A 144,179-nucleotide genomic window follows, 5' to 3' on the forward strand; every position below is an offset into this window, starting at 1 on the left:
TAGTGTCTATTAACTGAATGCACCTTTGCCTCCTGCTATGAGATCTTGAGCCTAAGTTCTGTATGATATAATTGTAATAGTCTAAGTAAATGTAAAGATGAAAGCAGCCAACACTCAACAGAGGCCACTCTTGCTTTAAAGGACAGGAACGAGGAAAAAAAAGATCCACTTACCTTGGGCTTCCTCCAGCCCCTGGCAGCCGATATGTCCTTCCTGTGTCCTGGGGTCCCCTCTGTTGCAGATGCTGACCTCGACAGGTCGGCATCTTCTGCGCCTACGCAAGCGCGTGGCTGCACCACTTGCAATCATGCTCACATGGCCTGGAGCGTTCTGCACAGGCGCAGAACTACTTGCATTAAATAACAATACCCCAGTAATTAACCCCTTACCTCACCTCCCATAGTTACCAAAATAAAATATTTGTAAAAAAGGTGACATTTAAAAACAAATACATAAATGGTTTCCTTAGGGACGCAACATTTTTTAATAAGTATGTCATGAGGGTATATTACTGTTATTTTTGCAAATAGGTTCTTGTAACTAGTGACAGAAAAAAAAATCAGAAAAATATATACCTTTATTCCCAAATAAAATATTGTCACCATACATTGTACTAGAGACATATTGTAATAACCATGACAAATGGGCAAATAAAATGTGGGGGTATTATCCACAGTAGCACATTGTAATGAGGCAGCAGCAGGCTGAACGCGGACGTTTGTTCGCGTCCGCATCAGCAGCGCAACCGCCCGCATGGTCGCATGCGGAACGCGGAGAAACGTCCACGTCCGCAGCGGTAGCACGATCCACCGTTCAGTCGCAGACCTCTCGGCGTACTCCACGTCGAGGCTGCACTCCTGGAACACCTTCACAGGCCTCATGGCATGCTGCTCGCCGAGACACCTCTCATGACAGTCTGGACCCCGTAGGGGCCGCGCGCGTGTGCAGTAGAGCCTTTTATACTCTTAGAAAGAGAGTCAGCTGACCAGCTGGTCAGCTGACCTCAGCAAGGTCCTTGAGCTGTGCTGCAAGGTCCTTGAGCCACGTTGTGATTGGTTGAATGGCTGGGCGGGCTGTTTGAGTCCAGCACAGTATAAAAGCAGGCATTCTGTCAGTTGCAAGTTGTCTGCAGTCAGCGAATACTTGTGTGTTAACACTCAGACCCTAGTCAGATCCCAAAGTGTGCTAGAACCAGCTGGAGCTGGGGATCCACACTTAGCCAGATTCTGTTGATAGCCTAAAGTACTAATTGCATTGTATATTGTGTATGACCTTTTGCCTGTTACCTCATTATTCTCTTGTCTCCTGATTTTGTACCTCGCCAGCCCGTACCGTTACCGACTATTGGCTTGGCTTCTGACTTCCCTTGTGTTTCTCGATTCTGTACCTCTGCTCATCTGATTTCCCGTTGCTGACCTTGGCTTGACCTCTGATCTTGATTTCTGTCTGACGATTCGGTACTTCTCTGCCAGTTCTGATACCGAACCGTTTTCCGTTTGACTTCGCCCCCTTTAGTGGGTTTCCACTAAAGGGTTTACTTTGCTGAGTTCTTCTTGCGGGGAACTCAGTAACTCCTCAGCATATCATTACTGTTGAGGAACGCAATTCTGCGTTCTTATCCTAGTCGCAGAATCGCACACACTGCCCTTCCTTCCAGAGGTCACCTTCCCTCTGAGTTAACGTCAGTGTGGTGGGTTTTCCACAAGTTATCTGTTCCTTGTGTTTTCCAGAGTACGCATAAATATTTGTATTATTGGTGATGCCGCAGATCACCATATAATCAAATATATCTGTATTACTGGTGATACTGCGGATCACTAATAATCAGAAAACTCTGAAGTGTATGCACCAATCACCACATTACAGTACTGCAGACCAGTAAAAGTAACATGGAGGGAGTTGCCGAGCAGTTGCAGACTTTAACTGCAGCAGTCGATGAGCTTAGAAACACCGTTGCTGCTCAGCAGGTCCAGATCAACCAGCTGACTGAGGCCTTTCAGAAACTACCGGCACCACTTAATATTCTACCCTCCCCAGCCAGTAGCGAGCCTAAGATGGCTCTTCCTGAAAGATTTTCTGGTTCTCGGTCCGACTTCAGTAATTTCAAAAATCGTTGTTTAGCCTATTTTCAGATGAGGCCCATGTCATCTGGTTCTGAGGTACAGAGAGTAACATTAATTAAAACTTTGTTACAAGGGGATTCTCAGACATGGGCTTTCAGCTTACCTGAGGGTCACACTGCCTTATCTTCTGTGTCCGAGTTTTTCAAGAACATGGCCATCATATATGAGGATCCTGATTTAGCCGGCACTGCCGAGCGTAAACTCCGAAGCCTAAAGCAAGGCAATCGTATGGTTGAGGAGTACGCTGCCGAGTTTAGAAGGTGGGCGGTCTCAGCGAGGTGGGATCAGTTCACTCTTCTAGACACATACATGACCGGTCTCTCTGAGTCTATTATTGATGTCATGATAAGCCACCCTGAGCCCAAAGATGTAGATGCAGCTATTGCCTTATCGGTTAAAATCGATAGACGCATTCGTTATCATAAAAAGGGCAGGTCATCTGTGCTAGTTAGAGCGCCCTCTACTGTTGGTTCCCCTGAGGTTCCAGAGGAGGAGCCAATGCAGTTGGGGCACGGACGACTCTCAGTCGCTGAGAAAGCTAGGAGAAGGAAGGAGGGTCTGTGTCTATATTGTGGGGAAAGGGGTCATCGAGTGCAGAACTGCAGTAAGAAGGCGGAAAACTTGTCCGCTTAGGGATGGTTGGAGGTACCACCCTAAGCGAGCCAGTTCTACCTCCATGTCAGAATAAAATCTTGCTGCCCTGTTCTCTTCATTGGGAGAACAGTGACTTCCTTACCTCTGCATTTGTTGACTCTGGGTCAGCTGCCAACTTCATTGACAGAGACCTTGCTTTAAACTTTAACATTCCCATTCTTCCCATACAAAGACACATCTATGTTACAGCAATCGATGACTCTCCTTTACAGAACAAGACACCTCTTTGTCAAACTCCGCCGCTCACACTTCAGGTTGGAGTATTGCACACTGAGGTCATCCAGTTCTATGTTCTAAAGATGGCCACCTCATCCGTCATACTGGGGCTACCATGGTTGAAGAAGCATTCCCCTCAAATAGACTGGAAAGAGGGTCAATTATCTGCCTGGTCCCCCTATTGTCAGGAGAATTGTCTGAAATCTATTTCTGTGTGTGCTTCAGAGGTCCAGGTCCAGGGGGTCCCATCTCAGTACACTGATTTTTCCGATGTATTTTGTCCTCGATCTGCTGACAGGTTGCCTCCACATAGACCCTATGACTGCCCCATTGAATTGAGACCGGGTACACTGCCTCCTAGGGGTCGTTTGTACAACCTCTCCAGCCCTGAAAAGGTTGCAATGAAAGATTACATCAAGGAGAACTTGGAGAAGGGATTTATCCGCGCCTCCAAGTCTCCTGCGGGTGCAGGTTTCTTTTTTGTTAAAAAAAAGGATGGTGGTCTTCGCCCCTGCATAGACTACAGGCAGCTAAACAAAATCACCATAAAAAATCGATACCCTCTTCCACTCATTGATGACCTGTTTACTCAGATTACTGAGGCCTGTGTTTTTTCAAAATTAGACTTGAGGGGGGCATACAATCTTATTCGGATTAGAGAGGGCGACGAGTGGAAGACCGCATTTAACACTCCTGACGGTCACTATGAGTATTTAGTTATGCCCTTTGGATTGTGCAATGCCCCAGCTGTCTTTCAGGAGTTTGTAAATGATATTTTCAGAGATGTGTCTGGCAGGTTCACAGTGGTCTATCTGGATGATATTCTAATTTTTTCAAAAAATTTACAGGAACACAGGCAGCATGTAAAATTTGTGTTACAGAAGCTCAGGGAGAACCAGTTATATGCTAAACTGGAGAAATGCCTCTTCGAGGTGAAAGAGGTGGCATTTTTAGGGTATATCATTTCCACCTCTGGACTGGCAATGGATCCAAGCAAAGTCTCAGCAGTTTTGGATTGGCCGCAACCTTCAGGCCTCAAAGCCCTGCAGAGATTTTTAGGCTTTGCTAACTATTATAGGCGGTTTATTAAGGGGTACTCTTCAGTTGTCGCCCCCATGACCCAGTTGACCAAGAAAGGCGCTGATGCGACTAACTGGTCACCAGAAGCCATTGAGGCCTTTCAATCATTAAAAAGATCTTTTTGTTCCGCCCCCATATTGCGTCATGTTGACGTCACCCGCCCCTTCATAGTAGAGGTAGATGCATCGGAGGTTGGGGTTGGGGCAGTCCTCTCGCAAGCTTTTGGACCCGATAATAAGGTTCATCCTTGTGCATTTTTTTCAAGAAAGTTTGCACCGGCAGAGAGGAATTATGATGTGGGGAACCGGGAATTGTTGGCTGTTAAGTTAGCTCTAGAGGAGTGGCGTCATTGGTTGGAGGGGGCAGAATTTCCCTTTACTGTTTATACTGACCATAAGAACCTTGAATACATTGAGAAGGCCAAAAGATTAACACCCAGGCAGGCGAGATGGGCACTTTTTTTTTCCCGGTTTGATTTTATCATAACCTATAAGCCTGGGGATAAGAATGTTAAGGCTGACGCCTTATCCAGGTGTTTTGAATCTGAATCTGCCCTACCAGCCACCCCTGTCAATATTCTACCTGAAAGGTATTTTCTGGCAGCCACGGAGATCTCCGAAGACTTGTCAAAATCGCTTATTGCATGCCAGTCCAATGTTCCCAATGGAAAACCTGAGGGACTTCTGTACGTCCCTATTCGTTTTCGGGAACGGGTGCTCCAGATGTTTCATGAACATAAGAATGTGGGACATCCAGGTATTGCCAGAACCCAGGAACTCTTGAATAGGGCAGTCTGGTGGCCTTCTTACATGTCTGATTGTGAGGAATTTGTTAAGTCCTGCTCTGTCTGTGCCAGGAGTAAGTCCTCCAGGAAAGCTCCAGCAGGCTCTCTTCAGCCCCTGCCTTCTCCACAGGTTCCATGGTCTCACATTTCCATGGATTTTGTGGGTGAGCTGCCTGAATCTGAAGGTAACACTGTCATCTGGGTTGTTACGGACAGATTTAGTAAAATGGCACATTTCGTTGCTCTGTCTGGGTTTCCATCTGCCCAAAAATTGGCAGATTTGTTTATTAATAACATCTTTAAGTTACATGGAATTCCGGTGGATATTGTATCTGATAGGGGGGTACAATTTGTGTCAAAATTCTGGAGGGCCTTTTGTAAGGATCTGGGGATTTCTTTATCATTTTCTTCAGGTTACCATCCCCAGACTAATGGGCAGACGGAGAGGATCAATCAGTCCATGGAGCAATTTCTTAGATGTTACATAGCAGATGCACAACATCTCTGGACAAGATTCCTTCCATTTGCCGAATTTGCCCACAATAACCTGAAAAACGCATCCTCTGGTTATTCTCCCTTTCAGATTGTCAATGGGAAGTGTCCCAAGTTTACGTCACTTCCAGTCAAGGAGTCACCTCTTCCAGCTCTCCAGGAATGGCAGGGGACTTTCAGAGAGATCTGGGGGAAGGTCAGAGATAATTTGGACAAAGCTTTTTCTGTTCAAAAGAAATTTGCTGATAGAAAACGTTCCACTGAGTGGAACTTTATTCCAGGAGATTATGTTTGGGTCTCTACTAGACACATTCCTCTCAGGCAACCATCAGCAAAATTAGGTCCTCGCTTTATCGGGCCTTTTCCTATAGAGAGTAGGATCAATGAGGTCACCTACAGGGTAAAATTACCAACTAATATGAGATGTGGCAGGACTTATCATGTTTCTTTATTGAAGCCTGCGGTAAGGGTAGATTCTACTCCCCCTGCTCCTGTGGTAGTGGATGGGGAATTGGAATATGAAGTCCAGGACATTTTAGATTCCCGTTTTTCACGCAACAAGCTCCAGTATCTGGTGCACTGGAAGGGGTACGGGCCAGAGGAGAGGTCATGGGTTCCCCTTTGAGATCTTCATGCTGAGGAGAAAAGGAGGAGATTTCATGAGTTGTATCCTGGGAAACCGGGTGAGGCACGCCCGGAGGTCATGCCTGAAAGGGGGGGGTACTGTAATGAGGCAGCAGCAGGCTGAACGCGGACGTTTGTTCGCGTCCGCATCAGCAGCGCAACCGCCCGCATGGTCGCATGCGGAACGCGGAGAAACGTCCACGTCCGCAGCGGTAGCACGATCCACCGTTCAGTCGCAGACCTCTCGGCGTACTCCACGTCGAGGCTGCACTCCTGGAACACCTTCACAGGCCTCATGGCATGCTGCTCGCCGAGACACCTCTCATGACAGTCTGGACCCCGTAGGGGCCGCGCGCGTGTGCAGTAGAGCCTTTTATACTCTTAGAAAGAGAGTCAGCTGACCAGCTGGTCAGCTGACCTCAGCAAGGTCCTTGAGCTGTGCTGCAAGGTCCTTGAGCCACGTTGTGATTGGTTGAATGGCTGGGCGGGCTGTTTGAGTCCAGCACAGTATAAAAGCAGGCATTCTGTCAGTTGCAAGTTGTCTGCAGTCAGCGAATACTTGTGTGTTAGCACTCAGACCCTAGTCAGATCCCAAAGTGTGCTAGAACCAGCTGGAGCTGGGGATCCACACTTAGCCAGATTCTGTTGATAGCCTAAAGTACTAATTGCATTGTATATTGTGTATGACCTTTTGCCTGTTACCTCATTATTCTCTTGTCTCCTGATTTTGTACCTCGCCAGCCCGTACCGTTACCGACTATTGGCTTGGCTTCTGACTTCCCTTGTGTTTCTCGATTCTGTACCTCTGCTCATCTGATTTCCCGTTGCTGACCTTGGCTTGACCTCTGATCTTGATTTCTGTCTGACGATTCGGTACTTCTCTGCCAGTTCTGATACCGAACCGTTTTCCGTTTGACTTCGCCCCCTTTAGTGGGTTTCCACTAAAGGGTTTACTTTGCTGAGTTCTTCTTGCGGGGAACTCAGTAACTCCTCAGCATATCATTACTGTTGAGGAACGCAATTCTGCGTTCTTATCCTAGTCGCAGAATCGCACACACTGCCCTTCCTTCCAGAGGTCACCTTCCCTCTGAGTTAACGTCAGTGTGGTGGGTTTTCCACAAGTTATCTGTTCCTTGTGTTTTCCAGAGTACGCATAAATATTTGTATTATTGGTGATGCCGCAGATCACCATATAATCAAATATATCTGTATTACTGGTGATACTGCGGATCACTAATAATCAGAAAACTCTGAAGTGTATGCACCAATCACCACATTACACACATTTTGGTTTAAAACTATAATGGACGAAAACGGAGAAATAATGATATTTTTTTTTTCAATTTTTTTCTTGTTATTCCGGTTAAAATGCATTTAGAAATGTTAAAATGCATTTAGAATAAAATAATTTGTAGAAAAATGTGCCACCCAAATAAAACCTAATTGGTGGTGATAAAAACAAGATAGAGATCATTTTGTTGTGATAAGTAGTGAAAGTTATTGGCGAATGAAAGGCAGGAGTACTGAAATTTGAAAATGTCTCTGGTCCATAAGGGGAATAAGGGGAAAAAAACTATTAGAAGTGAATTGGGGCTCTGAAGCTTAGCACTGAGGAGGTTCAAAAGACCCTGCTGGTTTGTAATCTGCCTCCTTTGAAAAGGCTGCTCACCCTTCTAGATTAGACCACTGTCCAAATGGCAAACAGCAGCAGATTATAATAAATTGTACAAAACAAAGGTATCTGAATGAGAAAAAATGAGTGTGAAGACTTTTCAAATATTCTCCTACTTTAGATTGATTCCCTAAATCCGTTATGAGCACAGTTAAGTTTTAAAATGATTGATCATTAGTCGTTCAGATAACACAGGATTTACTGGCAAATCAGATATCTTGACAATTTAATTGAAGGTATTCTTCTTTCCATGATGATAACAGATATTAAAGTAGAAATGGCGCCACTTAAAGCATACTTATCTTCATCCACAATATGAAATGAAACAAAGCAAAGCCAGTGGAACCTCTCTTTGTTGTGCAATTGCAATTTACTTTTCTGAAGAGAATGATAAGATAACGAGTGTCTAGGCAACATAATACCTAACAACAAATCATGTGTTTACGAAAAGCAGATATATAGCTTCGATAGTATCATTTTGAGCAATTATGTAAATCTTGGCCCATGACAGATCCCTTGTCAGCATGTGATACTTTACATGTATACTATTTATTCCAAACATTTGTTGATTGCGATTGCATATCACATCAGTAATTGTAATTGGTAACACTGTCAGCAATGTCATACTGAGTTCCTGACAAACTGTGATTGGGTTCATTGATTGCTTATATACATCCAGGGTTGAAAACTTCATTGTAATCTTTGTCAGAGAGACAAATGGCAGCTTTTCAACCGGGGAGAGATGTACAAAGTGGGAGAAGGGGCTGTAATTCAATCAGTGAATGATATAATCTACTAAATCCTACAATGCTGCGCTCACGCCAGATAAGTAAATGTATTATACTCAGCTGCCATATAAGCAATAGCAATTTGTAGGACCTTATCCCAGTACCAAAGCTGCTTTAGTCTTAAAGCAATGTTTAACATTTTGTAATAATCAACATCTTCCTCAGTAGACAGCTATGTAAGCCTAAGCTCCCTCTAGTTTAAAATGGTTTATACTGTGCTGTCCTTAGAAATCTGCATTCACCCACTTGAATGCAGCGCCACTTAAACTCTATGTCTGACAGACCTAGTCTGGTCAAATGCTGTGCTTTGACAGGTTGGGTCAAACTCTGCAGTGACAGGTCGGTGGCATCTACAACCAAACACAAACAATGTAGAGTGAACAAAAGGAAAAACAGAGCTCTGTGATATGTATGGATCTTGGATATGTCCAGAAATTAAGAAGTCTTTGTGGGACCGTTTTTCCTTTTGCCCATTGCATAGGTTTTGCTGACCTGGTCATGCACTGTCCAAGGATTGATTGGGAAGAAGCTGTATTCCTTCCTTTACGTAAATAATTCTGGATTGGATGCGTGTATCCCCACTCAGTGGCACAGAATATTTTTTATTCCACCATTTTTCCATTCTGCATTGAGGTGTACTATTATTTTTATCTCTGTGAGTTCAATCAGCCAAATAAACGTTCCCAGGCATCATTGCTAACTTACAGAATGCCACATCAACTCCTAATTTTGCCACCCTGCTCCCTATATAGGACTGAAAGGCTGGTTAATCTATTAACAAAAGGAGAGCCTTGGGTAGAGAACTATAGGCCCATTTGCAACTCACTTTTTCTCCTGAGTTTTCTCTTAGGTGATATTTTCACACCTTATCATAAAATCCCTCAAACCACCAGCAATAAAATTATATATATATATATACCGTATATTCCGGCGTATAAGACGACTGGGCGTATAAGACGACCCCCAACTTTTCCAGTTAAAATATAGAGTTTGGGATATACTCGCCGTATAAGACTACCCCTCTTCCAACGCACACCAAATTAAAATAAAAATATCATGTACTGGTGCTGTGTATAAACAGATACCGGTGCTGTACCGTATGTGTTACCCAGTATATAGTCCATTGACTTGTTGCATTGGTCAACTCTCCTTAAGTAGACTGGTCAGCTCTCCTTGTCTACCTGTTTATCAGAACGGTATGAAAGAATAGATTGCGCTCCCTCAGCAGGGAGATCTGAGAGGCGGTAACAGGATAGGGCGTATCACCCGGCATCAATGACACCCGGCGTATAAGACGACCCCCAACTTTTCAGAATATTTTCAAGGGTTAAAAAGTAGTCTTATACGCAGGAATATACAGTATATATATATATATATATATATATATATATATATATATATATATATATATATATATATATATCTTTGATATTATTATTATTATTTATTTATTGAATTTATAAAGCGCCAACAGCGCTGAACATTAATTTAGGTTACAGACAATATTTAGGGGTGACATACAGCAATATGACAATACAGGAATACAAGAAAACCAGATCACACAGCACAGTAATGAGTAGAAGGTAATGCTTAGTCAGTCTTTGGAGGGGAGCATGGAGATTAGGCAAGTTAGATTCACTCAGATGCATAGCATGGGTGCACAGTAATGGAGGTGCAAGATCAGGTAGGACACAAAAGGAGGAGGACCCTGCCCAAAGGCTTACAAGCTAGAGGGAGAGGTAAGGACACGAATGGTAGGGGACCAGAGTTCAGCTGTAGGTTTAGAGCACTTGTGAGGGGTAGTAGGCCAGAGTGAAAAGGTGAGTTTTGAGGGCTTTCTTGAAGATGTTGAAGGAGGGGGCTGCCTTAATGGGTGGAGGTAGGGAGTTCCAAAGTGTTGGAGCAGCTCTTGAGAAGTCCTTGAGGCGTGCATGGGACTGGGTGATAATACTTTTTCACCAACTTTTGTACTTTTTCACAACCTCGAAATCGAGTCCCCGAATGTGTCGCTTGCCAAGGAGCTTACAATCTAATCCCTTCCATCATGTCACTAACTGTCCTCAGAGGATCTCATAATGTAATTCCTGCCATCACTTCACTAACTGTCCTCAGAGGTGCCTACAATCTAATCCCTGACATTTGGGGGGTGGGCGTTTAGGATGCGGTCGGTCTGGGGACAGCTGTTGATAGTGAGCCTTGGGTGGTAAAAAGTACAAAATCCAGCCCTGGCCCTGAGTGATTACACTCCTAAGTTTTATCCTGGGAGATTATTGAATAAGGATAATAAGAGTTATCTCCTAGGAGATCATTTTCATCTTTTAAAGGAGTACTGTAGGGGGAAAAAGAGTTGAACTTACCTGGGGCTTCTAATGGTCCCCCACAGATGTCCTGTGCCCGCGCAGCCACTCACTGATGTTCTAGTTCCCTGCATCCGGATCACTTCCGGAATTTGTGACTTTAAATTCGGAAAACCACTGCGCCTGTGCTCCACCTGCGCAGTACGCTACCAGTGATGTGAGCAGGAGCAAGGACGCGGCCACGCAGGTTCAGTGGTTTTCCGACTTTAAAGTCGCAAATTTGTACACAAATTATTATTATTATTATTTATTTATAAAGCGCCAACATATTCCGTGGCGCTGTACAATGTAAGAAAACAAACAAGGGATGCATAATGATACAGACAATGATATACATGAAATATAAACACTGATACAAGATACAGCACTGCTGATTACAACTTGATTTAACATGATGACTAAAATGTATAAATTTCTAACAGTGTGCAAGCAATTGAATTAATAACATTCCATGACACAAAAGGGTGAGAGCCCTGCCCTTGCGAGCTTACAATCTAAAGGAATGGGGTGGAAACAAGAGGTGGGGGAAGTATACAGTATATGTACAGGCAGTGCGTAATTAGTTTATTTAGTGGGTGCATGGCCTAAGCTAGAGAATATGCTTGTCGGAAAAGGTGGGTTTTGAGGGAACGTTTAAAGATTTCGAAGGTGGGAGAGTGGCGGATGTGTTGTGGAAGGGCATTCCAGAGGAGGGGTGAGGCACGTGAGAAGTCTTGTACACGTGAATGTGAGGAGGTAATTGTAGAAGAGGATAGAAGAAGCTCGTGTGCAGATCTGAGATTGCGGTTGGGTTGGTATCTGGAGACTAGTGAGGACATGTACAGTAGAGAGAGATTGTGGAGAGCTTTGTAGGTTATAGTTAAGAGTTTGAACTGAATCCTCTCATTAATTGGTAGCCAGTGAAGAGCTTGACAGAGAGGGTCAGCAGAGGAAGAGCGAGAGGAGAGATGAATGAGTTGAGCAGCAGAGTTCAGTACAGAATTGAGCGGTGTTAGTCGGTTAGTTGGAAGTCCACCAAGCAATATATTGCAATAGTCCAATCGAGATATAATAAGAGCATGTACTAACATTTTGGTTGTGTCATGGGAGAGAAAAGGTCGGATACGTGCTATGTTTTTCAGTTGGAAATGGCAGGAGCTGGTTAGGGAGTTAATGTGAGGAGTAAATGAGAGAGAAGAATCAAATATTACCCCCAAGCACCGTGCTTTGGGAACTGATGTTATAGACGTGTTGTTAACATTTATTGTAATATCAAATATTGAGTACTCCCAATAAATATATGCTTCAAGGGGTACTTGAGATGATACTATCCACAATGGGGAGTGCTCAACAAACATCATCTTTCTTAATGGGGTACATGCCTTAAAAATGTTGATAAACACTGAGCTAGAGTACTGTTAACTGATTCCATAAAACATCTAAAGGAAAATAGATTATTTTCAACTAGACTTTTTGTGCTTTTGGAACCCTACCCATTCAGAATGCCATAATTTAACGCCCATGGTCAAACACAGTATTTTCTTAAAGAGCTTTTTAAACCTGTGCCTGAACTGGGGCCTTATGTAGTTAAAAGATCAATACATTAAAAAAAACCTTAAGAATATATGTATAAAGCATACAGTAATCTCACAGTGTTGTAGGTAGTACAAGATGTAAATCAGATACTTGAGACTCGAATTATAAAGACTGTAACAATCTCGGGAAAATAACTTACAATGCAAGAGGTTGGAAGCATCAGATAAAATCTAGCCCCGTACACACTGATATATTGCTTGACCTATAATCAGACGCAAAACTCCAGATTTACAGGAGTGAAGTCTTCTAGATCAGTAAAATCACCATTCCAAATATATATATATATTGACAACGCATGACTTGATTCATATAACAATGGTGATGGTGTACAAGTCACTCTATGAGGTCAGTTTTCTTTTATGCTGCACAAAGCTTGATAACACTTGAACACTCCTTTGTACCAGTAACGTACAAAAAGCCTTATGTGTATGACTGTAAGCAATCATCACCTATTATATGCCAGAACTTTGTTTAAATTCACCCCCTTGCTGTGTACTGAGGTCTACTGAGGTCTACTGTATGAGTTCACTCAAATAACTACTGTCACCTTGTGGGCAGGGTTATCTGCATAGAACTCAGCCAGTGGCTTAACTACAATTCCTGGGACCCCACAGCAAAACATTGATGGTGCCCCCCAAATGTAGACACCCCTTCCCTTGCCTCCACCTGGTGCCCTTCATGGCCTTGGTGCCCATCTCATAAGGGTCATAACATATATGGCCATCATGATCTTCACACCCATAACAAGTGTAATCACAAAAACACATGATCTGACTTACTGTATAGTCCCGCATATCAGATAAAGGGAAGGTTAGTAGCTGGGCCCCCCTAAGATTTCGGGTGCTGCTCCCCTCGAGTTACGCCCCTGAACTCAGCCATGTCTGTTGGTATAACAGACTCCTATTGTCCGTAGCAAGGAGCAAGTTTCAGAAGGGGTGGTGTACAGGATGTACCTAAACGCCTTGTGGTGCCAGCTGTTTGAGGAAATGATAAGCTTTCTTTTCCTTGTTTTGGTTCCTCTAGTACAAGTTAACTTCAGTCAAGTACTTTTTCTTAACCACCACTATGTAAATTTGTGGCTAAAATTACACCTCTGGCAGGGCCGGCTTTGTACTCTATACCGCCCAAGGCCACTGTCAGCAGCTGCCCCCCTTCAGCATAGGTAGCCTGATGACCTTTTCCCCTCCCTCCAGTATAGGTAGCCCATTGACCCTTCCCTCTAGTATATGCAGCCATATGACCCTCCCCCACCTCCATTATAGGTAGCCAGACAACTCTCAGCCCTTCAGTTTAGATAGCCCCTTCCCTTTAGTATTAGAAGCCAGATGACACCCCCCCCCCCCCACACACACACACACACACACAAACACACACTTCCATAAAGATAGTCTGATGAGTGACCCTCCTCCCTCCGGTATAGGTAGCCAGGTGACCCTTTCCCTGCCCCCAGTGTAGAATACTGTCCACCTGCCCCTGACCCCTAGGCCATGGCCTATGTGGCCTTGGCTTAAATCCGGCCCTGACCTCTAGGTTGCAGTGCTAATGATTGTCTTAAGCATTTTCAGCAGCTGAATGTTTTAAAACAACAATTTCCCAATTAAATGTATTTTTTGTCCTTTCAGAAATGCAGCAATTATTTTAGCCTCCTTGGCCCTACATTTGTATTTGGCAGAACCCCATGTGATCTCTGCCTCCATCATTCCACTTGTCTTCGTTTTGAGGTCTTTTGAAGTCCTGTTCTTGATTCCTGACTTGCGGTTATTTCATAGATGCTTAATGGTTATTGTGATGATGCAAAAAAAAAAATCATTTTAAAGGCACTGAAAACACACCCAATATGTCAAAGGTACCTATAAAAGCACATGTGTTAATGATCCAGAAAGCACGATCAGATACTTTACTGTGAAATATTCATTTGTTTTTGATTACACAAGGAAAAAAAGTGATCAAAACAACATTTAACAACTAACTTTCCCTGAAAATATAACTAGATCACTTTGTCATAACTGGCATAAGCCAAAGGGGACGTCAACAATTGTGTGTAAATAGCATCTGTTTTGCTGCATATAAAAGTCAAGCAAAAGTCAAACCTCTGCATTTTTGTGGAAAAAAAAATAAACGCCATTGTTATATAAACATAAGTTGATGCTTGCTGTTTTTAGATATTATAGTCTGTATTTTATATAACTGAGCTGTGTGCAGAATTGCATGAAAGTCTCTGAGTTTTATACATTTTCCTGGGAAAGATAAACTAAGCACACACTGCAGATGGAAGCCAGATATGGGAAGCACGGTTTAACTGCAGTGCTGACCAACTTGAATGCTGGGGTGTAGCTTCAAATTATAGGGCTCTTTCAAATTCTGCAGCACTTAACCATTTTTTTACTGCCATCTTGTGGCCACTGATAAGTATGCAGAAGCTGTATGGCAGAAGCATACTTACAGAAATACGGATCACCGATGCGCGCGCGTCAGTTTGGTATGCGTACGTTCATGGGTGTATGCGTATTTACGTATACGTGGTATGGCGGCACAGGAAACAGGAAGTGATTCTTTCACCTGTATAAAAAACTGGAAACGGGACGTCGCGACTGCCACACACGCCTCTGAAGATGCTAAACCTAGCGAATTGGTTGTTAGGCAGGCGGTAGACACCACTATGCCCCACAACCTGACTCAATCTCCAAATGGGTATGTGCACCTTTTATGAGAACTGTTTATGGCAAGTTTTTGTAATATCATGAGCCGAGCACAATAAAGCTCTTTTTATGGAAAGTGGAAGCAGTGCCAGACTTCATCTTCTACCTATGAAATTATGGGGCTCTCCCAGCAAAATATTTATATTCATAGGTCAACCCAACATTTGGCCTCTGGGAGAGTAGGGCAGTATGTGCTAAGGCAGGTAGCTGTAACAACACCTGCTACTCTGTGCTACTCTGCATGACCCTTATTGGAGGGTAAGGGAACATGAATCAGCTCAGCTGACACCTCTGGACACTCCTGTTCCCCATCACAATACACACTCACATGGCTGTTCAAACAGCGCACCACCCTCTCGTCACTGTGGAGGGGGGGGGCGGTGCTCCAGCATGTGTTTCTGTCTCCTCTACGGCAGATGGAACTACAAGTTAATTGTCGGTAGGGGAAAGGAGGAATAATCCTCTTTCACCTGCCTGTCCCTCTATGCTGTACAGGATTTCAGGTTTACAGAGAGGAGGAGGAGTAAGGGGAGAATTATTTATTTTAATCATGAAAAAAAAATGATGGAAAAAAGAAACGGGAGAAGGGGGGGATGAGCGGGGCGGAGGTAACGTGCTGACGCATTGAGAGGTGCACTCTGACATGCCCCCTCACCAGGAAGCTGGAGACGAAGTGTCAGGAACCGGCCCGCGGCACGCCTGCGTATACTGTTCCCGACTGCGGGTTTGACCAGATCAAGCGGGGAACAGCCTTATTCAAGCTACAAACAAGGCTGTGACCCCTCAGAACACTTCTCACTGCCACCACTAGCGGTTTGCTAGACACGTCCACTCTGCTGTCAAGTGCTCAGCGCAATCCGCGTTTTCGTATTCAGGTCAGCTTTGCGCTTTAGGCCGAATACGGGAACGCCACGCACCCACACACACACACAGTTGCTATCTTACACTGTAGTGAAGCAAAACCACTAACAGTCGTTCCGAACTATACTGTTAGCCACTCTGCTGTTGAGCTACTCGCACTGGCGTCTTCGTACGTTCGGTCAGCTGCGCGCTTTAGGCCAACGTATGACAAACGCCCCACACACAATGCAATTACAATCTTATACGGTAGTGTCGCTCAATCATACAATCAGGCATGAACTTAGTTACACTTCAATCTCTTCTAGGCTATGAGTGTCAGTTTAGTACAGCAGAAGTCAAGCTTATTAAATAACGATTTAATATTCCAGGAAAACGTGGAACAATGCAGAACATAATATATACAAAAGATTACAAAAAACAAAATAAAAAGTTACAAAATTAAGAGTTTACAAAGATACACACAAGGCTATTTGCTTACCCAACATACACAGGAATCAAAATAGAAGAACCTTGGACTTGGGTTTTGTGGATGGACACAGTTCTGGTTGGACCAGGTGCCCACTTAGCGTGGACCGGGAGTCCGGCTTCAGCTACCGCCAGGAGTAGACTGATTTTAGGTATCTGCCCCCTGCCTTTTATGCTGAAATATTGGCCCTGAGGCTGCAAGCCCATTTGGACAGGGGAACTAGTTTAATTAAATCTCAGACATAATTCAATTTCCAGAGATCTAACTTCCATGTAAAAGTGCATTTTCGCACACACCCGACAAAAGACTTCCTTAACATCCAATTTCCCCAGGTAAAAGTCTATACATCAAAAGATTGTGAAGTGAGGTTTTTCAACATTGCATCCGGCTGTCCTATGTAAAGTACCGAGTTTCCTGATAGCCTATGAAGTTGGCAGATTCAATTAGTCCAATTTTCTTTTGGGACAATTGGGTGTCTACATGTCAAAGAGTTCCAAAGCTATGCAGACAACCCAATTAGCAGTGACCCACTCTCAGAGGAACTGCATACAGACTCAAAAGCACTTCCTATTGTCCTACAGTAAACACAGCTTTCCCAAAAGCCAGAATTGCTTGTAACAGGCATACAGAATTTACATGTACATACAGGCTCCCATTAACCGTTTCCTGGAGCTAGGTGACACCTTCAAGAGCCAGATTAGCTTTTAGCAGACTTAGTAGACAGAAAAATGAAAGAAATATGTTCCTGTATTCCTAACATCATCAGCACCCCAATATATCAACACACGAACCACTGCATGTGATGCGGCGGCCGTTCTTTTTGAATTAAGAGCCGGAAGGCAGGAAGGCTTGTTGTGAGCCGGATCATAGAGAGGAGCTGTCGGTCTGAAGACGAGAGGAGGGAGAGCGGGTGCTGTGCGGTGGCTGGAGCAGGAGATCTGGTGTGACTGGCCAGAGAATCTGTGGGTGCCTGTGGAGAGGTTATCAACCACCAGCTCAGTGGGGACTGGTGCAATTGGCCAGAAGCTGGACCTGGAAATAAGGGAAAGAGTGGTGGCAGTTCTCAAATGGCGGACATTCGTGGCTTTATGGAGGTGAAGAATAAAGAGTCTGCCAGAGATGGAGAGGAAATGGAAGAGACATCTACTGGGACCCCTGATGTTGCTGGTATTCCAGAGAACGAATGTGTATCGATTAAAGGCCCTGCAAGAAAAAGGAAAACTCTAGCTGGAGCTGAGTTGGAGGAAGAGGAGGAGGAGGAATGGCAGGATTGGGTGAGATCTTTGCCAACTTTGTCTGATATTGAGGGCTTGATTGAGCGTTTGGAAAAGTCGTTCCATAAGGAAATGATGTAAATTAAAAATGAAGTTATAAGTATAGGTCAGAGAGTGGGGGCAGATAGAGGATAAGGTGGAGAAGGTGGAGCAGACTGTATCCGATTCGTCGTCTAAAGCTAATTTTAATAATAAGAAATTTGATGAACTGGTATCCCAATTAGACGATTATGAAAATCGAAATTGCAGGCAAAATATTAGAATAAAAGGGTTCTCTGAAAGCGTTACTGCAGGGGACTTAAAGGGGACTGTTCTAAAGATCTTTAACACTCTTTTGAAAAATGACAGGCCAATTGAGATTGAAAGAGCGCATCGATCTCTGGGTCCTAAGAAAACTTAACATAGCCAAGGGATGTGATATGTAGGCTCTTGCGCTTTTCTGATAGGGAAAAGATTATGTTTAAAGCCAGAGAAGTTGGTTCAATTAATCTGGATGAAAGTGTAATTGATTTGTATCAGGATCTTTCATGGAGAACTTTGTCGATTAGAAGGACAGTGAAACCTTTATTGGAAGAATTAAAGAAAGCAGGAGGCAAATACAAGTGGGGGTTCCCGTTTAGTTTGAGTGCAGATTTGAACGGGAAGTCTGCAACTTTGAGGTCAAAAGATGATCTAAAAAAGTTTTGCGAGACTTTAAAGATTCCTTTGGTGGATTTTGAAGATTGGAGATGTTCTAATAATTATTTCTCACAACAGGATAAGTGGCAGAAGAAAAAATAATGCTTTCCTTATTCTGCAGTAATATGAGTATGTTAATTAGATGAAGATGGAACTGGTGAGGGGGAGGTGATGGGAAGGTGGCTACTGAGTCCTCTCGGATCTCTTTTGGGAAGTGTCTCTATGGGTTGGGGGACTGGGAGAATGGAATTCTCTGGAGGGGGGTATCCTGAGGGGATAATTGTTTGTTTGTTTTTTCAGTTTATTTTTTATATTTTGTTTAGTTTTTTTATTATTTTGTTATGTTTTTTCTCCTTCTGATGTCCTTAAGGCAGATAGTGGAGGGTGGGGTAAATGTCTGAAGAAGGTGATAGTTTAAGAATTCTTTCCTGTAATGTTAAAGGATTGGGGTCTCCTGTTAAGCGAGGTAAATTGTGGATGGAGCTGCACAGAATTAAGCCTCAGATTCTTTTTCTGCAGGAGACACATTTTTAGGGGAGATAAGATGCCCAGTATGCCCTTGTCTATGTTCGACAAATTTTTTTTTTCTATTTCTCCAATTAAAAAAGCAAAGGGGGTTGCGATTGCGGTAGGGAAGAGTTGCCCTTTTGTTTTTCTGGATAAGAAATTTGACGAGTTGGGTAGATATACTTTTTAAAAGGTGATCTAATGGGGCAAATTTATACATTTGTGAATATCTATGCACCTAATAGAGCTCAGGCTACCTTTTTTAGATCAGTTTTGGAACAATTGGGGAGTTTTAGGGAAGGGTGTTTGGTTTTTGGTGGGGATTGCAATTGGGTCTCTGATCCTAAGATGGATGTGTCATCGGGTACTTTCAGCAGTAGCTAAAAAATCAATATAAAGGTCCTTAGAAAGTTTGCATGTAATAGATGTGTGGAGAGTACTTTTCCCTTCTGTGAAGGATTATTCTTCTTTCTCGGGGGTTCATAAGGTTTATACTAGGACAGACATATTATTTTTGGACCAATATTTTTTGGATAGAGTCAAAGGGGCCCATATAGGGAATATTACCATTTCGGACCATGCTCCAGTGTGGTTTGAATTGGATTTAATGATGTGAAATAGAAGTAATTGGCACTGGAGACTCAATTGCAATCTTCTAGATGATGTAGAAATTAGAGATAAGGTTGAAAAAACATTAGTTGAATATTTTGATATAAATAATGTTGTCAGGCTTGCCAGGTACTAGCTATAGGTCAGATCATATGCCCATATGACTGGCATCTAATCCAGCCCTAACACCTGCACAAAGCTCCTTCCTAACTACAAACTAAACCTCTGCAGGTAGATGTCACATATAACCTGGCCAGATAGCAAAACACAAAGGCAGCAATGGATGCAATACAGTTTACTTGAAATATTCACCTGAGACCTATAGAGCTGAGGTAATCAAGGTGCAGAATGTCAATACAGATGCGTAGTCAGACAGGCCGAGATCAGGGCAGGCAGCAAACAGTCGCAATGGTAATCCAGGCAATTGGTCGGTGCAGGCAGCAGACAAGGGAAATCCAATAAACAAGCAGAGGTCAAAATCCAGATAATCCAATAACAAGGACAGGTAAACAGAGTAGCCAGCAACCAGCAAACAAGAGCTAGAAGCTATCACGAGCAATGACAGAAAGCACTCAGCAGGTTTAAATACCACATACAACCAATCAGTGGCCGGCCACATGCACACAACAGCCATTCACACGCAGGCATCAAGCAGCTGACAGCAAGATCAGCTGACACAGATGACCACAACAGGTAAGCTGACCCACCCAGTGCCAGTACTGACCAGCAAAACTTCCTGACAGTATCAGCCATAGCACAGTGGTCAAGCGCACCACCTCCGATGTGGGAGACCAGGCAGGGTCAGCGCCTCCTGATGCCTCATTATTCGACGCATGAGAAGCCGCCAGGGGACAGTGAACGAAGAAAGAGGACGGGCCGCGCAGCTTCCAGGAAGCACGCTGGGACCTTCTTAAGTGGAACAGGTGAGATGTCCCCCATCTGCCTTCCGCTGCGCCTACTCTGCTTATAGAATGGGGGCAAAGGTGGCTGTCCCGACTTAAGGACGGGTTCAGGTTAAGAATGAACCGACAGTCCCTATCTCGTTCGTTAACCGAGGACTACCTGTACTAATAGTGACATTCCAATTTGCAGCAATTTACCCAGTGGTAAGTGACACTTTGAGGAAAGGAAATGCCAAGAAAACACAGGTCTGAAAGTCCTGGTTACAACAATTAACAAGGAAAGGGGCAGGGAGGAAATATTGGGCTGCATAAAAGGGAGGGAATAATTGCAGCACTTGGGGCCTCGAGGAGGTATTGGCTGCATTTAAGGGACAGGAGGGGTTAATGGCTGCAATTCTGTATTCAGTGCAGTCATTAACCCCTCCTGAGCCCCAAGTGCAGCCATTAACTTTGCTGGGTAGACTTATACTTGAGTCAATAAATAATTCCAGCTTAAGAAGGTTGAATATTGGAGTCAACTTATACATGAGGTGGACTTGTATTCGAGTATATATGGTATGCAAACACATATTTTAGATCTCACTGTAAGAGCATCTAGCAGCACATTAAGCTTTTTATTATTATCTTCTCACACATGTATGCAGCAACCTTTCTGTAATACAAACATCTGCATTCTGACCTCAACACTGACAATTTGTAAGTGTTAAATGTTTGGAAAATAGACTTACTAGTACAGTATGAATAAATACAGCAATCCAGGACACACTTACTCTGAACTTGCTGACAGTGAATTTTACTAAGAATGTTAGAGCCAAGAACAATTCAGAAACAGAAACAAAAATGACTGGATTTAAAATTGTATCAGGAAGAACATGCATACATAACAATCTGGATCACTGATGAGCGACCAGCCTGCAAAATACATCCAAGGGAGCCAAAGGCCATGGGGTGGGGTCAAGTCATATTGGTGCCATGCAGTAAGTATTGGTTGACCACAATTGTTATTGGTCTGGAGAGTCATAGTGGACAAATTATTATGTGTGTGTGTGTGGGGGGGGGGACACAAAATTGTTATATGATTCCTGGCTGTGTGGGTCACCATGAAGGAAGGCTTGCAAAAAATAGGTGGAGGGGGGTTCAGTGTTTTGTTTGGGGGAACAATGATTTGTAGTCCTTGATCACATGCGATGTGATCAATTTTAATAAAATGCAGCAGATGTGCATGCATTGGGAAAATGCATGCGTGCATTATCACATCAAAAATGCATACAAAACATGCTATGCGTTATGAAAACCTGCATGGTTGCAGCCTTAAGCTTGCCATACACCATTTGATGTTTTAGGAAAAATGTTTGGACTGAATCTGCTTGTGTAACATGGTGAAACTACATACATGAGCAGTCATCAGATATTTATGGATTGCAAAGAGTTAGGAAGATAAGCTGATAGGAAAGCATTGGGACATTGCTAGGGTGACCAGACGTCCTCTTTTCCCCAGACAGGTCCTCTTTTTACGACCTGTCCGGGGCGTCCGGCCGTTTTTTTTAAATGTCCGGGTAGCGGCTGAGCCAGTCTGGAGTCCTCCTCTCTCTGTCCCTCTCCTCTTCCATCCAATCATCTACAGCCTTTTTGGAGTGGCATCTCTCTCCAACAAATGAGGAGAGAGACAGCCGAGACAGCCCCGCCCCCAGAACGCACATCATCCGAGGCAGTGAGGGAGAAGTCTGAGAAGCGGCTATGCAGGGATCTAATGCTGAGCCTGAACACCATGTGGTGAGAGACTCCAGGGGCTGCTGGACACTGTCGCTGGGTCATCCTGTGTTCTCCCCCAGCCTTTCTCTGTCCAGCATGTCACACAGCACTGCAGCAGCCAGCTGAGCCAGGTAACGTGTGTGGCTCAGCCTTACTCCGTCACTCAGAACAGCCGCTGCTCTCTGAAGTTATAGAATGTGAGTGATAAAGTGCTGGAATGGTCAGGGTCAGTCAGGGATGGAATGTATGCTGCGGCCATTTACTTTATTCTCCTTGTCTCCACCCAGCAGCCTGGTAACCTAATCCATTAGTTTAGCGGCCAGAAGTAAACACTAGCTGCCAGTCCAGGACTGATCGAGGCTAAAGGTAGAAATAGAGCAGGAGTCACACAGTGTACTTTTTTCACAGGGAGGGGGGAGCAGGCAAGCAGTGCACACAATGCTGCTTCTGTACCGGCTGTATTATTTGCTCAAGCAGGTAGTGACAGGTTGGCACTGCAGTATACTCACGAGCGTGGTGAGCTGTGCAGTGTGCACTAATGGCGTATCATAGATTCCTGCTTTTCAGCTTCACTAGCGTGCTCAAGTAAGCAGCAGAATGCATAAAGTAGATAGAAGACACGGTAGAAGCGCAGCAGTGCGCAAAACAGCTGCCAGGCACCTGTAGCCAGTACCCACCCACCATCACTTTGCCTCCTCTCATGACTGGTATGTGCAAAACCATTTTGTGATTGTTGCAAGACTGCACTTGTGCATTTTATACTTTTGTACTCATTGCATTTGTTTGGAAATGTGCTGCCAATCTCAGCATTTGTGGGGAAATCTTCTGCGAATCTGATTGCATTTTGTGGTCAGCCGGCCCTCCACCATGTGGTCTGGAAAAAAAAAACGGCCCTCCATGCCCGCGAAGTTGGACAGCACACTGCTAAGGTCTTGTATATTTGGCCCCACCCATAACCACACCCACATGCTGTTGTGGTCGTCCTCTTTTTTGGAAATCAAAATATGGTCACCCTAGACATTACCAATTCACTCACCAGGAATAATGCACGTTTTACATTGCTAATGCTCTCATTATGGTAAAACAGGTTGTGTGTTATTTCACATACAAATGAATCTTTTTTATTTATTTATTTATTGAATTTATAAAGCGCCACCATATTACGCAGCGCTGGACAATAATTTAGGTTACAGACAATATTTAGGGGTGACATACAGCAATATGACCATACAGGAATACAAGAAAAACCAGATCACACAGCACAGTATGAGTACACGGTAATGCTTAGTCAGTCACTGGATGGAGCATGGAGATTAGGCAAGTTAGGTTCACTCAGATGCATAGCATGGGTTCACAGTAATGGAGGTGCAAGATCAGGTAGGACACAAAAGGAGGAGGACCCTGCCCAGAGGCTTACAATCTAGAGGATATTTTTTAATATCTTATAATAAACAAACTGTTCTGCAAAAATGATAGTCTTTACCCCATTAGCAACTTCATTAGAGTTATCTCGTTTGAGATAAGTGCACTGCTTTTGGCAGGACTCCTGCTGTAATTATCTTGGAATGCTTTGATCTCTGCCTGCTAACAAAAAATAAAGAAACTGAAAACAGAAGTCATCTGCTAGTCTCACACTGCCCCTAGTGACCAGTGGCCATAAAAACACATTACAGCAGTACTAATTAGTAGCAGGGAAATGTAACAAATGTGCTAAAATAAATTGGTCTGGACCACTTGCAAGTCTCTAAATGCATTGTCTGCTGATTCGCTGAAGGGCTAAATGTTTATTTAAAGGGGGGGTGTAAGATGGGGTGGCAAATTAAGTAACTAAAATACAATTTGTATTCATTGTTCTACAGTTCACAAATGTGTGGTTTATCGCTTTAGCTCTTAAAGAAGAACTTTACTAAATGTCATTTAACCTCTTGAGGACCACAGGCTTACACCCCCCAGTGACCAGGCCATTTTTTTACAATTTAGGCCACTGCAGCTTTGAAGCCTTGCTGCAAGGCCGTACAACTCAGTACACAAGTGTCCCCCCCTCTTTTCTGCCCACCAACAGAACTTTTTGTTGGTGGGCTGTAATGGCTCCCAGGATGTTTGTTTATTTATTTTTTTAATATTTATTTGTTTTATTTTCAAATAAATTTTGACATTTTTTTCTTCTTTTTATTACCCTCCCCCCGCCAGCCAATCACAGCGATCGGCTGTCATAGGCATTAGCTTATGACAGCCAATCGCTCTTGTGCCTCCAGAGGGGACAGCAATGTCACACAGCTGTCCCCAGTACACGCTGCCTTAGATCGCAGCACTGTACATTGTAAATAGGCGGCGGTTTCACTGTCTAACAGTCTCCTAGTGGCGATCACTCCGTCATTCAAGCTGAGATGTACGGGCATCAGCGTGCGCGATCTCCTGCACAACCCCACCCCAGGGGCGTTAGGCTGTCCTGGGGCTGCCGCTGCGTTCACTAATTAAATTTAATGAATAAAATTGCTAATTGTTTACAAGTATACATTTTTTTTTGTCAGGGTTTTTGGCATGGTAAAATCTTTCCTCTCCTTATTTACATTCTCAAACATTGTTAAATTTGTCACAGGTGGTGACATCTTAATTGCTGGCAAGGTGCATCACTACAAATGTTTGTTTTTTGAGTGTTTCAAAGTGAGCAGAAACAACACTTGGTCTCCAAAAATGCTCTTGGGCAGAAGGCTGTGTGACATTAAAAAACCTGCTTAATTCAATCCTCCCCCCCCCCCGTTGGCAACGGCGACGTGGCATACACTAATACAGGGGAGGGGACCTTCAGGCTTTAGAGACATGCGCACATGCGCAATGTATGCCACTCTAAAGCCTAAATAGGTGCCCCCAGCAATGCCTGCGCAAACGGGACTCTGAAGGACCCCTCCACAGGCTTCCTGTGTGGAAAGCGGTGACATCACCTGTCAATATGACATGCGCTCCCGCTATGTCTGCGAGCGGCTACTGTATGTCAGCGCTCGTGTGGAGCTGCCAATGGAGGCAGGGATGAGAGCGGTATGCCTATTTCCCAACTGCAGCTTGTACACCCCTACACTGTATTAGTGTATGCCACGTTGCCGTCGCCAACGGGGGTTGGGTTTGAATTAATAAAGTAAGTGGGTTTTTTCATACTGCACAAAAAAAAATGCTGGTAAACACTACTCACATAAAACCAGCACTAAAGGTATCCATTTGTAAAAAAAACACATATGTGACACTGGTCCTTTAAGTCAATAAAAAGGCAGTTTTAGTTTCCTGGGGTTTCTACTGGCCCCCTGCAGTCACCCTGCGTCCGTGCCAGTACTCATTTTCACTTTCGGCAACTGAGCCTGTGGCCCTGGCTGTGAGCGTCCTCATTTGCTCTCCTATTGCTGTGAGCATCCTGCGCAGACACATTAGAGACTCTAGTACATGGCCTGCGCAGGGCGGTCATGGCGACGGGAGCACGAACGTGGACACACACGCCCAGGGCCACGCAGCTGCAGTAGCCAACGACAAGCTCTGTCGCCGAAAGCGAAATTGAGCTGCAGCGACGGACCGGAGGATTCTTGAGTACCGGCGTGGGCACAGGGTGACTGCAGGGAGCCAGTAGAAGCCCCAGGTAAGTAAAGCTGCCTTTCTTTATTGACTTAAGGTTTCCTTTAAAGAGTAACTGTCAGGCTGCAGAAGCTAATTTAAACCTCTATTCTCCTGTGTTAAACAGTTTAGAAGGAAGCCAAAAAGGCATTAGTGAAGATAAAAATCTCTCTTACCTTTGATGTGTGCTTATCAGCAAAGCTGTTAGACCCAAGCAGGACGCAAGCCGCATACTATACTGCAAAGCATTCTGGGGCCCTCCCCTCGGCTGCTAATGAGACGTTACAGCAGCTTGTAATCAGTCCAGCGCGTAGCACTGATAAATCTCCGGGCAGAGTACACTGCAGGAGTCAGCTATTGTTCCTAGCCACATGGCTAATTAATATTCACTGCACACTGTGTTATTCAGTACGAGCTTTTCTGTGATCAGGAAGCAGGCAGGACATGACGACACAATTGGCTTCATAGAAGACAGAAAAACATGGAACCTGCCATGAGCTGTCAGGAGCATCAATCTCTGCATATACTATATAAAAATTCTGTGAAGTACAAACGTGGACAGTGAAATGCATATGTAATGTAAGTACAGCCAATCTTTAGCTACTGATATATGTGTTTATTTTCTCTCAGACCTTATACCTAACAGCTCCTCTTTAAGAAGCATTTTAATAGTGTACCTGCCTCCCTCCACTTCCTGGTGTCTTGGACCACCTTTAAAGGACAACTGAAGTGAGAGGAATATGGAGGCTGCCATATTTATTTCCTGTTCAAAATACCAGTTTCCTGCCTGCCATTCTGCTGATCTTTCTTGCATCAGCAGTGTCTAAATCACATGCTTTCATTCTTCAGTCAGAGCACCTGCATGCATGCTCAGTGTCTGTGGCCAGTAGTCTTAGAGGCAGAGGATCAGCAGGACAGCCAGGCAACTTACATTGTTTAACTAGTTAACCACTAAGGGTTTTTCCCCTTAAAGACTAGAGCAATGTTCACATTTCAGCACAACGAAATGATCTACTGTTTATCTTGGTGGATTTTTGCCACCAATTAGGCTGTCTGTGGGTGGTACATTTAGCTAAGAATTATTTTATTCTAAATGCATTTTAATGGGATTAATAAGAAAAATAATGAAAAAATAATTATTTCTCAGTTTTTAGCCATTATAGTTTTAAAACAAAACATTCTACTTTGGATAAAACCGACGCATTTTATTTGCCCATTTGTCACAGTTATTACAATGTTTAAAATAATTCCCAAATACAATTTATGGCGACAATATTTAATTTGGAAATAAAGGTGTATTTTTCCCCTTTGCATTCATCACTTACTACAAGCCATATAGGCAAAAACAACAGTAATCAGGGCTGGGCCGAGGCAGAGGCAAGAGAGGCTCCAGCCACAAGACGCAGTGTAGGAGGGGGTGCACAACTCATATCCCTATTGTGTTTGAAGCAGACAGAAATAAGAAAAAGAGATACAGGGGATACAGTGGGATGCGAAAGTTTGGGCAACGTTGTTTATCGTCATGATTTTCATTCAGATTCAAAATCTCGGATAAAAAGAAGCGACAAATGGTGAGAACAGTCAGAGTCAACCAACAGACCAGCACCAAAGACTTACAACATCATCTTGCTGCAGATGGAGTCACTGTGCATCGTTCAACTGTTCGGCGCACATTACACAAGGAGATGCTGTATGTAGAGGAAGCCTTTTCTCTGCCCACAGCACAAACAGAGCTGCTTGAGGTATGCTAAAGCGACAAGCCAGCTTAATTTTGGAATAAGGTGCTGTGGACTGATGAGTTATTTGGGCATAACATGGAGGAAAAAGAACACAGCATTTCAAGAAAAACACCTGCTACCTACAGTAAAATATGGTGTTGGTTCCATCATGCTGTGGGGCTGTGTGACCAGTGCAGGGACTGGGAATCTTGTCAAAGTTGAGGGACGTATGGATTCCACTTAGTATCAGCAGATTCTGGAGACCAATGTCCAGGAATCAGTGACAAAGCTGAAGCTGCGCCGAGGCTGGATCTTTCAACAAGACAACGACCCTAAACACTGCTCAAAATCCACTAAGGCATTCATGCAGAGGAACAAGTACAACATACTGGAATGGCCATCTCAGTCCCCAGACATGAATATAATCTGTATAAAATCTGTGGTGTGAGTTAAAGACAGCTGTCCATACTCGGAAACCATACACCCTGAATGAACTAGAGATATTTTGTAAAGAGGAATGGTCCAAAATACCATCAACCAGAATCCAGACTCTCATTGGAACCTACCTAAAGCATATAGAGGCTGAAATTTTTGCAAAAGGAGGATCTACTACTACTGTGGTACCCAAATTTATGCACCTGTCTAATTTTGTTTAAACAATTATTGCCCACTTTCTGAAAATCCAATAAACTACATTTCAATTCTCAAATATCACTGTGTGTGTCTCCTATATGATATATTTAACTGACATTTTGTATTGTAACAGCCAACGATTTATACAGGAAAATCATGACGATTAACAACGTTGCCCAAACTTTCGCATCCCACTGTACATAGCAGTAATTGCAAGCCAGAAAACTAGAGATTAAGGTGTTGGGGGCCATGGGGTGCCTCCTAGTCTAATAGCAATCAGTGTGTGATGGCTGGGGTGGGAGGGATGGAGGGGCGCACTTTGGTCTCTCAGCCTTGGGTGATGGTGGACCTTGTGCCGGCTCTGACAGTAATATACCCTTTTGACTTACACATTAAAAAAAAGTTCAGTCCCCGTGGTAACTATTTATGTATTTTTTTTAAATGTCATTTTTTGTTAATATATGCAAATGTTTTATTTTGGTAATTAGGGGAGAGTGTGGGAGGTAAGGGGTTAATTTTAATGTGAAAAGTATGTATTAGTTTTTAATGTAAAATTTACTTTTTGGCCACTAGATGTCTGCCCCTGTGTTTATTTCTCTCTAGACTGAATAATACACAGAGGAAGTAATGTGCGTACTGTATGTGTTACTTTGGTTTTTACAATGACCACAGGCAACTCAATTATGCTGCCGATCATTGACATGGGCACTTAGGAACTACGCTCCTATTCACCGATCTCCCTACTAACAGACAGTGATGCAGCGGCAAGTGGGGAGTGGACACAGCGGCAGACGAATATCTACGTCACTGGGACTACCGATGAAGTCCTGAAGGGCATAGATATACTGCACGCTGTGCAGCAACTAGTTAAAATTATATAAATATGTCATCATCCATATTCCTATCACTTCAGGCGTCCTTTAATTCCTCAGAGGACAGATATACTTGAAGGTGGTGTCATTTGTAGTCGGAGTACCCAATTATTGATGCAGCTCAAGAAGTTGAACTTTTTGGTTATTTATTTATTAAAGTATAAACTGTCTGTCTTGGAATAGCAAAAAAAAAAATTCTTTCTTCCAGTAAATTAGAAAACGGTGTGTATAGCATGTTTTTAATTCCCATTGTCTATGGACATTTTTGTTTGTGTACGCAAAGATATTTATGGCCATTGCTGGTATTAAACCGGTCAAGTTCAGTTGCAAATTTCTCTCCACCAAATTGTGTACCTTTCCATCTAAAACTGACTTCAAATTAAACAGCACATTTATGGAACAGACACCCACAATGCACTTCTGGCAAGGACATTCTGTTCAAGGAAACATGGTTTCAAATTGTTTATTAAGTATAGACTGTTTTACATAGAAATGTTTTTTTCTCCCCCTCTGCATGTAAAAATAGAACAATACAACAGAATGATAGACTTGGACTTAGTCCAATCTTTTCCAGTTTTGGCAATGTGTGTATTGCATATTATATAGATAGCTGAGTTTCACAATTACAACTAATTCCAGGTGCTTTGTAAAGCCATGACTCAGGAGACGATCTTCCCTTGATATGAGTGATTATGACTGCATGTCTATGGACAAGCTGTATCTTTGTCATACACTAGCTAGATATGGGCAGATTTTCCCAGGCCCAAAAGATGCATTTAGTATAAAGGGGATATCTGCTCTAAAAACAATTGAAGTATGAAAATGAAAATTATATTCACTAGGTTGTTTTGTTTTTATTATTCTTTTTTATTAATCTTTTAGGGTCCTTTAATAGTGGTATGCTGTGGTAGTGGTGTGATTAGGAGCATTCGCACTTTAGCCGAAAAGTCTCACCGTGAGATAAAGCCATGGTGCGACTGGAGAAAAAATTACTTTTGTGAGTCAGAAATCATTTATAGCAGTTTTAATCATTATGTTGCAGTCAGTATTCAGTAATCCTCTTTAAAGAAACACTATAGCAAAACTGTCCACATTCTGTTATCCCTATAGCTATTCATGCAGCATTAACCAGTTCAGCCTTCAGTCGTTTTCACTTTATGCATCCGAGCAATGTTCACCTCCCATTCATTAGCCTATAACTTTATCACTACTTATCACAATGAACTGATCTATGTCTTGTTTTTTCCGCCACCAATTAGGGCTTCTTTGGGTGGTACATTTTGCTAAGAGCCACTTTACTGTAAATGCATTTTAACAGGCAGAATTAAAAAAAACGGAAAAAAATCATTATTTCTCAGTTTTCAGCCATTATAGTTTTAAAATAATACATGCCTACATAATTAAAACTCATGTATTGTATTTGCCCATCTGTCCCGGTTATTACACCATTTAAATTATGTCCCTATCACAATGTATGGCGACAATATTTTATTTGGTAATAAAGGTGCATTTTTTCCGTTTTGCATCCATCACTATTTACAAGTTTAAAATTTAAAAAAAAATAGAACTATTTCATCTTTACATTGAAATTTAAAAAGTTTAGACCCTTAGGTAAATATTTACATGTTTTTTTTTATTATTGTAATGTTTTTTTTTTCTATTGAACATTTTATTTGGGTATTTTTGGGAGGGTGGGATGTAAATAGTATTTGTTTGGGGTAAATATATGTGCATTTTTATTTTTTTTTTACATTTAGTTGTAGTTTTACTTTTTGGCCACAAGATGGCAGCCATGAGTTTGTTTACATGACGTCACTCTAAGCGTAACATACGCTTAGAGGGACACAAGAAGCCAGAAAAAGCGAAGCTTCCGAGAGAAGCTGTCGCTTTTTCTGCGGGGGAGAGGAATCAGTGATCGGGCATCATAGCCCGATTCACTGATTGCCTGGCTAACGAACCATGCGCTATCTTCCTGGACTGCCAGCCATGCTACGCTGTTTCACCCTGAACCACGGTTTCTATAGCATCGTTTTGTCTACTATGTGCAATAAAGATTTTCTATATTGGTAAGCTCTGAGCTCCCTTACAGTCTTATTTTCAGTTAAAACAACAAGCTATTTACTCTTTCTTTGCTATCTCTAGGAAAATATATGTTTTCAAAAGGGAGAGGGTGACCATTGCCAAAACTTTTCGTCTTCTTTTTTTCATTTTTTTTTTTTTTTTTTTTAGCCAAGGATGTATATATTGTAAGTATGACTACTGTATATAACATTGACTGACTGACTAACAACTACAGTGGCTTGCAAAAGTATTCGGCCCCGTTGAAGTTTTCCACATTTTGTCACATTACTGCCACAAACATGAAGCAATTTTATTGGAATTCCACATGAAAGACCAACACAAAGTGGTGTACACGTGAGAAGTGGAACGAAAATCATACATGATTCCAAACATTTTTTACAAATAAATAACTGCAAAGTGGTGTGTGCATAATTATTCGGCCCCCTTTGATCTGAGTGCAGTCAGTTGCCTATAGACATTGCCTGATGAGTGCTAATGACTAAATAGAGTGCACCTGTGTGTAATCTAATGTCAGTACAAATACAGCTGCTCTGTGAGGGCCTCAGAGGTTGTCTAAGAGAATATTGGGAGCAACAACACCATGAAGTCCAAAGAACACACCAGACAGCTCAGGGATAAAGTTATTGAGAAATTTAAAGCAGGCTTAGGCTACAAAAAGATTTCCAAAGCCTTGAACATCCCACGGAGCACTGTTCAAGCGATCATTCAGAAATGAAAGGAGTATAATGGCACAACTGTAAACCTACCGAGACAAGGCCATCCACCTAAACTCACAGGCCGAACAAGGAGAGCGCTGATCAGAAATGCAGTCAAGAGGCCCATGGTGACTCTGGACAAGCTGCAGAGATCTACAGCTCAGGGGGGAGACTCTGTCCATAGGACAACTATTAGTCATGCACTGCACAAAGTTAGCCTTTATGGAAGAGTGGAAAGAAGAAAGCCATTGTTAACAGAAAAGCATAAGACGTCCCGTTTGCAGTTTGCCACAAGCCATGTGGGGGACAAAGCAAACATGTGGAAGAAGGTGTTCTGGTCAGATGAGACCAAAATGGAACTTTTTGGCCAAAATGCAAAACGCTATGTGTGGCGGAAAACTAACACTGCACATCACTCTGAAAACACCATCCTCACTGTCAAATATGGTGGTGACAGCATCATGCTCGTGGGGTGCATCTCTTCAGCAGGGACAGGGAAGCTGGTCAGAGTTAATGGAAAGATGGATGGAGCCAAATACAGGACAATCTTGGAAGAAAACCTCTTGGAGTCTGCAAGAGACTTGAGACTGGGGCGGAGGTTCACCTTCCAGCAGGACAATGACCCTAAACATAAAGCCAGGGCAACAATGGAATGGTTTAAAACAAAACATGTCCATGTGCTAGAATGGCCCAGTCAAAGTCCAGATCTAAATCCAATCGAGAATCTGTGGCAAGATCTGAAAACTGCTGTTCACAAACGCTGTCCATCTAATCTGACTGAGCTGGAGCTGTTTTGCAAAGAAGAATGGGCAAGGATTTCAGTCTCTGGATGTGCAAAGCTGGTAGAGACATACCCTAAAAGACTGGCAGCTGTAATTGCAGCAAAAGGTGGTTCTACAAAGTATTGACTCAGGGGGCCGAATAATTACGCACACCCCACTTTGCACTTATTGATTTGTAAAAAATGTTTGGTATCATGTATGATTTTCGTTCCACTTCTCACGTGTACACCACTTTGTATTGGTCTGTCACGTGGAATTCCAATAAAATTGATTCATGTTTGTGGCAGCAATGTGACAAAATGTGGAAAACTTCAAGGGGGCCGAATACTTTTGCAAGCCACTGTATAATAGAAAAGCCCCCCAAAAATATTTCTTTAAAAGTAATCCTAAAGAGAACCTGAACTGAAAATTAAAAGTCAAAATAATAATTAACACGTCATACTTACTGTATCTCCCGTGTAGTCTGCTTATCAATCTCTTTTCTCCTCTCCTGCGTCCCATTTGTTCACTGTGATCAATAAAATTCTCTGTCCTCCATTTTGAAAATAGCAATTACCCCATAACAGCTTCCTGGTCAGCACATTGTTAAACTGTAATATCGCCCACTTGAGACATAAGAAAACATGGACATTACCTTGCACATTTCGTTGTAACTGACAGCAGCTGATATATAACTGACAGCAACTGGTATATTTCAGTTCTGACAAAATCTTGTCAGAACTGTAAGGGATTACTGTAAGAAGAAAATGATGAGCAGCTGAGAGGAACTGACTGCGAGGTAAGTGTGTAATATTTATTTGCAGCTACGTCATGTGTTTATTTTAACCACTTGCCGACCGCCTTAAGCCGATGGGCGTCGGCAAGGGCTAGGCCCAAACGACCGCAATACGCCCGTAGGCGGTGGCGGCGGCGGGCGTGGTTATGCGGTGGTTGAGTCATTCGTGACGCGATCAGCCGCCGTGACAGGCTCCGCCCCCCTCACGCTGTAACCCGCCGGCCGTTCGGAAGCGCCGACGGGTTACTAGCACCCGGATCGCCGCTGAGAATAGGTATAATAGGCCTTGTAATGTCTACAAAGCCTATTATACAGGCTGCCTCCTGCCCTGGTGGTCCCAGTGTCCGAGGGACCACCAGGGCAGGCTGCAGCCACCCTATGTCGCACCCAAGCACACTGATCCCCCCCCCCCCGCCCCCTGATCGCCCACAGCACCCCTCAGACCCCCCCTGCCCACCCCCCAGACCACTGTTTACACTCAATCACCCCCCTAATCACCCATCAATCACTCCCTGTCACTATCTGTCAACACTATTTTTTCTTAATCCTAAACTTCCCCCTGCTCCCTCCTGATCACCCCCCACCCCTCAGATTCTCCCCAGACCCCCCCCAAGACCCCCCCCCCCCCCCCGTGTACTGTATGCCTCTATCCCCCCTGTAATAACCCACTGATCACCTGTCAATCACCTGTCAATCACCCATCAATCACCCCCTGTCACTGTCACCCATCAATCAGCCCCTAACTATCCCCTTGCGGGCAATCTGATCACCCACCCACACCAATAGATCGCCCGCAGATCCGACATCAGATCACCTCCCAAGTGTTTACATCTGTTCTCTCCTCTAAACACCCACTAATTACCCATCAATCACCCATCAATCACCCCCTATCACCACCTGTCACTGTTACCCATCAGATCGGGACCCTAATATGCCCCTTGCGGGCACCCAATCACCCGCCCACACGCTCAGATTGCCCTCAAACCCCCCCTTATCAATTCGCCAGTGCATTATTTGCATCTGTTCTTCCCTGTAATAACCCACTGATCACCTGTCAATCGCCTGTCAATCACCTATCAATCACCCATCAATCACCCCCTGTCACTGCCACCCATCAATCACCCCCTGTCACTGCCACCCATCAATCAGCCCCTAACCTGCCCCTTGCGGGCAATCTGATCACCCACCCACACCTATAGATCACCCGCAGATCCGACATCAGATCACCTCCTAAGTGCAGTGTTTACATCTGTTGTCTCCTCTAAACACCCACTAATTACCCATCAATCACCCATCAATCACCCCCTATAACCACCTGTCACTGTTACCCATCAGATTAGACCCTAATCTGCCCCTTGCGGGCACCCAATCACCCGCCCACAGGCTCAGATTGCCCTCAGACCCCCCTTATCAATTCGCCAGTGCATTATTTACATCTGTTCTTCCCTGTAATAACCCACTGATCACCTGTCAATTACATATCAATCCCCCATCAATCACCCCCTGTCACTGCCACCCATCAATCACCCCCTGTCACTGCCACCCATCAATCAGCCCCTAACCTGCCCCTTGCAGGCAATCTGATCACCCACCCACACCAATAGATCGCCCGCAGATCCAACATCAGATCACCTCCCAAGTGCAGTGTTTACATCTGTTCTCTCCTCTAAACACCCACTTATTACCCATCAATCACCCCCTATCACCACCTGTCACTGTTACCCATCAGATTAGACCCTAATCTGCCCCTTGCAGGCACCCAATGACCCACCCACATGCTCAGATTGCCCTCAGACCCCCCCTTATCAATTCGCCAGTGTATTATTTACATCTGTTCTTCCCTGTAATAACCCACTGATCACCTGTCAATCACCTGTCAATCACCTATCAATCACCCATCAATCACCCCCTGTCACTGCCACCCATCAATCACCCCCTGTCACTACCACCCATCAATCAGCCCCTAACCTGCCCCTTGCGGGCAATCTAATCAACCACCCACACCATCAGATTGCCCCAGACCTACCCTCAGATCACCTCCAAAGTGCATTGTTTACATCTGTTCTGCCATCTAATCACCCACTGATCACCCATCAATCACCCATAAATCAGCCCCTGTCACTGATACCCATCAGATTAGACCCCTATCTGCCCCTAGGGCACCCAATCACCCGCCCACACCCTCAGAACGCCCTCAGACCCCAGCCCTGATCACCTCGCCAGTGCATTGCTTGCATCTATTTCTCCCCTCTAATCACACCTTGAGACACCCATCAATCACCACCTGTCACCACCTGTCACCCCCTAGCACACCTACCCATCAGATCAGGCCCTAATTTGCCCCGTGTGGGCTCCTGATCACTCGGCCAAACCGTCAGATCCCCCTCAGACCCCCTTCCGATCACCTCTCCAGTGCATTGATTGCATCTATTTTCCCCTCTAACCACCCCCTGAGACACCCATCAATCACCTCCTGTCACCCCCCTAGCACTCCTATCCATCAGATCAGGCCCAATACAACCTGTCATCTAAGAGGCCATCCTGCTTATGACCGGTTCCACAAACTTTGCCCCCTCATAGACCACCTGTCATCAAAATTTGCAGATGCTTATACCCCTGAACAGTCATTTTGAGAAATTTGATTTCCAGACTACTCACAGTTTTGGGCCCGTAAAATGCCAGGGCAGTATAGGAACCCCACAAGTGACCCCATTTTAGAAAAAAGACACCCCAAGGTATTCTGTTAGGTGTATGACGAGTTCATAGAAGATTTTATTTTTTGTCAAAAGTTAGCGGAAATTGATTTTTATTATTTTTTTCACAAAGTGTCATTTTCCACTAACTTGTGACAAAAAATAAAATCTTCTATGAACTCATAAGGAGTAGTCTAGAAAACAAAAGCCTCAAAATGACCTGTGAATAGGACGTTGGGCCCCTTAGCGCACCTAGGCTGCAAAAAAGTGTCACACATGTGGTATCGCCGTACTCAGAAGAAGTAGTATAATGTGTTTTGGGGTGTATTTTTATACATACCCATGCTGGGTGGGAGAAATCTCTCTGTAAATGGACAATTGTGTGTAAAAAAATCAAAAAATTGTCATTTACAGAGATATTTCTCCCACCCAGCATCTGTATGTGTAAAAATACACCACAAAATACATTATACTACTTCTCCTGAGTACGGCGGTACCACATGTGTGGCACTTTTTTGCACCCTAAGTGCGCTAAGGGGCCCAAAGTCCAATGAGTACCTTTAGGATTTCACAGGTCATTTTGCGACATTTGGTTTCAAGACTACTCCTCACGGTTTAGGGCCCCTAAAATGCCAGGGCAGTATAGGAACCCCACAAATTACCCCATTTTAGAAAGAAGACACCCAAAGGTATTCCGTTGGGAGTACGGTGAGTTCATAGAAGATTTTTTTTTTTTTTGTCACAAGTTAGCGGAAAATGACACTTTGTGAAAAAAAAACAATTAAAATCAATTTCCGCTAACTTGTGACAAAAAAAAAATCTTCTATGAACTCACCATACTACTAACGGAATACCTTGGGGTGTCTTCTTTCTAAAATGGGGTCATTTGCGGGGTTCCTATACTGTTTTAAAAATCACTCATGCGCCTATATATACCATCACATATACAGTTTTATTCAATTCATAAATTCAAATTCATATATATTACATTAATATGCAAGCAAACACTAGCCAACTTTCTCAGTCCCACCTCCCTATGGTAAACAGTCTGGCACACGCCACAACATATACCTATAGATTGATTCGCTGAGTAAACTTCGTTTTCTAGCATAAAATTGCACCAATCCCTATAGCACCTTTCCAATGTTAAAAAGTGTTTTTGCACCTTAAAAATGGCAATAATAGCCTTTCTTGTTCAAAAATCAATAAAATAAAAACAAAAATAACGTCCTGTGAGCTCACAAAGGTATAATTCATAAATCCAACAGGAAAAAGTTCATGTTAAATAGCTTGGATCTCGTCTTGCAAAGCTTTAGGCATACAATTTCATATACATCCACCAGGAGTAAAGTGGCTAATTCCGCATTCCTTGGTATGCAAATTAGATCTTGCAGGATTTTGTATAAGCAGATTGCATTTGCACAGACCTCTAGAAACAAATAGCGTCCTGCAGAACTTTACAAAAGCAGAACTTTTCAAAAACAGATAATGTCCTGGCTAATTCCGCATTCCTTGGTATGCAAATTAGATCTTGCAGGATTTTATATAGGCAGATTGCATTTGCACAGACCTCTAGAAACAAATAGCGTCCTGCAGAACTTTACAAAAGCAGAACTTTTCAAAACTTTTCAAAAACAGATAACGTCCTGCAGACTTTTCAAACTTCCATTTCTTTGCATAACATTCAAGCAAAATAGCGTGCTGCGGGTCCAAAGGACAGTTCAAATAACTCACGCAGCTTAAGGGGTAGATAACTGATTCCTTTATGCTTACGGTTCCGCTATGTCTTCTGGCAGCATGAGCCCCGGCCGGTGGCTCCCGTGTTAAGGCATTGGGTTGTCGGAGTGGTGACGTCACCTCTACAGTTCCAGATTGAATCTGAGGAACGATTTTTCAGCAAAGTGCTTAACATCCGCGGCAGACGTCAGGTTAACACGGGAGCCACCGGCCGGGGCTCATGCTGCCAGAAGACATAGCGGAACCGTAAGCATAAAGGAATCAGTTATCTACCCCTTAAGCTGCGTGAGTTATTTGAACTGTCCTTTGGACCCGCAGCACGCTATTTTGCTTGAATGTTATGCAAAGAAATGGAAGTTTGAAAAGTCTGCAGGACGTTATCTGTTTTTGAAAAGTTTTGAAAAGTTCTGCTTTTGTAAAGTTCTGCAGGACGCTATTTGTTTCTAGAGGTCTGTGCAAATGCAATCTGCCTATATAAATCCTGCAAGATCTAATTTGCATACCAAGGAATGCGGAATTAGCCAGGACATTATCTGTTTTTGAAAAGTTCTGCTTTTGTAAAGTTCTGCAGGACGCTATTTGTTTCTAGAGGTCTGTGCAAATGCAATCTGCTTATACAAAATCCTGCAAGATCTAATTTGCATACCAAGGAATGCGGAATTAGCCACTTTACTCCTGGTGGATGTATATGAAATTGTATGCCTAAAGCTTTGCAAGACGAGATCCAAGCTATTTAACATGAACTTTTTCCTGTTGGATTTATGAATTATACCTTTGTGAGCTCACAGGACGTTATTTTTATTTTTATTTTATTGATTTTTGAACAAGAAAGGCTATTATTGCCATTTTTAAGGTGCAAAAACACTTTTTAACATTGGAAAGGTGCTATAGGGATTGGTGCAATTTTATGCTAGAAAACGAAGTTTACTCAGCGAATCAATCTATAGGTATATGTTGTGGCGTGTGCCAGACTGTTTACCACAGGGAGGTGGGACTGAGAAAGTTGGCTAGTGTTTGCTTGCATATTAATGTAATATATATGAATTTGAATTTATGAATTGAATAAAACTGTATATGTGATGGTATATATAGGCGCATGAGTGATTTTTAAAACTTTATGAATGCTTGAATGGTGGGGGTGTGAGTAACCCCATTTATCACTGACTGCAGCCAATTGAATTCATTTTATATTGAGTGGGCGCAAATCTACCTGTTTACATTTTTTGGGTTCCTATACTGCCCTGGCATTTCAGGGGCCCTAAACCGTGAGGAGTAGTCTTGAAACCAAATGTCGCAAAATGACCTGTGAAATCCTAAAGGTGCTCATTGGACTTTGGGCCCCTTAGCGCAGTTAGGGTGCAAAAAAGTGCCACACATGTGACATGTAGCAGAATAACTTTCGCGCTCAAATGTATAGGAAATTTTACTTTATTTGAAAAATGTCAGCACAGAAAGTTAAAAAAGTCAATTTTTGGACAAAATTCATGTCTTTGTTGATGAATATAATAAAAAGTAAAACTCGCAGCAGCAATCAAATAGCACCAAAAGAAAGCTGTATTAGTGACAAGAAAAGGAGGTAAAATTCATTTAGGTGGTAGGTTGTATGACCGAGCAATAAACCGTGAAAGCAGCAGTGGTCTGAATGGAGAAAAAGGCTCTGGTCCTTAAAGCGGAATATAACCCTGCATTTCAACTTTGCTCTAAAATATTATTTACAGCATATTATATGCAAAAAGCATTTTTTTTTTACTAGACCAGCATTGGAAGGGTTAAACACAGACGTTTCAAGTTCCGTGGAGAGATATGCAGAAGTTCAGATTGTTACATTCTATGTATCTATTGATAAACAGTTACACACTCTTTGGCAGTCCTCCAAGCTCCTTCTCAGTCAGAGAGATGAGTCATTCAACACTTAGATACATTTCTGTAAACAAAATGTATCTCTTTTCAGCTTCGGATGCGTCTGCAGAAATCTAAAGGAACTTTAAAGCCCTGTGTAACCCTTCCAATGCTGGTCTAGTAAAAAAAAAATGCTGGTTGCATATAATATACTGTAAATAATGTTTTAGAGCAAAGTTGAAATGCAGGGTTATATTCCGCTTTAAGGGGCGAAAAGACTGTGGTCCTCAAGTGGTTAAATAATTTTACTCAGTTCAGGTTCCCTTTAAGGATTTTCAATTCATATCCATGAAAATGGCATGCAGCTTACTATTTTGCTGCACCAAATAATTTAACTGGCCACTCAATTTTTTATCAAAGGTATTGATATTATTAATTATACACTATTTTTATTATCATCATCATCATTATTATTATTATTTTATTATATTTTATGTTTACAATGTCATGGTGAAAACAAATGATATGTAGATTTCCATAGGCAATGGTGATAATAAATGTATTCTCTGGCATGTAATATTTACACATTTCTGATAGTGAAGTGTAGTATAGATGAGCAGAAAGATCCCATCTCTCTCTCGCTCCAGCAGTGCATTGAACAGTCCATGGAATCCTGAATTCATAAAACAAGCAAATTAAATGTGGCTCCAGTGGTTTTGGAGTTGGACCAACAAGTTATCTTTATTAATGCATATGGGGAAAAGTCTCATTTTATTACATTATTTTGCTAATGATAAAGGCGGTAATGGAATTTCGGCGAAGAACTTGAAAGATTTTTTCATTTACTGGAGCTGACTTAATCTTACTTTGTTTGGTGCTGGGTTATGACTTGGCAGTGTCCGAGGTCTGACTGACTTCTGTCTTAAAAGCAGTCAGCGGAGCTGTTTCTTTGTACATACCTTTCAGCTTGACATATATTTGGCTCAAAAGACACTTTTGACACGTAAATCCCACATGTCAAATTTGACTGTAAAACAAGTATCCAAGTGTCAGCACATAGCCCAATAGTCTGGGGACCAGAGAACAGAATAAAAGAACACCTTTTGGAGACTTTCATCTGCTATTAGCCATCTGCAAATAATTTACATATGTTTCCTATGAACAAAGACGCATCCAATAGATGCAGACCTGCGTTAATTTAAATAAACATTGCTTGCCAAACTGATGAACACAGTGATACCAAATAGCAGGATATAGAATAACACAGTAAGCCCCTTTACGTCCTGGCTAATAATAGCATTTGAATAATTTGAGCTTGTTATAATTTCAGGGAATTGCTTCTATCCAGAAGTCAGAACATATTATATTGTATTTTATTATTCATTTAAGTTACAATTGTCTTTTGTTATTTATGCTCTGTAGTCATTCCCATCATCTGTAATCTGTCTATATTTTATAATCTCACATGAATAAAACCAAATGATAGGATGTTCCATAAAAGGCTCCCTAAACATACAGAAATAACTAGGGATGCTCAATCGGATTCTGCAGAATTGAAGTTTCCACATTTCAATCAGAAATCCATATTTCCAGGTGGAAATCAGTAATCGGAAAACGGAACTCGGAAATTGGATTTCGGCGGAAATACGGTATTACTGCAACTCAGGGATTTCAGACCAATAACAGAACTTGTAAGCACGTATTTTGTAGTATATACAGGCGCTGATCCAATCTTTATCTCATGTGTATGTTCCACCAGCTGCTCAGGATCAACCACATCCACAATCGGTTCCAAGAAAAATTGCATACAAATCCACAGTGCTTGGTACTCAGATCGGCATCTGCAGTAACCCCACAGTGCTCAAAATCATGTTTCCATAGTGACCATCACCAGAAATAAATCGAGAAAGGTCATTTCTCCATCCAAGAAACATATAAACATTTATTAGAAGCTGAATCTACATCACATATACAATGACTTACTTCCAGGGTCCTTTTGACAGGGACCCTTAGTAGTTAAAAGCATATAGTGTAACCTAGTACACATTTAAAATCCAAAAACGATCTCATATAAGTTGCCCAGTCTCCAGTTCCTACCGGTTTCGGCCTTGCGCCGTCATCAGGGAACACAGGGAACTTGTAAGCATTGGACCAATCAATGCAGAAACTACTCGGAAGTATTTGGTCAATCAGAGAATGCAAAAAATGACCAAAAAAGGTACTACTCAGAACTAACTCAGAAATTGGATCTTGGAAGAAATACTGCATTACCACAACTTGGTAATTTTAGACCAATCTCAGAACTCAAGAGCATTTGACTAATCAGAGAACGCAGAGTCAACTTGGAAGTATTTGGCCAGTCAGCAAATGCAAAAAATAACTAAAAATAATGGCTACTCTGAAATCAGAATTTGGAAATCAATTGAAAATCTATGGAATCGGTAAATGGCAAGAAACTGATTTTCCACGGAATGGGAAATCAGTATTTCCGACCTTTCCTAGAAATAACATAACTGATGTCATGAAGGGTCTCCGGGGCTGGAAGTCTTTGGAGAATGGTATTGATTCTACATACCTGGCAAGAATTTATTACAACATTCCTGGTAAGTTTGTTATGTTTTTGCAACAGTGGCCTGGTTTATCTGATTCCTGGACAATATTAAGGGTTGCTTTTAGGGATGATCTGGCAAATTTTGATTCACAGCGAATTGGCCTATTTTCATTTACTGAACTTTTTGGGAAAAATGAAGTTTTTGCGTTAAAATTTGCCTATACCCATTTCTGCTCATTCATCAGCAGATTGTGGTGCAAAATTGCATGGATATTGCCAACTTTAGAGGTTAATAGCAAAGCCCCCATACATGCCAGAATCACCAAACTTTCTAGGTATCTTAAGGAGAACAACCCCCTACTCGTGACCCCTACAAACACCGCACTACTCCACATTAACCCCCACTCAGATATTTGCTGCCCTTTCTGTTGATATATATATATGTACATTTTCGCTACCAATGTGGGTAGATACATTATCTATCACGTATGGGGGCTTTGCTATTAACTGCTAAAGTCAGCACCATTGATGCCATTGTAATTCGCAAAGCTGTTTGAAAAAAATTTGCAAACAATCTAAAGTTTCAGAAGCTGAAGTGAGAAGTATATGGAAGTTGCCACATTTATTTCCTTTTAAACAATACCAGTTGCCTGGCTGTTCTGTTGAGCTATTTGGCTTCAAGAGTGTCTGAATCACACACCTGCAACAAGCATGTGGGCAATCCAGTCAGATTTCAGTCAGAAACACCTGATCTGCATGCTTGTTCGGGGTCTATGGCTAAAAGTATTAGAGGCAGAGGATCAGCAGGATAGCCAGGCAACTGGTATTGCTTAAAAGGAAATAAATATGGTAGCCTTCATTAGTGTTGGGCGAACATCTAGATGTTCGGGTTCGGGCCGAACAGGCCGAACATGGCCGCGATGTTCGGGTGTTCGACCCGAACTCCGAACATAATGGAAGTCAATGGGGACCCGAACTTTTGTGCTTTGTAAAGCCTCCTTACATGCTACATACCCCAAATTTACAGGGTATGTGCACCTTGGGAGTGGGTACAATTAAAATTTAGCAAAAAGAGCTTATACTTTTTGAGAAAATCGATTTTAAAGTTTCAAAGGGAAAACTGTCTTTTAAATGCGGGAAATGTCTGTTTTCTTTGCACAGGTAACATGCTTTTTGTCGGCATGCAGTCATAAATGTAATACATATAAGAGGTTCCAGGAAAAGGGACCGGTAACGCTAACCCAGCAGCAGCACACGTGATGGAACAGGAGGAGGGTGGCGCAGGAGGAGAAGGCCACGCTTTGAGACACAACAACCCAGGCCTTGCATGAGGACAAGAAGCGTGCGGATAGCAATTTGCATTTTTTCACCATGCAGTCATAAATGTAATACAGATGAGAGGTTCAATAAACAGGGCCCGGAAACGCTAACCCATCACAGATGTTCATTGTTCATGTTACTTGGTTGGGGTCCGGGAGTGTTGCATAGTCGTTTCCAATCCAGGATTGATTCATTTTAATTTGAGTCAGACGGTCTGCATTTTCTGTGGAGAGGCGGATACGCCGCCGATCTGTGACGATGCCTCCGGCAGCACTGAAACAGCGTTCCGACATAACGCTGGCTGCCGGGCAAGCCAGCACCTCTATTGCGTACATTGCCAGTTTGTGCCAGGTGTCTAGCTTCGATACCCAATAGTTGAAGGGTGCAGATGGATTGTTCAACACAGCTACGCCATCTGACATGTAGTCCTTGACCATCTTCTCCAGGCGATCGGTGTTGGAGGTGGATCTGCACGCTTGCTGTTCTGTGTGCTGCTGCATGGGTGTCAGAAAATTTTCCCACTCCAAGGACACTGCCGATACCATTCCCTTTTGGGCACTAGCTGCGGCTTGTGTTGTTTGCTGCCCTCCTGGTCGTCCTGGGTTTGCGGAAGTCAGTCTGTCGGCGTACAACTGGCTAGAGGAGGGGGAGGATGTCAATCTCCTCTCTAAAGTCTCCACAAGGGCCTGCTGGTATTCTTCCATTTTGACCTGTCTGGCTCTTTCTTCAAGCAGTTTTGGAACATTGTGTTTGTACCGTGGATCCAGAAGGGTATAAACCCAGTAATTGGTGTTGTCCAGAATGCGCACAATGCGTGGGTCGCGTTCAATGCAGTCCTAGGCCGAAGCATTCATAGCCTAGGGTCACAAAACCTGTTTATTTGGGCAATTTCAATGGTGGCGAGTCTGACGTACATAAATCGCAGCAATGGCCGTTAGCAACGTCTGAATCTCACGAAATGTCTCATGCAGGTAGAAGACATATTGTTAGACTTGGGCTCCAAAGATGGGTTCCCTACATCTCTGCAAACCAGAGTTACAGGGCTCCAAATTTGGTAAAATCACCCATAGGATTTCATTGGGCCTCCTATTTACAGTTCCAAAATCTCACATCTTTTCAAAGGGCAATTACTCAGCAGTGGCAAATTTTCTAGCATTGTAGGGACCCTTAGGGGGAACATGACTGGTGAGTTTCGGGCCCCTAGGCCGAAGAGGTCATAGCCTAGGGTCACAAAAACCTGTTTATTTGGGCTATTTCAATGGTAGTGATGGTGACGTACATAAATCGCAGCAATGGCCGTTAGCAAAGTCTGAATCTCACGAAATGTCTCATGCAGGTAGAAGACATATTGTTAGACTTGGATTCCAAAGATGGGGTCCCTACATCTCTGCAAACCAGAGTTACAGGGGTCCAAAATTGGTAAAATCCCCCATAGGATTTCATTGCCTCCCTATTTCACTTTCCAAAATCTCACATCTTTTCAAAGGGCAATGGCTCAGCAGTACCAAATTTTCTAGCATTGTAGGGACCCTTAGGGGGAACATGACTGGTGAGTTTCGGGCCCCTAGGCCGAAGAGGTCATAGCCTAGGGTCACAAAAACCTGTTTATTTGGGCTATTTCAATGGTAGTGATGGTGGCGTACATAAATCTCAGCAATGGCCGTTAGCAAAGTCTGAATCTCACGAAATGTCTCATGCAGGTAGAAGACATATTGTTAGACTTGGATTCCAAAGATGGGGTCCCTACATCTCTGCAAACTAGAGTTACAGGGGTCCAAAATTGGTAAAATCCCCCATAGGATTTCATTGCCTCCCTATTTCACTTTCCAAAATCTCACATCTTTTCAAAGGGCAATGGCTCAGCAGTACCAAATTTTCTAGCATTGTAGGGACCCTTAGGGGGAACATGACTGGTGAGTTTCGGGCCCCTAGGCCGAAGAGGTCATAGCCTAGGGTCACAAAAACCTGTTTATTTGGGCTATTTCAATGGTAGTGATGGTGGCGTACATAAATCTCAGCCATGGCCGTTAGCAACGTCTGAATCTCACGAAATGTCTCATGCAGGTAGAAGACATATTGTTAGACTTGGATTCCAAAGATGGGGTCCCTACATCTCTGCAAACCAGAGTTACAGTGGTCCAAAATTGGTAAAATCCCCCATAGGCTTTCATTGGGCCTCCTATTTACCGTTCCAAAATCTCACACCATTTCAAAGGGAAATGGCTCAGCAGTGGCAAAACTCACCAGTCATGATCCCCCTAAGGGTCCCTACAATGCTACAAAATTTGGTACTGCTGAGCCATTGCCCTTTGAAAAGATGTGAGATTTTGGAAAGTGAAATAGGGAGGCAATGAAATCCTATGGGGGATTTTACCAATTTTGGACCCCTGTAACTCTGGTTTGCAGAGATGTAGGGACCCCATCTTTGGAATCCAAGTCTAACAATATGTCTTCTACCTGCATGAGACATTTCGTGAGATTCAGACGTTGCTAACGGCCATTGCTGCGATTTATGTACGCCACCATCACTACCATTGAAATAGCCCAAATAAACAGGTTTTTGTGACCCTAGGCTATGACCTCTTCGGCCTAGGGGCCCGAAACTCACCAGTCATGTTCCCCCTAAGGGTCCCTACAATGCTAGAAAATTTGGTACTGCTGAGCCATTGCCCTTTGAAAAGATGTGAGATTTTGGAAAGTGAAATAGGGAGGCAATGAAATCCTATGGGGGATTTTATCAATTTGGACCCCTGTAACTCTGGTTTGCAGAGATGTAGGGACCCCGTCTTTGGAATCCAAGTCTAACAATATGTCTTCTACCTGCATGAGACATTTCGTGAGATTCAGACTTTGCTAACGGCCATTGCTGAGATTTATGTACGTCACCATCACTACCATTGAAATAGCCCAAATAAACAGGTTTTTGTGACCCTAGGCTATGACCTCTTCGGCCTAGGGGCCCGAAACTCACCAGTCATGTTCCCCCTAAGGGTCCCTACAATGCTAGAAAATTTGGTACTGCTGAGCCATTGCCCTTTGAAAAGATGTGAGATTTTGGAAAGTGAAATAGGGAGGCAATGAAATCCTATGGGGGATTTTACCAATTTTGGACCCCTGTAACTCTGGTTTGCAGAGATGTAGGGACCCCATCTTTGGAATCCAAGTCTAACAATATGTCTTCTACCTGCATGAGACATTTCGTGAGATTCAGACTTTGCTAACGGCCATTGCTGCGATTTATGTACGTCACCATCACTACCATTGAAATAGCCCAAATAAACAGGTTTTTGTGACCCTAGGCTATGACCTCTTTGGCCTATGGGCCCGAAACTCACCAGTCATGTTCCCCCTAAGGGTCCCTACAATGCTAGAAAATTTGCCACTGCTGAGTAATTGCCCTTTGAAAAGATGTGAGATTTTGGAACTGTAAATAGGAGGCCCAATGAAAGCCTATGGGGGATTTTACCAAATTTGGAGCCCTGTAACTCTGGTATGCAGAGATGTAGGGAACCCATCTTTGGAGCCCAAGTCTAACAATATGTCTTCTACCTGCATGAGACATTTGGTGAGATTCAGACGTTGCTAACGGCCATTGCTGCGATTTATGTACGTCAGACTCGCCACCATTGAAATTGCCCAAATAAACAGGTTTTGTGACCCTAGGCTATGACCTCTTCGGCCTAGGACTGCATTGAACGCGACCCACGCATTGTGCGCATTCTGGACAACACCAATTACTGGGTTTATACCCTTCTGGATCCACGGTACAAACACAATGTTCCAAAACTGCTTGAAGAAAGAGCCAGACAGGTCAAAATGGAAGAATACCAGCAGGCCCTTGTGGAGACTTTAGAGAGGAGATTGACATCCTCCCCCTCCTCTAGCCAGTTGTACGCCGGCAGACTGACTTCCGCAAACCCAGGACGACCAGGAGGGCAGCAAACAACACAAGCCGCAGCTAGTGCCCAAAAGGGAATGGTATCAGCAGTGTCCTTGGAGTGGGAAAATTTTCTGACACCCATGCAGCAGCACACAGAACAGCAAGCGTGCAGATCCACCTCCAACACCGATCGCCTGGAGAAGATGGTCAAGGACTGCATGTCAGATGGCGTAGCTGTGTTGAACAATCCATCTGCACCCTTCAACTATTGGGTATCGAAGCTAGACACCTGGCACAAACTGGCAATGTACGCAATAGAGGTGCTGGCTTGCCCGGCAGCCAGTGTTATGTCGGAACGCTGTTTCAGTGCTGCCGGAGGCATCGTCACAGATCGGCGGCGTATCCGCCTCTCCACAGAAAATGCAGACCGTTTGACTCAAATTAAAATGAATCAATCCTGGATTGGAAACGACTACGCAACACTCCCGGACCCCAACCAAGTAACATGAACAATGAACATCTGTGATGGGTTAGCGTTTCCGGTTCCTGTTTATTGAACCTCTCATCTGTATTACATTTATGACTGCATGGCGACAAAATGCAAATTGCTATCCGCACGCTTCTTGTCCTCATGCAAGGCCTGGGTTGTTGTGTCTCAAAGCGTGGCCTTCTCCTCCTGCGCCACCCTCCTCCTGTTCCATCACGTGTGCTGCTGCTGGGTTAGCGTTACCGGTCCCTTTTCCTGGAACCTCTTATATGTATTACATTTATGACTGCATGCCGACAAAAAGCATGTTACCTGTGCAAAGAAAACAGACATTTCCCGCATTTAAAAGACAGTTTTCCCTTTGAAACTTTAAAATCGATTTTCTCAAAAACTATAAGCTCTTTTTGCTAAATTTTTTTCCTCTTGTACCCACTCCCAAGGTGCACATACCCTGTAAATTTGGGGTATGTAGCATATAAGGAGGCTTTACAAAGCACGAAAGTTCGGGTCCCCATTGACTTCCATTATGTTCGGAGTTCGGCCATGTTCGGCCCAAACCCGAACATCTAGATGTTCGCCCAACACTACACGTGACCCGTTCGGCCAATCACAGCGCTAGCCGAACGTTCGGGTAACGTTCGGCCATGCGCTTTTAGTTCGGCCATATGGCCGAACAGTTTGGCCGAACACCATCAGGTGTTCGGCCGAACCCGAACATCACCCGAACAGGGTGATGTTCTGCAGAACCCGAACAGTGGCGAACACTGTTCGCCCAACACTAGCCTTCATATCCCTATCACTTTAGTTGACCTTTAAGCAGAACTAGATTTCTTTGCTTGGCTTTTGCAGTGGTAACTGGCGCAACTCCTGTTACTATGACCTTAATTCTTTAGTTGGATTATGTCATGCAGTGTTGCCATTCATTTCTAGCTTTTTTGTTCAAGTGATAGACTGGTGAATGACTGATGTTGTCATAAAATATGTATTGGCCCATATCCTATTAACTTTTATCCAGAGTTTTCTCTTCTGCGTCTGCGCAGAATACCCCAGGCAATGTGAGCGGCACGGCCGCACGCTCATGCAGGCGCAGAAAATGCCAGCCTGGCGAGGTCGCCATCTGCAACAAAGGAGACTCCGGGACCCCGGCTGGCCTGGGAGCAGCGCTGCAGCGAGGGACAGATAGGCTACCAGGGGCTGGAGGAAACCCCAGGTAAGTAGATCTTTTTTTTTTAACCCCAGACCAGTCCATTAATGCTCTCACCAAAAAGAAATTACTCAAAATTAGTTTGATATAATGTTTTTAGCTACTGTTTAGTACTTCTTCAATTGAAAAGTGCTGCAAGTTATTTTGTAGAGAAGATGAAATATTATCTCCTGGGAGAAAACTCTGGAGAAAAGTTGAATGAATAAGGGCCATTGTAGTCTTCAGGCAATTGTTAGGTCAGTATTCAGTATGTATGAAAATGCCAACCAAGCCTGAATGGACTTAAACTATTTATTTTTGCATCACCACATCCCAGTCAGGCTTATCTCCTGTGATCCAATGTTAATAAGGACTCTAAATGTTTCACAATATGTTTTTTTTTCTTGAACCATGTTGATTATACTGGTTGTAGCCGTGTAGCCTTTTTGCACATAGCAAAGTTCATAAATTCCTGCCCTGCTCTAAGTTGCAAACATTCTGTCTGATCACCCAAGCAGCTCTGACTCATTGAGGAATGGACTCAACAAGACCTCTGAAGGTGTCTTGTGTTATCTGGCACTAAAACGTTAGCATTTTATCCTTAAAGTCCTGTAAGTAATGAGGTGGACCATTCATGGATCAGACTTCTTTTTCTGCACATCTCAAAGATAAATGATGCAAATGCACCCAGCTATCCACATGATCTAAAACAAAACACGATTCTGTAGACTAGACTACTTTTTTCCATTACTTCGTGGTACAGTTCAGAAGCCCACATACCCATTATTCATGCTTTCCAATGAGAAATCTGCTGTCACTGCTGCCTCCATACTCTTCTAACCACAGAGAAATTAGCTGTGCTGGGCTTGCCACCAATCCTAATGCAACGTGACCAAATTTTGATTCATCCTTTTTCTCACCTTTCCAACCTTACAGGCTAGTACACAGCTCATATTATTTTGTTTAAGTTGACACCAGTTGGGGCTTATACTACAAATTAGAGTAACATTTTTTTAAAAATGTTTTGGGAGGCTGGTGATATTGAGAGCAAGCATGAGTATTTAATAAAAAATCCTGTCGTGAAGCGCAAAGTACATTGACAAACCATTGACCGTAATGATACTTAGATTCCGAACCTTCTTCATCAGTGGTCCTCAAACTGCGGCCTGTGGGCCGAATGCAGCCCCTGAAGCTTTTTCACTGGCCCCCAAACAAAAAATGTATAACTTATAGATGTGGCCCACTGCACCTTTAAATCAACAGCCTGCATATAGAATAGCAGTGCTGGCACTACCCATCCACATACTGTAGAAGCCAGCGAACAGTCATTCGCTGGCTTCCAATCCAATTCGGCTTCAGGTGACACTGCTGTCCAATTGGATGGCAGGTTGTCACCTGGGTATGCTTCATTGTCTGGTGCACAGATGTTCTTCAGGCGCTGCATGACTGAAAGGCTGCTGGTGGGAGTTCTCCTCCAGGCATGATTGGGGGGAATCGATACCTAAATTCAATGTAATGTTTTTCAACATAATTTTATGTATGTTCCGACCCCCCAGCAGTGTGAAGTATGTTGACCCGGCTCATGACCAAAAAAGTTTGGGGACCCCTGTTCTACATCCTGAAAATTTGCCCCGTTCCCCTCAACAATCCTGGAACCAAACTGAAACTAATTCAAGAAACAATACATGACTTTACTCATGTTGTATGTCATTAGAAAGTTAAGCTAGTTTAGTGAAATGTTTCACATTTTTTGTAATCACGTAGTCTTCTCAAAAGGAACTATGTAGCTCTCAAAAATGGTGAAGTAACTTTTTCATGCTATGAAGTGCTGTAGCCCATATAGCAAAAGGATGGCTGCAATGGTTATACCCTTAAAAGGAACCCGATGTGAGACATATGGAGGCTACCATATTTCTTTCCTTTTAAACAATATCAGTTGACTGACAGTTTTGCTGACTTTTCTTGGCAGTAGAGTCTGAATCCCACCTGAAACCCACCTGGAACAATGATGCAGCTAATCCAGTCAACACTTCAGTCAGAAATCCTAATCTGCATGCTTATGGCTAAAAGTATTAGAGGCAGAGGATCAGCAGGACATCCAGGCAATGTGCATTGTTTCTAGGCCAGGCATTTCACAGCATCTTGCAATTTGGCCTTCAATGCTGATTTTGTTTTGTCTCAGAGCTGGGACAGAGCTGACATAAGCTATATTAATTGCAGCACATTACACAAGAAAATAAGTAGTATAAAACAATATATATATTGAAAGATATGAGCAATGACTGTTTGAGGGAGTCTAATCAATCAATCCTGGATTTAATCAATAACCTATGAGGTAAAGAATGTTATTCAATACCTAGTAAATAATATGCCTATTACACCATCTTTGCAGAAGTTGCAAAACTCCACTCCAGGCTATGAGCTGCATTAGCACAGGGGTACCCATACGCTCTGTACTAGTCAAGTTAGTGTAACAAGCTACCTTCAGTGTCTGGTGGATCTGTCTCTAATTGTGGGAAGATATGTTATTGTGCAGATACTGTATGTATTATTCATCTTCAAAAGTACAGTATGTGTAAACTGATTGTTCACAGGTCTTATCTGCTTTATTGTTATGTCTAGTAAGTAACTTACAGTTTTATAAAATGTAATGGATAGAACCTCACAAATGGCCTAATATTAGTTACAGAAACATTAAGAAGGCTTGTTAAATGAATTGCACATTCCGCTATGTGATCCTTTTAATCTTTAAATAAAACACACAAAAGTACTAATTTCTTTATCAGTTACATTAATCAGCAGTAAATTTGGTATTCTGACTTATATCAGTACAAGAATGTAAACAGTGCCCCAGATCCAAAATCATAAAGAGCTAAAGGAAGTACTTTGCCAGAAACCTCTAAAATATGAAGCAGTGAAAATTAAGGCTGCACTCCAAGCAGACGTACAGACTGTTGGATTATTGTATACTGTATGTAAAAAACAAACAAAAAAACAAATAAAGTTCATTTTGAAGGCACCAGGAAGCAAGAAAATACTAATAATAATTTTGGCACTACTTTTTCATCTACTTTTTGGTACTTGTTCAATTGTAGAGTGCTGAAAAAGTATTTTAAACAGAAGATGAATACTAAGGAAGAGAGTTTCTTGAATAATGGCCTGCGTCATTTGAGAAGATTGGTTTTGTGATTTATTCGATTGATGGAAAATGAAATTGTGATTGACCACATCTGGGGCCATGTGCAATTCACTTTTTCTCCTGAGATTTCTACTAGGTGATATTTTCCCAACTTGTTAATAAAATGCCTTTTAAGCCACCAGCAAGCAAGAAAAACTCAAAATAATTTTGATAGTACTTTTTTGCCTACTTTTTGGTACTTTTTCAATTTTCATTTATTCCATATTTCATTTATTACAATTGATATTTTGAAAGAAAATGATTGTTTAAAAGATCATTATTAATGATTGAAGAAGAGAAATTTTGAATGATAATCATTTCATGATAATCATTTCATATTGTCAAATCACGAATCCGTCAGATTGTATAATGTGTTGCTGTGGCTGTCCTATAAAAAGTTGTTAAAGCGGATCCGAGATGAAAAACTAACTATAACAAGTAAGTTGTCTATATATCTTATCTAAAGTTTAGATGGTTTACACAGCATATCTAGCTGCAAAAAGCTTCAAAAGTTTATGATTATTTATTCCTGTGATACAATGAGGGCAGCCATGTTCTGTTTGTCACATTGTCACAGGCCGAGGGCTGGAGATGCTATCAGCTTGCCTGTGTATAAATTCAGTCCCCTCTCCTCCTCCCTCCTCCCCTCTGCCTCTGAAATTGATGGCTAGTAACCTCCTCCTCTTCCTGCCCAGACTGAGCTCCCATAAGCCCTTGCTACAGTGCCAAGGCACAAAAGGAGCTGTGGGCGAGGCTTGTTTAGTTTATAGGGAATTAGAGTATTAAAACAAAACAAAAAAAGGATTTGGCTTGAGGAGTAGAGTTGGGCCGAACCTCCGATTTTAGGTTCGCGAACCGGGTTCGCGAACTTTCGCGGAAGGTTCGGTTCGCGTTAAAGTTCGCGAACCGCAATAGACTTCAATGGGGATGCGAACTTTGAAAAAAAAAAAAAATTATGCTGGCCACAAAAGTGATGGAAAAGATGTTTCAAGGGGTCTAACACCTGGAGGGGGGCATGGCGGAGTGGGATAGATGCCAAAAGTCCCCGGGAAAAATCTGGATTTGACGCAAAGCAGCGTTTTAAGGGCAGAAATCACATTGAATGCTAAATGACAGGCCTAAAGTGCTTTAAAACATCTTGCATGTGTATACATCAATCAGGTAGTGTAATTAAGGTACTGCTTCACACTGACACACCAAACTGTTCACTGAACAGAACAGGTATGCAGTGGCGGGTTCACTGAACAGGTATGCAGTGGCAGGATCAATGAACAGGTATGCACTGGCAGGATCACTGAACAGGTATGCAGTGGCAGGATCAATGAACAGGTATGCACTGGCAGGATCACTGAACAGGTATGCAGTGGCAGGATCAATGAACAGGTATGCACTGGCAGGATCACTGAACAGGTATGCAGTGGCAGGATCAATGAACAGGTATGCGCTGGCAGGATCACTGAACAGGTATGCAGTGGCAGGATCAATGAACAGGTATGCGCTGGCAGGATCACTGAACAGGTATGCAGTGGCAGGATCAATGAACAGGTATGCACTGGCAGGATCACTGAACAGGTATGCAGTGGCAGGATCAATGAACAGGTATGCACTGGCAGGATCACTGAACAGGTATGCAGTGGCAGGATCAATGAACAGGTATGCACTGGCAGGATCACTGAACAGGTATGCAGTGGCAGGATCAATGAACAGGTATGCACTGGCAGGATCACTGAACAGGTATGCAGTGGCAGGATCAATGAACAGGTATGCACTGGCAGGATCACTGAACAGGTATGCAGTGGCAGGATCAATGAACAGGTATGCACTGGCAGGATCACTGAACAGGTATGCAGTGGCAGGATCAATGAACAGGTATGCAGTGGCAGGATCACTGAACAGGTATGCAGTGGCAGGATCACAGTACAGGTATGCAGTGGGCTGAGGGCTCACTGAACAGAACAGGTATGCAGCCAGGAAGAAGTTAAGCCTAACTAATCTTTCCCTATGAGAGACTGCAGCAGCTCGCCCTACTCTCACTAATGCAGGCACACGAGTGGCCATAACGGCCGCCGCTGCCTGCCTTATATAAGGGGGGGTGGGGCTCCAGGGGCTAGTGTAGCCTAATTGGCTACACTGGGCCTGCTGACTGTGATGTAGAGGGTCAAAGTTGACCCTCAGGTGCATTATGGGGCGAACCGATTTTTTGCGAACTTTTGCCGCAAAACGTTCGCGTGCGACACCCGCACGCGAACCACCTAAGTTCGCGCGAACCACGTTCGCCGGCGAACCGTTCGGCCCAACTCTATTGAGGAGTGCCCTATAAACTATATGAAAGGAACACAATTATGCAATGAGTAAAAGTTTATCTCGGATCCACTTTAACCATGCTTATTTAGTACCTGCTGGGGCTCACCTACTTCAATAGACAAAAGATTCTCCATTTTTTCCAGCGAGTTCTATGATTCTTGTGGCTCTAGACAGTACAGCCAGCATCCTGACCACTTTAAATCACATGCGAAACATGTATTTGAATTTTTATAATATAAATGTGAATTATCGGAGAATAAATGGCAGTTAGGGTTTTCAAATGTGTATGGCCCTTATAAATAGGATCTTGGGTTTCCTAGGCTGCACAATCCTGATGTGCCTTATATGTTCCATAGAAATGCAGGAGGTGATAGGATTGGGTCACAAAATCAGCTTAGCAGTGTGGCAATTTATACATTTGAAAAAAAAATGGTGTTTCTGAGTACTATTGTAGTAATAAAGTGGAAACCTGAAATGAAAAGAATATGAAAGGCACCATTACCATAAGGAATTTTCCTGCCAGCTGTGCAGATCCTCTGCTGCTAATATCCTTTGTGTATGATTTATGAAGCCAAGGCATTACAACATGTGATCCCTCAGTTTGTTGCGCCCATGATTTCCAGACTCACCACCAGCATGTAGCCATATTGTGCAGAAATTGTGAACATCCCTCTCTTCCTGCACACCAGCCTCAGGCCTGCATGGAAAAAAGGGTGCTGGAGATAGCTGATAGTAGAATATTGGTAACATTAGCAATATTGTACTAGTTAATTCCAATAGTAAAATATCAGTAATCTTTACTGAAATTTTACTATAACCTAACCTTACCCTAACATGTGCCCTTCCTCTGAATGCCTAACAGTAACCAAAGTCCGCAGGTGATGCGTAACCCTAAAGATGCCCCTTGGCGCTATCTAGCCCTAAAACCCTACTGGTGGTACCTAACCTTAACCCACCCCCCCCCCCTTTGCCCAGATGATCCCTAACCCTAAGGACACCCGATGCTACTTAATCCTAAGGACTTTCCCTTGCATTGCCTAACCCTAAAAATACCCTGGTGGTGTCTTACCTTAAACCCCCTACAATGCCTAACACTTAAAGGGTACCTAAACCGATGAGTTTCACTTACCTGGGGCGTTTACCAGCCCCCCGCAACCATCCTGTGCCTGGGCCGGTCCTCTATGATCCTCTGTTCTCTGGTGTGGGCACAGGAGAGCTGCGGGTGGCTAGTTAAAGCGCCAGGTTAGTGAAATTCATCAAAAATTCACATACAATTGTGTGCTGGGCACACTATAACACTAATGGAAAAAGTTCAAAAACCCGTAATTGCAAAAGTATAAATCCATTTATTACTAAATAATCTATAAAAGACAATGCGGTGTATGCCCCAAAGTGCAACCCCCCCCCATAAAAGGACCCAGGATTCAAGCCCCAACACCACCCACAAGCAATACCCCTGGCATGGGAGAGAAACCACCACAGGTAAACCTCCCTGCCTTCTACCCTCAGAGCTCTTGTAAAGCAGGCCTGCCTAATAAAGTTCTTAGTGTTGTCAGCAAAGCAACATACTATATAGCATCTAGCTGGAGAAGTTCATATTATGGCGTATAGCACAATTCCTGCACGCAGACTAAAAAAGCAAAGCGCCGTCATTCAATTCACTAACACTGGTGACATTTCTCAGTCTCTCCAATAATGATGGCACAAATTCTCATCCAGCACAATCACTATGCACAGCTTAGGTGGCAGGTAACAGTTCCCTGGTTCTGTGGATTGATGGAGTGTGGACAGTCCGCACAGCATGCACCAGGGGACTGTCACTGGATCCAGCCGCAGAACTCCATCAATCCACAGAACCAGGAGAACAGAGGCGCCAAAAGGATAAAAGGAAGCTAAATGAGCTTAAAAACCAAATTCTTGGTAAATAGAGAAGGTAGTGGTGGACAGAGGTGCCTGTCTCTTCTACTGACCACATATGCTATTGCTCCGTTGTTATTGCCTGATGAAGTGGGATCAAAACTGTCTTTACTACAATCGTTGTGTGTCTACTTGGAGAAGGTAAGTCCACCACTACCTCCTCTATTTACCAAGAATTTGGTTTTTAAGCTCATTTAGCTTCCTTTTATCCTTTTTGCGCCTCTGTTCTCCTGCATAATATTTAGTCCACCCTGGGTGGAGGGTTGAACCCCCTTTTTCTCATCTACAGAGAGCGACTTCTTATTCCTGAGTGGGGTCAGGAAAATCACCCCACCTGCCTTTACAGTGGTTGCCTAATGGTAACCCTGGTTTGTGAGTATTAATATTTACTCTATCTAGTAACCATTTACCAGTACATATTACACTATTGGGACTCTTGGTGTTCCTTGTTTTTATCACAGATCCAGAGCAGGTCACCCAGCCCCACATGGGAGTTCCAGTGAGTGCAGCGTGGGAGCCCACGCTTTGACCTCAGCCACTTCAATGCCAAGCACCAGTCTCCGCAGCAGACAAAGCAATAAAGCCAACCAAAGGGACACAAACAGGACACTAACCGACCGACCAGGTTATGCCGCAATCCTAAGGGGACTATTTTTCACTGTACTTTTTCTCTTTAACTTTCTATCTCTTCTTTCCTCTCCTCTCTCTGTCTCTTTTCTAGAGTTTGACTGCGGGGCATTTGATTCAAAGTATCGCTGCAAAGCGTTTTGAGTACCATAGTCAGCAGCGGAGTACCCTCCTGGTCCTTCTCCTGGGTTTATCTTTTTTTTTAGTATACTATCTATGCTTTATTTCTATGCCTTGCGTTGTACTGGACCTACTGTATGTATCTACTGTATATACTGTATGCACTATGTATTTACTGTATGCTAATATGCACTATTCTGCTACTGTACCACCACCGACCCTGTTGTGCCAAAACCAATTCCGGATACAACTCACGTTGTACTTGGCGAAATAAGCTTGATTCTGATTCTGATTAAAAATAATGATCAAACATATCCATGTAGTACAACATTACGACCCCAAAAAGCAATTTAAACCAAACAATTGTGGATACTTGAGCCAATATATAAAATACAGGGCCATTATGAAATGGTTGACAAATAGGAGTAAAGAGAACTGAAGGTAACAATCTGATGAGTGCAGCAAACACTGAATAAGCTTCAAATCTTGCTTCCTACTACAACTGTATTTTCAGCTGATTAAGGCACATTACTGACATCATCTGGTGGAAATGAATATAACTGGTTTTAAATGTGTACTTTTGGAGAAATGGCAAAAACAAAACATATAAAAACTGAATATATATAAGTGAATAACTATAGCCTCTTATTTACAGCTCTAAAGGAGAGGATGCAGTCCCTAGAAAATATAAAGAACAAAAAACTATGGACTGTGGTTAAAGAAACAAGAATTAGGTAATATGCAAAGCAAAAACAGGTGGCTTAATTCTAAAATCCTTTACAGACCTGAACTCAGAACTTCCTCTCTGCTCTAAAAGATAAGCAACAGCATAATAACCTTTAAATAAAAACATTTCTTTGTTACAGCTTACAGAGCTCCTGCAATAAATCTGCAGTGTGTCTACTTCCTGCTTTAACTCCTTGCTGACCGCCACCCACCAATTGGAGTAAACGCTGCGGCAGCCCCAGTACCGCCTAACGCCAATTGGCTTATAGCCCTGGGGGCGTACTTTGCTTGGGATCGCGCATTCCTGCTTGAATGACGGAGCTCCCTTCCGTCATCAGTCTCCCAGTGGCGATCACCGATAGGAGACTGTTGCATAACCGCCGTCTATTTACATTATTTAGTGCTGCGATCTACTGCAGTGCTGTACTGGGGACAGCCGTGTCACTCAGCTGTCCCCTGAGGAGGCACAAGAGTGATTGGCTCTCATAGGCTGATGAGTAAGTAATTTTATTAAAAAAAAAAACAAAAAAAAAACCCAGCAGCGATCAGAGCCCACCAAAAGAAAGCTCTGTTGGCTCCTGTGTTTACATATTAGCTGTGTCTACCGAGTTTGCTAAATTTCTGAGCTGACATAGCTAAAAATTCAAATTACACTTGTAGTATAGATACAGAGGCGCCAAAAGGATTAAAGGATCTAAAATGTTTAAAAGTTGAGGAGGCGGTGGTGAAATTACCTCCTCCAAGCAGACACAAGATAATGCTGATCAATTTTCAATAAAGCAATTTATTTACACACTCCAGAGAATGATACAACGCATTTCGCAGGATTGACCTACTTCCTTAGGCAATTAATTGGAGTATATAATATGCAGGTCTGGTACCGAGCCAAGCGCCTCTGTCAATTTACACTTTTAATTACTTGCAGATGACAGGCACTTCACCCTTTCTTTTTTATGCACTTGTTTTTTCAGTCCATGATGATCCTGATCCTACTTCCACTGATCAAGACTCAAAGGGCTGTTTACCCTGCCCAATATGTGGCACTGTATAACAAAATGTTTCTGAATGAAACATTAGAGTTTTGAAGCATTAGAATTAGGTGACCCATTTCACTTGTATGAATGGGGTTTTGATGTAGCACCCTAACACCATAACAGTGCAAAATGGTGCTGGAGATTTGGGTGCCGCTGGGAGCTGCCATAGATGTAATGTGAATTATGGCTATAGCAGCGCTCAGACAGTAATTTGGGTGCTGTAAAAAGACAGAGCTTACATTACTTTAAAAACAGTGTAATTCGGTAGTTAGCAATAGCTTGCAGCTGAATTACGTCTTTCCCCTAAGTCCACGGGCTCCATACAATTCACTTTTTCTCCCAAATTTTCTCCTAGGAGATAGAAGATCATTTTCATCTTATGTTTAAAATAACTTTTCAGCACCCTGCAATTGGAAAAGTTACAAAAAGCACTACCAAAAGTATTTGCTTGCTTGCTGGTGGATTGAAGGGTATTTAATTAATAAGATGTGAAATATCACCTAGGAGAACATTTAGGAGAAAAAGTGAATTTGGATCGGGTCCACTGAGTTTCTTTCTTTTAATAAATATGGGAAAAGTAAAACTCCAACATGTTAATATCAACATATAAACCTAAAATCTATTTGATGTAAGTATTTATTTATTGTATTTATAAAGCGCTAACCTATTACACAGCACTGAACATTAGTTAAGGTTACAGACAATATTTAGGAGTGCAATACAGCAATGCGACAATACATGAATACATGAAAACAGATCACGCAGCACAGTATGAGTACAGGAAATGCTTACTCAGTCACTGGATGGGAGCATGGAGATTTGGCAATTCAAGTTCATACAAGAGTTCACTCCGATCCATACAATGGGTGTACGGTAATGGAGGTGAGTGAACAGGTAGGAGACATAAAGAGGAGGACCCTGCTTAAAGTCTAGAGGGAGAGGTAGGGACACGAAAGGTAAGTACAATGATAGCCAATAATAACTTTTAGAAACACAACATAATTTACTGAGTACAAAAAAGTTAAAATTTGGTCATTTTTTAAATTCTGCCATCTAAAAAAAACAGCTGTTCAGGCTAGATAAATATTATTAAATTAGTTGACCTAAGCTTTAAACAGGCTCTAGGTCTCATCACGACGCCCCTGCAGCCAGTCAGTGCGCGTGCGCCCATCGCCCGCCGCACGCACACCTATCCGCCCGCTCGGCCGCCCGCCCTCCCTGCATCCTGTCCTAACGGCTGTCAGTGCTTGACATGCGCAGTAGCGCAAAAGCACTGACACACGGACAGGATGCAGGGACACTTGTAAATTATTATATAGGATATGAGTATAGCAATTCTGAACACAGTGATCTCCTGGTTTTAATCTCCATTTGGCTTGGAATGGAAAGTTTGTAATTGACATTACAGCATAATGTGTATATTTCTCAAATTTTAAAGGTAAATAGTATTGTATTCCCTTAACTGTGGTTGTAGTGTTTTACAGAATTAGTAAAATTGCTAAAGAGTTCTCTAAATACAGTATACTGCTTAGTCTTAATTTATGCCTTGAAAAAACGTCTATATGCAATTAAATACGTACAGGACATCTATCTCATATCACTCTCTCTCTCCCTCTATCTCTCCCTCTCTCTCTCTCTCTCTCTCTCTCTCTCTCTCTCTCTCTCTCTCTCTCTCTCTCTCTCTCTCTCTCTCTATCTATCTATTTATCTATCTCTTGTATTCACTTAGTCTATATGAAATTAATCTGATATATTGTAAATGTATGAATACACCAGTACAACTTACATGTGTGCTGTAAACCTGGCATTGTCCGATTTGTTGACAACCTGATATATTTGTTAATTTTGTGTCCAGGCTATATTTTGTATGTGTAAATAGCATGGAGATCATACAGGATAATAAGGAGTTATAGGGTGACATGGACCAAAAGAAAAATGCACTCATCAAACAAGTGAACATTATGAACTTTATTATCAAACATTATGTGTGTTTTATATGCTACATTTTCTCTTAGGTGATAATTTCACAATATTTAAAAAAAAATGCCTTTTGAGCCCAATTACTCCAAATAATTTTGATATTACTTTTTCCACCAACTTTTGGGTACTTTTTAAATTGTAAACTAACTTAGCATAAAAAGTTAATTTTATCCGGGGCCTAGTGATGAAAAGATGGATAAACAGATAAAGATAAATAAATCATGAGATTAGACATTCCAGTATAGATACAGTAATTCATAATGTACATTTTGCAACTCAATCCCAGAGTATTGTGCTATGTTGAAGTAAAACTGAAAAAAAAATATGTCAAATACTCCTAAAGAGCCTTCCTGTTCCTCCCTCAGTGTCCTGGCATCCTGGGGACCTATGCAGAGGTTCCATTGGGATACATTGTTACTGACGATCAGCTAAGCTCTGAAATGCTGCTGAAAAGGGCCCCAGTGTGAGCCGGACCCAAAAATGATTTGATAAAAAACAGTAGAGTGGAGTGGCACTCACTAAAAGTGGGGACTGGTGTGCCCAAACCCAAAAGAACCTCATACTCCAAGGTCCACGATCCAGAAAAAAGATGAAGGCGGTGGTGCCAGCCTTCATCTTTTTTCTAAAAAAAAAAAAAAAAAGACTCAGTGCTAAGATGTAACGATCGGTGTAACACAGAGAGGGTCTGATTACCGGTGAACTGCAGTCTCACCAGGAATACAGAATATACCCGATTATTGGTGATCTGCAGTATCACCGATAATCAGATATATCTACTAACCTCTGGACACCAGGGAGAACAAGTGAGTGTTAATGCAACAGTATACTTTGAGCACTTCTCCAGAAGTATGTTCCTTCCTATGGCCTAGACTCTCCAGGAGGGAGGAGCTAGGCTGAGGGTAGGAAGGTCAGAGCGTGAGTGACACCCAAGAGGGAGGGTGTCACTAACAGGTCTGGGAACTGCCTCTAACAGTAAGGCCAGTTCTCGAGGTCGGCAAGCCAGGTCGTTAACACACAGACAGATAAAGTACAGAATCAGGATGCAAATACAGAGTCCAGGAACGAGCAGAGTTTGGCAACAGGATATTAGAAATAGCAAGGTAAAAGATCAGAGTTCAGAGGGATCGTCAGACAGGCGGAAGGTCATAACAAATAATACAATGCAATGTTCCTAATGCTAAGGTGTGAACGCCTTGATGTCAACACCTTTGGAAACTATGCTAGAACACAGATACAAACAAGGTCTGAGTGCTACCACGTTGTGATCGCAACGGCGGACAACCAGAGAATGCCCAGCACCCAGTATATATAGTAAGGTGCTCTCCGGCGCCTCCCCTAAGTGCTGGACCAATGGCAAGTGGTGAAATTGTCAGCTGACCAGCCTGGTCAGCTGACCCTTTTCTGGCTGTCATATAAGCTCTGCCTCTCAGCGCGTGCGCCCGTCCTTCTGAATCTGTGTGGACTAGCAGTCCCAGCCACACCAGACATGTCTTGCAATGTAATCCCTGATTCAAGCGCGGGGACCGCCCCCCCGCTCTCTAAGGGAGCGGCAGTTTCCCCGCGTCCGGCTGCACTGTCAGTTGCTCTGCTATCCGTGCAATCTGCCGCCTCCAACGCGGAATCCGCCGCTCTGTCCATGCGGCATGCGGCGGTTTCTCCGCGTTGTGCCGCCATGTTGGACGCGGAAACAGCCGCCTCACTCTGAGCCCTTGCAGCGGCTTTTCCGTGTTTCCTCACATAAGACTTGTTTGATGACTTTTTAAAACATTTTAAAATATGTATTTGATTATCTAAAAACAATTCTAGGAGTTATAGGGAAAGATATTTTTAATAAAAGCTGAACATTGAGAAGGGCAGTCTCAACAGATAATTATGTAGACATTACAATCAACTCTGAACAAATCTATCTAAATGAATAATTTCCCTGAGAGATTGCAAAAGGATTTCTAACTATTGCATTGAAAAGGGAAAATGCTCCTGAAATAGCTCAGTTCACGGTAACATATTTGGCATGTTCCTCCAGGTTTTCTTTTTCCCTTAAGAAACGGTAAGCTTATACTGTATCTGTATGGTAATTAATTGTTAGATTTCATATTGTAGGTAGCTATGAGAAAACAAAACACAGGAAATTGAAAAGTGAACAGAAGGAGCAAGCTATTTCAATAATAATAATTTTTAATATTTTTGCAGAGAGGTTGCCAACTCAACAATGGAAGATCCAGGTGTCCATCTTAAAACTCAAACAGGCCACGTTCCAGATTCCCTGTTTCACTGTCTGTGGATTTGACTTGAAACCCTTCCAGGTAGGTGGTCAGGTTTCACTCTAGCTTCAACTATCTTGGCGTGATTAACACTTGGCCTGTAAAAGACAACAAATTCACATTCATGAGGCACTGTAGAAGATATTGGTTCCAGTTCATCTTTTTGCACACATACTTGGAGATAAAATAAAATTTGAATCTGAACTTGTACTTCTCGTGTTCCCCTTGTTTGCTCAAAAACATGTCCAGCATTGAAGGTTTATTGCATCAAACTGTGTAAGTAAAAAAAAAGGGGGGGAAATCATACAAAGAGAAAATTGCAATTCAATTTTAAAATGATCAGTAAAAGACATCTTTTTCTGTGATTAATTTAAACCTCATGTCAATAGATGATCCATCTCCAACTATAAAGTATCTCCTTCCTGACACAAATAATAACTAAAATGGTAGTGCATACCCTTATCACATCCCACTTTAACCATTGTGATGCCCTCCCTCTGCATTTACCACATACTAATAAATACAACTCCAGTCCATCCTAAATTCTACAGTCCAAGTCATCCATTCTCTTCTTGTTCTTCAAATCGTGCTAAGTCCTGTCAGCCCATCCATTGACTGCTTATCAGGTATGGGATACAATCAATAAGCTTATAGCTCCTTATTACAATAATTTTTTTGTTTTGTTTTGTTTTTAATGTGTTCATTTATTCAGGTAATCATATGCTTAAATGAAAAATAGGGTTGCTTCATTTAAACTGGTAATCACAACTATGGAAAATTTATTTTTGCCTAATTTTTGCAAAAGTTCCACATCTTCACACAGATGAAAATATTCACAAAAATATATGGGCATGAGAAAACACATAATAAACTGAAGTTTATGAGCATGACAAGGCACAGTAGCCCATATGCAATTCACTTTTTCTCCTAAGTTTTCTACTAGTAGATAATCTTTAATCTTCTCTTTAGAATTAATTTTCAGTACTTTGCAATTGAAAAAGTACCAAAAAGTAGGTGAAAATGTACTGTCGAAATTATTATGAGTATTTTCTTGTTTGCTGGTGGCCTACATGGCATTTTATTACTAGGGTATGAAAATATCACCTAGGAGAAATCTCCGGAGAAAATGTTAGTTGCATATGGGCCAGAGGCACTTATTCAAATAACTTTTTCTCCAAAGTTTTCTCCTAGGAGATAATTTTTCATCTTCTCTTTAAAATAAATTTTCAGCACTTTGCAATTGAAAAAGTACTAAACGTATGTTTCAAAATTATTCTGAGTATTTTCTTGCTTGCTGTTGGTTTTAAAAGGCATTTTATTGACAGGATGTGAAAATATCACTAAGGAGAAAAAGGTAATTACATATGGGCCAGAACATTTATATTGTGCTTGTCTCCTGGCGGACTCAAAGCACTTTAGGGTTGAATCCACGCAAGGTGCACTTCTCGGGCAACCAGAATAATTAGGCACTGGCTTGAGCTGGGATTCAAGCCCTGGTCAAAAGGCTCAAACTCTACATCAAAGGCAATAGCCTTACCAGTACGCTACCCAGCTGACATGAGAAAACACATTTTCAAGAATGTCACAGTTTCAGAAATATTTTGCAAAAAATCATTAAAAAATCCATTAGGGACTTTTCACATCAAAAATTACTGAATTTTTCAGTGATGGCATTTACAATGTTCTTCTTTCAGGAGCAACAATCTCAGCATGATCATTCCCAAAATGCGCAGCCCATAGATAGACACTGCAATAGCAACTTTGCCGATCGACCTAATTGCTTCCAATGTGAAACAGCACTTATATTTTTATAAAAAAAAAGTCAAGTTAATCAAATGATTACTGGTAGTTGTTTTTTTTTTTTAGAAGAAGATTAACACTTTCCATGCCAGCAGTCTCTAGCCACTTAAAGAGAAACCGTGACCAAGAATTGAACTTATTTATTATTATTTATTTATTTATTTGTTGTATTTATAAAGTGCCAACATATTACGCAGCGCTGGACATTAATTTAGGTTACAGACAATATTTAGGGGTGACAAACAGCAATATGACAATCAGTAGCTGATACCCCCTTTCCCATGAGTAATCTTTTCCTTTTCACAAACAGATCACCAGGAGGCTCTGTATGGCTAATATTGTGGTGAAACCCCTCCTACAGGAAACTGTGAGGACCATGGTGCAGGCAGTTTCCTGTCTGTGAACCTCATTACATTGTGATAAATAACTGTTTACAGCTGTTTCCAACTGCCAAAAAAGCAAGCAGTAGCTACTTCCAGTGACATCACATGCCAGCACTAAAAATGTCACCATGTGATAAATGTCAGAATGTAAATCAGGGAGAGGAAAGCTTTTACAATGGGCAAACTCTGACTAAATCATTTATACATAATTCTTGTAAAAATGAAGCACTTTCTTATTACATTATTTTCACTGGAGTTCCTCTTTAAGGACCAGAGGCTGCTGGTTCGGTGTCACACGGCACTGACCCGTTGCTACTGCCATTCACCTGTTGCTGTATTTCCATTGCTCTGCCATCCCTATGACAGCAGAGGTCCCTGAGCCAGTCAGAAGCTGATTTCATTGGCTCCTGACCCTGTCATCAATGTGAGCCAATGTGATTGACTCACAGTGATCATGTGGTCAGGAGCCAATAAAATTGGATCCTGAATGGCTCAGGGGTCTGCATCGTCAGGGGATCGGCGTGATCAGCTGTAGTGGCGGGTGTGTGTGGCAGAGATGATTGAAATCTACCCTGTGGCAGTAATAACAGGTTCCAAACAGGGCGTACATTTCAATCAACGCGGTCTGGAAGCGGTTAAGCTTTGAGGGGTGAGGCAAAAACTATCTCGCTGTACTGAATCTGTTTGACTCTGTTTTACTTTGATTTACCATATGAGAATTACAAGTGTCATAGACATAACCAGGTAATTATTTTGCAAACTTCTTAATAACGGGTTTAATTTATGAAAGACAGTTACAGAACAATTCCTATATAAAGCTGACTTAACACTGGTGAAACTGGTGCATGGAGTTCTACTTTAAGATGTATACCACTGTTAAAAAACCAAAACAAAATACAGTTCTAATAGCATCAGAAGAGCACAGAGTCTGTTGTGTAGTGCAGCTATTTAAATAAGACATAAAAAGCCATAAATGTAAAGTTATGACCTGTCAAACTTCTGTCATTGTAAAGTACTGCTCATCAGCAACACATGCTGGCACCTTCTGAATCATTAAAACTTCATGTTGCTAGTCCATACATATGCTCAAAATCTTCTACTTTATTAAATGTAACATTGCAGTGTGTAACCTCTAAAGGACAAAACAGAGAATCTCCATGGATACCAGGAGTTCTGCACAATATATCCACTTTGTTTAGCCAGGAATAAATACGCTGAAAGCCGTAGTCAAGATAACGCAAATAAATGTTATGTTACGGTGCTATGAAGTACATTTTTATATATCTTCACAGTGAGAAATACCGTATACAGTCTAGAAATTTAGGTCTGATTTACTAAATAAAAGTATAGGGGTCGACTTATACACGAGTCACGGGCAACACTAAGCACACTGAGAAATGTGTGTACTATTAGTGACATTTCAATTTGCAGCAATTTACCCAGTGGTAATTGACGCTTTCTTGATAAAGGAAAAGCCAGGAAAGCAAAGGACTGGAAGTCCTGGCCATAACAATTCACAACTAAAAGGGCAGAGAGGAAAATACTGGGCAGCAGGAAGGGGGTTGAAAAATGTATGCACTTGAGGGGTGTGAGGATCTGCGTGGCTGCCTGCGCAGGCAGGCAGCCTTTTGACCACTGTTCAGGTCTGCATTCTGCAGGTCTCTGGAAGAGAGACCTTTTGTCAGTTGTGCAGCTTGCTGCTGAAGAATTTGCATATGTTTGTCATGCAGATTGCCTAGCCACATCCTTTGTGGGCTTGCTCTATAAAGAGCTATGTTTCCCACAGTAAGTTGCTGGTCATAAGGATTCATCCTGTGAAACACTCTGGAGAGTGTCAGCCTTGCTCATTGTTTGAATATTAGTTTAGAGTAATTCCTGGGACTGCACTCGGCAGGTTCCCTAGTGCAGTTAGGATTGCATATCTGTTTTGTCTGTCTGTCGCGATTGTCCTGTCCCTGCGGTGGGCGACAGGAAGTCATTCTGATCTTTGTTCTTGGAGTATAGCTGGAGCAGCGGTTGCTACCAGCTATCTCCTCTATCTGTCTTGCCTGGATCGCACTCGCCTAGCGCTAGTGCTGTGGATCCGTCTGATCTCCATCTCTCTGTCTCCCTGGATCGCACTGGCCTCTTTTCGCTAGTGCTGTGGATCCTATCTCTCGCTTGTCCCTGTTTTTGTGTGTCTGTCTTGTCTGCTACGAACGCTTGCTGGAGGCTCGGTGAGGTAACCATTAAGCAAGCGCTCGCGTCCTCTGTTTCATGTTTGTCTGTTGGTGGTTAGTTAGGCGTGCTTGTCTCTATTGTGCTTATCACGTGGAGACCGCGCATGAATGCGTGCACTGTTGCGAATGAGTGCGGTGTTCGCGTTCAGTTAGCGTTTGTTGTTTTCCTTGTCTCCTCATTGTATGATTTGCTGTGCCTTTGCTACTCTCGTGCTCTGCCTTGCTGTAGCCTTGTGTCACGTCTGGCGATCGCACCTCTCGTGATCGCGTTCCTGCTTAATATCTGCTGTGGTGTGTGCACCGTCGCGGGTTGGCGACTAGTTTGGTGCACACATTTACAATCTGTCTCTGTGCTCATTCTCAATCGCCTCTCTTGCGATTGCGTTTCTTCCCTTCGTACAATTCCTGTCTGGCGTGTGTGGTAGGGCAGAGGAGCTGTTCCTCTGCACTCCACAGCTTCACTTGCCGACAGGAATTTCCCTCTACAGGTGCATTGCACCTTCTGCTGGGTTCCCACAAATTATACGCTTGTGTAGGATTTCCGCAGTGTCAGCGCACATCCTGTGCGCTGATCACGGAGAGAATTCCACAATCGTTACAAGGGGCCTGGAGGTGTTATTGGCAGTAGGACAAAAGAGGTTAATGGCTTTAATATTGTATGCAGTGCAGTCATTAACCTCTCCTGGGCCCCAAGTGCAGCTGTTAATATTCATGGTCTCCAAGTGCAGTCATTAACTTTGCTGGGTAGACTTATACTTGATATAATAAAAAATTCCAGCTTAAGAGGGTCAAATATTGGAGTCGACTTATACACAAGTTCGACTTGTATTCAAGTACATATAATATAAGTAAATTGCAGGTCTTTGTTACAACCTATCCATCCTTAAAGGAATACTATCAATACCCAAGTTCTAAAATGACAATGTACAAATAATGTCTAAGTAGCTGTGTAAACATTTTCCTACTTTTCATGTTAAATATCAGAGGCAAAAGCTGTAATTTATTGAGGGTAGGATTTAGCTATATTGGGACAAATCAATTGCAGAAGGGGTGTCTGCTTCAATGCACAGCCAGAGTTGCATATCAGACTACAGAAAGCAAATATCAAACATATCAAACTCTGAAAGCAAACACAGTATGAAAAGCTGTGACAATTAGTTACATTTCCTCTGCTCTCTTCAGACACTTCAGTCAGAAACACAGGACACAGAAGCTGCAGCTGTTGTGAGCTTTCTCTCTCTGTCACACACAGAGTTACACATAGAGTTAACTGATCAAGTGTGAGGGGAATTTCCCCTCTCCTCATGGCTCAGTCTGCCCTCAGTTTTGGCGTCAGTAAAGTTTGAAAGTATTTTGATAACAGTAAACAAAGAGGTTGCTACTAAAATGTATACACCAGTACTTAGCAGCACTTCCAATTCCTGTGTCAATTGAAAAAAATATGTGAATCGATAGTATTCCTTTAACCACTTGCCGACCGCACACTCATACCGTGCTGCGGCAAAGTGGTAGCTGGAGGACCAGCGACGCAGATCTGCATCGCCAGGTGCCTCCCTAATTAATCAGGAAAGGCCACTCGTGCGAGCGGCCGTTTCCTGTTAGATCACGGAGCGGGTCTCCGTGAATAGCCTACGAGCCGCTGTTCGCGGCTCGCAGACTAAATGTAAACGCAGGAGACATTTGTCTCCTTTGTTTACATTGAACGGCGCAGCAGCGGCGTAAGGCAGATCGGCGATCCCTGGCTTAAAAAGTTGCATGCAAGCTGTTACAGGATACCAACATCCTCCAGTGGTAGACAGGTCATGTGTATGCTCAGTGTGTATTTTATCCCATAAGTGGGGCTTGCACTCTTTTGCAGGTAGGCACCCATCTGTTTTTAAGTAGCGCTATTCATTTCCTTGCTATGTACTAATTTAATTCATTTTTGGTCAGCCGCTCCCACTTAACAGCTTTGCTTTTGGTGTATATGCAGAGCCTCTGTTTGGGTTCAAGGTGCGTTTGTAGTCTCTGGGGGGCTCAGCGCATCTCTGATTGGAGGCCATTCGGAGGCGGCCTGGTGATGCGCTGATCCCACGTTTTGCGCAATTTTCAATTTTACTTGGTAGCGCGCCCAGGCTATGCATATGCATAGGTAGGATTTAGTTAGTGTTAGGTCCCCTCCAATGGAGGATTGACTTCTTCGCAGTGGGAGAACGAATACTTAACAAGTTGCATGCAAGCTGTTACAGGAAACCAACATCCTCCAGTGGTAGACAGGTCATGTGTATGCTCAGTGTGTATTTTATCCCATAAGTGGGGCTTGCACTCTTTTGCAGGTAGGCACTCAGGTAGGCACTCATCTGTTTTTAAGTAGCGCTGTTCATTTCCTTGCTATGTACCATATTAATAATAGTATCTATTTATCATGTGGAGGACTCCAACAACAGCAGAACAATCATACTTCTGAGTGTACTAGCAAAGTTAAGGTTAAAGGCTAATGTCAAGCACTCTCTTTAAAATGCCATCTGAGCTGGGGGGTAGATTTACTTGCCTGGGGCTTCTTGTAACCCCTTGTAGTCTATCAGGTCCCTGGCTGCAGTTCTGCTGCCCTCCAGGGTGCTGCTGTCCCTTCCAAGAGATCCCCAACCACAGCTGTGGTTGTGAGCTCTCTCAATCTCACTCCTGTAGCCAGGAGGTAAATAAGTCTAACACCCCTGAACCCCCCCCCCCCCCCCCCCAGCACAGATGTCCTTCTGTCCTCAATTGGCTGAGTAAGTAACCCAGTATAATAAAGGACTATATAAATTTTAGATCTTTGATTCTTTGATTTACCTTAAAAAAGCCTGCAACTGAATCCCGAGAATGGACATAGAGCAGACATTGGAATGTTTAAAGCTGACAACAGGAAAAAGTTCTACTTTACTTACCCAGAGCTTCTTCCAGCCCCCTGTTGCCTTACATGCTTACATCTATACTGCTGTACCCCTCCAAAGCATCGCCAGCTGCGGGCTATGCATGCCTCCTTGAGGGCACTCTCATTGATAGAAGCATTCTGTGCACCTCCTAGATCACGCTTCCATGGCTACAGGAGTGTGATCGAGGAGAGTGCATGCGCATTAATCTGAGACTGGTCTAGTCTGTGTTTTTCAAAGGAAGACAGCAGCACAACGGAGGTGACTGGGAAGAAACTGGGTGACTTGTAGGGCTATGTTGGGCTAGAACAGTGGCATAGCTAAGGAGCTGTGGGCCCGGTGCAAGCTTTACATGGGGCCCTCTAAGCACTCTATACATAACAATTAATACGGCACACCAAAACCTGCCAATAGCAACTACAGTGTCAGAGGTGCAAGAAGGGAATGGGGGGCAGTTTGTTAATGATTACCACTATTCAAAGTATCTATAGAAGTGATTATTATGCACACAGGACCAATAGAGAGCTAATACAGCAGTTGAGGGAGGGCTCCTTGGGGCCCCCTGGCCCAAGGGCCCCGATGCGGTCGCAACCTCTGCACCCCCTATTGCTATGCCCCTGGGCTGGAAGAAGCTCCAAGTAAGTAAAATTAAAATGTTCTCCCGTTTCAGGTTTAATTTAAAGTTAAATCATCAATGTCACTGACTGGTATAGTCATAGTATAACTTCCTACCACGACATCCTCTGCTGCTCTGTACACTCTACATAGTTTTGTCACTGACTGTCCTCAGTGGAGCTCACAATCTAACCATAGTCTCAGTCTAATGTCTCCTATGCTCTTATTATTATGTATTTATATAGAACTGACATCTTCTATAGCACTTTACAGAGTACATAATCATGTCACCTACTGTCCTCAAAAGAGCTGATATTCTAATCCCTACCATAGTTATAGGCTAATGTCCCACTATATTATTAATTTGTATAGCACTGACATCAGCACTTTACAGAGTATATATAACATTGACTAGCCTCGGAGATGCTCACAGTGGTTGATATCTGCTTGACCTTTATAATATCTTCACGTCATTGATATCTGCCTATCATTTTTGTGTCATCTGCTCATCATTGGTCAAATAATCTCAAACCTCATAGATTGAGGAGCTGGATTTTTATTTTTGACACAATATTATAGTAATATAGCAATGTTCTCTAAAAGATAGGTGTCAATTGTTTGGACAGGAGCGGCATTTCAGGTGCTTGTAATAGGTGTCATTTACCCTAGATGCGCCACTGTTATTGGCGATGTTACCCAACCTTAGCACTGTGCAATAAAGTAGCCAAGCTATTTCTGGTGTGTGGACTGCATATTCCAAACTTTGCTGGAAGATTTGAGATGGAATTCTGCATACATAAGCTCCAGCACCCAGCATGGAAAGATGTGCAGCTGCATTTCTGGATAGTGTGAACGTTAATATATATACCATTCCACAGGGCTTTGGGAAGAGCAGTGTACTAAAATTACATGTTAGCAATATATATTACTAGTGTTCCTCAAATGTGACTCAACTAGGTTTAAATCCATTTGGCAAAACTGGGCACAAGATTTGAGTGTGCACAGACCCTTTTCTCTATTAGAATCAAAATAAATGGTAGTTCTGTATATGTTCAGGGCATCCTACGAAGATGGCATATTCACCAGCACAGATAGGGTCACTAAAACCTTTTTAACCCTTATCACCTTATGAGCACCAACATCTGAGCAATGCCAACCTACATTTTCCATTAACTTGAAGGTACCTTGGAAAAAGGACAGAAAGTAATTTCCCTTTTGTAAGTCCTCCTTATCTAAGGCCCGCGGTCTGGGTGTCACCCTGCACTCAGCCCTCTCCTTCACCCCCCACATCCGAACCGTAGTTAGGGCCTGCAATTTCCATTTACGCAACATCTCCAAGATCCGGCCTTTCCTGCCCCAGACACTGCCAAGCTCCTTGTCCATGCCCTCATCATCTCCCGCCTGGACTACTGCAACTCCCTCCTGTCAAGTCTTCATCAAAATCGCATCGCCCCCCCCTACAATCCATCATGAACGCAGCAGCTAGACTAATCTACTCCTCCCCCCGCTCTGTCTCCACGACACCCCTACGCAAATCCCTTCACTGGCTTACAATTTGCTTCAGAATCAGCTTCAAGATCCTATGTTTGGCATACAAATCTATACACAAGTCCTGCCCAACCTACATCTCTGACCTGGTCAGCAGATATACACCTGCCCGCCCACTTCGCTCCTCCAATAACCTCCTCCTAACCTCTCCACGCATCTCGCACTCCCATGCACGACTACAGGACTTCACTAGAGCTGCCCCCATCCTGTGAAACTCTCCCCCACTGCCCATCAGGCTTGCCCCCACCTTCAACACCTTCTAAAAAGCACTCAAAACTCACTTCTTCAAGGAGGCCTACATCAACTCAACACTGCCCTAACCCTCTCTGCCAAGAACTTCTTGATGCATCCCCTCCTTTTGTGTCACCAACCCCTCCCTCTAGATTGTAAGCCTTTGGCAGGGCTCGCTCCCCTTGTGTATCATACTTGACTGTGTGCACTTTACCCAGATTTATGGAACTTGTATTTTTACCACTACCACTCCAGTGTATGATCTGGCACTGTATTACTATCGCTGCATTGTGTTGAGTATCTTAGTGCTTATTACCTGTATTGTTGTATCTATTGTCTATTACCTGTATTGTGCTGTCACCCCGTTATCATTGTCTGTAATCCTATTTATTGTACAGCGCTGTGTAATATGTTGGCGCTATATAAATCCAATAAATAATAATAATAATGTACAAGCAGCTCCTCCCCACCTCCACTGCCCAGGAGAAGGTGGGGGTACTACTGCCACACATGTGGTGGTAGACTCAAGGAGAAGGGGAATTGGATTACTTAAAGTAAAATTTGGAAGTGTCCCCCTCCTGTCAGGTTGAATGAGAGCAAACAGGAAAAACGTGGGGAGCAGGCATGTAGTGGGAGCTGTCCTGATGCCCACCTCTCCCCTTGTTCTCCACTCTGCTCCTCTAAACTTACCTACATGCCTCTAGCAGCCTCTTGCCGAAGTCGGGCATCAGTGTGCAGGTCCAACTGTGTGTGTCCTACATCACGCGCCCACTGCCAGGAGCGCACTGCGCATGTCACAACAATGTCATGCGCATGTGCAGTGGGCTCCCGGCTGTAAGCGCGTGATATGGGACACGCGCAGCTAGGCCTGCACACCGATGCCCAACTCTGGCAACCCGAAAGAGGCTGACGGAGGGCATTTAGAAATCGGAGGGGCAGAGAGGAGAACGGGGGGAGCGGTGGGCATCAGGACGTCTTCCACTACATGCCTGCTCACCCCATTTTTCCTATTTCGGCTCTGGTATCCTCTAAAATAGCAATTATTTATTCTTCATGGAATGCATAACTGTATTAACTGATGTCTATTTATATTTCCTTTCAGTTCAGCTTTATTTTATACAGATCATGATTGTTCATCCTGAAATTAGATTGGGATGCTATGATGCATCTTGCTGACTGCTGAATGTAGCACATAAATCACAATGTATACGTTCCATGGATTTCTCTGCTTGGAAACTTATGGTAGTACAGTAAAAGTTTGGTGATAAAAGCAGTTAAGTGCTCACTTCTCTCATAATCGTTATGAAGAAATATGTACCATAAAAAGCAATGCTCACAAAATATTAGTCATATTTCCTTCCAGCGCACCTTCATCAAGTTTAGAGGGACTCCAGGGAGGAGTAGTTTCTTTGCAGCTGTGCAAGTTTAAGTTTGTTCCAGGACTGCTGAAAATATTTTGTGTTTCCTTGTGCTTTTCAGCCAATAGCAATCCCTGTGGATTCCTGAGTTGGCTGATGATTTCCATTATGCAGGGTGACATTGATAGGTCACAGAAAATGAAGTCACAGCCTGAAATAAAACCAAATTTGCAGACATTATCTATAGTCACCAAATACTGCCCTCTCTGGAATAGATATATAGGGCATCAGTCTTGTTAGGTTGTAACACCATCAGATTCATGATAAGGAAATTAGGAGAAAGCTTACCTATTTTTAACTAATTAGCTTCACAGTCATGTCTAATTTATTTACAGCTTTCTTTTATCTCATTTCATTAAGTAAGCTGCATAAGCTTACATCCCCCCCCTCCCCCCCATTGAAAGCTGTGTGTGGCATAAACAAAAAAAAACCTGCCCACACCACTATCCCCCTTCCCCCAAGTGTGCCCTGTCTGTGACAACCAGGCCCCCTAATGAGAGCAGCAGTGCAGCATGCATATACTTACAAAGCCACGGCTCCGCCCTCTCCTCTTCACCAGGGTTCCAGCCCCGATGTCACGTGACGTGCACAAGGGCCATAAAGTAACGTTGGTGCCACACTGCAGAGTGAATAGAAGAGAAGAGAGCAGAGTAGTAATGATGTAAGCATGTGCACTCTGCGCTGCTGCATAAACTGTTAATTTTAGAATAAATTTTATATGAAAAAAGAAAAGAAAATTTCTGCTGGTTTCCATCTTCACTGTTTCTCAATCACTTTGTTAGCTAAGAAAAAAACTGCACAGTTCCTGCAGTTATGCCTGGTACACACCATGCCATTTCCCATCAGGCTAATGGGTCGAATTGATAATTTCCAACAGGTCTGATTTGATTTTCGATCGTTTTTCTGAATGATTTTGTATATTGAATATCAATCAGAAAAACGATCGGAAATCAGATCGGACCTATCAAAAATTAATGATTTAACTCAATCTGACAGGAAATTGCATGGTGTGAACCAGGCATTGTGTTCAAATCAAAGAACCGTACACCTTACTGGTGGATGCTGGTGCAGGACTCCTAGGCAACGTAAATCCACAGGTCAAAGGAGGAATCCGCACATGAAGTTCTAAGACGCCTGAGTGTGAGTTCTTCCTTTGACCTGTGTACCAGGTGTTAGGCAAACGCAAAGGCACCCAGGCCAGGTAAAAGGGGGTTTAACTGGTTAACAATTGGGGGTTTTCCCCCATTAGGACCAGAGCAATTTTTACCTTTCATCGCTCCTCCCTTTAATTCGCTAATAACTTTATCACTACTAATCTCAACAAAATGATCTATACCTTGTTTTTTTTGCCACCAATTCAGCTTTCTTTGAGTGGTACATTATGTTAAAATGTATTTAGAATAAAATAATTCTTAACAGGAAAAACCTAGAAAAAATTGAAAAAAATGCATTTTTTTCTCAGGTTTCAGCCATTATAGTTTTAAAATAATACATGCTACCATAATTAAAACATGTATTTTATTTGCCCATTTGTCCTGGTTATTATACCAATTAAATTATTTCCCTATCACAATGTATGGTGACATTATTTTATTTTGAAAGAAAGGTGTATTTTTTCAGTTTTGCATCCGTCACTAATTGCAAGCACTTTTTTGCAAAAGAACAAAACAGTAATATACACTCGTGGCAAACATATTAAAGAAGTTTAGTACCTAAGTTAACTCTTTGGTTTTTTTTAGTCTTTTTACGTCACTTTTTTTTAAATTAACGATTTTATTTGGTTAACTGTGAGAGGGGAGGTAATGAATTAATCAATGCTATTTTTATCACTTCCCCTCCCCGGGACAAGTAACTACATCCATGCAAATTCCCTCTTCCCCTTGCAGGGATGTAGCTACTACATCCCTTGCTGCTGCGCACTCCTGCTCCCCCCCCTTGCACTCATTATTGCTGCCCATCGTTAGACGGGAGATGAATGAATGGGAATGCAGCCGCGATCATTTGTTTACTTCCAATGGAACCCATGCACGCATTACTTCCTATTTAGCGTACTATAGGTATGCCTCAGCCTAGTGCCTCTGATCTGTACACTAACGGTTAGCAACGAGAACAGCACGCTGTAGCTAACGGGAGCTAGCACAGCAGCGATTGCACTAAAAGACTAATATCTACGTCCCTACATCGCGCTACTAGACTAATATCTACGTTCAGATGTAGTCCTGCGGGGCGTAGCTGTACCGCCCACGGGGCAGTAACTAGTTAAATATATACAACCCCCTTTAGGGCTCGTTTCCACTATTGCGGTGCGGAATCGCCTGGATTCCACCGCTGATGAAATCGCACACAGATGCGATTCCCCATGCGTTTTGTGCGAATTCGCATAGGTGAGGGTATATGCGATTTTAACCATGTCACTGAATGTGTGAATTTACATTGGTACCTATGCGAATTTGCGGCAAAAAACGCATGGGGAAATCGCATGCGATTTCCCTATTAAATACATTGCATGCGATTCGCATGCATTCCACTCGCAGGCGAATTCTGCGGCTCTTTTGTGTGTTTTTTCACCGCTGAAAAAAACGCACCTTAACAACGCTACAGTGGAAACAGGCCCATTCACTTGCATTACAGGTGCGAATCTGCATGCGTTGGACGCATGCGGATTCGCAATAGTGAAAATGAGCCCTCAAGGAACAGGGTATTGGAAGGAAGGCTTGTGATAGGTGGCTCATAACAAGCAAAGGGCCTGCTTATAATGAGCTTTCTGGATGGCAAGCTACTAAAAACCTACACAGTAATATGTACCACAATAAACTAGCTATCTTCTTTGCTAATGGAATGTTGTACATCCATTCCTCCAATAGTTTAAACATTTTCAGATCATATGAAGAGTTAGGATGACATGTGATAAGTTACATATGCTAACACAGCTCTCCTGCAAAGCAATATCAATTTATAGCCTACGTTCTCAACACAGTTTATGGGTTCCCAGGGATTGATTAGTGTGGGCTCAGGAGGTATTGAACTTGTCCCAGTTAATCTATTATAGTAAGTTTTGAGATAAAGCAGTGATAAATTGTACATAAGACAATCTGAAAATAGTATTTCAGTAATTTAATAGAATACAGGACAGCTTGAGAGCAATAAGGAATTTGCTTGATAAATTCAGTACCCTGAGACTCATTGATAAAACATGTCCACGAAAACTGATTTGCTTGTAGATGTATGTGATTATTAAATTATATACGGTGGCTGTGATGTTACAGCTACCTCCGTGCGTGTGTATACTACTAACATTATATAATCAAAATTGCTTTTGATACCCACCCTGGCCACTCCAAAAACCCCAACTTATGGAAAATGTTTAACTGAGCATGTTATGTCTTTATATCCATGCTGGTTTTACCTTTTGAAAACATCAACAAAAATTACCAAAACAAAAACATAAATAAAAAAGGGGTCCTTGCAATGATATAATGACAACAGGGTTTATTTGACAAATACCATCTTTGATAACGGGCTACATGCTGTAATAGCATTGAGAAGCATCAATTTATAACATTCAGATCATTTCATAGTAGTATCAGCCTCTTGAACACATGTGAGACATTTTTGCAAGTTGCCTCCTCCCCCTACTAATACTAAATAAGTGTAATAATATCCGGATGAGCTAGGCTGTTCCTCACTGTTACATGTGCCATGAATGTGAACTTCACTGGGGATGTGCTGGGGGTAAAAAAGCATATGTTAATTTGGGAGTCAGGTGTTGGCAATAAAATGTTAATGTTGTATAACCAATAACCTAATATCAGCTTCTTATCCATATGCCTAACAGTAGCCTCACCCCAAAGCATACCCCTATCTATATATCTAACATTAAACCTTCTTTCAAAGCAAATGTTTTCCTGGATTCTTGAATACCTAACCCTAACCTCCCCTCCCTCACTATTACCACTATCCTCCACCTACCCTAATATATGTACTAATGACCTTAGCCCGTTTAAAAATGGGTTCTAGGTCTGTCATCACCGCCACATGCCAGCGAGCATGTGCATGTCCACCCGCCTTGTGCGCGTACCCACAGGGCGTGTACCCGCCGACCCCGCGCGCACACTCGCCCACCCAGCTGGCCCCCTGGCCCATCCTGCTCCTGTCCCAGGCTGTCCCTGCGGCACATGCGCAATAGTGCAAAAACAGGGACACACACACAGGGACGAATAGACACAGGGGTTGTATTACATAGGATATATATTTATATATATATATATATATATATATATATATATATATATATATATATATACATATGCTCAGATGCTCACGAATTTCCCTATAACTGATATGCGAAGCTCAGTTCCATTATAGTCTAGCCCCAGTGTCCCACAATATCCTTGTACAGGTAGTCCCCGACTTACAAACGACTGGCCGATATGAGCGGCATGGAGTCTGTGTTTCCATGGGAACAAGTAAAAAAAAATTCAAATTAGACTTTACATTTTTTTTTAAATCTAAGAAAAAATGGCTTAATATAAACAGATACAGAGGGCAGAGTTGACACAGAGGGGGACACTGGAGGCTCAGGGGGGCACATAGGAGGCACAGGGGACAGAGATGGCACAGTGTTTCAACTTAAGAACAGATTCAGGTTGAGAACGAACCTACAGTCCCTATCTCGTTTGTTAACCAGAGACTACCTGTATAGTTGCCAAGCCCTGGCAAACAGCAATTTTATAGCTGGAATACGGTGCCCAAGTTTCACTGCTTCAGTGTGCTGGGTCATGTTCAACAGAGTGGTTTCCTTCCAGGAGCCAGAGGGGCCTGAAACTTATAGATAACATGCAACCTTGCTTTTCTCTTAATTTGTCAGGTGGGTGGCTGAGTATACTTTAGTAATGATCTCTCTCTTCTTACTCAACCTGCGTTTATGTAATTGACACCATTAGATTCTTTGATTTGTTTTGAAGTGTTCATTTATGTAGATTAAGTAAACAAAAGCACTTTTTATCCGGATCAGTTGATTTTGGCACGCGGCTCAGAGATCCGAGTGCCAAAACTGGGCACCCCATAGCAGCAATGCTATGCTGCGCGGGGCTCGTAGCAGTAATTCGGGGCTCTAGCGGCTTCCAGACCCCGAATAACATCTCCCTCCGAGTTGCGACAACTCGGAGGGGGAATAGTATTTAACACCACTTTGGAGTTTAGAGGCAGCGGTGAGAGCTGTTATTTGGCTCTCACCGCGCCAAACTGAGCGGCGCCGAATTCATATGCACCCCTTTTTATCCTCCTCAGCATCTGATGTCTCTTTTCCAGACCAAAAGCAATGAAATCAAGAAAAAGAAAGAGGGCAGATCCTGATTCCCGTGAATCTCTTCTTTATCTACAGCATTAAGGCTGTCAGAATTAGGTTGTAACAGGGCCGGATTTACAGCTCAGGAGCCTATAGGCACTCAAGCGCTGGCGCTCTAAACCCCGCCCCTTAACACAGGCCACACCCCCTCAAATCACACCCCTTTTTCTTATTAAATAAAACCACGCAAGGTAGAAAGTAGGTGGGGTGGTTAATGTTAGGAATAAATGGGAGTTAGGGCACACAGTCATAAGGACACAGGGGGCTCACACACAGACACACACATCAGGACACAGGGTGATCGCTCACACACGGACCCCAGGACACAGGGGGCTCACACACACAGAAAGACACCAGGGGGCGCACACATAAACACACACACACACACACCAGGACACAGGGGGCTCACACACAGACCCCAGGACACAGGGGGCTCTCACACACAGAAAGACACCAGGGGGCACACACACACACAGATAGACACCAGGACGCAGGGGGCTCACACACACAGATAGATACCAGGACGCAGGGGGCTCTCACAAACACAGATAGACACTAGGATGTAGGGGGCTCACACACACTCAGGGGGCTCACACACAGACACACACACACACACACACACACGCAGGGGGCTCACACACACACAGACACCAGAACTCAGGGGGCTCACACACACACAGATAGACACCAGAACGCAGGGGGCTCACACACACACAGATAGACACCAGGACGCAGGGGCTCACACACACACAGACACCAGGACGCAGGGGGCTCACACACACACACACACACACAGATAGACACCAGGACGCAGGGGGCTCACACACACACACACACAAAGATAGACACCAGGACGCAGGAGGCTCACACACACACACACACACACACACACACACACACACACACACACACACACACACACACACACAAAGATAGACACCAGGAGGCTCACACACACAAAGATAGACACCAGAACGCAGGGGGCTCACACACACATACACTAGAACGCAGGGGGCTCACACACACACAGATAGACACCAGGACGCAGGGGGCTCACACAGACACCAGGACGCAGGGGGCTCACACACACACACACACACACACACACACACACACACACACACACACACACACACAGATAGACACCAGGACGCAGGGGGCTCACACACACACAGACAGACACCAGGACGCAGGGGGCTCACACACACACAGAAAGACACCAGGATGCAGGGGGCTCACACACACACACACACAGATAGACACCAGGACGCAGGGGGCTCACACACACACAGATACACACCAAGACACGGGGCTCACACACACACACACACAGATAGATAACAGGATGCAGGGGGTTCACACACACACAGATGCACACACAGGGGGCTCCCACACACACACACACCTATCCCTTATCCAGGAAGTAGAGATCAGCGGGTTGGATCAGAGAGGCAGAGAAGAAACATTAAGCTGTGGGGGGCGGGCTCCAGCAGCAGGAGGCTAGTAAACCACCGCTGCACTTGTCTGGAGATCAGAGAGAGAGAGAGAGAGAGAGACACACATTTACCGTGGCAAGGGAACACGGGGAGAGAGGGAGAGTGTAATGGAAGCATTCACCTCCCAAAAGCCTCACTGTCCTCAGCTGTCTTGTCTTCCTGGCTGACATCCCATGCAACATTGCCGCTGCAAACTTTCAATCTCCGCCTCCGCCTACTTTTCTCCTGGCAGATCCTGGGGTGGCACATGATTGGCCAGTGAGACAAGGCCATGTGAGAACGGGGAGCGGAGCATTTTCTGTCCCCCCTTCCACAGCCCCCATGTTGATCCGTTCCCCCCTGGTTCCTGGTGGCCAGAGCAGGAAGAAAACATATAGATGTCAGCGCGCACCGTCCCCTGCTGACTACGCTGGAGTGTATGACTACGGTTGCTGGGGACGCTGGCTGTGCAGCTGGGTTGATGAGCGGCGGTGAGTCACACTGCGATCCCACATCACTCTGCATAGGCAGGCACACATTCGGAGAAGAAGGAGAACCGCCCTTGGAATGTTTGGCGCCTGTAGGCACGTGCCTACAGTGCCTTATGGTAAATCCGGCCCTGGGTTGTAAAATTAATTACAGAGAGGGAAAAAAGATAGATTAGTTCACTCTGATAAACAAGGGGCTGATTTATCAACATTGCTGCATAAGAAAAAACTAGAGCAAAAGTGAAGAAATTGCCCAGATGAGCCAATCAGATTTCCCCTTGCTCTATGCTCTCATTTTGTTTTTGCTTTTCTTACATCAGTCTTGGTGAAACCCACAAAACAAAATTATGATATTATCTCTTATGACAAATGTACTACATAGAGGAATTTAACTATTTGCTGTTTTAACTTGAAATACCCAACCAGGTCTGTGAAAATATTTGTTTTTGTTATAATTCCTGTGAAAGTGAAGCTCTCAGTCACTAGAGAGTCAACTCAAAAGACAGGACACATCTGGCATTTAAAACTATATAATATTTTTAAAGAGTATTCATCCAGATTTTCAAGAAATACATATTGCTTCACATTGATGTTGTTCAGCAGTGGAAAGAGGCGAATAATCTGTTTATTTCAGTGTTTTCAACATCTATATTTACATGATACGCCTGCGGATTGTCAACAAGCAGTAAACTTACTGTGCTGTGTTAGGTGTAGATTGACAGGATTGATAAATATGGCTCAAACTTTATATTTTACAGGTACAATTCCACTCCATTGCATTTGGTAATACATCTGCAGTATTACATTCCTTAGATCAAAAAAAGAGATTAATTCACTGAAGCTTAAAAATAGTTAAGATTATATTATTATTATTAATAATAATAATTATTATTATGAAGCGGCAACAAATTCTGTGCAAAGTAAGAAACAAACATGGGGTACAAAACAATACAGACAATGTTGTACACCAATATACAAAATACTGAGTTGGTACAAAATACAGAATCGGTACAAAATACAGAATAGGTAATGTCAGTGACAAAATAACATGTTTAATAAAATGTATAACAAATTCCAAGACATCAAAGGGTGAGAGGCCTGCCCTTAGGAGTTTACAATGTAAAGCAGTGGTGCTCACCGCCAGGTCGTGATCACGCTTACGCGTGGATTCACGACCATTTTGACGCATTCCGCCTCGGACACGCTAAGCCGTTAATAGATTTTCAACCACGAAAATCTGCTTCGGCTACGCGTGAATGCGGACAGAAATCCGCATTCACGCTCGTGAAACCCGGCGCTGAAGTCGTGGTTTGCGGAAATGCGTCAAACTATGCGGAAGTGACACATTGCAGGCCAATCAGAGTGCCCCAGCCAGGCCCTAGCAACCAATCACAGGAGGGGAGCTATGCCCTCCCCTCCTGAATATAAAGCGGCGGCCATGATGGAAAAGCTCTGTCCTTGCTAGACTGTGGTGCTGAGAGGATTATCTCCAGGCCATTGTTGTTTGAGCAAGTGCATTTATTGTGTTAAAAACAAAGCGTTTTTTTTGCTAACACTGCTCTTATACTGTACACAGTTAGCTAGTCAGTGAGTGATTGCTGTAGTTAGTTGTAGTCAGTGTAGTGTAGTGGGAGTGTGGGAGTCTAGTGATTATTTAACTGTGTGTAGTGCTGTGCAGGCAGGTTCAGTGCTGCAGTGTAGTGGGAGTGGGGATTATCTGTGTGTAGAGTGCAGGCAGGCAGGTTAGTGCAGCTGCAGTGTTCACTTGTATATTCCAGTGACAGTTTATACACTTGTACTATTTGCAGGCAGCCAGTCACACCGCCGGCGCCGCCACTCTCTGCCAGCGCTGTTCATTCATTCTGTCAGTGACCTTGTGCCGTGCCCAGTGCCCACTGCTCGCTCGCTCGCTGGCATATGAGCATCTCATTACACAGTGTGACATCCTTGTGTGCCCACTGCATCCTTCAGTGACCTAGTTGTATATCCAGTGCCCACTGCATCCTTCAGTGACCTTGTACTGTGGCCACTGCATCCTTCAGTGACCTAGTTGTATATCCAGTGACCACTGCTGTGCCCACTGCATCCTTCAGTGACCTTGTACTGTGCCCACTGCATCCTTCAGTGACCTTGTACTGTGCCCACTGCATCCTTCAGTGACCTAGTTGTATATCCAGTGCCCACTGCTGTGCCCAGTGCATCCTTCAGTGACCTTGTACTGTGGCCACTGCATCCTTCAGTGACCTAGTTGTATATCCAGTGGCCACTGCTGTGCCCACTGCATCCTTCAGTGACCTTGTACTGTGCCCACTGCATCCATCAGTGACCTTGTACTGTGCCCACTGCATCCTTCAGTGACCTAGTTGTATATCCAGTGCCCACTGCTGTGCCCACTGCATCCTTCAGTGACCTTGTACTGTGGCCACTGCATCCTTCAGTGACCTAGTTGTATATCCAGTGCCCACTGCTGTGCCCACTGCATCCTTCATTGACCTTGTACTGTGGCCACTGCATCCTTCAGTGACCTAGTTGTATATCCAGTGGCCACTGCTGTGCCCACTGCATCCTTCAGTGACCTTGTACTGTGCCCACTGCATCCTTCAGTGACCTTGTACTGTGCCCACTGCATCCTTCAGTGACCTAGTTGTATATCCAGTGCCCACTGCTGTGCCCAGTGCATCCTTCAGTGACCTTGTACTGTGGCCACTGCATCCTTCAGTGACCTAGTTGTATATCCAGTGGCCACTGCTGTGCCCACTGCATCCTTCAGTGACCTTGTACTGTGCCCACTGCATCCTTCAGTGACCTTGTACTGTGCCCACTGCATCCTTCAGTGACCTAGTTGTATATCCAGTGCCCACTGCTGTGCCCACTGCATCCTTCAGTGACCTTGTACTGTGGCCACTGCATCCTTCAGTGACCTAGTTGTATATCCAGTGCCCACTGCTGTGCCCACTGCATCCTTCAGTGACCTTGTACTGTGCCCACTGCATCCTTCAGTGACCTTGTACTGTGCCCACTGCATCCAGTGATTCATTACTAGCAACATGTCTGGCAGGGTTTCGCGGGGTGAGAGGAAAGGGAGTTCAATTGCCTCAGCCACTTCTGGGACTGCTCCACGTCCAGGGAGAGGACGCCCAGCTGTACGTGGTCATGATGCAGCAGAAAGGGGGGCAGCAAAGCCTGGGCCGAGTCAGCGGACGCCATTGTCCAAATATTTTAAAGTTTCTGGTCCCCGTGTGGTGGTTGAGCAAATGGAACCTGACGTACTCATGGACATCATGACTTCCTCCCAGACCTCTACTGTGAGCACCACTCCAAGCAGCAGCAGCAGCAGCCAACGTCCCACGCTTGTTGTGACATCCACCCCAGCACCCACTGGTCAGCAGCCCTCCCAGGATGACAGCGTTCTGTCCCTCAGTCCGGCTTCTGGGAACCTGCTGATGCAAGAAGCTCAGGACTTACTGGGGACTGATGTGGCAGAGATTGAGATCGGGCCACAATCACAAGCGTTGTTGAGTTCTGGTGATGAAGAAGAGGGGTCTGTGTCTGGGGATGTAGGGACAGAAGAGGAGGCGGGGGAGTCAGAGGAAGAGCTGGATTATGATGATGCTGCTGATGATGACGACGTTGTGGACCCTAACTATGTGCAGCCTGCTGAGTCCGTGGAAGAATGGTCAGAGGCAGAGCAGGATGACGAGTCACCTCGGCCTAGGCAAGGATATCGCCATATGTCAGGCAGGGGCAGGGGCATCGGCAGCAGTGGGCGTGGAGGAAGTAGACAGGACACTGCTTCAGCCGGCACCACCACCATGCAACCCCCGGCAACTACTACCACACATTGTTCCGCTGCACCCTCTGCTAGTGGGGGCCACAGTAAATTAAAGTCACCAGTGTGGGATTGCTTTGAGGAATGTACTGATGACAAAAGGTATGCTGTGTGCAGGTTATGCAGCAAAAGATTGAGCCGTGGGAAAAGTCTGAGCAAGATGGGTACCTCATCCCTCCAGGGCCACCTGAGAAGCCGCCACTGCCGCGAGTATGCGGAGTTTAAGAGGAAGCAGGCACTGCTGGCAGGGGTTCCTGAGAGCAGAAGGCCCACCAGCGCAGCAGCATCATCCCTCCCTCAGGGTCGTGAATCCCCCACAGCAGCAGCAGTAGTAGCACGCAAGCGCTCTTCCACCTCGGCTACTCAGGACACAGACATTGAGGCTGGCAGCCAGTGTTCGTCTCTCTCCTCTGTCTCCCCTGCATCCCAGCGTCGTCAGACCCTGCTGAGCGACACCTTTCAGGGTCTGACCAAGCCTCTGCCTCCAAGCCACAGGCGGATCCGCAAACTAAATGGCTTGCTGGCCCGGGCCATGGCATCACAGCTGCTTCCCTACTCCCTGGTGCAGGAGGGGAGCGCCATGCGGACGCTGCTCCAATTTGGCATCCCCGAGTGGCAAGTCCCCAGTCGCCACTATTTCAGCAGGAGCGCGATCCCAGCACTCCACAAGTTTGCGGTGGAAAACGTGGCCCGTTCCCTGGACTACTCTGTGGGCAAGCGGGTCCACGTGACCATGGACTCGTGGAGTAGCAGATTTGGGACAGGTCGCTACCTGTCCTTTACGGCCCACTGGGTGACACTGATGGAAGGGAGGGAGGACAAGAGCGCATCAGCCCAGCTAGTGGTGCCACCACGCGGGATCAGGGGGGATGCAGAAGGGTCCTGTCACGACACTCCCTCAGCACCCGGAAAGCAAGCCCGCCTCGGCAGCAGCAGCGCCAAGCCTCGGCACTGCCAAGCCCTTTTAAAATTGGTGACCATGGGAAAGGAGAGGCTTACGGCCACCAACGTCCTGGCCGCCCTCAGGAAGCAGGAGCGGAGGTGGCTGACCCCCAGAGGCCTGGAAGTGGGGTATGTGGCAGCCGATAACGGGGCCAACCTGGTGGCAGCAGTGCAGCAGGGAAACCTCCAGCACATCCCCTGCTTGGCCCACATGCTCAATCTTGTGGTGCAGCGCTTCTTGCGCACCTACCAGGGGATGAGCAAGCTGCTGCAGGATGCCCGGGCGGTGGTACGCTTTTTCCGCCTGTCAGCCACTGCCTCTGCACTCTTGTCCACCTTACAGCAGCAGTATGGAAGCCAACAACACCGGATGATCATCGACATGCCAGTTCGCTGGAATTCGACTCTGGCCATGTTGGAGCGGCTGTGTCAGCACAGGCTGGCTCTTAGGGCCTACATGCTAGACCCAAGTGTCCCCAGCAACCAGCAAGTCCCCATGATTACTGCCACTCAGTGGACACTGATGCAGCAAGTATGCCTGGTGCTGAGTCCCTTCCTGGAGGCAACCAAGATGGTCAGTGAGGAGCGGGCCTCTGTGTGCCAGTGGGTGCCCTTGGTTTGTCTACTGGAGCAGACAATGGACAATTTAATTGAGCATGGGGATGAAGCCCTGAGACAGTTGGAAGAACAGGAGCAGATGGCAGTACAGTCCAGCTCAGAGGAGGGCTCACAGCAGGTAGTGGAAGAGTTGGAGGTCCCTAACCTGAATGAGGAGGAGGAGGAGCAGAGTGCAGCAGGCGTTGTACGTGGATGGCGGTTTGAGGAGGACACCGACATGGCACAGGAAGAGGACAGGCATGCATTATGGGACAATGGCGAGGACGAGGAAGATCTTGCTGGCAGGGCCCACTTGTTTCCCATGGCTGTGCACATGTTGCACTGCCTTCGCAGGGACCCCCGGGTGATCCAGATGCGTTCAAGGGAGGACATCTGGATTACCTTGATGCTTGATCCCCGTCTGAAGGGGAAGCTGGGAGACTTAATGACGCCATCCACCACCGAGCAACGCACAAGGGAGTTGAAGGAGGCCCTTGTGCGCAGACTACTGGAAGCATTCCCCCAGCCTTCCACCCCCACTGTAACTGCTCTGCCAAGCCAGCAAGAGGTGCCTGCCATTGCCACTAGCAGCACAACAACAACCACCAGCAGCAGCAGCAGCATTTGGCGCCCCGGAGACCTGAAGAGCGTAAGCAAGAGCCTGTATGCAGTGCAGCAGCCCAGAACAGAGGTGCCCGCCACAGCATCCACCACCAACCAGCACAAGCAACGACTGACCACCATGGTGTCTGACTATATAGGGGCATCCAGCGGGCTCAATGACACCGACAGCCCTGTGGACCCCTTGGAGTACTGGGTCAAGAGACTGGACATCTGGAGCGAGCTTTCCCAGTACGCCCTGGAACTCCTATCCTGCCCTCCTTCCAGTGTCCTCTCAGAGAGATGCTTTAGTGCGGCGGGTGGCGTGGTCACAGAGAAGCGCTCTCGGCTCTCCCACGCCTCTGTGGACAAACTCACCTTCCTGAAAATCAACCAGGCTTGGGTGGAAGGTGAGTTCCTGGCCCCTATTGTCGGACACAGGGGGACATGAAGTGGCTGCTGCATGTGCTGTTGTTAACTATGCCTGCCTTTATAAAGACATTTACTACCTGCCTAGTGCCTACCTTGGTTAATTTTTTGGTGTTATGGTACTACTACCAGTAAGTTGCCATGGTCCTCCTTCTGAGCTGCTGAACTGACCGCCCGCTTTGTCCTCCTGACTCAGTCGCTACTACACTCTGCGTTCACACTGCCCGGGTCGCCGGGTGCATTTAATTTTTTGGCCAGCACTATGACGCTGTGCTACTACTACTGTGCTGCTGCTGCTGAACTGACCGCCCGCTTTGTCCTCCTGACTCAGTCGCTACTACACTCTGCGTTCACACTGCCCGGGTCGCCGGGTGCATTTAATTTTTTGGCCAGCACTATGACGCTGTGCTACTACTACTGTGCTGCTGCTGCTGAACTGACCGCCCGCTTTGTCCTCCTGACTCAGTCGCTACTACACTCTGCGTTCACACTGCCCGGGTCACCGGGTGCATTTAATTTTTTGGCCAGCACTATGGCGCTGTGCTGCTACTACTACCACCAGTATGTTGCCGTGGTCCTTCTGTGCTGCTGAACTGACCGCCCGCATAGTCCTTCTCCTGACTCAGTCGCTACCACCACTGCACTCTGCGTTCACACTGCCCGTGTCCACTGACAACTCTGCTGCGATGTCATTGCTAATTGCTGCAAAAAAAACAAAAAAAAAATTACATAAACCTCTCTGGAGCCTTTTTGCCGTCAGCCACTCATCCTCCTCCAGCGGTACCTTCGCCGCCAAGTGCCATTGGAACTCGCCTTCACCTCTTTGACTGCTTAACGCGTATATCCCTTTTTAAAACCACTTATTACCAATTAATAGCCCCATTTAAAGTGTTGATTTCACTTTAAAATCTATTTTCTCTAGAAAAAAAAAATTTTGGGGAATTTTTTATGTTGAAGTTATGTTGCCCCTTATCACCTCGATAATCCATGCTATTTGGGGGACTGTAGCATGTATGGGGGCTTTGTTATTAACGTTAAAAGAAAATCCGCCTCCGGGCGTGAATCCATGCGTGATTACGCCATTCACAGGAAAAAATCCGCGTGGTTGCGTGGACGCGGACGAAAATCCGCATGCGGCGGGGCTGAATGCAGATTTTTTTTTGCAACCACGCGGATTGCCAAATTCGTGGATGAGGCACATCCGAGCATCCCTGATGTAAAGTAATAGGGGGTAGCAAGAGGTGGGGTATTATACACTATTTGTACTTAGAGGCAGTGTGTTTTTAGGTTATCTAGTAAGGAGTACAGTTTGGCCAGAGGTTGAAGAGAGAATGGCCTAAATTAGTGTGTATGTCAGGAAAATGTGAGTTTTGAGGAAACGTTTCAAGATATCAAAGAGTGGTGCATGTGTTGCGGAAGGGCATTCCGGTGTACAGGGTAAAAACCGTGCAAAATCTTGTATACTCGAATGCGAGGAGGTGATTCTAGAGGAGGACAAAATAAGGTTGTGTGCAGATCAGAGCTTTCGGTTGGGTTGGTATCTTGAATCTAGTGAGGAGATGTACAGGGGAGAGATTGTAAAGAAGTTTTTTAGGTTAGGGTCAAGAGTTTGAACTGGATCCTCTGGTTGATTAGCTTCCAATGAAGAGCGTGACAAAGAAGGGCAGCAGAGGAAGAACAAGAAGAAAGATGAATGAGTCAAGCAGCCAAGTTCAATACAGATAGGAGCTGCATCAGTTGTTTAATTGGTAGTCCACAAAGGAGTATTGTGTATATTACTATAGTCCAGATGAGATATTATAAGAGCATTTACTAACATTTGAGTAGTGTCCTGAGTGTGAAAAGGTCAGATGTGAGATATGTTTTTGAGTTGGAATGACAGGAGCTTGTTAGGGAGTGAATGTAAGGAATAAACAAGAGACATCAAATATTACCCCTAAGCACCTTGCTTTTGTGAACTGAAGTTATATTATATGTGTGTAGCACTGACTCCCACAGGAGCTGCTGTAATAGTTGGGTTCTCCTACTGTCCCCGGTGATGACCCGTCCTGTGAAAGGACCCTTTACTACTCCGACACACCTATACCTATACACAACTATAAGGGGTTTTATTAGGGGCAGACAAGATGCCCCGTGAGCAGGGTGTGGGGCAAACAGGATTCACAATGGTATAGGGGTACAATGGCATCAGATAAAAGCAACAGCTTAGTGACAGTGGGTTAGTGAAGCAGAAACAGCAGTTCAATAGTGCAACAGTCATAAATAGAGTTTGTTCCCCTGTCCACCCGTGAAGAGACTCTGCCCTTAACGCACTGGGTGAGAGAGAGAGACAAAACTGCTGTACAATTCTTAACAATCAAACAGGCAAACAGTTATATGCAATTCACACAAATAGCAGAGGAGGTGCAACTAGCTATTGCACTTAGCTAAAACATTTCAAACCCTGACTAACCACTGGCCAGTGGTGAAACTGCTATAAAGTCTGCTAGCGATGGGGCCCATTCAAGTTAAAGTTGGAGCGCTCAGACCTTCAAGAGAAGGTATTTGTAATCCACATGGCACGACCAGCTCTCCAAAGGACTCTGAGATGAGAGGGGCAGGGGCCCCTTCTCGCTCACCAGGCGAAGGCACAATTAAACCCAAAGTACTGTGGCCACAGGCCTCTCACCCGTCTAGTCGCTGCAGCAAGCAACCCTCAGGAATGGCTTGTCCTCTGGGCTGGGTGAGACGATTCCTCCTGTCTGATCACTGGTGGCTTGTTTCGAATCCAACTCCTGCTATCCTGGCTTCATCGCATCAATTGGAGCCTGATTGTACTCCTCTTTCTGCCCTGGTCCGTTCCTCTGAACCACACGAAGCTCGCTTACGCAGAGGCTGGGACAGAGAGATCCACATGTCTCTCCAGCCTCTTTCCTTTGTCCTCTCTCTTCCTCTTGTCCTTCCCCCATCACCCCCCTTTGTCCACTTCCTTTAGCTCTGAAAGAGGGGTCAGGTTGCCATCGTGTGGTGGGTATAAATATTGCAGTCTCAATCCACTGATGTTACATGTGATCCAGAAAACCAACACTGGATTTTGTGTGTGTGTTCTAGGGATGACTTCCTGTTTGCGCAATTGCAGTAGTGTACTTACAGGAAGATTTTGTTTAGCCTGAATCTATTAAAAAGTTTACTTATTCTACATGATTGCAACTCCACAACTAAGAATTCACTAACTGTCCAGTAATATCTCATTTAGTGAAGACTTCACATTATTGCCACCTACCATGTATACTCAATATAAAGTTATGCTAGGTACACACCATACAATTTTCTGGCAGATTTACCTGCCAGATCAATTATTTCAAACATGTCCGATCTGAATTTCGATCTATTTGTTTATTTTCTAATCGTTTTTTTCAATCGTTTTTGATCAATTTTCATTCACTTCTATGAAAATCGATTAAAAATAATATAGAGATTAAAACAACGATCGAAAACTCGATTGAAAATCAAATTGGACATGTTGGAAATAATCAATCTGGCAGGTAAATCTGCCAGGAAATTGTATGGTCTGTACCTAGCATTAGTCTCATTTCTTTTGATCGTTTCAAGTTAGAAAATATGTAAACTGAAGTAAGTCAGCCCAACTAACAAGTATATTCATGTCTTCTCACAAAACTGTTGCCCTATCTTGCCACATCATGTATTTCCATGTCCCCCTACAAGCATAGCCATGTCTCCAAACTATTGTTATTATCTTGCACAAGTATTGTCACACCCACTCACCCCTCAATATCTATGTCTGCCAAGAATAAACATGTCCACTCTCCCAAGCATTCCCATAACTTAATGAAGGCATTTGCTTATTGTTTACAATATTCGTTTATAAATTCTTTAGAATATAAATTATAAATGATCTACTCAGTGTTTGCTTGTTGTAAAACATTTTCTTACCCTGATTTATACTCTTAAATTCATCACAGGAGGCAACGTGTTTACTGCTGGGAAGGAGCATTACTATGAATGTTTGTTGAGTGTTCCGAAGTGATCAGAATCACCACCTGCTCACCCAGAGTGCAATGGGTGGAGAAGGCTTTGTGACATCATAGCCTAGGCTAAACATCACTAGGAGGGTGGAGTTTGGTACCAATGTACTGCAATATATACATGTAGGAAGTGTTTCTGATGTTGAAACCAGGATGAGTAACATAAAAGTGCCTCTATAAAATGAAAGTACTGAAATTTTGAAAGTACACATTTATAGATGATCACTTTGGGCACATTCTTTTCAAATTTAAAAATCTGATAAAAGTGTGGCTTTCCTACAGCTGCAAACCTTTGCTCTAGTGATTTTACCTGGATTCCAATTTGCAGTTTCTCGTGCTCTACATTGAGCATTAATTCCACTCCCTTGTGCAAAACCAGAACTTTGCATAGTGCTTATCAGATTCAGAAGGTTCATGTTTGATACTCAATTGCTAATTCATTGATCAACAGTGAGGTAAGTAATTATTTGCTTCTAAATTGTATTTGCCCTATTTTAAGTTCCAGTTCTGCCAAAGCAAAGAAGTGTTGAAAGTTGAAATCTGCTGTCATCCATACATTAGCCTCCTGTTCAGAATGTTGGGTCTTAAAGGGTGTCTGAAGCGCGAATAAAAATAAAAAAACAGATACTAGCTGGCTTCATTAGTCTTCGGAAGCACTCAGGCTTCGTATTGCGCTTGCGTGAGCTTCCTCTCTTGCACACTCGTATGTGCGCAGTACAGAGCCGCCGGTCTTTGGGGGCCCGAGTGCTTCCAAAACCTTCCGTGGTAGGCGATTCAAATGGAGAAGGCTGTGGGGGAACGAGGAAAGGTGAGAATGGGAAGGCTCTATAGGACCCAGAGCCTTCCCTCTTTTTAGGTGAGTGAGTATGTGTTTTTTAGTCTCACTTAAAACTTACTTTAAATTTCCACTGTCTGCAAGCTACAAGACTACAGTAGGCTTTGTCAGCATAGTATCTGACAAAAGCACCTACTATTTCTTCTTGTGCCTAAAACTGAATATGCATGAGATGGATGGTGAACCTTGCTCCCCTCAGCCCCCGTAATCATTCCTTAAAAAATTCTGACATTTGTCTAAAGTCAAACTTTCAGACAGGAAGAGAAAGGGGATGTTCTCTTATCCCCCTCCCATTCCCACTTCTTCCCCGCCCCATAAGAGGAGTGAATAGGGTGGGGAAAAGTAATATTTTCCAAGGGGTGTTTATGGGGCTGAGAGAATGAGGAGGGAATGGACAATGCACAGAGGTATGTGGATCCCACATAAACATACCACTGTGCTCCCTTAGATAGCTTTGTCTCAGACCAGGAATCCTTTAAACATTTGGCTTATCATGAGTAAGTAGACACACCCTCTCCATTTCCTTGATTAAAAATGGAAGGAAGCAAACAGAATTGTTTCAGAAACTAGCCTGTATACTTACAATATACATATGTTGTTAATATATAATCTGTTAAATATTCAAGATCTTCCAAAAGTCCAGGCATGGCTGCTTGGGTCTCTTTACATTTCTCTAAATATAGTACAAACATATTGATGTATGTTGAACATCACATTAAACTTTATGTCTTCGCTACGCTTTACAATTTCTCTGAGAAAAAAGTACTGAAAAGTTTCTCTGAGAAAACTCACCTGCAGTTTAATAAATAATGAATTACCAAATCATCATGGAAGTCCATAGCTTGTTATTAAAGAGCTGTCTAGAGGATTTATGGTACTACTGGAGCGTTGGTAAGCCAGACACCCCTTACCTCATTCAGACTCGGCCAGCTGACTGTAACACCAGCATTTCTACCTCTGCACAACTTGATCTCACCCTGAATCTGGCAACCTTATTATTAGCAGCATTAACAGCATGTTTCCCCATTGGAATACATCAGAATCTAATAAGAAAGGATACGTACCTAATAGGAACCATGTCTGTATTTTGTAAAATAAGAAATGCTGTATCTATTATTTAATTAGGGCTAATTAAAATGTTTACAGGATCGGCATTTGGAAGTCACTGCCTTGTCAGTTTGTGAGCATCAGTATAGGTACATGGCTACAATAATCTCCTGACAATATAAGCTTTTGACTTTATTCCGTCCGCCCCCCCCCCCCAAAAAAACAAACAAACCACAACACGCAGTTAACAGCCAGATGTACCTCTGCCAACCAAAGTTCCCATATATGCTATGCTGCTAAGGAGTTTTCAATTGCAGAGTTGCAGAGGCAAAGCCATTCTCTTCATAGAGGACTGCAGTATTCCTCTCCATTCATTACATAGGCCACACCTCCCTTCATACATTAGCATTGAAGGAAAATTGAGCGACAGGTTGGCACAACTACTTATGGCATCTCCAAGGATTACCCTTTACATGCCTTAAAACTGTGCTCTGGACTTCTGGTTCTGGTGCCTGCATGATTTGAAGGAGGTAGATGAGCTCCACCAACAAGACAGCTGCAGAAAGATGCTGGCAGGATAGAGGAGACGGAAATGCAGATCCTACATTTGGAAACAGAGTTGGAAATCACCTCGAGGCAGTTAAAGGGGTTGTCTAAGTGCAAGAAGGTATTCCATGGTAAATTTGAAGATAAATAAGTTTGAAGATCTAGCAAACAATACCTTCAAATGGTGGGGCTCTCAGGGCAGCACAATATGGCAGACATACAGTCTTTTTGTAAACAAACTGCTGTAACTCTTCAGTGTGCAACATATCTGTAGAGCTGAATGAGTGGATAGAATAGGCCTGATAAGAGGTGTGGACAGCAACAGGTCATGTATCAAACGCAGATAGAACAGAGGCGCCAAAAAGAGTAAAAACACTATTATTTAAAAACAGTAAAAAGAGGGAAGGTAAGGTGGACTTACCTCCCTCTAGCAGTGGAAAACAAAACTCTGAGGTAGAGTAGAATGCAGTTATTAAACAGTGTAACTCCTAAAGATGCAACGCGTTTCGCGGGCCACAGCACCGCTTCCTCAGGCTATACAGGAGTTCAAAAAAGCTGTATCCAATCCAAGTATTGAATGAGCAGAGGTGCTCATTCAATACTTGGATTGGATACAGCTTTTTTGAACTCCTGTATAGCCTGAGGAAGCGGTGCTGTGGCCCGCGAAACGCGTTGCATCTTTAGGCGTTACACTGTTTAATAAATGCATTCTACTCTACCTCAGAGTTTTGTTTTCCACTGCTAGAGGGAGGTAAGTCCACCTTACCTTCCCTCTTTTTACTGTTTTTAAATAATAGTGTTTTTACTCTTTTTGGCGCCTCTGTTCTATCTGCGTTTGATACATATTACTTATCCACCCTTGGTGGAGGGGTACGCCCCCTTTTTTCTCCTGTCTACAGAGAGCGACTTTTATACCCGAGTGGGGTCGGGTACCAATTCTCCCCACCTGCCTTTCAAGTGGTTGCCTGCTGGTGACCCTTTTTTGTGAGTATATTTCTGCACGAACTATCTAGACAGATTTTCTCTGTTAAAACTATATTGCACTATTGGGCTCTCGGTGCCCTGTTTTTTCTTTTGTTTAGCAACAGGTCATGGTTCATTACTTAGACTATAATGACAAGCAGAAGCTGTTATCTGCATTCAAGGGATGAAGCAAGATACCAGGACCACCAGATTATGATATTTAATAACTATCCCTTCATGGTCATAATGCGGAGACCGACATTAAACTCTGCGCAAAGATGATAAAAAAAGAAGTTTGCCTGTAACCCTCCTGCATCTACCAGATGATCTTCAAACAGCTGGTGGAAGCAGAAAAGTTCCTACAGCCTTCTTCTGCAAGCCAGAGCCCGGAGCCTGAGTTTTTGTTGGTTTAAACAGAGACATCAAGCAAAATAGGTTGTTTTATTTCTGAAATGTAAGTTATCTTCGGTTTGTTTAGTCCAGTTTGAAAGGGAAGTCTGGTGAAAGCCCGGAGACTTTTCAGGGAAGAAGTGGAGTCTGCAAGGGTACAAAGCTGGGTGAACGTTGGTATGTGTTTGCATTATAGTGACCAGTTACCAATTAGGGAGAATTTTCAGAAAGGGGACTTTAAGCATCCAGCATGGTAAAGGGGTGGGATCTGCTTTTGTAATTTTGCATGATCTTTGTAAAAAGCTTCATTTAATGAACTGCACAGGTTTAGTATCTACCTATCTGCCACACAAGCTCTATAGTTTTAGCAGAAACACTTAAGTCAACGGGCAGGAGAAAAGACATTTTTGCACAAATGGGAAAGTATTCACAAAAATATGGTTATGCAGAAACAGGAAGCATGAAAAACACCTTATAAAGAAAGTTCTCTTTTTCAGAAAAATGTATATCTTATGAACCTCATTGCATTGTGGGAAATAACAGCTTTTTCCAACTGCCAAGCAAGCAACATCTCCCTGTGTGCATACACTTTAGACAGCGATGTGGGGTGGGCAATCGAGACGCGTATGTGCACGCATTGCAGGGTGGGGCTAGCTCCATTAAAAAAACCCTTTTTACTAGTTTTCATATAAATACATAGATTATGTTGGGGGTTCCTATATGCTTGTTAGCTGACAGTAGCGTATATACTATTGTTGATATCCTTATATTCACGTGCACCTGGAATATTTAACATGTTTCAGCCATGCATGTGATTTGAGGCCTTGTTACTATTACGGTATGGCTTGATACATTTCATAAACGCGCAACTAACTTTTACAGAAATGTCTTAAAATCTTTTTCGCACAATGTAAATTTCATATCTATCTTAAGTGGCATTATAAGAGAATTATAAAAGTAAAAATATGTAAACTTAAATGCAAACATTGTTTTCCTCCTAATGTGTTTTCCATTCTCAAATGACGCTGTGAAGGTATCCTCATGCATATGTATAACATGGCTGTATTTAAATATAGCTGAAAAACATATGTTGTTGATAACGTTATACTGCAGTGTGCCTCGTCTATCATAAGCTGGACGTAAACTAGCTGACTCTGCATTACTTCATGTCTTACTGATAGTGCACCTGCTTTTTGTAAAGAACATTGTTTCAGTCTGTACTGGTAAAATACACTAACTAACTTACCCAGTGATAAGTCCTAATCTTGTATGTAAAAGTCATTTACAAGATAACTGAACTTATAACTCACACTTTATTTATCCTAATGTGAGGCCTTGCTAGGCAGAAACGTAATGGGAGACCACACCAGAGAGCTCCATACACTGCCCATTCTCTTCAATGACAAATTCATCATAGGGAAAGCAATCTTTGTCTCTGTTTTTGCAAACAGCAAATATAAAATGTGGGGGCAGAGCTTGAGGCACTTTTCATAGTCAGGCCCGAAGGGCAAACGTAGCCTGCTGAGCCTTTTCTGGTGGCCCCCAAAGCTCTTGACAATTGTTAATTCCTGCAGGCTGTAGCTTTGGTGCCGCATGCAGGGGTCACCTTGTGTTGCCGCGCTGCCTCCTCCTTTGCTCGCCTGTAGGTTATTAGCCACCACTGTTGCAGAAACAGCCTCTGATTAGCAGCTGCCATTGTGCTAACTACACACAGTATATGGGTTATATCCCGTGGAAATGTTTTATTTGACAAAATGTCACAGGCATAATGTACCTAATAGCAATCACACAAAAGAGGAAAATAACAGCACTCATGATGTGCTATACAAGCACCCCGGAACACAATTTAATCCCCCAACCCTTCATATATCTCCTCTTTCATACAATCCTAAGGACAAAGGCAGGTGTTTGGTGTTTTCCCTTCCTGCTTCATCCTCCTTGTATCTCCCGATTACCTGCTGGCCACAAATATTCTGAAGAAAGAAAATGAACAACCTTGCACATAGCTTCATACTGCAGCTCAGTCTTGACTGCCAGAACACCTTTTTTTTTGCTTTATTTGGCTATATCTGTTTCCCATAACAGAATAAATGCTTTTCTGTCCAGCCTTACCGCCTTCTCTCTTGACTTGATCCGATCCTTTCCTATGCCATTCTTAAGTTAAATGACTACTCCTCACTACTTCTATGTTGCTTTGTTTGTCATCAGGGTGGAAAGTGTGGAGAATATTCTCAGTGCACTGGCAGTATTTTACAAACAGAGGCTCTTGTTATGACCAGTCTAATGAGTAGGTTCTTTACTGGCACAACCTGCACTCTAGAAATAAAAGAGGTACATCCATGGTTTGTTTACAAAGTAACAGAACATAAAAATCCAACAGCATGTTTTAGTTTGTCCAGGCTGCAGGACAACAAAGTGGTAGACCAGATATTTGAGACACGAAGGATGGAAGCTACAAATCACAGCTAGCTTACAGTAATAGATTATAGTTGGGTAAGGTCTGGAGAATATCCTGAATGTTCTTTTAGTCATTAGATGACTGATAAATCCTACTGAGTACTTTCTGCAGCTTTGTGCTCCACTCCAGCAGCATCAAGAACAGTCCAGCAAGGCTCTTGCATGGAACTCCAGTGGGCAAACAATGCTTGTCTTGGGGTAGATCCAGCCTCACCTCTAACAACAACAGCAACTCATACTACTCTATTGTTATTGGTCTATTATTCTTTACCCAAGAATTCAAACTTCAGCAGACAGTGGCTCCAGCACTGGGCAAGACAGTAATTAACAATGACGATAGGCTAGACCCACTCAAAGTCTAATAGGGTGACTAGGTGTGGCTTTGATTTAAACCTCCACATTCTGAATTTAGAAAAGGGCTTGATAAGAGCGACTGTATAATATGTGCAGTTATTGAAACACAAAAAGTTGTATTGGAACAGTCAGCATTGACCAATATAGAAATCAAAGACTAATGCATGTTATAATACCTTCTCACAGTATAAAAGCTATTTTATCACTCTTGTCTTGGTTATTGTTCCTCGTTTTCTGTTCTTAGTGATCTTGTCACATATACAGGAAATTAAAGAAATTTGTATAATCACCCAAAAGCAATAAACACCTGGCAAAGATTCTAACCATTTGCCACCCTCCCCCTTTAGGCTGCTTACACACTAAGACGTTACAGGCGCACGTTAGTGCAGCCTGTAACGCTCGTCCAACGCACAGCAATGTAACACAAGTGGGCTGTTCACACAGCCCACGTTGCGTTACATGTAACGCTGCACGTTCTTAAGAAAGTGCAGCATGCTATGGCGTTAGAGTGGCTTAAGCCGCATTAGACTGTCTGCACATGCGCAGTCATGTTTGGAAGGAGCGGAGAGCGGCCAGGCACATGGCTAATTAATATTCACTGCACGTTGTGACGTGCAGTGTTTACTTCCTGGAGCGGCCGCTCTGTGCGGTGATTGGCCGGTGGGACCACGTGATGCCGCATGCGTCCAAGAGCACAACGCGGCTCACTCTGACGTCCACATCGAAGAGCACCAGGCCTTGCGTTAGGTGCACGTTATGCGACCTTAACGTAGCACCTAACGCAACGTCTTGGTGTGCAAGTAGCCTAAGAAAGGTAAAGACCTGTTCTGATCATGAATAAGCAGTCTATCAGAAATGAAGCAACAGACCTTTAATCACTTGCTCCAAAGTGAAAGTCCTGTTTGAGCTGTTAACTGCAAACAGGACGTTTTAATGCCTCGCATGCAGCTGCCAAGACTTACTCGTCTGTGATTGGGGAACAGGAACATGTGTTCCTTGAGCCAATCAGAAAGCATGAGAATGAATATCCATGGCTTCAGTGAAAAGCCATTGATCATTCATTCAAATGTAAACACAAACACATCTGTTCAAAACACACAGAATAAAGTGTGAGGCGACATCTAGTGGTAAAAAAAAAATTACATTACACTACGCAGTTACATACATACAGAAATTACATTTAGTAGACATAAACCACTTTTCCCTCCTCACCTGCTCCCGTAATTACCAAAATAAAACACTTTTTAACCACTTCGCATCCAGACCTTGTTTTCCCCTTATTGACCAGAGCAGTTTAGACGATTTAGCTATGTCCCCATTCAATCAGCAATAACTTTATCCCTGCTTATGACACCTAAATGATATATATCTTGTTTTTTTCACCACCAATTAGGCTTTTTTGAGGTTAGATTTGTTTTCAGTAATTACTTCATTTTCTATGCATTTTAAAGGGAAAAACAAGTGAAAAAATGAAAAAACGCACTTTTTCTCCAATTCCATCCCCTATAGTTTTAAAATAAACACTGGTACTGTGCATTGTACTCTTTCAGTAATTACAAGCTCTTATTTGCAAATATCACAGTAACACACCAACATGACATACATATTTAACAAGCTGAGTCTCTAAGGTAACTTTTTATGTATTCTGTTTTTAATTCTGTCTTTTTGGGTTTTTTTTACAAGTGTTTCATTTTGGTGCAGAGTATAGGAAAATAACACTTTTATTACTTTTCATTCAGTTTGCTGCTAAAAAAAAATAATATAACAGAGGACTAAACGCACAAACCTCACAAATTCTATTCTCTCGCGTGTCATGTTTAAAGTGATACCCCATACACATAATCAGATAGCTTTTTGGGCACACAGCACACTGTTAACCACATGTAGCACCAATGGATTTTTCAAGGCTATTTTTTGAACCAAAAGTAATACAGTCATTCTTTCTTAGCAAAGCCCATGAAGCTTCTGAGCAATGAAGAAAAGCCATAAATGTCACCATTCTGAAAACTAGAGACCCCGGCCTACTAAGATATATATATTTTGTAACATTTGGACTTATACGGTTTTGCTGAAATTGCACCATAACTTTGAAAATGTGTTTTTTTCACAGTTTTTTTCATTTTGGCTCCCCCAAAAAATCATATGACAGACGCCTCAACTTCCAAACCCCACAAATTCTATTCTCTCACTTGTCACGGTTAAAATGACACCCTATACACATAATCAGATAGCTTTTTTGGCACACAGCACACTGTTAACCACATGTAGCACCAATGGATTTTTCAAGGCTATTTTTTGAACCAAAAGTAATACAGTCATTCTTTCTTAGCAAAGCCCATGAAGCGTCTGAGCAATCAAGAAAAGCCATAAATGTCACCATTCTGAAAACTAGAGACCCCGGCCTACTCAGATATATATATTTTGTAACATTTGGACTTACGTGGTTTTGCTGAAATTGCACCATAACTTTGAAAATGGTATTTTTGTACAATTTTTTACAATTTGTCACTAAAAATAATTCGCACGACATAGGCCTCAGCCCTAAAGCACCTCAAATTATATTCTCTTGCTTGTTACGGTTAAAATGATATATCATATACATAATCTGATCGTTTTTTTGGTACACAGCAGACTGTAAACCTCAATTAGCACCAATGGCTAATTGACAGATTGTACAGGCAAGCTCTCATACTACATGCGAGTACAGCAAAGTCTCTAAACAAAAACACAAACACAGTGGTACTCACCATTGTAGAAACTGTAGAATCCTGGAAGCTAGAGGTTGGTTAGCAGCCATTACAGAGGTCAGCTGATGTTTGGCAGCCATACCAGGGGTCAGAGGGTGTTCAGCAGCCATATCAGGGGTCAAAAGCCAGAGAATCATCGTCGGCCAGGCCAGGGGTCAAAAGCCAGAGAATCCTCGTCAGCCAGGCCAGGGGTCAAAATCCAACGAATCTTCGTCAGCCAGGCCAGGGGTCACAAGCCAGAGAATCATCATCGGCCAGGCCAGGGGTCAAAAGCCAGAGAATCTTCGTCAGCCAGGCCAGGGGTCAAAAGCCAGAGAATCTTAGTCAGCCAGTCCACAAATCAAAAGCCGGAGAGTCTTAGTCAGCCAGGCCAGGGGTCAGGAGCCAGAGAATCGTCGTCAACCAGGCCAGGGGTCAGGAGCCAGAGAATCGTTGTCAGCCAGGCCAGGGGTCAGGAGCCAGAGAATCGTTGTCAGCCAGGCCAGGGGTCAGGAGCCAGAGAATCGTTGTCAGCCAGGCCAGGGGTCAGGAGCCAGAGAATCGTTGTCAGCCAGGCCAGGGGTCAGGAGCCAGAGAATCTATGTCAGCCAGGCCAGGGGTCAGGAGCCAGATTGCCAAAAGTATCAAGTTTGCACAGTTCATTTGAAAGATGAAAAATGAAATAATCTAATACTTATGGAGTGTGTGGTACACTTCAAAGCAGTCTTTAAGGCACAGGGCAGGTTTGGATGCACATTGTGGACAATAATATCTGGAATCTCTTCTCATGTGATGTTTGCTACAAATTTTACATCTTCTTTGAGGATACGGTTTGGATGGAGTATGGGGGATTGGCGCAGGAAAATGCTTGTCACGAAGTCGTGCAACGTCCTCACAATCTTGGTCTGTGGTTTTGGCTTTATATCCAGATTCGAAAATCAGTGAAGTTATTATTTGTTCTTGGAACTTAAGATAGGAGTCCCCATGGCCTGATTTTTTGAAGATAACATAAGAATTATACATGGCCATTTGCAGGAGGTAAATTCCTACTTTTTTGTACCAGGCCCTGGTCTTTCTTAGGATCAAATATGGTGCCATCATTTGGTCTGAAAAGTCAACAGCACCCATGTATTGACTGTATTCTGCGATGGCCACTGGCTTTTGGATTTGCTGTCTTCGACTTTGACATGTCATGGTAGCCTCCATGTGGATGGTCGATAGCATCAGGACATCCCTTTTGTCCTTGTATTTTAAAGAGAGAAGCTCATTGCTTCGGAGACTGCAGGATTCCCCCCTTTTTAATTTTTTGTTTAGGACCTGTGATGGCAGACCTTTTCGATTTAGCCTCACAGTGCCACAGGCCATAGTCTGTGCTGTATAAAGAAACTTAAAAAGTGGAACACCACTGTAAAAATTGTCAACATACAGGTGGTACCCTTTATGTAAAAGGGGATTAACCAGGTCCACAACTATTTTTCCGCTAGTACCCATGTCTGGCGGGCATCCAGCAGGCTCCAACGAGCTATCTTTTCCCTCATATACCCGAAAGGAATAAGTGTATCCAGTGCCACTTTCACATAATTTGTATAGTTTAACCCCGTACCTGGCCCGCTTACTGGGAATATACTGCTTCATGGCGAGCCTGCCGTGAAAGGGCACAAGGGACTCATCCACTACAATTTCTCGGCCGGGCATATAAACTTCAGGAAATTTTTGGTTGAGGTGGTTTAGAAGAGGTATTAATAAATAAAAGCGCTCCCGCTGTGTTCACAGTCCTAAATAAAGTCCTAAATAAAGTCCCTTAGTCCGCGTTCTTGCCAGATTTCAACCTCCAGAAGCGTATGGAATGAACACCACCACCTCACCCTCAGAAGTGGGCACTCACCCTTAGATGATGACCCCCGGCTAGATGGGTCACAAGCGCCTCTGGGATATTTTCAGGCAATCCCTCGCCTATACTGGCTCCTCTGGACGACGTTTAAAAGACAGTGTGTCCACAGCAATTCACCTCAAATAAAGCACATAGTCCTTTCCATAGCGTAAAACCATATAAACAATTTATTTATATTAAAAATGCACACTCACATTCCAAAAGATATTGTAGCGCATAGAGTTTTATAGGGCTCTACCCCTTCACGTTGGCCGCCTGGCTGGCTCTCCGTGTTTGCATGGAGGATGTTTCCTCGATCTCCCCGCACGCCACGCCGGCTTACTTCCGCCTCTGTCGTCACGCCCTACTAGTTTCGTCCTATTGGACTCATCAGGAGCATGCGCAGAGGCACCCGTAAAGCGTATTTATAGCCGCGTACCCGCCCCTTTCCTCCTGCTGGGAGGAAAGGGGCGGGTACGCGGCTATAAATACGCTTTACGGGTGCCTCTGCGCATGCTCCTGATGAGTCCAATAGGACGAAACTAGTAGGGCGTGACGACAGAGGCGGAAGTAAGCCGGCGTGGCGTGCGGGGAGATCGAGGAAACATCCTCCATGCAAACACGGAGAGCCAGCCAGGCGGCCAACGTGAAGGGGTAGAGCCCTATAAAACTCTATGCGCTACAATATCTTTTGGAATGTGAGTGTGCATTTTTAATATAAATAAATTGTTTATATGGTTTTACGCTATGGAAAGGACTATGTGCTTTATTTGAGGTGAATTGCTGTGGACACACTGTCTTTTAAACGTCGTCCAGAGGAGCCAGTATAGGCGAGGGATTGCCTGAAAATATCCCAGAGGCGCTTGTGACCCATCTAGCCGGGGGTCATCATCTAAGGGTGAGTGCCCACTTCTGAGGGTGAGGTGGTGGTGTTCATTCCATACGCTTCTGGAGGTTGAAATCTGGCAAGAACGCGGACTAAGGGACTTTATTTAGGACTTTATTTAGGACTGTGAACACAGCGGGAGCGCTTTTATTTTATAAATTTTGTCCTAATAGTTGTAAGGAGCGCACCACCGTGAATATAAAGTATAACTCTCGTATTGGTCAGCGCAGTGTGTTAAAAATTGTAGAAGAGGTATTAGTTTGAAAAGACGATCAAAGGATGGGTCACTGCGCTTAACGGCGTTTGCATTATTATTGAAATGCAGAAACCTCATCAGCTGTTCATAACGACCTCGGGTCATTGTTGCCTGATAGATGGGCATAGAGTGAATCGAGTCTTTACACCAGTACAGCCGTAGTTGTGGTTTGTGTGTTAGGCCCATATTGAAAGTGAGTCCGAGGAAAACTTTAAGCTCGGGTACTGTTGTTGGTTTCCATTTAAATGTGTAGTAAGCAGTGGGGTTGGCAGCTGAAAATTGTTCAGCATAAATAATAGTCTGGTCAACAATATCTTGCAAGAAGGATTCTGTTAAAAACAGTTGAAAATAGTCTAGTGGCGTCATATCTGAGGTGTCCACTAATATCCCACTTGCTGCAGTGAATGGGGGAATACTGGGTTCTTCCATGTTTGCCGGAAACCAGAGTAGGTGAGTATTGTCACATGGCACATCATCTCCCTCAGGTACCCTTGGCTGTGAGGTCTCCCTTACCCCCCCTGGAACAATCTTCATTATCGCCACTGGTTCCAGCCAAACTGCCTGCTGTCCTCCTTTCTATTAGATTTGATGGCCCTTCATCCCCAGAGTCGCTGCTGATGGCAGGAACAGCGATCGCAGACTGCACCCCTCTCACAACTTTCTTAGCCGGTGGCCCTGCATATTCAGAACTGGAGTCACTGCCTGTTAGCGACTCATTGTCAGGGAGCCAGTCAGTGCCCGATTCCTCTCCACTTTCCTCTTCACTAGTACTGCTGGTTTGGAGAATGGCCAGTGCCTCCTCTACTGTATAGTGCCTCTTCGCCATTTTTAGTGGTAGGTAGGAAAGTACAAAAAGGTTTTTTTTTTGTTTTTTTTGTTTGTTTGTTTTTTGGGGGGAGGGACGTAGAGCTACGCTCTACGTCAATTTAAAAAATTGTGCAGGAAAAGATGACTGACTCTGGGAGTTATGGGGTTAATTGGTATAGGGTATGGAAGCTGGTATTTATAAAAAGAATACCTAAATCTTTGCAAATACACTGCAGCAGCTCTCCTGTCACCTCAGTCACCTCAGAAGACAGAATGACAGGCTTCTGAGGTAACTGAGCACTTGAAGATACTTTGTAAATATTTTTGTTACTTTTATAAGAATGATTACTGCCATTGGCTGCAGCAGCAATCAGGCTTATAAGAGGCAATCTGATTGGCAATTCATACTTGGGACAGTAGGTGGGGCTGCATCACACAGAATGCTCACTGTGATTGGTCACAACAGTGATCATTCATATTTACTATGATTTGATTTGTTCTGGGAGGAGATTCTCCCAGTAACCAATTTAAGGGGAGGCCTGGAGGAGAAGCACTTGTGCACACTATGGCACAACACAGGAGCCAGGATGGGGCAGATCAGCAGGTACAGGGGCATGATCGATCACTGCAGCAGTGATCGATCAAACTTTATTACATGGGGACAAGACAGAGTGACAGGCGAGCATGGGAGCGCACGTGCGCGCGTACGGGAGCGCGCGTGCACGCGCCTGAGCACGCCTGTGCACGCCTGTGCACTCCTATTGAAGCCAGGCAATGTTTACTTTTGATCGATCACTGCTTTTGGCCGTGGCAGTGATCGATCACCAAGGGGGGATACTTTGTATACAGGGAACAATGTTCCCACACCAGCGGCAGCGTGCGCACGCATGGGCACGCGCGGGCACGCGCGGGGGCGCGCCCGATCGCTCGCAGCAGCGCAGCAGTCTATTTTTACTATGATTGATCACTGCTTCTGGCTGCAGCGGTGATCAATCATGAAGGTGGGCACTCTGAATGGTCTTGGGAGCTTCAGTTCCCAACAACCATTCATTCTAGATATATAGGGAAGTGGGGGAATACTTTAGATCGTGCACAGCCTGTGCACAAGGCATTGTTTACATCCTAATGAATTAACACTGCTATTCGCTACAGCAGTGTTCATTCATTTCTCAGGAGTGGTCTAATTGGCTCAGGGAAAGCTTTTTCCCTTGGACCAATTAGTGATGAATAGTAAATGCAGGGGGGCGTGCCTGATCACTCCCAGCAGCAGTTTTAAGTAGGAACGTTTATCTACGTGGCTGTGGCTTGGGGGAAGCCACAGCTGACGTAGCTATACTGTAGTAAAGGGGAAAGTGGTTAATATGTATGTCATGGGGGTATACTATTGTTATTTAGGCAAATACGGGCTTGTAATTATTGATAGGATACAGAAAGAAAACAAAAAAAACCCTTTATTTCCAAGCAATGTATTGTTGCCATACATTGTACTAGGAACATAATTTAAATGTTGTGATAGTCAGGACAAATGAGCAAATAAAATGTGCGGGCTTTATCTACAGTAGCATTCTTTACTTTAAGACTAATTATAGGTTAAAAAAAAAAACAAGCTATAGATCATTTAGGTGTAATAAGCAGTGATAAAGTTATTAATAAACAACAAGTGTCAGCGCCAAGGCAGAAGGCGACCGCAGCCGAGAAGGACAATGTCCAAAAGTCCACACATATATAAAGTCAGCGCAGGTCTATAGTAATACAGATTTCGTCATTTTCTGGTATATAGGATCTTCGAACAAAAAGGTAAAGAAGCAAGGCTTACCAGATTCCAACAACCCACATTAAAATTCCCGGGAAGGCGACAGGCGGCACCATTTTATTTGAGGTCTTCTATTGACCATTTTATGCGCGCTACTTTTTCGGGGTTCCCAGTGCACGGGCCCCGTATGTGAGTTTATTTTATCCTTGTTTTTAAATTGTTTTACTTGTACATCTCTTTCATGTCACTATCCCACTGGACTCCCCTTTGGCGAGTCTCTGTGACCTCAGGATATCTAATATATTCCGGAGGAATTTGTGGTGTGCAACATCGCTGGTGAAACGACACCATTTGAAAGTTCTGCGGACCATCTATCAAACTCGTTTACAACCTTATAATGTGGGTTGTTGGAATCTGGTAAGCCTTGCTTCTTTACCTTTTTGTTCGAAGATCCTGTATACCAGAAAATGACGAAATCTGTATTACTATAGACCTGCGCTGACTTTATATAGTAATAAAGTTATTGTCAAATGAGCGAGAGGAGTGCTGAAAGTTGAAAATTGTTTGCAGGAACAGCCTGTGGAGTGAAGTGGTTAACAAATGCAGTGACTAATGTCAAAATGATTCCTAATGTGTTTCAGTAGTGTATAGCAATTATCTGCATTCCATACGTTTTCTTAACCACTTGAGGACCCACCCTTTACCCGCCCTTAAGGACCAGCGCTGTTTGTTGGGATCTGTGCTGGGTGGGCTCTGCAGCCCCCAGCACAGATCAGAGTGCACGCAGAGCGATCAGCTCGCCCCCCTTTTTTCCCCCCTATGGGGATGATGTGCAGGGGGGGTCTGATCGCTCCTGCCTGCAGGCATGTTGCGGGGGGGGCACCTCAAAGCCCCCCTCCGCGGCAAAATTCCCCCCCTCCCTCTCCTACCTTTCCCCCCTGGTGATCCGGGCTGCACAGGACGCTATCCGTCCTTTGCAGCCAGTGACAGGACGTCCCCTGTCACATGGCGGCGATCCCCGGCCGCTGATTGGCCGGGGATCGCTGATCTGCCTTACGGCGCTGCTGCGTAGCAGCGCCGTACAATGTAAACAAAGCGGATTATTTCCACTTGTGTTTACATTTAGCCTGCGAGCCGCCATCAGCGGCCCGCAGGCTATTCACGGAGTCCCCCGCCGTGAATTGACAGGAAGCTGCTTCCTGATTAATCAGCCTGCAGCTGGCGACGCAGAACTGCGTCGCTGGTCCTGCAGCTGCCACTTTGCCGACGCACGGTATAAGCGTGTGGTCGGCAAGTGGTTAAAGAGAGTCTGAAGCGACATTAAAAATCGCTTTTTACCTTATAATAAACATGGGCATGTTTGCCCCTGCTAAAACGCCGCTATCTCGCGGCAGAACGAGGGGTCTTTACCCCCCAAATCCTCACCGTGGTGTCCGGGGATCGCTTCCTGTTGAGGCAGGGCTAATGACCAAAGCCCTGCCTCTCAGCGCGTCTATCAGCGCTGATCGCCGCCTTTCCCCCGCCCCTCTAAGTCTTCCATTACTGAGAGGGGTGGGGGAGAGGCGGAGATCCGCCACTGATAGACGCGCATGGAGGCAGAGCTACAGCCGAAAGCTCTGCCTCCATGAGCAGCAAAATCTATGACCAAGTTGGTAGTGGATTTTGCAGGGGGGATTTGGGGGGTAAAGACCCCATGTTCAGCCGTGGGATAGCGGCGTTTTAGCAGGGGCAAACGTGCCCATGTTGATTATAGGGTAAAAAGCCATTTTTAATGTCGCTTCAGAGTCTCTTTAAATTATCCAACAACATAGCTGACAGAATATGTGTAGTCTTTAAAAATATGAGAAACTGTGCTTAAGTTTTCTTTTCCTTGAACCATCAGTGGGTTAATCCGCACCATACAGCATGGGGTTTCATCTATGTGGTTTGAATCTCAGCACTGTTCTCAGCATGCCATTTTCTAGTTTCTTCCCCTGAACCTATCCCCCATAATGAAAACTGTACCCTCCCTCTATACTTTTGCCCCATCATGATGTTTCATTGTAAATTCCCCATTAACCTTAAGGCTGCTTACACACAGGGACGTTACAGGCGCACGTTAGTGTGCCTGTAACGCTCCCCCAACGCACAGCAATGTAGCACAAGTGGGCTGTTCACACAGCCCACGTTGCGTTACATGTAACGCTGCACGTTCTTAAGAAAGTGCAGCATGCTACGGCGTTAGAGCGGCTTAAGCCGCGTTAGACTGTCTGCACATGCGCAGTCATGTTGGGGAGGAGCGGAGAGCGGCCAGGCACATGGCTAATTAATATTCACTGCACGTTGTGACGTGCAGTGTTTACTTCCTGGAGCGGCCGCTCTGTGCGGTGATTGGCCGGCGGGACCACGTGATGCCGCATGCGCACAAGAGTACGCATCACGGCATCACGGACGCCAGAGTGAGCTGCACAACGCGGCTCACTCTGACGTCCACATAGAAGAGCACCAGGCGTCACGTTAGGTGCGCGTTATGCGACCTTAACGTGGCACCTAACGCAACGTCTTAGTGTGCAAGTAGCCTTAAGGGAACTTGAAGTGGGTTCATCCGCACCATACAGCATGGGGTTTCATCTATGTGATTTGAATCTCAGCTATGCAGCACTGTTCTCAGCATGCCATTTTCTAGTTTCTTCCCCTGAACCGATCCCCCATAATGAAAACTGTACTCTCCCCTGTACTTTTGCCCCATAATGGTGTTTAATTGTAACTTCCCCTTTAACCTTAAAGGGAACTTGAAGTGAGAAGTAGATGGAGGCTGCCATATTTATTTCCTTTTAAACAATACCAGTTGCCTGCCATGCACCTCTGCTGATCTATATGGCTGCAGCAGTGTCTGAATCCACCAGAAACAAGCATGCAGCTAATCTTATCAGATTTGACAAAAATGTCGGCAACACCTGATCTGCTGCATGCTTGTTCAGGGCTAAAAGTGTTAGAGGCAGACTATCAGCAGGATATCCAGGCAACTAGTATTAAGGCAGGGGACACACTTATCTTTCAATTTTTTGTGTGTGTTTTTCTGCATGTGTTTTCAGCACACCATGGCCTCAATTCACTAAGTTTTATCAAACACTTTATGAAAAGTTTGATAATTTACCTCATGGGTAAAATCTAATTTTGAATTCACTAAGGTGTTTTAGATTTATTGAATATTTTATTGATAAAACTATCAATAAATCTATAACACCTTAGTGAATTAAAAATTAGATTTTACCCATGAGGTAAATTATCAAACGTTTGATCAAGTGTTTGATAAAGCTTAGTGAATTGAGGCCCATGTGTGTTTGTATGCAGAAAAATGTGCATTTTTTTTCACAACAGCTAATGTAATTGATATAGAAAACTGAAAAAAATGGCAGAATCATGCTGCCGGATGTCAGTTTTTTTCTGCATCAAAAAAACGCATTAAATGTGAACTAGCCCACTGATTAACATGAGTCTTCAGTTTAAATCAGTTTCTCTGTGCAGAAAACAAGCAGAAAGATACACAAGTGTTTCCCCCGCTTTAAAAGGAAATAAATATGGCAGCCTCCATATCCCTCTACCTTCCAGCTCATTTTCACTATAATTTTAAATCTATTCCTAACTTTCAAACCATTATTAATGCTGTACTTTGCTAAATCTGCAACAGTCAGTTCACCAATCAGATTTTGTAATATCTTCAAAAACATCTTTTTCCATGAACATAGCATTATGAAAACTTACTGGCACAGTTTCTGACATATTATCTGGGAGATCTGGAGAGATGACTATAGGGGGTATGCACATACTGACTTTCACAAACTATTTAAATGACCTGACAAAACTGTACAGCATTTTCAATTGGCAAATTCACACAGTTAGCAGATGTGGTTCCCAATTTAGTATCTTTTAGTACTTCATCAGCCATTATTTCAAATACATTGGGGATAATTTATTGGACACTGTAGTGTTTTTAGCTCAGCAAAACTATTTTTCAGTTTAAAGGACAATTCGACGAAAATGAAGGGGGTAGTAAGTGGTGGACCGGGAATAACGATGTATAATGTAAGTCAAATTGACCATTGTTTCCCAAATCCACATGGGTGAAGGAATTAGGCTCAGCTGCATGGATCACTTCCTCACATTCCCATACTTGGAAGTTCTAGAGGGAGAAAGACAAATGAAGGGACACTGCAGTAAGAATGTGTGAGTCTGTGTTTTGACAGCTCAACTCAAAGGGGGACATTTATCAAGAGTGTCTGAGACAAAATATTGGTAGGTTTTCAGAAATCCATGAGGAACTGTCTCAGACATCTTAAGAGATAACAAGATAGTGCAGTTTCCTTCTAAAAATAGGTGGAGTTAGGAAGGTCTCTCAGACAATGCCATGTGTGAGGGAAATTGCTATTGCTGAGGTAGCCAATACATCTGCTGTATTGCATCAATGCCCAGCACTGGAAGGGTTAGGCACAGAACAGCTTCACAGGACACCTGGCAGCAGGGGGAAGGAGCACTTCACAAATCATGTCTAGCCTGTCAGAGGCGCTCAGCCCGATTTTGTACCCAACAAAAATTTTTGCCTGATGAAGCGGGATTGTGACCTGTGAAACGCGTTACAACTTTGAAGCTTTTAATAAAAAGTTACTTTATACTGTGAGTAACATCCCATTGTCCGGTCTTTCTTTCTACGAGGGAGGTGAGTCCACCAACTTCCCCCTTTTAAACAGTTTTTGATCGATCTTACTCTACTTGGCGCCTCTGTGTTACTGCTTTACAAATTGTCTAGTCCACCCTTGGTGGAGGGGTGGGGTGTATTCCCATTCCTTCCTTTTTACAGAGAGCGACTTCTTAAACCTGAGCCGAGTCAGGTTATAATTCTCCCCGCCCGTTTATCCAGTGGTTGCCTTTGTGGCAACCCACGTTTGTGAGTATAACCATTGCTTTGTTGTACACCTGACTAATTGTCACTGAGATACTACACTATATTGGGCTCTCGGTTTCCTTTTGTCTCCTTCAATTTGGCTCTACAGCTAATACTATTAATAAAACAATCAGAGCTAATAGTATTACAAATCATATGTTTCAGTAAAAAGATAGGAAGCTGCACCAATACCAAATATGGGGAACTGGGGACAATTTTACTACATACATTAAATGACCCAGGACCGGGGACTCACATTTATTTTTGTCCTTGGCCCCATTTTACCTGCAAGACCCTTATTTAGTGAAAATATACACAACTGTACTTTACATTCCTTTTTTTTTTATCTTGAATGAAGTTATTCACCTAAAAAAATGACCAACTAGCCCCTGTAAAGTGACCATGATATCCAACGGAATAGATACAGCTATTCATGAAAGAGCAAAGAGGCCAGATTTGTCTTGAAAATGTCTGACTTATATTTAACCATAAATGAAAAAAAACGAACGTGCAACTAATCCTAGACCATTTGTGAGTTAAGGGAATTTTTCTACGAGAATAAAAGAAATAAAGTTCTGAGAGATCAAAAGTATGGAAAGCTTATGTTTATATGAATGGCATGGTAACACTGCCAAAACGACTGTTTCAGACTTTAATGAACACTTTAGCCAGTTGCCCATTTACTTCTTCTATTTGGCAGCAACGAGAGCACATATCTGCAGAGTGTCTAAGAATGAAAGTACTGGAGCGTGCTGAAAGACTCTGCATACCTAGATGAAATGATTAGCAACATTCAGCAATGTTTAAAAAACATTTTCCTGTACAACGTTCATTAGCATCCAGTATATGGTCTAAGCCATCTTAATGTCAAATAAGGAGATTTGGCACCATCAGCCAGAAAATGATCCATATACAGAGTCCTATTATCATAACAGAGAAGGATATATTAAAGGAGAAGTCCATGCTTTGATCTCAGCATACTTTCTTTCCATTAGTTTTTTTTGCTTTTTCTTTTTGTATATTGTGGGATGGCTTTCATTTACCTCCAGCTGTAATCTGTTTTTTACATCAAATAAAACACATATTTGTGTTTAACAGGCTGTTATAGTTAGCAAGTTCATTGTCCACAGTTAGGATCTGTCAACACAAAGGTGGAACAATGCCTGGGATCAGCTGGTTCCTCTAGAATAGATAGGGGTCATGTCTGTGCACATTTGCCCATCGCTAGTGCTCCAGGTCTGGCTTCAAGTTACTATGTTTATTGCCCTTTCTTTGCTTCTCATTAGTACTGATCTGACACAACACTGATTTTGCAGCAAACTGCTGGTCCATTGGAGATCTTTTTTTTTTTCATTACCATTTAGGTCGTTAACATTGTTAATGTAGTCAGAATCCAGAAGGTGGCACTGTGAGACTCTGTGTAATAGTATATTGGATTTACACACCTTTAAAAGCTACTTTCAATGTTAAAAATGTTTTTTTCAGCTTTTATGATGCATGGATATAAAAGCCTTAGAACAGAGACAGTTACCTTCAGACTGATGATAATTATATTTCTTCTCAGGTCTTCCCTAGGAAATAGGATCATCCTAAATCAGTGCTTTTACAGTATATCCAGAGGAAAATCTGAAAATTTGCATTTGATTTGATTATTCAAACCTGCGGGACATTCAGTTTTGCCCAACCCATATGAGCATTGCTAAATGGTCAATAGCTCTGCCAGTAATGGTCAGTAGCTCTGCCAAGTTGTTACACTGACTTTCAACACATGAGTATGCCTTGGTGTTCCTGGTTGGTCAGTTCATCGGGCCAATCGGATCATTCTCATGACCACTTTCTGACAATATGGTCCCCTTTTAAACCACCAGCACAGAAGATACTACTCAGAATACTTTGTGCTTAAAAATTACTTTAAACAGAATATGAAAAAGTATCTCCTAGGAAAAAAACCAAGGAGAAAAAAGGAATTGAATAAGGGTCACTGGTTTAATTGAAGGCTTCTGAGTACTTTAATCATTTTGGGGCACTATTACACATCATTATAGGTTAATTAGATTTGTAAAGTTATGCATAATTAACACCATTATTTTTGTTTCTTAATTCTATTGAACATTTAAAGGTGTAAACCACAAAATGAGTTTTAAAAGATCAACCAAATAGCGGTGGAGAACACTCCCCAGCTACTCACCTGTCGCAAAGGTCATTAGTCTGAATGGGACTATTAACACTACACAGTGCGACAGAAGTAACTAAAATGACACAAGGCTGCCGCAAACTCTACAATGCGTTGCTGCCTGATCTGTGTCTACCGCACGGATTATGCTGCAATGCAAGTCTGTGGTGATGCGATAAGTGTGCATGAGCAATTGCAGGTATGGTATGGTGCACATGGGCAGAGCAATAGTAAACCAGTGATGTACTTCCTGTCCAGTAGGTAGTACGCCCACTGGGGGGGGGGGGGGGGGCGCTATGCATATTGCCGCAGGGTAATATGTGAAAGGAGCATGGTACAGTGTCATCGTTCTGCCACACATTCTCCTGCCGCAGGACAATCTAGTGTGAAAGTAGCCTAAAAGGACCACTAACATGTACAATTTTAAAATACATGCTTATGAGAAGTACATTTAATCCAATTAAAATGCACAATCAATTATCTTTCACTTATGTTCCTGTTGCTTACAGTGGGCAGTAAAAATCTGACAGATCTGAGAGGTTTTAGACTAGTCAATCTCCTCGAGGGGAGTTCTCAGGGTTTTCTTAATTTTAAAAAATCACTTACTTAATGGAACTTGCTCAGTCCAACTGCAAAAATAGTTTGCAAGCAAGTAGGGAGGTTGGCCAGCACCTTTGTATCAATCCTTTCCAGGGAGTGCTTTTGGAGAGAATAAAGGAAATATTGAGAATACTCCATAAGGACATAGACTAATCCAAAACTCGTCAGATCTGCTAGTTGTCTACTGTTTATTGTAGGCGACAGCAACATAGGAGAAAAGTAATTTAAAGTGCATTTTCATCTGGGAGAAATGTACTTCTAGAAAGTACCAGCATATGTACGCATGTACTGTATTTAAATTGTTACAGTTTTTTTGTGATAGTAGTCCTGTAAACAGGAAATGGAAAGGTCAGCACTACATATTATGCTAACTACTCTTATGGCCCATACTCACGAGGGACTTTTGTCGCCTCAACACGCGGCGCGCGCGTGTTGCGGCGACAGGTCGCCCGTGAGTATGGGCCGTCGCACGCGCGCGCGCCCCCGAACTGTCGCCCGTCGCTATGTCGCCATGCGATTGAAACTTTCAATCGCATGGCGAAAGTCGCCGCTGCCCCCCCGCCGCAACTGTCGCTAGTCCGCGTGAGTACGCGGACTAGCGACAGCAACCTCCATTGAGGTTCACAGACCTTCCGGTGAGCTTCCGGCGGGGGGAGGAGGAACGTCAGCGACAGCTTCCGCCTTGCCGCTGGTCCCTCTTCCGCATGTGTATGCGGAGGGACCTGGCGAGAAGCTGTCGCCGGCCTGTCGCCCACACGCTCACGTGTGCTGGCGACAGGCGAGTTTTGCAGCCCGTGAGTACGGGCCTTTACTCAATGCCCAAACATTTACAGTAGAGTAATCTATCCATCGTGTCACTCAGGCAATTACTGGGCAATGAATGACTCTGACCTCTTACATATACAATAGGTCCCACCACATCTCTCCTTGGTGATTATAGTAGATACATGCAGAGAAGATGAGAACAAGAAACAGCTATAAGTTTGGATTCAGTCAGCAAATGTTCATGTTTTTATAGGCCTGGATTTACATCACTGAAGCCTATAGGCACAGATGTCCTGGCACCCTAGACTTCATCCTCCATGAACCTACAAACCCCCACCAAAATGCACTGCAAGTGTGCTGACTGACCCAGCTGTCACTTCTCCCTTACTTCCCTTGCCCATCATAGGTAACTGCATGTGTCCCTTAGCATTAGGTAGCTTGAGGTACCCTCAATATTAAGTAGCTAGAGGTGTCCCCAAGTATTAGGTAGTCAGAGGTACCCTGAGTATTAAGTAGCAAGAGGTGCCCCTGACTGAAAGGAGATCATTGAAATGCCAAGAGCAGGGTGAGTAACCTCTCATTTACACTCTCATCAGGACTCTGCATAGGGAAGGAAGGAGGCAGTAGGGAGGGGAGTGAGCCGTCTTTCCATCATCAGGCGCCTGTAGGCACGTCCCTACAGTGCCTTATGGTAAATCCAGCCTTGTATTTTCAATTTGCAGCTTTCATTCTTATATCATAATCATTATAGTGTGCAGTTATTATTAGTAGCTTTATATACGAAGACCGAAGATTGGTTCGAGTGCTTGGAATACTAATAACTTTGCATGCCTTGATATTATTTTTAAAACAGTGAAGGCAGAAGCATTATAACTATTTAGGTCAACTGTGGCGTGTTATGTTGACTAATAATATAATTAAACTAACATTGCTGCATGACTTGATGATTGAATGTTTAGACTTTATGCGTTTCCAAATTGTTTTCAGCCATCGCACAATTGCCAGTGTTATTCTAACAAGCCTGCATTCTTCAAGACACAATAAAAAAAGTTAAATACTTGTAATTATGCAACTTATCATGGCCATGCTGCGTATGTGGAATGGCTCACATGAAAACTTGACTGACAAAAACATTCCAGAAAATCCCAGTAGAGTTACGAAGTCCAAAACAAGTTGGAGAGCTCCCCGACCAACTGAGATGAAAATACTGGGCTGCCAAAAGTAGAAAAAGTGACATTCAAATATGCGGAATACATATGCCTCAAATGAAAAACAGTTCTGTTATAAATCAATCAAACAGACATTAACTTATTGTTCCAGTGCTTGGCGCATGTGCATGCCTTGCTTGCAATAACTTGCTGAATAATTCATAGTATTAGGTTAGATAAATGGTACTGTGGTTATGCGAAATCTGATGTAAATGTCAAGGCAACACCTGCAGTGTCGTCATTTGTGTCAACGAGTTGCTGAATTAATACCGAGTAATAATACCTACAAACTGAAGTAGCTGTTTTACTGTTCCGATGGACTCCATGTTCCATATAACGTACCTGTGTATGTGATTTACTACCGTATATGGTCAACGGCAATGAACTTATACTGCAGTCACTTCAAACATCCAATAAGACACACATTAATTTAAAAAGCCAATTTTTCTATTAGACACACATTAATTTAAAAAGCCAATTTTTCTTTTTGCCTGACTGGCCATTTAAATATACATATAAAGTGTGATCAGCTAATGAATCAGTTTGCCTGTTAAAATTATCGTGGGGTTATGATTATTCTATGGAAGATACACCTTGCAAAGATAAAAGTGTGAGTATTATCGACTATGATATAGACGAGAGTGCCACACCAGGTTATTGACAGTATGGGACTAAATCTGGCATGGTGTTTTGGCATCTCTGTAGCCAAAACATTGCACACAAATAACTGAAAAGGACAGAAGGTGAGTATAGGGCCCGTTCAGACTACAAAGTGCGGACCGCAACGCATGCGGACCGCAACGCGTACGAACGCACGCCATCCGCGTTCGTATGCGTTGCGTGGCTGATCCCATCACTGAAAAGTGAATGGGACAGCCACGCGTTTTTGTAAAATCTGCGTGCAGCATGCGTTCCCGGACCGCACAGGTCCGGAACGCATGCTGTGTGAACATCAGACATTGCACTCTATGCAATGTCTGATGTCCTGCGTGTCGGCCACCCCGCACGCGTTTCCAAAACGCATATGGAAACGCGTGCAGTGTGAACGGGCCCTTAGGGTTAGTCAATTGGGCTTTCAGTTAGGGTAAGGTGCTGATATTAGGAGGGTTTGTGATATGAGATATCACAAACAATGGAGTGTTTTTGAACACTCCTATGTCAATGATAGTGTTCCTAAACATTTAAAGTGACAATACTTCAGCAGAACAACACAAACTATTACATAATGAAGTGCAGTGGTAGTGTGGATAAGCTGTTGTGAGTAAGCTCAGTGGATGACCAAAGTGTCTGATATGTTTCATTTCAGGAGTCCCTTTTCAGAGGCTTAAGGAAAGCCACATTTTTAAACACCAATCCAGCAACTTAAAGAGCAACCGTGACCAAGAATTGAACTTCATCCCCATCAGTAGCTGATTTCCCATGAGAAATCTATTCCTTTTCACAAACAGATCATCAGGGGGCTCTGCATGGCTGATATTGTGGTGAAACCCCTCCCACAGGAAAATGTGAGACCATGGTCCTGGCAGTTTCCTGTCTGTGAACCTCGTTGCATTGTGGGAAATAGCTGTTTACAGCTGTTTCCAACTGCCAAAAAAGCAAGCATCATCTCCTTCCACTGACATCACTTGCCAGCAGTAAAAATGTCACCATGTGATAAATGTCAGAATGTAAATCAGGGAGAAGAAAGATTTTACAATGAGCAAACAGTGACTAAATCATTTATACATAATTATTGTAAAAATGAAGCACTTTTTTTATTACATTATTTTCACTGGAGTTCCTTTTTAAAGGACCTCTGTCATGAAAATCTTAACATTTTAAATATATGTAAACATATACAGATAAGAAGTATGTTTCTTCCAGAGTAAAATGAGCCATAAATGACTTTTCTCCTATGTTGCTGTCACTTACAGTAAGTAGTAGTAATCTGACAGAACTGACAGGTTTTGGACTAGCCCATCTCCTCATGTGAGGTTCACAGGGATGTCTTTATTTTTAAAATGCACTTAGTGAATGGCAGTTGCTCCATCTAACTGCCAAAAAAGTGTGCAGCGAGCAGGGAGGCTGGCCAGCATCTTTATATAAATGTTTTTCAGGGAGTGTATTTATAAAAAATAAAGGTCATGCTGAGAATCCGCTATGGAGAGATGGACTAGCCCAAAATCTGTTGGTAATGTCAGATTTCTACTACTTACTGTAAATGCCAGCAACATAGGAGAGCAGTCATTTATGGCTCATTTTACTAAGGAAGAAAGTACATCTTATTTGTATGTGTTTTAAATTTTAAGATTTTCGCGACAGCTCCTTTTTAAGTAACATTAATACTGGTAGACCAATATGGATGGAGTGTGAACTTAGTAACGTGATGTTACTGTGTTATGGTGTTTGTCTTTAATGTGCGCCTGTCAAATTGCAAGTGTTTAAAATTCCTTCTTTACTTTTTCCCACAATTTCAACTGTTAAAGCGGTTCCGAGATGAAAAACGAACTATAGCATGTGACTTGTCTATATATCTTATCTAAAGTTTAGATGGTTTACACAGCAAATCTAGCTGAAAACAGTTTTAATAGAATATGATTATTTATTTCTGTGATACAATGAAAGCAGCCATGTTGTTTGTAAACATTACACAGAGGCAGGCTTATCTGTATCTTGAGCCATCAGCCTAATCCCCTCTCCTCCTCGCTCCTCCCCTCTGCCTCTGAAATCAATGGCTAGTAACACCTCCCACTCCTCCTGCCCAGACTGAGCTCCCATGAGCCCTTGCTACTGCCTTGGCTCTCTGAAAACCTGTGGGCATGGCTTTTTTAGTTTATAGGGAATTGGAGTATTAAAACTAAAACAAAAAAGTATTTGGCTTGAGGAATGCCCTATAAACAATAGGAAAGGAACACAATTATGCAATGAGTAAAAGTTCACCTCAAGTAGTCGGATCCACTTTAAAGAGTGGGAAATAGAAGAAACTGAGTATCAAACAGGTAACAAATAGCCACCCCATATTCTCTTCTCGCGGTAGCTAGAGCAGTGATTTCACAATGGAAATTATTTTGCCAGGAATCAGGCCACAACGGGGCAGCACTGGCACAAGTGTACTTGTGAAGGAGGGGTATGTTCTTATGATCTTTGCAGTTGAGGACCTCTTTGGAGAGTACTGTGTACATTTTAGAAGTTGGAGGGGTTCATGTTTAAGTTAGATAGCGAGTATAGGGGAAAAACATCCTGGTATTGGGCTTTAAAATGTTAATAGAAATGTTATTAGAAAAATTTGGTGGTCTCTGCTATGTGCTAAGAGCTCTTCCATATAGTGACTATACCAGCCTTACAACTGCTGGTTCCATTTTCAAGCCCCAAAGTAACCAGCAGTAAGATGTAAACATGTTTGCTTCTTGTAAATACACTGGCTCTGGGATGTAAGCCCTTAGACCACTTGTCTATCCTGTTTGCTGCATAACTTTGAAAAACAAGAAACGCTTACTGCACAAATATTTTTGAAGTAACCTTAACTGGACTTGAAAAACAAACAGACACTTGACATTTATAAATTACTTCTTATAAAGGTAAAAATAAAAGTAACAGCCACAACCCAGGTTTTAATAACAAAGTGTGTAAAAATCCCTTATTCAACCTTTGTTGGTTTTGGATCCATTCAATAGACCACACCTAAACGTTTATGAAGCTAATATAGTTTCCACAGCCTCAGAAGCAGATTCTGATTCTCAAGCCAATTTACAAAGAAATTATTGTAAGTACAAATGCTGACTAATAAAAAAGACGTATGTGTCATGGGGAACAGTCTGGTGGGGAGTTCAAAGATGCCTCTTAAAGTGAACATATCACAAATACCATATCACTAACATCTGTTAGTAGAGTACATTTCAGGGTAGATGTGACCATGGGTTTGATTTACAAATGCTTTTATAAATGCTGAACAGATATATAAACAGGTTACACTAGAAAAAAAACCAAACATGGTTAAAACAGTTGAACAGCAAACAAAAAGGAAGAGTTCTAAAATGGGTTTTTAGGGTTAACTTTATGTATGTGGTTTCTTAGCCCAATAGAGACTAAGGACCCCAAATTTTAGGCAGCATTGTATGATTTGGCAATGAGGACATGTACACACGTTTATGAGTATTATTTTAGTCTTTTGCAGCTTATTTTACATTTGATAAAGGCTCTTGCTTAAAATGGTGCAGGATAGCTGTAGTAGAATATTGATACATTTACTGATATACTACTACTGCATTCAAATAGTAGACTATTGGTAATATTTACTATTTTACTATGACCTAACTTCTACCTACTCTTCTCCCTACTCTCACACAGAACCCTCCCCTGGTGGCACTTAACACTTAGGCTAGGTCCACACTTGTCCGTGACAGATCGGATCCGTTTTAAACAGATTCGGTTTGGTAATCAAACAAATACATGATTTCAGTCAGCCAGTCATAGTCCCCGAAAACAATCACCTGATCAAATAATTTACATACTTCTCCCTGAATGCTAGCTTTTACAATGGCACTGTTAAAGCATAGACCTAGGTGGTACTTTCATGCATAATTGTTATCACAGCAAAATGTGCCAATTTTGCCTTAAAAATATATATTTATCATGACAGGAGACACCATAAGCTTCTTCCTTCATTACATATATGTCCGTGGATTTTACAAGAGGAAAATATCACAGGCTAAGAAATCTTATTGTCAAGAGCCAATCAAAACCAGCATCTGCTGATAACTGCTAGTCAATTAATTAGCCATCAGCTAGATGACTTAACTGGCTGGCACCGGCGTACCTACCGGGGATGCGACCCCCTCAGCCGCAGGGGGGCCCGGGGCTGCTCTGGGGCCCGCTCACTGTGCGTGGCAGGAGCGCTGCTCTGGACCCCCCAGCAAGGTGCTCAACTGGCCGCAGCGTCTAATAGACGCTGCGCCAGTTCATTCCCCGCAGCCCCGCTCCAGCAGCCTGCATAGTCTCCGGCAGGCAGAGCAGGGCTACGGCAAGATGGCCGCCGAAGAAGCCCTACACTGGAGACTATTTGTGTCTCTAGTACAGGGCTTCGGCAGCAATCTTGCCGTAGCCCTGCACTCTGCCTGTCAGCGCGGGAGATGTGCTGCAGGAGGACTCGGGCAGCTGCGAGACAGATGCCGGGAGAGGAGAAGACTTCTGTCAGGTAAGTGAATTTTTTTTTTCACAGGTGCATTTTTTTTTCTAGTGTCTGCTGCCCACATTATATGATTTTCTGGTCACTGCTGCCCACATTGCGATTTTCTGGTGACTGCTGCCCACATTAGGATTTTCTGGTGTCTGCTGCCCACATTGTGATTTTCTGGTGTCTGCTGCCCACATTGTGATTTTCTGGTGTCTGCTGCCCACATTGTGATTTTCTGGTGACTGCTGCCCACATTTGCGATTTTCTGGTGACTGCTGCCCACATTAGGATTTTCTGGTGTCTGCTGCCCACATTACGATTTTCTGGTTACTGCTGCCCACATTAGGATTTTCTGGTAACTGCTGCCCACATTGCGATTTTCTGGTGTCTGCTGCCCACATTATGATTTTCAGGTGTCTGCTGCCCACATTACGATTTTCTGGTCACTGCTGCCCTCATTGCGATTTTCTGGTCACTGCTGCCCACATTGCGATTTTCTGGTGTCTGCTGCCCACATTGCGATTTTCTGGTGTCTGCTGCCCACATTACGATTTTCAGGTGTCTGCTGCCCACATTACAATTTTCTGGTCACTGCTGCCCTCATTGCGATTTTCTGGTCACTGCTGCCCACATTGCGATTTTCTGGTGTCTGCTGCCCACATTATGATTTTCAGGTGTCTGCTGCCCACATTACGATTTTCTGGTCACTGCTGCCCTCATTGCGATTTTCTGGTCACTGCTGCCCACATTGCGATTTTCTGGTGTCTGCTGCCCACATTGCGATTTTCTGGTGTCTGCTGCCCACATTACGATTTTCAGGTGTCTGCTGCCCACATTACAATTTTCTGGTCACTGCTGTCCTCATTGCGATTTTCTGGTCACTGCTGCCCACATTGCGATTTTCTGGTGTCTGCTGCCCACATTACGATTTTCAGGTGTCTGCTGCCCACATTACGATTTTCAGGTGTCTGCTGCCCATATTATGATTTTCTGGTGTCTGCTGCCCACATTACGATTTTCAGGTGTCTGCTGCCCATATTATGATTCTCTGGTGTCTGCTGCCCACATTACGATTTTCAGGTGCCTGCTGCCCACATTACGATTTTCAGGTGTCTGCTGCCCACATTATGATTTTCTGGTGTCTGCTGCCCACATTGCGATTTTCTGATGTCTGCTGCGCACATTACGATTTTCTGGTGTCTGCTGCCCACATTGCGATTTTCTGGTCACTGCTGCCCACATTGCGATTTTCTGGTCACTGCTGCCCACGTTGCGATTTTCAGATGTCTGCTGCCCACATTACGATTTTCAGGTGTCTGCTGCCCACATTACGATTTTCAGGCGTCTGCTGCCCACATTACGATTTTCTGGTGTCTGCTGCCCACATTGCGATTTTCAGGTGTCTGCTGCCCACATTACGATTTTCTGGCCCACATTACGATTTTCTGGTGAACACTGCCCACGTTACGATTGTCTGGTGAATGCTGTCCATGTTACAATTTTCTGGTGAACGCTGCCCACATTACGATTTTCTGGTGAACTCTGCCCACATTACGATTTTCTGTCCCACATTTACGATATTCTGGTGAACGCTGCCCACATTACGATTGTCTGGTGAATGCTGTCCACGTTACAATTTTCTGGTGACTGCTGCTCACGTTACGATTTTCTGGTGACTGGTGCCCACATTACGATTTTCTGGCGAACTCTGCCCACATTACGATTTTCTGGTGAACTCTGCCCACATTATGATTTTCTAAAGGCCCACATTACGATTTTCTGGTGAACTCTGCCCACATTACGATTTTCTGGCCCACATTACGATTGTCTGGTAAAATGCGGCCCACTTTACAATTAATTTACAGTGAAACGCTGCCCCATTACGATTATTTGGCACCTATGGGGGGGGAGGGGGCCCATCCAAATATTCGCAGGGGGTGCCCAGTGATTTCTAGTTACGCCCCTGCTGGCTGGCTAATTCACTCCCTAGGTCAATGGAGATTTTAATGTTAGAATATTTCATGACTAGTCAATATTCAATAAAGAAAAGCAGTGACTGGCCAAATAAGATCATTGTTATCAAGAATATTCCAACATTCTGGCTCAGTTGCATTTACAAGGTGACTCAATAAGCCTCACATATTTATTGAAACAGACCTTTCAGGCTGGAATATATTGAATCTCTGCAGACAGGTTTCAGAAATACTGCTGCTTGGAAGCCTGGTTTCAATATGTGAAGATCACTACATCATACCTCAGAGTGCTGCCATCAACTTACATCATACCAGAGAAAGATCCAAATGACTCCATTCAAACTATAGACAATTCTGAATATGAATGAATCAGATGACACAGTGCAGCAATTACTAAGCATCTATTTTATTTATTCATATAACAAACCTCCGAACCATAACCAATACAGGGATCCAAGCTCTACATGGATTGTACAGTATTGTGTTTTCAGTATTTTTTATTTATTCAGTGCTAAAAATGAATGCTTCTTTGCGTGTGTGAGCTTGTGTGTGTTTTGGAATATTGCCTTTATAGTCTTGTGATAAGAGAGCATTTTGCTTTATTGTTTCAGTTTTCTTTTGGAGGGGCCCAGAACAGACAATCTATTTGTCAACGAGCTCACAAACGACACAACTGGATTTCTAGTTGCTTACCACTTTGTGACACCAGTATAGATCTCTTAAAGGACAACTGTAATGAGAAGAATCTGGAGGCTGCCATATTTACAGTATTTCATGTTAACCACTTGCCGACCGCCCACTGCACATTGGCGGCAGCAAAGTGGCAGCCCCAGGACCACGTAACGCACATTGGCGTTGGGTCCTGGGACTCTTCCGACAGTGTCCGAGGGACCACCAGGGCAGGCTGCAGCCACCCTAGTCTGCACCCAATCACACTGATCTGCCCCCCTTCTGCCCCCTGATCGCCCACAGCACCCCTCAGACACCTCCCCTGCCCACCCCCCAGACCACTGTTTGCACCCAATCAACCCCCTAATCACCCATCAATCACTCCCTGTCACTATCTGTCAACACTATTTTTTTTTAGTCCCTAAACTACCCCCTGGGGACTCCTGATCACCCCCCCACCCCTCAGATTCTCCCCAGACCCCCCCCCCCTGTGTACTGTATGCATCTATCCCCCTGATCACCTGTCAATCACCTGTCATCACCTGTTAATCACCCATCAATCACCCCCTGTCACTGCCACCCATCAATCAGCCCCTAACCTGCCCCTTGATCACCCACCCGCACCATTAGATCGCCTGTAGACCCGACGTCAGATCACCTCCCAAGTGCACTGTTTACATCTGTTCTCTCCTCTAAACACCCACTAATTACCCATCAATCACCCCCTATCACCACCTGTCACTGTTACCCATCAGATTAGACCCTAATCTGCCCCTTGCGGGCACCCAATCGCCCACCCACACGCTCAGATTGCCCTCAGACCCCCCCCCCCCTTATCAATTCGCCAGTGCATTATTTACATCTGTTCTTCCCTGTAATAACCCACTGATCACCTGTCAATCACCTATCAATCACCCATCAATCACGTCCTGTCACTTCCACCCATCAATCACCCCCTGTCACTGCCACCCATCAATCAGCCCCTAACCTGCCCCTTGCGGGCAATCTGATCACCCACCCACACCATCAGATCGCCTGCAGACCCGCCGTCAGATCACCTCCCAAGTGCATTGTTTACATCTGTTCTCTCCTCTAAACACCCACTAATTACCCATCGATCACCCCCTGTCACCACCTGTCACTGCTACCCATCAGATTAGACCCCTATTTGCCCCTAGGGCACCCAATCACCCGCCCACACCCTCAGAACGCCCTCAGACCCCAGCCCTGATCACCTTGCCAGTGCATTGCTTGCATCTATTCCCCCCACTAATCACACCTTGAGACACCCATCAATCACCTCCTGTCACCACCGGTCACCCCCTAGCACACCTACCCATCAAATCAGGCCCTAATTTGCCCCGTGTGGGCTCCTGATCACTCGGCCAAACCCTCAGATCCCCCTCAGACCCCCTTCCGATCACCTCCCCAGTGCATTGATTGCATCTATTTTCCCCTCCAACCACCCCCTGAGACACCCATCAATCACCTCCTGTCACCCCCTAGCACTCCTATCCATCAGATCAGGCCCAATACAACCTGTCATGTAAGAGGCCACCCTGCTTATGACCGGTTCCACAAAATTCGCCCCCTCATAGACCACCTGCCATCAAAATTTGCAGATGCTTATACCCCTGAACAGTCATTTTGAGACATTTGGTTTCCAGACTACTCACGGTTTTGGGTCCGTAAAATGCCAGGGCAGTATAGGAACTCCACAAGTGACCCCTTTTTAGAAAAAAGACACCCCAAGGTATTCTGTTAGGTGTATGAAGCGTTCATACAAAATTTTATTTTTTGTCAAAAGTTAGCGGAAATTGATTTTTATTGTTTTTTTCACAAAGTTTCAATTTTCACTAACTTGTGACAAAAAATAAGATCTTCTATGAACTCACCATACACCTAACGGAATACCTTGGGGTGTCTTCTTTCTAAAATGGGGTCACTTGTGGCGTTCCTATACTGCCCTGGCATTTTAGGGGCCCTAAACCGTGAGTAGTCTTGAAAATAAATGCCTCAAAATGACCTGTGAATAGGACGTTGGGCCCCTTACCGCACCTAGGCTGCAAAAAAGTGTCACACATGTGGTATCGCCGTACTCAGAAGAAGTAGTAGTGTATATGGACAATTGTGTGTAAAAAAAATCAAAAAATTGTCATTTACAGAGATATTTTTCCCACCCAACATGGGTATGTGTAAACATACACCACAAAACACATTATGCTACTTCTCCTGAGTACAGCAGTACCACATGCGTGGCACTTTTTGCACCCTAACTGCGCTAAGGGGCCCAAAGTCCAATGAGTACCTTTAGGATTTCACACGTCATTTTGCGACATTTGGTTTCAAGACTACTCCTCACGGTTTAGGGCCGCTAAAATGCCAGGGCAGTATAAGAACCCCACAAATGACCCCATTTTAGAAAGAAGACACCCCAAGGTATTCCGTTAGGAGTATGGTGAGTTCATAGAAGATTTTATTTTTTATCACTGTTCTAATTATGTTATGCACTATGCACTTTTTTCACAGGTTGCACAGGTTGTATGGTTATTGATAACCTCATATTTTTTGTGTATGTTATTGCACTTTTTCCTAACGTGATCTTATGAACCCGGGTTCAATCCCTGAGGTAGTTCATACATTGAACTTCCCAGGTGATTAATACTACATTGTATGCTATTAGCAACGCTTTATTATATATATTATAGCCATTGTACTGTGGTGTCTCCTTGGTTTTAATTGTATGTGTTTTAAATTCTTTATAGTGCTCTTTTGAGATATAATTAATAAATTGTGATATTTTTGATACATTGGTGTGGTGCTATTTATGGTCATACTTCTAGTTTTTGCATGCTTTATAGTGACTAAGCACACACTTATATCCCATAGTGTTGCCAGAATTTGTTTGCATACATTGATTGGGGGGTCTTTTCCCTCGTTTTTTCTGAGCACCTGTGGACGATAATTGTTTGATATGGAGAATTTACTTAATTCAATGGAGGCCAGTTGGAATGCCAAGTTTCAGAAAACATTCTCGGCCAGGTCTCACCCTGGGCAGCATATGCCGGATGAAACTAGATCACTTTTGAGACAGTATAAGGATCTACATAAAAACCACCTAAAATTATGGTGGAACATACATAGTTTGGAACAATATAAGAAAGAGCAAATTTATCCCAGGGGGCTCCGGGTGCAGATTTTTCCCACATGGGAGCTACTCGGAGACTCCAAAAACAATTGGGAGGAAGGGTTGGGTAAATGCTCTGTAATCATCATTGATATGCTATTGGAGCATGATATTAAAACCTTAGCCAAAGTTAAGTCCGACATTGCTGCTCTGGAGGGTGAGATCTCTAAATTAGACAAGCGTACTATTGTAGAACCATTTATTGTATTATTTAAGGCAGATATGGAAAAATTGGAATCTTTGATCATTGACAATAAAAAGAAAAAGTGGGACAGAGATAGACGTGACTTTGATGCTGGGACTGCTTATAGGTGGACTGTAACGATCGGTGGGCGCAGAGAGTATCTGATTACCGGTGATCTGCAGTATCACCGGAAATACAGATATATACCAGATTATAAGTGAACTGCAGTCTCACCGATAATCCGATATACAAACTAACCTCTGATCACCCGAGTAGTAGTGTTTGGTGTAACTGTAACACTAAGAGGACAAGGCCTCAATGCAGTAAGGAGTACTGCACAGATTCCTTCCGCAGACCTGAGCTCTCCAAGACGGGAGGAGTCAGACTGATAGTAGGAAGGGATATCTGAAAGTGACCCTCAGGAGGAAGGATCGCTAACAGAGCGAGGAACCGCCTCTAACGGTAAGGTCGGTTCTCGAGGTCGGACAAGCCAGGTCGTACACACACGGACAGATAAAGTACAGGATCAGGAGGCAAAGGCAGAGTCAAAGTACAGGCAGGGTTCAGCAACGGGGTATCAGAAATATCGGGGTACAAAATCAGGAGGCAGAAGCAGAGTCAAGGAACGAGCCGGGGTTCGGCAACAGAGTATCAGAAATATCGAGGTGCAAGATCAGAGTTCAGGAGGATAGTCGAGGCAGGCAAAAGTCATAACATATAATCACAATCAAACTAGTACTTTAGCTATCAAATATCTAGCTAAGTGTAGGATTACAGCTCCAGCTGGTCCCGGCACACTTCAGGATCTGACTACGGATCTGGGTGCTCCCACGTATGTGATCGCACGCCAGACAAAGAGCAAGTGAACAACCAGCAGTATATATACTCTAGGACCTTTCCAGGACCTCCCTAATTGCTGGTCCAATGGGAGCAGTGGAATTTGTCAGCTGACCCAGCTGGTCAGCCGACACCCTTCTAACTGCTATTTAAACTCTGCCTCTGTGCTCGCGCGCGTGTAAGTCTGAATCTTGGTGGACTATCAGTCCCAGCCACACCAGTACTGTTTTGCAATGTATCTAATGCGGGGGTCGCCTCTGATGTGGATTCCGCCGTTACCAATGCGGATTCCGCCGCACTGCCCATGCGGCATGCGGCGTTTTTTCCGCGTTGTGACGCCATGCTGGACGCGGAAACAGCCGCCTCACCTCGAGAGACGGCGGCTTTTCCGCGTTTCCTCACAGTACCCCCCTCCCGAGGAGTGGACTCCGGACAACTCCCACCAGGCTTCTCGGAATGTACAGCATGAAATTCCTTCACTAACTCGTCCGCATGCATGCGGTTCCTAGGTACCCATTGCCTCTCCTCAATCCCGTACCCCTTCCAATGTACGAGGTACTGTACCGAGTTCTGTACAGTACGTGAATCTATGATCTTCTCCACTTCGTACTCGGGTTGGGCATCCACCAACACGGGAGGAGGAGGAGTAGGACCTACCTGGACTGCTGGTTTAAGAAGGGACACGTGGAAGGACCTCACCCCCCGCATGCTGGTGGGAAGGTCAATGGAATAAGTAACATTATTAATCTTCTTGGTCACGGAAAATGGGCCCACAAACCTGGGACCCAGTTTGGCAGATGGCTGCTTCAGGGTCAAGTGACGTGTGGACACCCAGACTAGATCCCCTGGCCGAAACTTCCATTCCACGGACCGTCTCTTATCTGCTTGACCCTTCTGACTCTGGAACGCCTTCTGTAAATTCCCCTTAACAATTCCCCAATTGTCCCTGAGTGATCTCTGCCAATTTTCCAGTGCTGGAAATGGAGACGAGACAACTGGAAAAGGGGAAAATTTGGGTGACCTCCCTGTTACAATCTGAAATGGGGAAAACCCAGACGAGGAATTCTTTAAATTATTTTGAGCGAATTCCGCGAAGGGCAAAAATTTCACCCAGTCACTCTGCGCCTCAGAAACGTAGCATCTCAGAAATTGCTCCAGGGATTGGTTAATGCGTTCTGTCTGCCCATTGGTCTGTGGGTGGTAGCCTGACGAGAAAGACAATTTCATGCCCATTTGGTGGCAAAATGCCCTCCAGAATCCAGACACAAACTGGACTCCCCTATCAGACACGATGTCTTCCGGAATGCCATGCAGCCGGAAGATGTGAATGATAAACAATTCAGCCAGTTCTTGAGCCGAGGGGAGTCCTTTCAGGGGCACAAAATGGGCCATTTTGCTAAACCGATCGACTACCACCCAAATGACCGACATGCCTTCAGACCTGGGCAATTCCCCCACAAAATCCATGGACAAGTGGGTCCATGGCTCACTCGGGGTGGGCAAAGGCTGCAACCTTCCTACAGATGCCAGCCGGGAGGGCTTACTCCGGGCGCACACCGCACACTCCCTAACATACTCCTTGCAATCTGTTGCCAAGGAAGGCCACCAAGCACACCTGGCAATCAGATCCTGCGTTCTGGCAGCTCCAGGATGACCAGCATTCTTATGGGCGTGAAAGAGTTGCAGAACCTGTAACCGGAATGGTAGTGGTATGAACAAGACCCCTTCGGGTTTCCCTTCAGGAACCTCCTGCTGAAAGGGACCCAAGATCTCTGTCCACTCTTCCCAAGACTCCGTGGCGGCTAACACCAGTTTCTGCGGAATGATGGATTCAGGAGTGTGAGGCTGTGCTGTCTCAGGTTCGAAACACCTGGAGAGGGCATCTGCCTTGATGTTTTTGCTACCTGGAGTGTATGTGATTATAAACCTGAATCTCGTAAAAAACAAGGACCACCGGGCCTGACGAGGACTAAGCCTCTTAGCCCCCTCGATGTACTCCAAGTTCTTGTGGTCGGTGTAAACAGTGATCGTGTGCTCTGCCCCCTCCAACCAGTGGCGCCACTCCTCAAATGCCAATTTAATGGCCAGGAGCTCTCTGTTGCCTATATCGTAGTTTCTCTCCGCCGGAGAGAACCTACGGGAAAAGTACGCACAGGGGTGTAGTCTTCCCTGTAACCCTGATCGCTGAGACAGCACAGCCCCTACCCCGACCTCCGAGGCATCGACCTCAACAATGAACGGATAAGCGGTGTCGACATGTCTCAGGATTGGTGCGGAACAAAAAAAAATTTCAGACTAGAAAATGCATTCTGAGCCTCCGGAGACCAGTGGGTAGTATCTGCCCCCTTTTTTGTGAGACTGGTAAGGGGTGCAATGATCGTGGAGTACCCTTCTATAAAGCTCCTATAATAATTTGCAAAACCCAGGAATCTCTGGAGGGCTTTCAGACCCACAGGTTGCGGCCATTCTAGGACAGCTGTGACTTTAGCAGGGTCCATTGACAGACCTGAGGTAGAAATCACATACCCCAGAAACGTGACGGATGTCACCTCAAAAATACACTTTTCTAACTTGGCGTAGAGTCTATTCTGTCTTAATTTGTTTAGGACAAATTTCACATGGACCCTGTGTTCAAGGAGGTTATTGGAATAAATTAATATATCATCGAGGTATACCAGTACGAATTTACCCAATACCTCCCGGAATACCTCATTGATTAGTTCCTGGAAGACGGCGGGCGCATTGCACAACCCGAAGGGCATCACTAAGTATTCGTAATGCCCGTCGGGTGTGTTAAAGGCCGTCTTCCATTCATCGCCCCTTCTAATGCGGATTAGGTTGTATGCCCCCCTCAGATCTAACTTAGAAAAGATCTTTGCAGTAGTGACCTGCGTGAATAAGTCGTCTATCAATGGTAACGGATAGCGATTCTTCACCGTGATTTTATTGAGACCTCGGTAGTCGATACAAGGTCGAAGACCCCCGTCTTTTTTCTTAACGAAAAAGAAACCGGCCCCAGCAGGTGACCGAGAGGGCCGAATAAACCCCTTGGCCAGGTTGTCACGAATGTACTCCTGCATGGCCAACTTCTCGGGACCGGACAAGTTATACAGGTGACCCCTAGGGGGCATACAACCAGCACGGAGATCAATGGGGCAATCGAACGGGCGATGAGGAGGTAATTGATCAGCAGACTTGGGACAAAAGACATCAGAAAAATCGGAATACACCTCGGGAACACCCTCCACGTACACCTTGGTCTGACCCAATGTCACCTTTCCTAGACACTGTTGGTGACAACGATCAGACCATCTGGTTACCTGACCCGTGGCCCAGTCGATTTGTGGAGAGTGGGCCTGTAACCAAGGCATACCTAAGATAATAGTGGAGGTTGACATGTTCAAAACGAAAAACTGTAGCTGTTCCCCATGCAATACCCCTATCGTAACCCTCACCTGCGGAGTCTGAGACAGGGGACGATCCCGTTGCAGCGGGGAATCGTCTACTGCCGTGACCTGAATGGGGGGACTTACTGGAGTGAGAGGAATACCCAACTCCCGAGCAAATTCAAGGTTCATAAAATTGGCCGCTGAGCCAGAGTCAATAAAAGCTTCAGTGTCCACAGACTTATCCTCCCACGTAATAGTACAGGGGAGAAGTAACTTCTTCTCTTTTTGGGGTGAGAATGAAGTGCCTAGGGTGTCACCCCACACTACTCCTAGGCAGACCCGTTTCCCGACTTGTTAGGGCAGTTTCGCACCCTGTGCCCTGCTTCTGCACAATACAGGCACAGTTGTTCTGTTATTCTCCGCCTACGTTCCACCTGGGTCAATCTTGATCGACCAATTTGCATGGGTTCGGGTGGTGGTGAGGCTGGAGAGGGTGACACCGGTGGAGATGCCGTTACTGCGGGCGTACCAGAAGGTGCCACATACGAAGTCACCCTGACCCGGTGACTGCCCCTAGTCTGCCTCTGATGGCCGATGATATGGCCTCATCGACTGTTGCGGGCTCGGGTAAGGTTAGCATCAAATCAGAGACCTCCTCCGACAACCCAGATAGAAAATAATCCATCAGAGCAAAATTGTCGAATCTGGCGGTAACAGACCACCTACGAAATTCTGCTGCGTAATCCTCGACCGACCCTCTGCCTTGCCGCAAAAGTTTGAGCTTCCGCTCTGAAGTTGCCGCAAGGTCAGGGTCGTCGTATATTACGGCCATAGCCTTAAAAAATTCCTCGACTGAGGTCAGAGCTAAACTAGTGGGGGACAGGTTGTATGCCCAGGACTGGGAATCACCAGTTAACAGTGTTTTAATGAAAATGACCCGTTGGGTCTCAGTCCCCGAGGATCGGGGTCTTAACTCGAAGTATGACAACACTCTACTCTTGAAATTCCGGAAGTCAGACTTGTGGCCGGAAAATTTATCAGGTACATCCATACGTATGTCATCACTAGGAGGGGATCGCACTGAATCAACTGACGTCTGGAGGGTTTGCACAGAGCCTGAAAGGGCATCAATCAAAGCTTTGTGCTGGCCCAGTGCTTGATGAAGGTTATCCACCGAAGTGGCAAGCATACCCAGACGACCAGTGTTTGCGTCCATTTTGTTTTTTGGTCTGGCGTTCTGTAACGATCGGTGGGCGCAGAGAGTATCTGATTACCGGTGATCTGCAGTATCACCGGAAATACAGATATATACCAGATTATTTGACGATGTACAGAGGTGCCAAGCGTATACTGGACCTGTTCAAGTGTTGTACTCCTACTATTGAATGCCTGATGAAGCGGGGTGTTTGCCCGTGAAACGCGTTGCGATTTTGTCCATTTGGAGTATGTGAATAAATTTTATGTTTCTTGACTGACGCATCAAGTCCATTTTTGAGTGGCTGGTCCACCACCGCCACCCGAATATTTTAAACTTTTTAATTATCTTTTATCCTATTGGCGCCTCTGTACATCGTCAAATTGTGATTACCACCCTGGGTGGAAGGGTGACAAACCCTCTTCTTTCTTCAGAGAGCGACTTCTTAATCCTGAGTGGGGACAGGTTTAATCTCCCCACCTGCCTATACAGTGGTTACCTGAGAGGTAACCCATGTTTGTGAGTATAATACTTACATGTCACATTTCCTCTTTGTATCAAACATACTACACCATATTGGGCTCTCGGTTTCTCTCCTTTTTATATACCAGATTATAAGTGAACTGCAGTCTCACCGATAATCCGATATACAAACTAACCTCTGATCACCCGAGTAGTAGTGTTTGGTGTAACTGTAACACTAAGAGGACAAGGCCTCAATGCAGTAAGGAGTACTGCACAGATTCCTTCCGCAGACCTGAGCTCTCCAAGACGGGAGGAGTCAGACTGATAGTAGGAAGGGATATCTGAAAGTGACCCTCAGGAGGAAGGATCGCTAACAGAGCGAGGAACCGCCTCTAACGGTAAGGTCGGTTCTCGAGGTCGGACAAGCCAGGTCGTACACACACGGACAGATAAAGTACAGGATCAGGAGGCAAAGGCAGAGTCAAAGTACAGGCAGGGTTCAGCAACGGGGTATCAGAAATATCGGGGTACAAAATCAGGAGGCAGAAGCAGAGTCAAGGAACGAGCCGGGGTTCGGCAACAGAGTATCAGAAATATCGAGGTGCAAGATCAGAGTTCAGGAGGATAGTCGAGGCAGGCAAAAGTCATAACATATAATCACAATCAAACTAGTACTTTAGCTATCAAATATCTAGCTAAGTGTAGGATTACAGCTCCAGCTGGTCCCGGCACACTTCAGGATCTGACTACGGATCTGGGTGCTCCCACGTATGTGATCGCACGCCAGACAAAGAGCAAGTGAACAACCAGCAGTATATATACTCTAGGACCTTTCCAGGACCTCCCTAATTGCTGGTCCAATGGGAGCAGTGGAATTTGTCAGCTGACCCAGCTGGTCAGCCGACACCCTTCTAACTGCTATTTAAACTCTGCCTCTGTGCTCGCGCGCGTGTAAGTCTGAATCTTGGTGGACTATCAGTCCCAGCCACACCAGTACTGTTTTGCAATGTATCTAATGCGGGGGTCGCCTCTGATGTGGATTCCGCCGTTACCAATGCGGATTCCGCCGCACTGCCCATGCGGCATGCGGCGTTTTTTCCGCGTTGTGACGCCATGCTGGACGCGGAAACAGTCGCCTCACCTCGAGAGACGGCGGCTTTTCCGCGTTTCCTCACATGGACCCACAAGGGTAATGGTGAGCGCGGTAGAGGCAGACCCCGAGGTAAACCACAGGGACAAAATCCCGCCCCAAAACATCCTCCTAATAGACCTAAGCCTATAAAGCCTAGTGGCTCAGGTAGAGATGGGGAAGATACCACCATTAATGATTCTGAGTCCCAAAGTGATTTTTTATCCAGCGACAACGACGGAAAACTAGAAGGGGCGGGCGCAAGTATGGAAAGACTCAGAGGCTTATTGGACAGCCCGTCTCAGCAGAGGCACAAACGATTGAGGGGTCATCACATGGAAACAAATTAAATGTGATTAACTTATCTGATTATGAATTAAGTGATACAGAAGTTGCAGTTTTGGAGAGGGGACTTTCATTCTCACCTACAAAAACATTGGACAAATTCGAGTTGGTGAAAGACATTTATTTATTTTGCAGAAAACTATCTTTTAGGAAATACTTCGCTTCCACCACACCTATGGAAATCGGCCTAACCGAAATGGATCGACAGGCACTTCACGATCTGATGGATCTTCTAAATGAGAATCAGGACATTCAAGACATGGTGAGTTTGCGCTCTCGATTATTCAGGAACCCTTCTAAGTATATGCCCAGCTTTGGCAATTATCCACCAATTAGGATTTTCTTTGAAGTAATGCTGAAATCAGTATCACAGATGACTGTTTATAACACAAGGAACAACAACCTTACTGTCCATGAGTGGAAAGCCATTAACAATCTTAAAAACAACATGGACCTTATAATCAAGGAAGCGGACAAGGGTGGAAACATTGTAATATGGCCTAGGGATATGTATTTACAGGAGGCTTACCGGCAGTTGAATAATCCTAAAAACTATGTAAGTTTACCAGGAGATCCGACTGAGTATTACCATGTGCAGCTAGAAGGTTTGCTAAGTGATGCCAAGAGTAGAGGGCTCATTACACCTAGGGAATATGACTTTCTATTACCGAAATCACCTGTGGTACCCACCTTCTATATGTTGCCCAAAATTCATAAGACTGTTAATAATCCTCCTGGCAGACCAATTGTTGCTGGTATTAATAGTTTAACTTCGTTTGCCTGCTCTTTTTTAGATTTTTTTCTACAACGCCATGTCACAGCTCTTGACTCTTACTTACGTGACAGTCTTGATTTACTCAGGATTATTGAGGACATCAGAATTCCACCTGGATCATTACTGGTAACTTGTGACGTGGAGTCCTTGTACACTAATATTTCTCATCGGTGGGCACTGCATACTGTTCGTTACTTTTTGGATATGGAAGATCGTTCACAATCTGATTTACACACTTTTTTGTTACAGCTGCTTCAGTTCGTATTGGGCCATAATTATTTCATCTTTAATGGAAGATTCTACAAGCAGGTATGTGGCGTGGCCATGGGTGCCAAATGTGCACCGGCCATTGCCAATTTATTTTTGGGGTTTTGGGAACGAGAAATTGTATTTGGTGACCACTTCTCCCAATACCACCCATATATACTGGGATGGTATAGATATATTGACGACCTGTTAATTATCTGGAATGGCCCCACAGAAACATGCAATAAATTTATTACAGAATTGAATCAGAATGATATGAGTATTTTCCTTACTGCACAGATGTCTGACCATCAGGTGGAATTTTTGGATGTCACCATTAGGACACAAGAGGATGGATCCCTGTCTTCAGATCTTTATCGTAAGCCCACGGCTGTTAACAGCTTATTACACTATCAGAGTGCTCACAACAGATCCTTGAAAAACAATATACCTGTGAGCCAGTTTCTCAGATTACGTAGGCTGTGTTCTAATGACTTGGATTTTCTTAAACGGGCAAACGAATTACAACAAAGGTTTTTGGACCGTGGATATCCAAGGAAAATTGTGAAGAAGGCCTTCTATATGGCACATAAAAGAAACCGAAACGAACTGATCAACAGTAGACCTTCCACTCCTGCTGGCTTGGTGAGACTATGTTCTACATACAACAATGGGTGGCCAGAAATTTATAGGGCTCTTCAGGGGGCCTGGCCAATTTTACAGTCGGACTCAGATTTGATCGGCTGTATTTCTCCCTATCCTTCCATTACAGCAAAAAAGTGCCCTACATTAAAGGACAAGATATGCTCAAGTCATCTGAGATCGGTGGGAGGTAGATCACAGGCTGGTTGCCTACGGGGGAGTTACCCCTGTGGGGCCTGCAATGTATGCCCCATGATGCGGAGGCAAACGCACATTAGTGACTCCTCGAATAATAAGGTATTTACATTAAATCAATACATTAATTGTAAAACAAAAAGAATGGTCTATGCTCTACGCTGTTCATGTCCAAGGATATATGTAGGACAAACTAAGAATGCCCTCAAAGTTCGTATTCAACAGCATCTTTCCAAAATTAGATTGGCACAACGAGATTTGGATGAGGGGAAAACTTTGACATCTGTGGCGGCCCATTTTCTACAATTTCATGCTGGTTCTTATTCCAATATGCAGGTTATAGGGTTGGAGCATGTTAGAACCAATATTAGGGGGGGCGATGTAGTGTCCAGATTGTTACAGAAGGAGGCTCGGTGGAAATACAGTCTTGATTCTAAGTCACCTCATGGCCTAAATGAGGAAATTGATTTTTTGGGGTTTTTTGTGATGCTCTGTTAATGCATTTTTTGATTCATTGCAGATGTATCTATATACACTTACCTGTTGTCTGAAGGGCTTATTGGACTACTATATGATGGACTCTCTTTTGTGGACTTTGGAACTCTTTAATTATGGACCACTCACCCCTTGCGTCGCCTATTTTGGAACTTTCGTCGTTGTGGGGACAATTGGCGCCCCTATGCCACCTGGATAAAAATTCTAATCTTGTTATTGCCGATATGGATGGACTTGGTGTTATTTATACACCCTTTGGAACTTTGGATTACTCTAATGTAATATTTTTGTCTATCATTGAAATTGCCATATAAATGTATGATTTTGTTGCTTGCATAAAGATTGGAGTGTATCAATTGTGTTTTTGCCAATAAACCTAATATTATAAATGGGGTGATTATAGATGCATATATGCTGATGGCACATGTGTATATACATAGACGTGGGAAGGTTATACTTTCCAGCGCTATGTTTTCCCTTGTATATTGCCCATACTCATAATTATCCTTTGGCAAACCTTTTTATGCATGCTTAATTTTCCTCCTGGTATGCGGATTCCGTGTCCCTCCAGGCTGCCAATATACTTATGCTATATGCGCTCCAGCGTGGACTATTTCCTCCTGGTGTGCAAGCTTTTTGTCCTGCCTAGCCACTTGTATACTCACGCTGGGTGCGCTCCAGCGTGGATTACTTCCTCTTGGTTTTCCTCCTTCCTCGCATTGGACGGCATAGAGAGGGCGGATCACGTGATGCGCGTCTGGCGCTCACGTGACCGCACCTCCAGTACTATATCTTTCCGGCTTGTATGCCGGTCTGGCACAGGATCCCCCACTCGTGATAAAGCGGCGTGACTGCCGCGAAACCGGTAGAGAAGTCTGCCGGGGGCCTCCTTTCTTAGCTGAGACACCACAACGGCTCTTATCATCCCTGGGTCACGTAAGCCTCGTCTTTTCTGCACTCCATGCTACCTATATGGTCCCAGCATCTTGTCACTTAGGCTTTCAGCATATATGGACTTAATCACTGTTCTAATTATGTTATGCACTATGCACTTTTTTCACAGGTTGCACAGGTTGTATGGTTATTGATAACCTCATATTTTTTGTGTATGTTATTGCACTTTTTCCTAACGTGATCTTATGAACCCGGGTTCAATCCCTGAGGTAGTTCATACATTGAACTTCCCAGGTGATTAATACTACATTGTATGCTATTAGCAACGCTTTATTATATATATTATAGCCATTGTACTGTGGTGTCTCCTTGGTTTTAATTGTATGTGTTTTAAATTCTTTATAGTGCTCTTTTGAGATATAATTAATAAATTGTGATATTTTTGATACATTGGTGTGGTGCTATTTATGGTCATACTTCTAGTTTTTTGCATAACTCTAACCATTCCCATGGCGATGCCTAACCCTAACCACCCTCTCTCCGTGACTAACCCTAACCAACCCCCTGCTGATGCCTAACCTCTTAACCCCCACCTTCAGCATGCAAATTCCCTTCCTCAGACAGTATTTGTATGGAAGCCTATAGTGGCACCCACACTTGTGCAGCTCTCCGGGCACCCAAGTTTCCTGCTTCCAGCCATTCACTAGTCAACCAAAATGATCGATTTTGCAATGATGGCTTAGAAAAATTATCAATTGATTATTTTTTTTTTATCGAAAAAACTATTGATTCTCTTCAAATGTTATCAATAATTAAAGAGACACTGAAGCGAAAAAAAATATATGATATAGTGAATTGGTTGTGTACTATGAATAATTACTAGAAGATTAGCAGCAAAGAAAATATTCTCATACTTTTATTTTCAGGTATATAGTGTTTTTTCTAACATTGCATTATTCTATAATATGTGCAGATTACACAACACTCAGCATTCAAAATGATTCTTTCAGAGCAGTCTGTGAAGTAATGACATCTCCTCTGGCAGAGGAAAAGTAAATAGTCCAGGAACAGTTGAGATAATAAAAGTCAGATAACACCCCTCTCCACGACTAACTTAGTCGGAGAGCTTAATGGCTTGTTTGCATAGAGATAACAACTGGAGTTTCTCAACTCTTCCTGTACTGGAAACAATTAGACTGATGTATCTAATCTTAATGTTTTATTTCTTAGCTGCACTACACATACAAATCATAATATCATAATTTTTTTTCGCTTCAATGTCTCTTTAACTATTGCTCACTGTAAAAAATTCTGAATTTAGAAAAAAATGTTATACTGTAGTGTTTGGATTTGTGTGGTTTTTCAAACCATTCAATCAACCATGCAATCGACCGAGAAAATTGGTTAAATTTCAGGTGCACATCACTGTCACAATCTTCATTGTACAACTGTACCAAATTGATATAGTAGCAGTGTAAATTGAGTGAATATTCTTTGAATGGATGATTTAGCTAGCTACTCATATAGAAATAGTAAGATTGTACAATCAAAGCTGTATTGTTGGGCACATTTAAACAGAAAGAAAACAAACAACCATGAGGGTGCATATGTGTGCAAGTGTATTCCTGTGTGTGTGTGTGTGTGTGTGTGTGCGTGCGTGCGTGCGTGCGTGGGGATGTGAAGGGAACTTATGGAGGAATCTGGGAGCCCCCTTATTAATAAGGAGGGCAATCAGATACCCAGTCAACCCATAGGAAAGAGTACAAGGGTACATAAGCATTCCTGAATCACTCCAGTAAATATCGCACCGTAATGAAGGTTAAAATGAGAGTCCCAATCATTATAATTCATAAGGGTTCTCACAAAGTCTTCATCTGTCAGTGTTTTGTCTGAGCAGACTACCAACAAGTCCTCCCCTCCAATGATCACTCACCAGTAGGGTTGGTCAATGAGATGCAAGACATGGAATTAGAAAAAATACCACCCAAAATCCTGGTTGTCACTAGAAAATGTAATGAGTAGGGATGATCAATGTGATGCAAATATTTCCAAGTTCATGCTGAATTATGTAAATTTTTATGCAAATATATGCATCTTAAAAAATAGACCAATCAAGCCGCACCCAGGCTTAAATTGATTGGTCCATTTTCAAGCTGCATATATTTGCATAAAAATGTACATAATCTTGCATGAACTTGGAAATATTTACATCTCTTTGATCATCCCTAGTAATGAGTACAAAATAAAAATAAAAAAGAACAGTGTACATTCCCTTAAATATTTATACAAAATTAAGTTATCAAAGTACACACTTCCTAACCCCTCCCACTGGTAGTCGATTCACACACATATTGCTTCTACCGAATCGCTCCATAGAAGCGATATCCGCGTGAGACAGCCGACAGGCTACTTGTGCCCTGCACCCACTGCCACACTGACTACCCACCAGGACCGGTATGTGCACTTATTCTTGTACTGTTGCACAGTTGATACTATTAACCAGACCTCAATTTATGAAAGTGACCATGAAGTAATCCTGAGATATACCCATGAAAAGTGCAGTATAACTGTTCCTAAGAGTGTCAGGAGTAAGTTTTCCAGCATCAGGAGTAGGTACATCCTCTTTGATCTTTTAACCTCCTTTTTGGTCATTTTATGTAGTGTAGGCCTCACTGACCAACAAGGAAGCTATGGAGCTTGTTTTACCTACCTCTCATGCAACAATCAGCGGTATCCACGTGAAATGACCGCTTGCAGAGCCGACCTACATTTTCTTTCTCCATTGCCTATTATTATTATTATATATATGTTGATACTATGCATCTGCTCTGCTATTATCATGTATTATGATTTAGAATGTTGTTAAGAAAAAAATGTAATGCTTGATAAGAGTATGATATGTAGCATACTGGCTGACATTTCCATGAATACACCAAGCAGCAGCATGATGGGACATGCTGAAGATCCAGCAGCTAATAAACACTGAAATTATTATTCCTAGGATTCTTTTTGACCAGAGACTTAGCAAGTTTTTTTCTCTTCCTAAAATAATTTCCATAAAATGTCATAATTGCACCAGTTCCAGTTCTAGCATATTTGTGATATGTCACTGAGAGGTTTATCCCTTCCAGCTTATTGTTCATATTCATTTTCAAGTCTACACTCGGCAGATGTTGCATATTCTTAGAAATGTTCTTGCAAAATAAAGATTTGTAGAACAGTAATATCTTTGGATAGGATTTCCTGCAATTTGAGTAAGAGTTGTGTTTTGTATATACTTTGGCACAACAATACAGCCTAACCATATTGCTTTGTTAGAAAGACAGAAAATGATTTTCACTAATTTCAAACACTTTAGCTCAACATTATTTAAAAATAGACACATCTTAAATTTTAGCGACTTAGCTACTCAGAGTAATGTGGACTATACACAAAATTTCAGCCATGCTGTATAGTGGTAGTTTATAGATGAAATGGGCACACCATCATGTCCGGGTGCTTGGTAAAGTGACTGTGGCAAAGTCACATCCAATAGTATCATGAACACAGTTTACCAGTGCTGAATATTTGAAATGATATACTGGTGTGCTGGCGAACTGTGCTGCACTGTTAAGCAGCGCACCTTAATGTGAAGGAGTGGCCACTAATGCATGCCTTACATAGCAGCACTCACTGCTATGTAAGGAGCGTGCCTTCCTTAGGAGCATGCCTTCCTTAGATAGGAGCATGCCTTCCTTGGTAACTATGTATAAGAATGCACGCTCCTATCTAAGCAAGGCATGCTCCTAAGGAAGGCTTGCTCCTTACATAGTAGCGAGTGCTGCTATGTAAGGCATGCATTAGCGGCCACTCCTTCACATTAAGGTGTGCTATTTTAGCAGTGCAGCTTAATGAATCCAGCCCTTGGTGCCTTGTCTCGACAGCATGTCACAGGGGGAGGGGCTAAATACATAAATAAAGGAAAATATGCTTTATCATTAAATAAACTTAAAAAAACCCAAAACTTAAATACACCCATTATTATAAATACAAATAGGGGCATAATGGGAGTAAATGTTAAAAGTACTTCCACTTTAAGATGGTTGCTGAAATAGCAGTGATGCAAAATGGTAAATTTTTTTTCATCAGTATGGAACAGCATGAAAAAAAAAAGAATTCTCATTATTAATGCTTTCACTTTGCTTTAGTTGGAAAATAGCTGATTCACTAATCTTTCAATGTTTCTCACTATGGTCTGATATAACCTAAGCAAAAGTTGCAAACTCTCAACATGCAACACCAACAATTATTTTTCTAAAGTAAACCAGGGAAGTACAGACTGATCATATGAAAAAATGAATGGCTAGTTTAGAGACTGGGGTAAGAAGGAGCTTAAAGTAAAATGATTGTTGCCTGGGAGTAGGAGGAAACATGCATCATAGCCTACATGTTGGTCAGTAAGGCCTACACTAAATAAAAGAACCAATAAGGAGGCTTGAAAGACTAAAGAGGATGTACCTACTCCTGATGCTGGAAAACGTTCTCCTGACATTCTTAGGAACAGGAGCATAGCAATAGGGTATGCAGAGGTTGCGACCACATCGGGGCACTTGGGCCAGAGGGGCCCCAAAGGGCCCTACCTCAACTGCAGTATTAGCACTTTATTGGTCCTGTGCCCATAATAATCACTTCTATAAATACTGTAAATAGTAGTTATCATTAACAAACTGTTCCCCATCCCCTTCTTGCACCCCTGACACTGTAGTTTCCAGGTTTTGGTGCGCCGTATCAATTGTTATATATAGAGTGCTTGGGGGGCCCCATTGTAAAACTTGCATCGGGGCCCACAGCTGCTTAGCTACGCCCCTGCTTAGGAACAGTTATACTGTACTTCTCATGGGTATATCTCAGGATTACTTCATGATCACCTTCATAAATTCAGGCCTGGTTAAGAGGATCTATTATACTCCAGTACCAGTCTGAGAATCAGGCCCTGTAAATACTAACTGTCAGATGGTTATCCTAATAATTGATCTAATGAGAGATAATAAAAACACTGACCACATGTACCCAACATCATGGTGGCATAGTGGCTAGGACTTGCCTTGCAGCGCTGGGTTCCCACTTTGAATCCCAGCCAGGGCACTACCTGCATGGAGTTTGTGTATCCTCTCTGTGCCTGTGCGGGTTTCCTCCAGGCACTCCGGTTTCCTCCCACATCCCAAAAACATCCAGATATATTAATTGGCTTCCCCTTAAAATGGCCCTAGACTACAATATATACACTACATGATATATAGACAAATTACTATGGTTGGGCTTAAAATGTGAGCCCCTCTGAGGGACAGTTAAGAGACAGGACAATATATTCTGTGTAGCGCTGCGGAAGATGCCGGTGCTAAATCAATACTAAATAATAATAATAGTGACATACAGTAAGGAGGTTTGCTTTGGGCTAACCTTTCCACTCGTTAAAGGACACTATCATGAAAATCATCAAATTTAAAACACATGTAAACATATACAAATAAGAAGTACATTTCTCCCAGAGTAAAATGAGCCATGAATTACTTTTCTCCTATAATGCTGTCACTTACAACAGGTATTAGAAATCTGACATTACCAACAGGTTTTAAACTAGTCTATCTCTCCATAAGGGATTCTCAGCATGGCCTTTATTCTTTATAAAGACAATCCTTGAAAAAGATTTATAAAAAGATGCTCGCTGTACACTTTTTTGGGCAGTTGAACGGAGCAACTGCCTTTCACTAAGTGCTTTGAAACAAAACAAAACCATGAGAATCACCCATAAGGAGATGGGCTAGTCCAAAACCTTTTGGTAATGTCAGATTTCTAATACCTGCTGTAAGTGAGAGTAACATAGGAGAAAAAAATGTATGGCTCATTTTACTCTGGGAGAAATGCACTTC

Source organism: Hyperolius riggenbachi, chromosome 1 (assembly GCF_040937935.1).
Source record: "Hyperolius riggenbachi isolate aHypRig1 chromosome 1, aHypRig1.pri, whole genome shotgun sequence".
In the NCBI taxonomy this organism is placed as follows: Eukaryota; Metazoa; Chordata; class Amphibia; order Anura; family Hyperoliidae; genus Hyperolius; species Hyperolius riggenbachi.